The 144179-nt window shown below is 43.5% G+C and overlaps 1 protein-coding gene across 1 annotated transcript; it reads right to left on the bottom strand.

The window, feature by feature from the left end:
* Nucleotides 1–47168: 47168 nt before the first annotated feature.
* QSOX1 (quiescin sulfhydryl oxidase 1) lies at nt 47169–138208 on the bottom strand. The gene is made up of 12 exons (XM_073593331.1): nt 137900–138208; nt 94572–94672; nt 89214–89262; nt 82552–82648; nt 74885–74975; nt 68914–69059; nt 68211–68339; nt 66380–66509; nt 63504–63626; nt 61358–61502; nt 57124–57300; nt 47169–48235 (listed from the first exon to the last, which is right to left on the bottom strand). Exons 1-12 carry the CDS (start codon nt 138150–138152, stop codon nt 47409–47411), a joined length of 2268 nt encoding a protein of 755 aa, XP_073449432.1. The 5' UTR covers nt 138153–138208; the 3' UTR covers nt 47169–47408.
* Between the last annotated feature and the right edge of the window lie 5971 nt (nt 138209–144179).

Here is a 144179-nt window from a genome sequence, read left to right as displayed (position 1 = left end):
AAAAATGAACATTCAGCCGTGAGCACAAACCATAGTGTCATCATTTAATGACCAATAAATCGTTCAGTGGACATAAATGAATGTACTTTTTGTTCGTTTTTTTACATGTACCTAGTGCAGACAGTTTGGATGGGAAACAAATTAACCTTTTAATTTATTGTTCGTTCGGCAGAAAATTTCCAAACTTGTCCTTCGTTTTTTCTGCTCAAAAACATCCCAACGATTATTGATTTTGTGCCCATTAACTGGATGAAAAACGAACAAACTGTCTAAATGACCGAATTTCGCCAGATTTTTGGTATAGTGTATAACCAGCATAAGCAACTGATCATTGCCTCTAACTGCCTGTTGGGACCTGAGCTGGATGGAACCTGAACCCACTAACAGGTTAGCATTGCAGAGCTTCTTGTATTTGTTTAGGTTATGGGGCAGCATGGACAGGTCATATAGCTAAAGCTGATTTACCACTTTAGGCCACTATAAAGAGAAGCCCTTGCTTGCATCATGTACCAGCAGCCTGCGGACTTTAATACCCTGATCCTGATATATATATTTATTTAAAAAAAAATGCTGAATTAAATACATTGAGGTACAAGCATATTATGGTTCTACCATGATTAGAATGTGTAAAATGATGGAAGGAACCCCGTGTAGAATACATTGGTCACTCTGTATGGTCAGTGAATATGTACATGAGCAGTTTTCTGTCACTGTTTGCCTCTGCCCCACAATAAAATCCATATACTGCACGACAAATCGGATTGCTCTATCCAGCTCTTAATAGAGTTGATTAGCAACCGCTCAGTTATCCCTATGTATCCACAGCAGGGCAGGGGCAGGATTACCCAGGATAACTTGTTCCATAATACCATTCAATTGGTTACATGAGGATTTAACAGATGGGCTCCTCTGTGAGTGCAAACATCGGATCCCCCAGTACCCAGATTATCTGGGACCAGAGATATGACTAGTATAGACAGCTGGCACAGTGACATAAGGGGCTGCACCAGAATCACAAGCACAGATTGTAACACCAGGTAGAAAAATGCACCGCCATCCTAATAAACATAATCGTGTGCTGGAGTGAATCTGACATCATGTCACAAAGAATACGGCATGGGACATGTCTACTGCAATGCATATATACAGGAGGAGGAACACTTTAATGCACCTTCGTTATAATTATTACATGCTATATTGTACACAAACACATCCCTACTGTCATGATTTGACTTGAACAGTCCTGATTTTTAAAGCCTTATTCGCAGTCCTGAATTGCACATTTTTTTATGTTTCTGTCCTAGACATTTACCAGGATTCTGCTGAGAAGATAAGCAAAACTACATGCGGTACTTGCGTTTATTGGGTTTTTATTGTGAGCGAACACAGACATAGGCCTCAAGCACATGGACACTTCCAGGCATCCAATGTAAATTGTGGGTTAAAGTGTTCCTAAACACACAACAGTAAAATCAGTCTGCATATGCAGTAAAGCATGCTTGTTATACTCACAGTGGAACCTAAGGGGTAAATCCTCTGCATTGTGTAGAAAGGCTGTTTGATCCTGTCTCCTCTCATTTATTATTTTATTTATTTATTTCAGGTACTTATATAGCGCTGTCAATTTACGCAGCGCTTTTACATATACATTATACATTCACATCAGTCCCTACACCCTCAAGGAGCTTACAATCTAAGGTCCCTAACTCACATTCATACATACTAGGGTCAATTTAGACAGGATCCAATTAACCTACCAGCATGTCTTTGGAGTGTGGGAGGAAACCGGAGTACCCGGAGGAAACCCACGCAGACACAGGAAGAACATGCAAACTCCAGGCAGGTAGTGTCCTGGTTGGGATTCAAACCAGCGACCCTTCTTACTGCTAGGTGAGAGTGCTACCCACTACACCACTGTGCCGCCCATCCTCCCCTTCCTTCACAGTCACCAAACCATCTCCTGACAGTACAGAGCCTTAGGGGCACTCTGCACATGCTCAGTTTAGTGTGTATTGCTAGAGAGTTTTTTTTCTTGAGAGGATGCATGTGATCAGCACAGGGCCAATCAGCACTGTCCAGACAGAGGGTTGAGGGTCCTGCAGCTTCATAGGACAGTCAGAGGAGAACGAAAACTCCTCCTACAAGCTTCAACCAGACACTTATAGAAGTCATAAGACTCCTATAGTTTGCTGATGAGAAAAGGTATTTAGCAGTTTATATTCACTAAAATAATTGCATTTTCATGTTCTGTGTACTGTGGGAGACCAGATATAGTGAATGCAGGGTCATGGGTTTAGTAACACTTTCATTTCTGCAACTTCTGCACCCATAGTAATAAATGTCTGGACCCACCTTAAATAAACTATTAAACTTTCCTATTTCTTCTGGAAATATACTGTACAGTTGAGCTCATAAGTTTAAATACCCTGTCAGAATTTATGATTTCTTGGCCATTTTTCAGAGAATATGAATGATAACCCAAAAACTTTTCTTTCACTCATGGTTAGTGTTTGGCTGAAGCCATTTATTATCAATCAACTGTGTTTACTCTTTTTAAATCATAATGACAACAGAAACTAGCAAAATGACCCTGATCAAAAGTTTACATACCCTAGTTCTTAATACCGTGTATTGCCCGCTTTAACATCAATGACAACTTTGTGGTATTTGTGGATGAGGCTCTTTATCTTCTCAGAAGGTAAAGCTGCCCATTCCTCTTGCAAAAAAGGCTCCAGTTTTTGTAAATTCTTGGGCTGTCTTGCATGAACTGCATGTTTGAGGTCTCCTCAGAGTGGCTCAATGATATTGAGGTCAGGAGACTGAGATGCCCACTCCAGAACCTTCACTTTATTCTGCTGTAGCCAATGACAGGTCAATTTGGCCTTGTGTTTTGGATCATTGTCGTGTTGGAATGTCCAAGTACATCCCATGCGCAGCTTCCTGCCTGATGCATGCAAATGTACCTGCAGTATTTTTTGATAATATACTGCATTCATCTTGCAAACAATGTTGACCAAATTTCCTGTGCCTTTGTAGCTCACACATCCCCAAAACATTGATCCACCTCTGTGTTTCACAGTAGGAATGGTGTACCTTTCATCATAGGCCTTGCTGACTCCTCTCCAAATGTAGCATTTATGGTTGTGGCCAAAAAGCTCAATTTTGGTCTTATCACTCCAAATGACTTTGTGCCAGAAGGTTTGAGGCTTGTCTCTGTGCTCTTTGGCGTATTGTTAGCGGGAAACTTTGTGGCATTTGTGTAGTAATGGTTTTCTTCTGGCGACTCGACCATGCAGCCCATCTTTCTTCAAGTGCCTCCTTATTGTGCATCTTGAAACAGCCACACCACATGTTTTCAGAGAGTCCTGTATTTCATCTGAACTTATTTGTGGGTTTTTCTTTACATCCCTAACAATTTTCCTGGCAGTTGTGGCTGAAATTTTAGTTGGTCTACCTAACCGTGGTTTGGTTTCAACAGAACCCCTCATTTTCCACTTCTTGATTAGAGTTTGTACACTGCGGATTGGCATTCTCAATTATTTGGATATCGTTTTATATCTCTTTCCTGTTTTATACAGTTCAACTACCTTTTCCCGCAGATCCTTTGGCAATTCTTTTGCTTTCCCCATGACTTAGAATCCAGAAACGTCAGTGCAGCACTGGATGAAAGATGCAAAGGTCTTTCAGGAGTCCAGAAACTAATTGACCTTTTATACACACACACTAATTGCAAGCAAGCAGATCAAAGGGGAAGATGGTTACCTTTAATAGCCATTCAAACCTCTTTGTGTCAACTTGTGTGCATATTATCAGGCCAAAATCACCAGGGTATGTAAACTTTTTATCAGGGTCATTTGGGTAATTTCTGTTGTCATTATGATATAAAAAGAATAAACACAGTTGATTGATAATAAATGGCATCAGCCAAACCCTAACCATGAGTGAAATAAATGTTTTTGTGTTATCATTCATATTTTCTGAAAAATGGCCAAGAAATCATAAATTAATGTAAACTTATGAGCACAACTGTACCGTATATAATCAGGAGCTGCTGAATTTAACTGGTTCTTTCTCAAACAATACAGAGGCCACCAGACACCCAAGCAACAATCGATTCACTCTGGCTCCAATAAACAGGTTAGGGGTTGTCTTTTTAAAGTGTTACTAAACCCAGGACCCTGCATTCACTATATCTGGTCTCCCACAGTACACAGAACATGGAAATGCAATTATTTTAGCAAATATAAACGACTAAATACCCTCTCTCATCAGCAGTTGGAGCAGTCGTATGACTTCTATTAGTGTCTGGTTAAAGCTTGTATTAGGGGTTTTCATTCTTCTCTGACTGTCCTATAATACTGCAGGGCCCCTTATCCTCTGTCTGCACAGTGCTGATTGGCCCTGTGCTAATCATATGCACTCTCCCAAGAAAAAAAAAAAACTTTCTAGCAATACACTCCAAACTGAGCTTGTGCATCTTATCCCCTACCCCCTGTAGTAGATATGTTGGGGACATTGGAAGAAGGGAAGGATCAGAGGAGACATGATCAAACAGCTTTTTTACACAATGCAGAGGATTAACCCCTTAGGTTCCACAGTGAGTATAACAAGCATGCTTTACTGCATATACAGACTGCTTTTATTGTTGTGGATTTAATAACACTTTAAGCTTTGTTGCTGATAAACGTGAACAGAGGGAGGGGGTGCAGGGTGCTATGGTATACTCCAGGAACACTGAATAGTAACAGAAGGACACACTTCACTAGGCTAGGCTTCTCGGAACAGTCTTTATGCCAGGGGCAAAGGGGAATGGCCAGAACTGAGACCTTGTAAAAGCCATCACAGTGAGTGCTACCACTGGCAATTATCACCAAAAAAAACAAAAAACAGGATACACAAACCCAAATCACTTCAAACAGTGTATGTGTAAATGGTGCGCTAAATAAAAAAACTCAGTATTCTATACAATCAAGTAATCAAACATGAAACATAAATCATCTGTGCGTCAATGTAAATAATGTAAAACAAAGTTCAATGCAAAACTCTGTGATAAAAGACCAAACAGTCCAAATCACTGGCAAAAATCAGTGATGACGTGTAACTTCCAGGTGAAACCTTCACCAACACTGTGACAGACTTACCCGGGATAGAGGCGTTTGGAGGGGACTGAATGCAAGCCTCTTGCCGACCGATTATGGGCCCTGGCATTTGGGGGAATGGTGCTCTTTGTGAGCTGTATGCCTGGGGACTCTTGAGGTGGTATTACTGTGGATTCGGGTCCTGGTCCCCCAGGACACACAGACTCTGGGGACCCTGTGTATGCCATATGGGAAATGGTGACTTGGAGGGTATGTCTTGGATTGCTTAAAATGGGACAGTAATATTTATCCAAAATATCTCCCAGGATATATATGTAAAGAGTATTATTGGTTTGTTTGATTCTGAACTCAACATGTTAATTGAGTGAGCTGATCCCATTAGCCTCCAGGACTGGCTAGGAGACGAACAGTCTACTCCTACTATAGTTGTTGATGACTAGGCTGAGGAGGGGGGGATTCCTCCAGCAGCCCCCCTGCTGATAAGACTGATTCATACTGTTGGGACACATACTGTGAGGAGATGCTGGTGTTATCAACTCCAACTACCTGTCTTGTTGTCTGCTATAATGTGTTTAATGTAAATGAGTCTAGTCTAGCTTACCACAGGTTCTAAGGGTATTCCACACATTGTTGTTTGTTCTAATTAACCCTGTGTTGATGTTTATGGTAATGTGTTTGAATAGTCACCTAGTCTCGGTAAATGATTTAGTAAACTAGCTCATGTTAATTAGGTTACAGTTGTATTGTTAGAGGAGGTTCCAACGGCATATAAAGTCTTGTAATTTTGATTCTAAATAAAACAGTCCATGTTAGCAGTGAAGCAAGTCTCGCCTTGTTTTATGCTTGAGAGCGGTTGGAATATCTGATATCTGAGTCCAGACTGGGAGGAAGTGGTATACTGACGGAAGCACTCAAGCGGAGTGTGGGACGTTCCGTGACATTGGTGGCAGCAGTGGGATGCTTCCTGCAGTCTGGGACATCCAAGCTTCCACCTGGATCCAAGGTCCGGATAGCAGGAGAAGAGAGGTACAGATACCAGCCGCCATGGAAGAGGAAGTCAGAAGGAGGTTACGAGAGATGCAGAAACAACACAGAGGACCGGTATCAGAGCAGGTCCTGCTGGAATGGTTTGTTTCTATCCGCTGTGAACTCTGGAAGGAAGCACTAGCCCGTGAGCAGCGACACCAGGGAAAAGATCTCCCCTCCATCGAGGAAAGGTACTGGTCGCATGTATGGATTGCGGGTTCTGTTTTTGGGAGAAAAACCGAACAAGGAGCAGACAGCGGAATTAAGCAGGCTAGTCTGGACAGAGATGCGGCTGGATGAGAGCTACAGAGCCCTCCGGTGGCATGTATCCCAAGCATGCCCTTGGATAGCGGATGACAGCCCAACGGAAGGCTTTGGCTACGGCGGCCTGGGACTGTTGTATGTGAAGCTGACAGGGGACCCTAACTTTGGGAGTGATTTGGAGTGGCGGTTGGACGAAATAATGGATTACAGAGAACAGCTACTGAACGTTTCGGAAGTGCACTGGGCACTGGAAGATATAGAGTTTCTGGCCGTTCAGGAATGGGAGCTGGAGATCGCCTACAGATGGCTGCTAGACTCTGCTCAGCGCGAGGGCTGGGCTCCCTTTGCCTGGGACTATCAGGAAATACCAGGTGACAACTCTGATATCCTGGCTGAAGAGTCGGCAATGTGGCAGAGTAACAGTGTGCTTTGCCAACCTGGCCCCACAGCTAGGGAAGCGGAGGTCTTATGGCGGATGCAGCAAGTGCTGACTGACCTTGATGATCCTGTTTCTGCATGGGATGATCTTGGATGGAGGAATGTGCCTGTCCAGCAGCATGCTAGAGAATCAGCAGTGGAAAATCTGATGATTGCCGTCCCCAAACCTGAAGTGCTGACAACAGGGCAGAGCTCTGCTAACCTCTGCCCAGCACTGATAGCATCTTCTGGGTTCCATGGACAGGAGATGGTGAACCTCTATCCCCAGACACCAGTTATAGAGGTAGGGGATTTAATAGACTTTTCTGCTGAGGAAGAACAACCTGATGAGCCTCCAGCTGAAGATCTGGTAACTGAACAGAGGGTCCAAGACCTCTGCCCCACACTTTTAGCAATTCCAGAGACTGGGGATTTAATAAACATTTCTGTAGAGGAGGAACCACCTAGCAAACCCCCAGCAGAAGTGCTGGGAACCAGACAGAGGGCCCAAGACCTCTGCCCCACACCTGTGGCAGTTTTGGAGGCTCAGGTTGAGAAGGTGGCAATCACTTCCCAGCAGCAAATACAGGGGGAGAAGGGAGAGGAGGTGGTTGTTGTCCCTCCCCAACAGTTGGCCAAGGTGGAGGAAGCGGCCTTTCCTCCCCAGCAAAGATCCGTGCACCTGGGAGACAGTACCATAGACATGTCGTCCCAGCAGCCAGATGAGGGAATGGAAAAGGAAGCAGCCGGCTCACCTCCCCAATGGCAGCTACACAGTTTGGGAGTGGAGGAAGCCAGCCCCCTGCCCCAACGGTTAGCCAGAGCGGAGGATGCGGAGTCCCCAGCAGAAGTGCTGGTAACAGGGCAGAGTGCTACCAACCTCTGCCCAGCACCGGCAAAAACAGTGGAGTTCCAGGGAGCCGGGGCAGTTGGCCCCTCTCTCCAACGACAAGCTGATGTAGTAAAGCTGCTACTCCCAGCTGAATCACTGGCAACAGGGCAGAGCGCCGCTGGCCTCTGCCTAGCACCTACAGTGTCTCTACAGTTTCAGAAAGCTGGGGCGATCGTCCCCTCTGCCCAGCAGCAGACCAAGCCCCGGAATGTTAAAAACCACCCAGCTGAAGCAGTGGCAGCTGGACAGAGAGTAAATGACCTCTGCCCCACACCTACTGAGGTCAACTATTCCTTGCAGCCAAGAAAGGAGATCATGCGGACAGACTATGTGAGTTCACTCTGCCTGACTAACACATGTCCAGACCAAGTGGAGGTCTGGGACCTTGTTAGACAACCTTTGATGGGGGAGAAATGTGACAGACTTACCCGGGATAGAGGCGTTTGGAGGGGACTAAATACAAGCCTCTTTCCGACCGATTATGGGCTCTGGCATTTGGGGGAATGGTGCTCTTTGTGAGCTGTATGCCTGGGAACTCTTGAGGTGGTATTACTGTGGATTCGGGTCCTGGTCCCCCAGGACACACAGACTCTGGGGACCCTGTGTATGCCATATGGGAAATGGTGACTTGGGGGGTATGTCTTGAATTGCTTAAAAAGGGGCAGTAGTATTTATCCCCAATATCTCAAAGGATATATATGTAAAGACTATTATTGGTTTGTTTGATTCTGAATTCAACATGTTAATTGAGTGAGCTAATCACATTAGCCTCTGGGACTGGCTAGGAGACGAACAGTCTACTCCTACTATAGTTGTTGATGACTAGGCTGAGGAGGGGGGGATTCCTCCAGCAGCCCCCCTGCTGATAAGACTGATTCATACTGTTGGGACACATACTGTGAGGAGATGCTGGTGTCATCAACTCCAACTACCTGTCTTGTTGTCTGCTATAATGTGTTTAATGTAAATGAGTCTAGTCTAGCTTACCACAGGTTCTAAGGGTATTCCACACATTGTTGTTTGTTCTAATTAACCCTGTGTTGATGTTTATGGTAATGTGTACTGAATAGTCACCTAGTCTCTGTAAATGATTTAGTAAACTAGCTCATGTTAATTAGGTTACAGTTGTATTTTTAGAGGAGGTTCCAATGGCATATAAAGTCTTGTAATTTTGATTCTAAATAAAACAGTCCATGTTAGCAGTGAAGCAAGTCTCGCCTTGTTTTATGCTTGAAAGCGGTTGGAATATCTGATATCTGAGTCCAAACTGGGAGGAAGTGGTATACTGATGGAAGGACTCAAGCGGAGTATGGGACGTTCCGTGACAAACACCTTTGGGCACTCTCTCACCTTTCCAATTTTGACCCTCACCATAAAAGTGAAATGCGTATGCTTCTTTAAATCCAGGGACAGGTGCTTGTGAATGGAGCCAGTTAGGATAACCTCTCAATGTGGTTTGACACATGTAGATCAACAGTACCTACCACTGTGGGCTCCATTCACTAAACAATATCGCATGCAGTATTGGGGTCATGTGACACATTTTTCCCAAATATCGCATGCGACACTGAAAATGTCAATTCACTATCCCTTTATGCGCTGTTTACCACAAATAGCAAAAACACTTGGTAAATATTGCATTACACATCGTAATGTGTAATGGAAATAACTATTTAAATACATGTGTAAATAAGTAGTGGTACAGCCATGTGAGATTTTAGGAATGTATGAGTAGTCGCTACCTTTTTGGATCAGTTCTTTAGATTTTCATTTCAGATTTGTATATACAAGCATATGCATTAATTAATCTCTAATTAGAAATGCCTGCCCTACTATTAACATATATGGTAGTAGTAATATATTGATCTGCTGGAAGTTGCTAAAACACCCCTGTCCAATCATTAAAACTACAGAATGAAATCAATATATAAAATATAGTGTAGCATTTCATATATAATTAATTTATTCAACCTTTAAAAAACAGATACACTAACTTCTTCCCACCAACAGTACGCATATACGCAACCTCACCGAACTGGGCTTTTTCCCGTGGGGCCACATACAGGACAGGTATATGCCTACCTTTCTCTGTGCTGGGAGTGCACCTCATACTACTCAGGTCTGGGTCACCTGATCACTGTGATAGCCTCTGATTGGCTATCACAGTGAAATTAGTCATTGTACAGCCCGCCCATGTGTTTACTTCCTCTTGCAGGAGAGGAAGCTATCAAACCAAAGTGTGTAAAAAATAAATAAATAAAAAACAAAGAAAAAAAATAGCTAAAACAAGGTTAGATCTCGGTAAGTTCCAGGTTTAGTGTTAGAGTCAAGGCAAGGGTCAAAGATCAGGGCCAGTATATTTTTGGTAAGATGTTTTCTTAAAAAAAACATTTGTTTAATTAGTGCCAGTTTCAGTTTGTTTTAGGTAGGATAAAAAAAAGTAAAATATGCACCATTGTTTCAGAGCCGTACTACGGGTACAAACAAAAAATACGTACACATATGTGGTATGGCTGCCATTGTCAGGAGCAGGAGAATTTTTTTTTCAGTTTTTCTTTGGTGGTAAATTATGGTAATAGCAAGAAATATACAGATATACAGAAATATTTTTTTTCTATTTTGGGCCAGGTTTCCTTTGATAATAAAAACAAAAATCAGGGCATATCCATTATCATTTACCATCAAATGAAGGCCCAATTTGTCCTGAAAAAAAACAAGGTATAATTCACCTGGATACACAAAGTAATTGCGATGATATGTACAGATTTACTAACACATGTCAAAGTTGCAAGCTTGTGCTCAGGCATTAAAGTGTTACTAAACCCAGAACCTGCATTCACTATATCTGGTCTCCCACAGTACACAGAACATGGAAATGCAATTATTTTAGTAAATATAAACTGCTAAATACATTTTCTCATCAGCAGTATAAAGCAGTCTTGTGAGTTCTATCAGTGTCTGGTTAAAGCTTGTAAGCTTTAACTCATTCTACTTTGACTGTCCTATGAGGCTACATGACCCCTGACTCTCTGTCTGGACGGTGCTGATTGGTCCTGTGCCGATCACATGCACTCAAGAAAAAAAAACTCTCTAGCAATACACACCAAACTGAGCATGTGCAGAGTGCCCCCAAGGCTCTGTATTGTCAGCAGATGGATTGGGGACTGTGAAAGAAGGGGAGGATCAGAAAAGACAGAATCAAACAGCCTTTTTACACAATGCGGAGGATTAACCCCTTAGGTTCCACAGTGAGTATAACAAGCATGTTTTACTGCATATACACACTGATTTTACTCTTGTGGGTTTAGTAACACTTTAACATTTGTTTTACCCCCATTCACTAAGGGTTTTAAAAAACATTTCTTTTGCTGCTTCACAACTTACTTACAAATAATAAAGTGACTCTGTGCTATTAATTCATCATACTAATAAACCTTAAATTTAATCAGCATTAAAAGTGACTCTGTGCTTATAATGTGCAAGAAAAATGCTTTTTGTATTTACTGTATATGAAAAGTGTCTCTGTGTTTAGAAATTGCTTCAAATTGTTTTTTCAAGTTCACCAAATTTATATGCTTTAATAAACAATCATATTTCATGGTTTTTCCTCCAATTATGTAAATCCATGCAATACTTTTCCAAATATCCTCAGTGTGCTCACACCACTGTGATCCCATTTAGGTGGATCCTCATCTCCCAGGGTGGACCTTACTTTAAGTAAAAGTCACTATTAGCTTAAACACCAATGCCTCCAGGGAGTTACTCTGTTTCTCTCCTCACTGTGCTCGGCAGCTCTTTTGCTCTTCAACTCCACACAATTCCACTCATCCTCTCAGTAGCTCATAGGAATAAAATAAACCTCATAGTGTGTATCATCTTTTTTATTTAGGAGTATAAGAAAACTGCACCTTCATTTACACCATCTGTTAACCAGCCATACATATACACTTTATTACCAAAAGTATTGTTACGCCTGTCTTTACGCACACATGAACTTTAATGGCATCCCAGTCTTGGTCCGTAGGGTTCAATATTGAGTTGGCCCACCCTTTGCAACTATAACAGCTTCAACTCTTCTGGGGAGGATGTCCACAAGGTTTAGGAGTGTGTCTATGAGAATGTTTGACCATTCTTCCAGAAGCACATTTGTGATGTCAGGCACTAATGTGGACGAGAAGGCCTGGCATGCAGTCTCTGCTCTAATTCATCCTAAAGGTGATCTATCAAGTTAAGGTCAGGCCAGTCAAGTTCCTCCACCCCAAACTCACTCACCTATGTCTTTATGGACCTTGTGCACTGGTGCGCAGCCATGTTGGAACAAGAAGGGGCCATCTCCAAACTGCTACCACAAAGTTGGGTGCATGAAATTGTCCAAAATGTCTTGGTATGCTGACGCCTTAAGAGGTCCCTTCACTAGAACCAAGGGGCCAAGCCCAACCCCTGAAAAACAACTCCACAACATTAGGGTTGTCCCGATACCACTTTTTTAGGACCGAGTACAAGTACCAATACTTTTTTTCAAGTACTCGCCGATACCGATTACCGATACTTTTTTTTTTTTAATGTCACGTGACAGTTTTTTTTTATTTTTAACAATGCTTTCTTTTTTTTCGGGGGGGGGGGGGGGGTGAACGGTGTCTGTTTTTTTTTTTTTTTTTATTTACAATTTTTATTTTTTACAATAATATTTTTTTTATTCATTTTTGCAATATGTTTTTTTTTTTTTTTTGTTTTTTTTTAATCAGCCCTGTTGGGGGGCTTTGGTGAGATATCAGGGGTCTTAACAGACCTCTGATATCTCTCCCTTGAGACAGAGAAAGAGACCGAGGATAGAGATTCCCCAGTCCCTCTCTCTGCAGCCTCAGCTGCACTGAGAATGAATGGAGAGAAGACAGCGGCTCCTCTCCATTCATAAACTGACACATCGTAATCACAGGAGATTACAATGTTTCAGTTATGTGAATGGACAGAGTCAGCTGACTCTCTCCATACACAAAGGAAGGAGGAGGAGGACGGCGGAACGGAGGGGACAGCAGAACGGAGGTGGACAGATAAGGAGAGGGGGACAGAGGAATGGAATGGAGGGGGACAGAGAAGGAGAGGGGGACAGAGGAACGGAACGGAGGGGGACAGAGAAGGAGAGGGGGACAGAGGAACGGAGGGGGCATGGAGGAGGATGAGGTGACAGTCAGCGGTGATCGCGTGGGGAAGTTACAAGCACCGATCACCGCTGTATGTCACTGAAAGCCGCGGGGGGGAAGCTTGTAACTCCCCCACACGCCGATTACCGCTGACTGTCATAGTATCGGCGGAAGCATCAGGAGCATTTGCCCGAGTACAAGTACTTGGGCAAATGCTCGGTATCGGTGCCGATACCGATACTAGTATCGGTATCGGGACAACCCTACACAACATAATCCCCCCACCACTTAATGATTTGGACCAGTGCACAAAGCAAGGTCCATAAATACATGGATGAGAGAGTTTGGGGTGGAGGAACTTAACTGGCCTGCACAAAGTCCTGACCTCAACCCGATAGAACACCTTTGGGATGAATTAGAGCAGAGACTGCGAGCCAGGCTTTCTCATCCACATCAGTGCCTGACCTCACAAATGCGCTTCTGGAAGAATGGTCACACATTTCCATAGACACACTCCTAAACCTTGTGGACAGCCTTCCCAGAAGAATTTAAGCTGTTATAGCTGCAAATTGTGGGCCAACTCAACATTGAACCCTATGAACTAACACTGGGATGCCATTAACCCCCCTGGCGGTATGATTATTTCAGATTTTTGGTGCTGTTATTTTGCATGGGAATTTGGCGGTTTATATTGTAGACCTGTAATTCTAATGCCGCGTACACACGAGCGGACTTTACGGCAGACTTGGTGCGGCGGACTTTTCGACGGACTTTCCGACAGACTTGCCGAATGAACAGACTTGCCTACACACAATCAACCAAAGTCCGACGGATTTGTACGTGATGACGTACGACCAGCCTAAAACAAGGAAGATCATAGCCAGTAGCTAATAGCTGCCCTAGCGTCAGCTTTAGTCCGTCGGACTAGCATACAGACGAGCGGACTTTTCAACCGGACTCGAGTCCGTCGGAAAGATTTGAAACATGTTTCATTTCTAGGTCCGTCGAACTTTTGGGAAAAAAAAGTCCGCTGGAGCCCACACATGATCGAATTATCCGATGGACTCTAGTCCGCCGGACCAAGTCTGCCGTAAAGTCCGCACGTGTGTACGCGGCATTAGGAATAACTCACTTAAATCTGTCCAAACCAGAGTCTAGTAGACATCCCAGGTATGATAAAGTTTGAAAAACAAAATCATAAATTATCATATAATAAATAACTATAAATAATTATAATTATACCAAATAATAATAAAAATGATTCAATAATGTAATCAAATCAAAAACACTGAAATTTGCTCAGTTGCAGAATTGTTGCTGTCATTACTTTCAGTGTTTGATGAAGGATCTCCCCACAAATCACTATCACTCAATTCTACGAGTGATTCTAATTTATTATTGCTGTTTTCTAGCTGGTCTAAAACCACTTTTGATGTAAAGGGACGGTTTTGGTTGCTATGGGCAATCTCCAGTTTCCAGGCAGAAAGAACAGTTTTTATAATATAAAACTGCATGTAGGGCACTGGACAAACCACTAGGGACAAAAGGGATGTAAAATAATTTCATACAGTAATGTAATCTGTAAGATTATAGTGTACTGCATGTATAGTGTGTGTTTTACTTTTTGAATTTGGCGCCGTTCTCCGTCCCCGTGCGTCGCAACGCTCGCAGGGAACGGAGCTCGGCTCCGTGATGAATCGAGCGGAGGACGAGCCGCTCACACTGCGGGGAGGACATCGCAGGATCCTGGGGACAAGGTAAGTAAGCTCTTCCTGGATCCTGCGATGCGATCCCGAGTCTGGCTCGGGGTTACCGCTTTTGGTTCTGAAATTCCACCCCGAGCCTGACTCGGGAATACTGCCAGGGAGGTTAAAGTTCATGTGTGTGTAAAGGCAGATGTCCCAATACTTTTGGTAATATAGTGTATATTATCATCTGAAAGGACCACTGTGGTTAGCTGCACAGCCACTGCAATTTTTTTTTACTTTGAAACAATAAATGTATTGTGGTGAGCACTATGTTTCTTCTCTGTCTTCTTTCAGCCTGACTGCTTTTACACTCCTAAGTAGCCTTAGCCTGCAGTTTTGTTCCTGATATTAAAGTGATATATACTCTTGATCTACGTGGGTTTAACCACATTGAAAGGTTATCCTAAACTGGTTCCATTTACAAGCACCTGTCCTGCTCCTGGATTTAAATAAATATATTGCCTTTCCTTCTCTCTTTTCCAATTTAATGTATATATTATGTATATTATACAAAAAGATGTGACCACCTTAACAAAAGCAGACTACACGAATAGCTAGAGTTAACTTAAATATATTTTTTTTCTCAACTTGTGTGAATATTAAAATAGGTACTTACTGCACAATATCCGAGGAATATATACCCTTGACATACAAGTGATAAATAGTGTAAAATGTAAACACTATTATAAGTTTTTCTACATTTACCAAATCTACTATGTGTGTTATAAAAGTTAACTTGTATTTTTAATAGAAAACTTTAATAAAATTAAGATTTGAAAAAAAAAAAAAAAAATAAATAAATAAATAAATAAATATACGCATTTCATCTTTGTGGTGAGGGTCAAAATTGGAAAGGTGAGAGAGTGCTCAAAGGGGATGGTAAAGGTTTCACCTGAAAGTTACATGTCATCACTGATTTTTGCAAGTGCTTTGGACTGTTTGGTCTTTTATCACATTATTTACATTGTTGCACTGATTTATATGTTTTATATGTTTAATTATTTGAATGTCTATATGGAATACTGAGTTTTTTTATTTTGCACAGCACATATACATACACAGTCAAAAATTTGGAAGTAAACTGTACTCCCCTGTCAGACACTACATCATCAGGACAGGAATTCCATGTAGTTTAAAGACTTCTCGAACCATCAACTTCACAGTTTGTTCAGCAGAGGGTACCCCCTTAACAGACATAAAATGAACCATCTTAGTGAGACAGTCGTTGACTACCAAGGTAATGGTCATCTCTTTTGAGGGAGGAAAATCAACCACAAAGCAAATAGAAATTGACCCTCATGGTCCTGACTAGGGATGAGCTTCGTGTTCGAGTCGAACCCATGTTCGACTCGAACATCGGCTGTTCGATCGTTCGCCGAATTGCGAACGTTATGGGCCGTTCGCGCTAAATTCGTGTGGCGCGTCACGGCCCATAATTCACTACGGCATCGCAGTGCATTGCTGGCTGATGATTGGCCAAGCATGCACTATGACCCGCATGCTTAGCCAATCACAGCGCCGTCAGTAGAGAGAGCTGTAATTGGCCAAAGCCAGGGTGGCTTTGGCCAATTATGGCTCAGGGGATTTAGTACACACCCCACACTATATAAGGCCGCCTGCACGGCGGCCCTGTGTAGTGTGTGTTCCGGTGTGCTGAGAGATAGAGAGAGAGAGAGACAGTGTCATTTGATTTGAGTTAGATAGATTAGGCAGAACAGTCAGTCAGTTAGCTGCACTTACAGTGTATTGTGTATATATATGCATCCCAGGTGTTGCATATATATATATATATACATTGTATTCAGTTTAGCTAGATCCGTTCCTGTTATCTTCTATCTAGACTATTTACATTTAATGCAGTGCGTCCTGCTCACAGTGTTCAGCTAGATCCGTTCCTGCTATTTACATTTAGTGCAGTGCGTCCTGCTCACAGTGTTCAGCTAGATCCGTTCCTGTTATCTTCTAGACTATTTACATTTAGTGCAGTGCGTCCTGCTCACAGTGTTCAGCTAGATCCGTTCCTGCAATTTACATTTAGTGCAGTGCGTCCTGCTCACAGTGTTCAGCTAGATCCGTTCCTGCTATTTACATTTAGTGCAGTGCGTCCTGCTCACAGTGTTCAGCTAGATCCGTTCCTGTTATTTACATTTAGTGCAGTGCGTCCTGCTCACAGTGTTCAGCTAGATCCGTTCCTGCTATTTACATTTAGTGCAGTGCGTCCTGCTCACAGTGTTCAGCTAGATCCGTTCCTGCTATTTACATTTAGTGCAGTGCGTCCTGCTCACAGTGTTCAGCTAGATCCGTTCCTGCTATTTACATTTAGTGCAGTGCGTCCTGCTCACAGTGTTTAGCTAGATCCGTTCCTGCTATTTACATTTAGTGCAGTGCGTCCTGCTCACAGTGTTCAGCTAGATCCGTTCCTGCTATTTACATTTAGTGCAGTGCGTCCTGCTCACAGTGTTCAGCTAGATCCGTTCCTGCTATTTACATTTAGTGCAGTGCGTCCTGCTCACAGTGTTCAGCTAGATCCGTTCCTGTTATCTTCTAGACTATTTACATTTAGTGCAGTGCATCCTGCTCACAGTGTTCAGCTAGATCCGTTCCTGCTATTTACATTTAGTGCAGTGCGTCCTGCTCACAGTGTTCAGCTAGATCCGTTCCTGTTATCTTCTAGACTATTTACATTTAGTGCAGTGCGTCCTGCTCACAGTGTTCAGCTAGATCCGTTCCTGCTATTTACATTTAGTGCAGTGCGTCCTGCTCACAGTGTTCAGCTAGATCCGTTCCTGTTATCTTCTAGATTATTTACATTTAGTGCAGTGCGTCCTGCTCACAGTGTTCAGCTAGATCCGTTCCTGCTATTTACATTTAGTGCAGTGCGTCCTGCTCACAGTGTTCAGCTAGATCCGTTCCTGTTATCTTCTAGACTATTTACATTTAGTGCAGTGCGTCCTGCTCACAGTGTTCAGCTAGATCCGTTCCTGCTATTTACATTTAGTGCAGTGTGTCCTGCTCACAGTGTTCAGCTAGATCCGTTCCTGTTATCTTCTAGATTATTTACATTTAGTGCAGTGCGTCCTGCTCACAGTGTTCAGCTAGATCCGTTCCTGCTATTTACATTTAGTGCAGTGCGTCCTGCTCACAGTGTTCAGCTAGATCCGTTCCTGTTATCTTCTAGACTATTTACATTTAGTGCAGTGCGTCCTGCTCACAGTGTTCAGCTAGATCCGTTCCTGCTATTTACATTTAGTGCAGTGCGTCCTGCTCACAGTGTTCAGCTAGATCCGTTCCTGTTATCTTCTAGACTATTTACATTTAGTGCAGTGCGTCCTGCTCACAGTGTTCAGCTAGATCCGTTCCTGCTATTTACATTTAGTGCAGTGCGTCCTGCTCACAGTGTTCAGCTAGATCCGTTCCTGTTATCTTCTAGATTATTTACATTTAGTGCAGTGCGTCCTGCTCACAGTGTTCAGCTAGATCCGTTCCTGCTATTTACATTTAGTGCAGTGCGTCCTGCTCACAGTGTTCAGCTAGATCCGTTCCTGTTATCTTCTAGACTATTTACATTTAGTGCAGTGCGTCCTGCTCACAGTGTTCAGCTAGATCCGTTCCTGCTATTTACATTTAGTGCAGTGCGTCCTGCTCACAGTGTTCAGCTAGAGCCGTTCCTGCTATTTACATTTAGTGCAGTGCGTCCTGCTCACAGTGTTCAGCTAGATCCGTTCCTGTTATCTTCTAGACTATTTACATTTAGTGCAGTGCGTCCTGCTCACAGTGTTCAGCTAGATCCGTTCCTGCTATTTACATTTAGTGCAGTGCGTCCTGCTCACAGTGTTCAGCTAGATCCGTTCCTGTTATCTTCTAGACTATTTACATTTAGTGCAGTGCGTCCTGCTCACAGTGTTCAGCTAGATCCGTTCCTGCTATTTACATTTAGTGCAGTGCGTCCTGCTCACAGTGTTCAGCTAGATCCGTTCCTGTTATCTTCTAGATTATTTACATTTAGTGCAGTGCGTCCTGCTCACAGTGTTCAGCTAGATCCGTTCCTGCTATTTACATTTAGTGCAGTGCGTCCTGCTCACAGTGTTCAGCTAGATCCGTTCCTGTTATCTTCTAGACTATTTACATTTAGTGCAGTGCGTCCTGCTCACAGTGTTCAGCTAGATCCGTTCCTGTTATCTTCTAGACTATTTACATTTAGTGCAGTGCGTCCTGCTCACAGTGTTCAGCTAGATCCGTTCCTGTTAAATTCCTACTGACAGGCAGGCTTGTCTGGTTACAGTATATAAAGCTACCTGAAGAAAATTACAGGTGTTCTATTTGATCCTATTAGTACCACGGTCAGGCAGCTAGACTATTTACATTTAGTACAGTGCGTCCTGCTCACAGTGTTCAGCTAGATCCGTTCCTGTTATCTTCCTACTGACAGGCAGGCTTGTCTGGTTACAGTATATAAAGCTACCTGAAGAAAATTACAGGTGTTCTATTTGATCCTATTAGTACCACGGTCAGGCAGCTAGACTATTTACATTTAGTACAGTGCGTCCTGCTCACAGTGTACAGCTAGATCCGTTCCTGTTATCTTCCTACTGACAGGCAGGCTTGTCTGGTTACAGTATATAAAGCTACCTGAAGAAAATTACAGGTGTTCTATTTGATCCTATTAGTACCACGGTCAGGCAGCTAGACTATTTACATTTAGTACAGTGCGTCCTGCTCACAGTGTACAGCTAGATCCGTTCCTGTTATCTTCCTACTGACAGGCAGGCTTGTCTGGTTACAGTATATAAAGCTACCTGAAGAAAATTACAGGTGTTCTATTTGATCCTATTAGTACCACGGTCAGGCAGCTAGACTATTTACATTTAGTACAGTGCGTCCTGCTCACAGTGTTCAGCTAGATCCGTTCCTGTTATCTTCCTACTGACAGGCAGGCTTGTCTGGTTACAGTATATAAAGCTACTTGAAGAAAATTACAGGTGTTCTATCCCAGCTTAGTGCAGCTACAGGCCATTAGTATGTCTGGAAGGCCAAGAAGGAGAGGCAGACAGTCACAAGCCAATAAGAGAGGGCAAGCAGGCTCTGTGTCTAGTGCTGGTAGTGGAGACGGTGCATCCTCATCAGCACGTGGCCATGGGACACGCTTGGCCTTTTTTTCGGCAGCTGGCCGTGTTGAGCCGCAACATGCGGAAGACTTGGTCGAGTGGATGACCAAGCCGTCCTCATCCTCCTCATCCTCTCTCACCCATGCCCAGGGTGCTTTGTCTGGCAAAGCAGCGGCCTCTTCCCTCAGCTCAATGTCATCAGTGACTCCTTCCCTAGCTCCACCATGTCCTCATGAGGATTCCCTCGAACTGTTTGACCACAGTGTTGGGTACATGCTCCAGGAGGATGCCCAGCGTTTGGAAGGCTCTGATGACGATACTGAGCTCGATGAAGGCAGTAACATGAGCGCGGACAGAGGGGGTGCCCAAGAAGGACAGCAATCTGGCAGTCATGCTCCCCCTGCTGCAGCATACTGCCAGGTTTGCTCCAGTGATGAGGAGGGAGGGGATGATGAGGTCACTGACTCAACGTGGGTGCCTGATAGGAGAGAGGAGGAGGAGGAGGAGGAGGAGGAGGAGGCGGCAGCACATCACCAACGAGGCAGGATGCCCTCCAGGGGCCAGCCTAAGGGCAGCACATTGACTGCATCACACCCCAAAGCTCCACATGTGCAGGGCGCTGCAGTCTCTGCGCGTTATTCAAAAAGTTCTTTGGTGTGGGCCTTTTTTGAGACGAGTGCATCAGATCGCACCGCTGCTATTTGCAACATATGTCTCAAGCGTATCTCGCGTGGCCAAAACATCTCCCGCTTGGGTACCACATGCTTGACCAGACATATGTTGACCTGCCATGCAGTTCGTTGGCAAGCGTATCTAAAAGACCCACACCAAAGAACAAAGAGGATCTCTCCTTGCTCCTCATCAGCTGAGATTTCCAACCCCACTAGACCTTCAGTCCTCTCTGAGACCTGCAGTGAGAGGAATGAAGGTGTAGAATTAGGTGTGTCACAGCCAAGTACTTGTGGGCAATCTGCTTTTGGTACACCGACGTCAGATTGTACCAGGCAAATTTCCCTGCCCCAGCTGCTGCACCGCCGAAAGAAGTTTGCTCCCAGCCATCCACATGCCCAGCGGTTGAATGCTAGCTTGGCAAAATTGCTAGCACTTCAACTGCTGCCTTTTCAGTTGGTAGACTCTGCCCCCTTCCGTGAGTTTGTGGAATGTGCGGTTCCTCAGTGGCAGGTACCCAAACGCCACTTTTTCTCACGGAAGGCGATTCCGGCTCTCTACCGGCATGTGGAAGGCAATGTCCATGCCTCGCTGGACAGGGCGGTCAGCGGTAAGGTGCATATTACCGCTGACTCATGGTCCAGCAGGCATGGACAGGGACGTTACCTAAGTTTCACGGCGCATTGGGTGACTCTGCTGGCAGCTGGGAAGGATGCAGGACAAGGTGCAGTAGTGTTGGAGGTTGTTCCGCCACCACGCCTCCAAAATGCTGATTGTGACACACCTCTCTCCTCCACCCCCTCCTCTTCTTCTTCCTCCATGGCCTCTTCCTCGGAACCAGCGGTGCTCCGTAGGCGTTCAAGGGGCTACGCAAGTACGCAGGCCAAAAGATGCCATGCGGTGCTTGAGCTGGTGTGCTTGGGGGACAGGAGCCACACTGGGGCAGAGGTTCTGTCAGCTCTGCAGGGGCAGGTTCAGAGGTGGTTGACGCCACGCCAACTTAAGGCAGGAATGGTGGTTTGCGACAATGGCACCAACCTCCTCTCTGCCCTCCGACAGGGACAAATGACCCATGTGCCCTGTTTGGCTCACGTCCTTAACTTGGTGGTGCAGCGGTTCTTGGGCAGGTACCCGGGCTTACAGGATGTCCTGAGGCAGGCCAGGAAAGTCTGTGTGCATTTCCGCCGGTCATATAATGCCAGTGCTCGGCTGACGGACCTCCAAAAGGAGTTTAACCTGCCCAAGAACCGCCTAATCTGTGACATGCCCACCAGGTGGAACTCAACGTTGGCCATGCTGCAGCGGCTGCACACGCAGCAGAGGGCCATCAATGAGTACCTGTGCGACTATGGCACCAGGACAGGGTCAGGGGAGCTTGGTTTTTTTTCCCCACGCCAGTGGGCCATGATCAGGGATGCATGCACTGTCCTGTCACCATTCGAGGAGGCCACGAGGATGGTGAGCAGTGACAGTGCATGCATCAGTGACACTGTCCCCCTTGTCCACCTGTTGGAGCACACGCTGTGTGGAATAATGGACAGGGCACTTGAGGCAGAACAGAGGCAGGAAGAGGAGGACTTCCTTAGCTCTCAAGGCCCCCTTTATCCAGACAGTGTTCCTGCGTGCCCGCCGATCACACAGGAAGAGGACGAGGAGGAAGAGGAGGAGGAGGAAGATTGTGTCAGTATGGAGGTGGAGCCTGGCACTCAGCATCAGCAGCAGTCTTTAAGGGATCAGTCCCAAGAAACACATGGACTTGTACGTGGCTGGGAGGAGGTGGCTGCGGACCATGTCGTTCTTAGTGACCCAGAGGACTCCGGACCGAATGCCTCAGCAAACCTACGCTGCATGGCCTCCCTGATCCTGCAAAGCCTGCGTAAGGATCCTCGTATTCGTGGTATCAAGGAGAAGGACCAATACTGGCTGGCAACCCTCCTTGATCCACGTTACAAGGGTAAGGTTGCGGACCTTATCTTGCCATCGCAGAGGGAGCAGAGGATGAAACATCTTCGGGAGGCCTTGCAGAAAGGTCTGTGCAACGCGTTCCCAGAGACTGGGAGGTTACAAACTCCTGTTTCTGGACAACGTGTTGCTGAGGCTTCGGTCAGTCAAAGAAGGAGCGGTGGAGAAGGTGGCCGTCTGACCGATGCGTTCAGACAATTTTTTGGTCCGCAGCCCCAAGGTATGATCGGTTCCAGCAACCATCGCCAGCGTCTGTTTTACATGGTGCAGGAATACCTAGGGGCAAGATCAGACTTGGACACCTTTCCCACCGAAAATCCTCTGGGTTACTGGGTCTTGAGGATGGATCACTGGCCAGAGCTTGCACAGTATGCAATTGAGCTACTGGCCTGTCCTGCATCCAGCGTTCTTTCGGAACGCACATTCAGTGCTGCTGGAGGCGTGGTAACCGATCACAGGGTGCGTCTGTCCACCGACTCGGTCGATCGGCTGACCTTCATAAAAATGAATGAGTCTTGGATCACCACCAGCTACCAAGCACCTGATGCTGATGTAACCGAATAATTTTTTTTGAAATCTCAGATCCCTTCAAAGACTGCCTATGCTGATGCTGAGTGACTATCCCTGAGTAATTATCCTCTTCCTCCTCAATCATCACGCTGATAGCTTGTAAGAACATTTTTGGTTCTGGGCGCCACCACCAGTGCCTAAGGCACAATTTTTCAGCCCCTGTTTAACAGGGGCGTGTAATTACAATTTTTGAAGCAATAATTTGCAGCAGGGCTCGTTCCTGCGTTCCAACTAGAGTGTCTGTGAGGGGTTGCAGTGTTGTGGCACCAGCACCAGTGCCTAAGGCCTAATTTTTCAGCTCCTGTTCAACAGGGGCATGTAATTACAATTCTTGATCTAATATTTCACAGCAGGGCCCTGTGAGGGCTTACAGTGTTGTGGCCACAGCAACACCTAAGGCCCAAATTTCTGCTGAGTATATAGGGCAGGACCCTACTTTCAAACATCTAACTTACAAACGACTCCTACTTGCAAACGGAAGGAGACAACAGGAAGTGAGATGAAATCTACCCCTAGGAAGGGAAATTCTCTCCTGTAAGAGTTAATATGGGAAAACAATTTCTCCTTTCCACTGATGCTTTCCAATCCTTGTTCCACAAAAAAACCCAAATTTTCAAAAAACATTTTTCATTGGGACAAAAAAGTGAGGTGAAATCTTCTGAAGAGGAGGAAAGACAGCAAAACAAATGTCACAGGGGTGATAACCCTTCCCTATGTTTTCCAAAAAGCTTAGAAAAGATTTTTTGGCTGGAGCTAAACACGTTAAAAATGTTCAAAATTACAAACAGATTCTACTTAACAACAAACCTACAGTCCCTGTCTTGTTTGCACTGCCTGTATACTGCTGTTCAGAGTATATAGGGCCTGGTGGCCCCACACCTTTCCTTATTTTAATTTGGGTGCGGGGTTCCCCTTAATATCCATACAAGACCCAAAGGGCCTGGTAATGGACTGGGGGGGTACCCATGCCGTTTGTCTCACTGATTTTCATCCATATTGCCATGACCCGACATGACATTAAACCCGCAAGCAGTTTTAAATGAGATTTTTTCCTTTAAAAATGACATTTGGTGCAGGGACTGTTCTAAACATGGGAAACACGCGTCACTTTACAGGCATACTATAGACACCCCCCAGGTACGATATTTAAAGGAATATTTCACTTTTTTTTTTTTTACTTTAAGCATCATTAAAATCACTGCTCCCGAAAAAACGGCCGTTTTTAAAAGTTTTTTTTGCATTGATACATGTCCCCTGGGGTAGGACCCGGGTCCCCAAACCCTTTTTAGGACAATACCATGCAAATTAGCCTTTAAAATGAGCACTTTTGATTTCGAACGTTCGAGTCCCATAGACGTCAATGGGGTTCTAACGTTCGTGCGAACTTTCGGTCCGTTCGCGGGTTCTGGTGCGAACCGAACCGGGGGGTGTTCGGCTCATCCCTAGTCCTGACAGAACAGGGAGTGGTTGGAGCAACCCCAAATGAGAAGATCTTGGTGTCTCTAAGTGAACAGGTCAGACACAAGTTCATATAGTTCTTGACATCTTTCTTGTAACCAAATGATTGTAATAAAAGTTCTTCCATCTTAGAAACCCCAATTTGCCCAGCAGGTTTCATGCACCAAGGGCTTCTTTAATTTGGGTTGTTCTTTGGTGGAAGGTTATGGTAGTAGCAAGGATTATATAACTCAATTTAAAATTATTATTATTTTTTTCTGAAAGCCCATTTTTTCCTGAAAAACCAAGGTATAATCCACCTGGATGCACAAAGTAGTTGTGATGATATGTACAGTTTAACTAACACATGTCAAAGTTGCAAAGTTGCATAACTGTGCTCAGGCATTAATATTTGTTTTACCCTTAGGCGCCAAAGGGATTAATCAGATCCTTATCAGGGAAAGAAACAGCAGAAAACAAATCATTCTGACCTAAAAGATAGTGGGCCCCTCAGGAGGGGGGGGGGGGGGGGGCACAAGCACCACAAGAAGTTGAACAAAATCTGGTGATAAGGAGCTCTTTTAAACGCAGGAGTGTGGGTCCATGCAGGGTATTGCCCTCAAAGTCAAGTTTCTACTAGGGTGAGAACTGAAGGTCCCAGGATGTTAAGAACCAAGACAAACCAGGGAACATACAATGCTAAGTGCAGTAACACACAAAATGTTGAGGAATAGCAGAAGAAGGTGTCAAACACAAAGACTTAGCCTGTGAGCAGGCTAAACAAGGTGACTAGAGCACCCGACTGCTGAGGAGTAGGGATGAGCTTCGAGTTCGAGTTGAACGTAAGTTCGACTCGAACATCGGGAGTTTGCCCGTTCGCCGAACAGCGAATTTTATGGGGCGTTCGCGGCAAATTCGAGCGCCCCATAATGCACTGCGAGACCGCAGTGCATTGCTGTATGATGATTGGCCAAAGCATACACCTGAACTGCATGCTTTGGCCAATCACAGCACACTCCACAGCGAGAGCCATAATTGGCCAAAGGCAGGGTGCCTTTGGCCAGTCATGGCTCAGGGGGACTAAGTCCACGCCCCACACTATATAAGGCTGTTTACACAGCGCCCATATAGTGTGTTATAGTGGATGGAGATAGTGGATGGAGATATATAATACAGTGTGTACAGTTTCAAATACACTTCAGGAGGTGTACACAGTATATAATACAGTGTAGTGAGGTGTTAAAAAAAATACCCATCATGTCCGGAAGGCCTCCAAGGAGAGGCAGACGCTCACAGACCACTAAAAGAGGGCAAGCAGCCTCTGAAATAATATTTAACAGCAGGGCCCATTCCTGCACCCAACAAGAGTAACTGTGAGGTGTTCTGGCACCACCAACACCTAAGGCCCAATGTTTTTGCCCCTGTTTAACAGGGGCATGTAATTACAATTTTTGAAATAATATTTAACAGCATGGACCATTCCGGTGCCCAACAAGAGTAACTGTGAGGGGTTTTGTTGTAGTACCACAGACTGGGTACATACACGTCCTCTGCTGCTGCTCCTGACCTCTGGGATGCCAGGACCTTATTACGCTCCTTCTTGTATGTGCTTCTCAAGCTACCAATTTTCCTCTCCAAAAAATTGCTGTCTGCATTGGGGACCTCCGTCTTCACAAATTCCAGCAGTTTCTCCAGCGCTGCCTTCCTATCTGGTCTGTTATGATTTAATTATGTTTGACTTGCCACAAACTGGGCAGCTCCCTGTACCTATCGATAAACTGGCTCATAAACTCAGGCTTTTTGAATGGATTCATTATTTCTGCAAGACAAAAAACAAGAGAAAAATACTAATGTCAGGCTAAACTCTCATAATCATATCTCATATAGGCCTCAATCTAGAAGCTGTATAGGCCACTGATGCCCCAAGTTAAAATGTTACCTTCGTTCTCACAGTCGGCACTTCCTACACTCACAGATCGTACGTCCGATGCACACGCGTTACACTTTATATACACTGCGCATGCATGAAACTCCACCCGTGTCGCCCGCCCCTGACGTTGTTTCTAGAATATTCCCTACCCCTTCTCTTTCGGTGCAGTGGGAGAGAACATAGCGGAGATACAGCAGGTGCGGAATTCCAGTAACGACGGGGAAAGCCCGGAGCCAGAAACGTCACGATCCCAGAGGAGATATAAGGCCTCAAACATGTCCTTTGTAGAGATGGTGGAGATGGTGGATCTTGAAGAGGGCCAACTATGATGAGAAGTATGGACCTTACCTAAACCCAAATGTGAGAAAGGCCAAGATCATGTCTAAAGTTGTGAAGAGGAATTTTGGGGTACAACGATCCATGGAGCAATTGAGGAAACGCTGGTCAAACCTGAAATTGAGGGAGCAGGATCAGCACAGAAGGATCAAGAAACTGCTTCTAAAAAGTAAGTAGTTGTCGTGTGTTCCTATTATTATTATTACTTGCATGCTGCTCCATGTGCTTTTCTTTACTGTTGTACAGTTTTACATGGAAACTTTCAGGCTTGTGGGCACAGTAATCGGTCTTAGTAAATATTGTTCGTTCGCCCACTAATAATACAATGTTTTTTGCAGATACAGGGTTAACTACATTTGGTCATGCCTATTTGTATTAAAATAAGTTTAGGACATTGTTGTCTAGAAGTGTTTGTAACTAGAATGAAATGCAAACTTGATTCAGTGTAATGTAAGGAGAGGACACTCAGCAGCTGTATACACATCTGGACTCAGGCGCACTAGTGTGGGACACCAGAACAAACTTTTTATTGTGTCCCACACAGGTGCTCCAGGTGATACTAGGGGTGTCTCCATGTGTGAATACTGTCCAAAAAAGGGAAGTATTCCAGCTTTGGTAAGGGAAAAAAATCATATATTCAGCTTAGAATTGTGCCACAACAGACAATTGTATCACACTTCCAAGAAATGTTTCATATTCCTATTTCTGGCCTCAAATATCTGTGTGCTAAGTATACCTTTTGTTTAATTCTCATAGGGGAGAAAAGACTCTGGGCATCTGAGGACAACAGGAACCCCCAACCTCATAAGGAAGGGGAACTCAGCACACCACAACCTGAGAATGTGGAGGAAGCCAGAGGTGGATGATGTGGTTGAAACAGTGACCACAACAGGTGAGTGTCTGAGACCACAGCTTCAGGTAATAGATGTATGCCTGCATATTTATAATACATGGTGTGTTTTTTTTTTATTTTAGGTGATGAACATGTTGTGGAAGAACGATCTCCTCATTTCACCAGTGCAAGTGCACAAATGCTAATCCAGGACATAATGGTGTATAGTCGGGATTTAGACATCATAAAGCAAAAAAAACAATGATGTTGAACAAAAAATGAAGAACATGATTGATGTATTAGGGAGAATCTAAATAACAACAAAATGACCATTTTAGAAGTTTTTTGAGAAATTTCCTAAAGTTTTAATACATTTTAAAAGCCAAATTTTGAAGATGCACACAATGTGTCAACATGTGCTATCTGCCACCATGGGATATCAATGTACGCGGTTTGTGGGTGCAACCCCTTCCTTGCAACTCAAGTAGGTGAGAGGAAGGGGTTGCACCCCCAAAACACGTCCTTTGATCCCCCATGATGGGAGCTAGCACATGTTGACATTAGGCATGGAATCAGGAGGGAAATCCCCATTTTGAATCACAATTTTTGTGCATCTTCAAAATTTGGCTTTTACAGGGGTGACATCACCCCATCTGATGAAGGTAAGGTCAACACAGGTTTGACATACTCATTTCTGATATTGCCTTCACTTTTTGTATGTTGAACTTTGTAAGTTCCAGAGTTGTGTATGTTATGGTTTGAAACATGCCTGTTAAAGAAAAATATAAAACTAAAAATGTCAAACTTAATTAAACAAAGATGTATTTTTGGTGGAAAGATGTTTGACAACGCACATTTGAATGTGCACGGAGTAAAAGTTTTTATACTTAACAATGTGTGGCTTCTTCTTTCATTGCTCAATACCAGTTTTTGTATTAAGTTGGTGTTTACTGTGACAATGGGGGTTATTTAATAAAGCAAAATCCACTTGGCACTACAAGTGCACTAGGAGAATCGAGGAGACAGCTAAAAGAAACACAAGCAGTAAGTCAAATTCAAGATGATTTCAGATCAAAATAATTTTTAATTTTAGAAAAGAATCAAAAATTTGCTGGGATAGCAATAGCCCCCCTGCCCGTAAAATAGTCCAGTTACTTTTGTGGCACATCACGGGGCGCTTTGGGGGGAGCAAGCCTCCCCCAACTGGATTTACGTCCTGAATTGCGGCCTCAGGCCCAACTTAGGCCACATCATTTGGAGCATTTCTCCTTAAATAATTATGTAGAAAACAGCATGCTAGCATGTCTGATTCAGTTTATACTCCACCATGTTGATTGCCGTAAGGAATAGGCAGAACCGGCTGGCTATTATACCATACGCATTCTCCACCACTCTTCTGGCTCTGGCCAGCTGGTAATTAAAAACCCCTCTTCTCCAGGGTGAGGGTCCTCTGGGGGAGTGGCCTCATCAGATGTTCACCCAGACTAAATGCTTCATCTGCGACAAACACAAATGGGGGTCCTGCCACATTCTCTTCAGCAGGTGGCAATCCCAAGCCACCACTCTGGAGACGTCGGTAGAACTCACGTCCACATAGAGAAACTCATATGTCGCGACACCACCGCCATCAACACGATACTATGAAACCCCTTATAGTTAAAATAGTATGGAGGATATGCTGAGACCACTGTTTTCTTTTATACAAGCGCTTGATTTTATTGCTAAACACGTGAGTGTATTTCCTTTGCTTTTCATGTATTAAAATTTCCATACGGAGTTACGCTATATGCCTTCCTCTTTCTTTTAATGGTGGGGCTGACTGCCTATATCTACTGAGTTCATCCATACCTTACACCTGTTCGGAGGTCCATCTGGAGGTCATATCTGGATATAGCATCTGATCCCCTTGGTATATTATACCACAAAGCTTGATTGACTCACTAGGTGTACACCTATTTGAGTTCAATCCCTCTGGTAAGCAGCTTCTGGTGTCTTTGGTGGTGGATCTACTATCAACTGTTATTACATCATACATATTTGAAGTTAAAGACTGTCACTATATCATATCCACATGTGGTTGAGGATTATCATCACACATGATTGAAGCTTGTCACTGACTTTTTTTTGGACATCAAATGTCCAAGTTCCTGTTTATAGACATCACATGTCATAATAGAGGACTGCTTGGAGTATTTTTGAGCACATAATTTATTATTCACGTTTTTTGTACTCATATTATTTGTTATAGTTTATATGATCACATAAGCGCTGCACATTTCACCCAATTTGTCATTTTTGCAACTTTATCCACTGCTGTGCTGGCTGCTGTCCCACCCAAGGGACACCTTCTCTCTGGTTACCTGTACATGCCATCTACCCCTGTAGGGGTAATAGGAGTCTGTGGAGTGGGGACCCATATGGGGGAGCACAAAAGTCACCTGACCTGCTGAGCACTTCTGCCACTTTGGAAACTTCTGGCGACTTTAACAGATATTTTGCACATTTTTTGTGTTGGACTATAATCTATTATCCATCCCTGTTTTTGATGCACATATTTTTTGGTTAATGGGCTATTGGTTTCTGCATTTATCATTATACTTTTATATAATCTACATATCTGCAAGTTTGATACCTAGTCACTACTGGAGCTGTTTATTATACAGTGTATGGTTTATTATACAGTGTATGGTTTTTCACAGATAGGAATTTCTCCACTTATTGTGGATTAATTTTGTAATTGAGGTCGTAAGTAGAGGTATTATGTGGTATTGCACTTTTCCTACTTAGTAGTTTATTTGGAATATTAATTTTTCACATTTAGAGCACTTTTATCATTTTTTGGATGACACTATTTGTTAAGGTGTAGAGAGTGTTACAGCCCTCTTGATTTTAGGGTAGCGCCATTCACCCCACTTTTTCTTACTATTTATAAATAGCCCCTTAGGGGGGTCTATTAGGGGAGGCTGCATACCCTTAATTGGTCCTAAGTGCAGAGACTTTTTTATTTTATTTATTGCTGGGAACAATAGCTTCAACATCATGGCCTCCTTAGAGGGACGTGCATAGGAAGCCTTATTCGTGCACTCCTTTGTTCTTATACTAAATTTTGAGCAGCAGAAATTGACTCAAGTCTTCAAGAAGTCTTGGGCTTGGCCAGGTCTTATAAATATTTTTTTATGTTCTAAACACAATAAAGGAAGTATAAAACACTATACATTCTTTTTTTTTTTTACCATACATTCTTTTTAAAATGCCGTTATAGAATGTATTGCTAAGTGTCAGATTTAGATGGCCAAAGTTTATATTATTCATAGCTAACCTCTTGTGGATGATGTTGTTGAGTCCCCAAACAACAGAGGATTTGTGTATTTTGTGAAGAGGGCTCTTCAGATTTGTCAGCTTGAAATTAAGATTTCTATGGTGTAGCAAGTCTGACAAGACCCTGAATTACCATTACATCCACTTGTGTACTGTGGTTAGTTTTTATTTTCGTGGGTGTCACAAAGTCTGCTTCTGGCAAGAATTAAATAAATCCAGAAAACAACCAGTAAAGTCCTGCAAAGCTGGAAACAAAAGAAGTATTATATTTAAGCCCCAGAAAACATTATTATTGCTTATTATGTACTTAAAATAATTGGCATGAAAGTGATTTTTCTCTTCAATCTGCTATTGAAAATAAAAGTATATGTATAGCCAAACGTTTTTTTTGGTGTACGTGTGTGTGTGTGTGTCGGGGGGATGGTTTAATCTAAGCCAATTTTTTTTTTGTCTGTTTACAATTGTGGAAGCTTCTCTTCACTGTCCCAGAGGCACAAGAGGAAGTTAGAATAAATCTCCCAAAGTGAGGGGAATTCCCCTCTAATCTTAGTCCATCCATTCTCAATCAGGCTTCCATGGAAACCTAGGGTTCCTCTGGAGGTTGCTAGGGGTCCCTTGAGCTATGGTTGATTGACCTTCCACCTTGTGATGCCTGCATAGTTCTAGGGCCAACAGCACTTCTCAGGGCCTAAAGGCTTTACATCAATCACCTTTTTAGCTGTTTGTAGGGGTAGCAGTCTGACCACTATTGTAAAGGGGAACATTTATCCATCTGGCCACCAATGTAACAGGCATTCTCCCCACTGAATTGAGCTTAGCAGAGGTTCCCAAAGACGTGAACATTATTTCAAGTGTTCCACTAGGGTAAAAAGGTTGAGAAAGGCTGTCTTAGACAGCTGTCCATAGAACAGGTGTTCTCATTGAAAGATCTCCACTTACTTCTTGCTCTAGGGGTGGCTCTAAAATTTTTGGTAACAATGGTTATCAGTACAAAAATAGAGGTGTGAAATAGAGATGTGACTCTTACTGATGGGTAAACATACAGCATTAATAGTTTAACAGAGGTTCTAACCTTCCACCACCCTATCCAAAACGAAAATAGACAATGGAGTCTTCACATAAATGGGCAGATCAGGGAACTGTTGTATGTTTGTTTGTAACAACTCCTGAATGTTGGTCAACCCTGTTTAGTGAAAGGTGAGAGATTTTGCAGTCTGTGGCAAGGTTCACAACTATGCGGGTGTGGGATTGCATGTAAATCACATGCTTTCCTGCATCTGCAGCAAAGACAATTAGCAGAAGTGTGGGGGTGCCATTAATTCTTATGCCACGTACACACAAGTGGAATTTCCGTCGGAAAAATCTTGGATGGTCTTTCCGACGGAATTCCGCTCAAGCTTGACTTGCATACACACGGTCACACAAAAGTTCGCTGAACTTTCAACCGTCAAGAACGCAGTTACGTACAACACTACGATGAGCCGAGAAAATGAAGTTCAATGCTTCCGAGCATGCGTCAAATTGTTTCCAAGCATGCGTAGGAATTTTGCACGTCGGAATTGGTACAGACGATCGGAATTTCAAATCGGAACTTTTTCCAACCGAAAAATAGAGAACATGCTCTCAATCTTTTGCTGGCTGGAATTCCGCCAGCAAAAGTCCGATGGAGCATACACATGGTTGCATTTTCGGACCAAAAGCTCTCATCTGACTTTTGGTGGTGCAATTTGCGCTCATGTGTACGGGGCATTACACTGGAAACTGCAGCTGGTTTTACCAAAGGACAACCAACTAGGAACCGCATAGTACTATACAGTTTCCCTACGGCTGTGATTTTGGAAAAGGGAAAACCTTTTTCCTGCATTTTTCTTGGGTACAGCAGCCCATTTAAATGAATGGTCTACTGTACCCACGCAAACATGGTCACAGAGAAACCACAATATTGTGAAACTAACCTAATTTCTATGGCTCTCCCCTGGCACAGGAAAGTGCCATTAAAACTCTCTCTTTACTTCACCATAGCCAAAAACGTGCAAAATCACAACACATTTGTAGAAAGATATGTAGTTAAAGGGGTTGTAAACCCTCAAGATTTTTCACCTTAATGAATTAAGGTGAAAAACCTCCTGTCATGCAGCAGCCCCCCCCGAGCCCCCCTTTTACTTACCTGAGCCCCGTAATGCCCGAGACGGGAACGAGCACACCAGCTCCGGCCAGTGTCTCATGTTCTGATTGGATAGATTGATAGCAGTGCAGCCATTGGCTCCCGCTGCTGTCAATCAAATCCAATGACAGGGACACCGGGGGGGGCAGGGCCGAGTCCTGCTGTCTGTGTTAATAGACACAGCAGCAGCAGGACTTCGGAGCGTGCCCACACAGGTGTCCCGAAGGAGAGCGCTTCTCCGACGGGGCATTCGAGAAGAGGAGGAGCCACCAGCGCCGCTGAGGGAACCTAGAAGAGGAGGATCGGGGCCACTCTGTGCAAAACCAACTGCTCAGAGGAGGGAAGTGTGATATGTTTGTTATGTAAAAAAAAAACAAAAAAAACGAGGGTTTAGTTACCCTTTAAGATCTTTTGGTGACTGTCTAAGGTCGGTAGACAGCCTAAATTATAATTAAAGGCAAACACAAATTCTTACTCAATCCAAAAGAATTCCACTTTAAAGTATATCCATCTTATAAGAATTATGGATATGGCCATTGCCGACCTTCTCATAAACGTTTTAGTTGCCCGGTTGTGGTTGGCTTCAATATTTCTGAGTCACAGACTTGAAACAAGCATTCAGCAATTGAAGGTCAAACTTCTTATATCTCTGCTTTCACTAACAAAGTTCATTTTGTATAAAATGTCTATAAAGCCATCATATAAATGGCGGCTGGTCACGGACGGCATCCATCACCCACCCCGGTCGGTCGGCTGGCTAGTCCGCTGGTCAGGTCATGGGCGGCACCCCCACCCCCGGGTAGGTCAGTCAGTAGGTCAGGGCCTTGCAGTTAGCCCATCTCGTGGGCAGTGCTCCAGGCGGCGGGTGGCATTGGCTTCTCCCCGGGCTGTTCTCTCTGGCTGCTTCCTCGCTTCCCCTGTGTCTCCTCCCTCCTCCTCCTGGATACCAATATGATTGGATCTCCTTTCGGCCAAGCGGGTGACAGGTCTCACGACCTGCTTCCTGATTGGCCAAGAGGAGGATCAGTGTTACAATAACAAATATTAATTTGCTATTGTCCCCCCACTGGGTGGGTTCGGAATGCAGTGCTCAGCGCCCCGAGCCCACCCTTGAAGCCTATTAGAGCCTCTGACTCTAAACATGTGTTCAAAAAAAAAAAAAACCCTATTGGAATCTATGCATCTGGCGCCTTGCATATAGATCAGGGGGCCGGACGCATGGATAGAGGGGGCAGCGCCCGTACGCCCTTAATGGATGGGCTGCCACTGCATCATATGACAACATTGTATGAGGCTTCTTGTGCTGATTTACCAACTTGCTCACAGAGAAAAATCTGAAATCTTAATAGCAAGAGTTGAGCAGTGAAGTACTGGAGCAGAAATATATTGTAAACAGATTATCCCTAATGCTAGAAATATTTTTGCCAAGTTAAAAGTGGGATGGATAAAAGTAAGGCTGCAGTTATTTTTGCACATAGAATGAAAACCAAATAATGACTCCCTCTTGTGGTTGTTTTAAGTAACTAAAGGTGCACACATGAGGCTGATTTACTAAAGGAGTTGAGAACGTTTGCATAAAAATTATTTTAATTTAATTATTCCATCATAGGCAGAAAGAAATAGGTAATCAGAAATCTAATTTTCACATAATTGGAGGCAAGGGGGTTGCTAGGATTGTAAAAGTCCAAAATATGTGAGCAATATTGCGCTTGTGTAACAATAAAACCAAAAACATAAATAAATATAAAAAAAGCTGCAACAGTAATTGTGAGACATTTTACACAAGAAAAAAACAGGATACCAAATATGTTGCTCTAAAAAAAAAAAAAAAAAAAAGAAGAAATCCATATCCAAAAAGTGAATCATAAGTCTTTAAAGTTAAAAAAAAACGCATAATAAATGTGTAGCCAAAGGACAACCAACTCGGGAGTGCTCGTAGAAAACCTCCACCATGTGAGAAGCCACCGACACAAAGGTCAAGATGTACTCTTACCATAGTGCATGGACCCTCTGATTATGGAAGGTCACATAAGCCTTAGGAATCTATCACTATTAGTTGGCCCAGGAAGACAAAAGGCATTGTTATAGATCACATACACAGCTCCTGCTTATCAGATCTCTGGTCATCCAAATTTTGCAGAGGTCCAATCAAAAAAATAGAAGGGACTTTATTTTGCAGTATTCAGTGCCGTGGGACATCAGGGGCATGTAATGCACAAAGTACAACGGTCAGGAGTACATAACACTGAGTGCTGTGGTCAGTGCTGGGATAAGAGTACATAACACAAAGTGCAGGGTCGGGAGTACATAACACTGAGTGCTGTGGTCAGTGCTGGGATAAGAGTACATAACACAAAGTGCAGGGTCGGGAGTACATAACACTGAGTGCTGTGGTCAGTGCTGGGATAAGAGTACATAACACAAAGTGCAGGGTCGGGAGTACATAACACTGAGTGCTGTGGTCAGTGCTGGGATAAGAGTACATAACACAAAGTGCAGGGTCGGGAGTACATAACACTGAGTGCTGTGGTCAGTGCTGGGATAAGAGTACATAACACAAAGTGCAGGGTCGGGAGTACATAACACTGAGTGCTGTGGTCAGTGCTGGGATAAAGAGTACATAACACAAAGTGCAGGGTCAGGAGTACATAACACTGAGTGCTGTGGTCAGTGCTGGGATAAGAGTACATAACACAAAGTGCAGGGTCGGGAGTACATAACACTGAGTGCTGTGGTCAGTGCTGGGATAAGAGTACATAACACAAAGTGCAGGGTTGGGAGTGCATAACACTGAGTGCTGTGGTCAGTGCTGGGATAAAGAGTACATAACACAAAGTGCAGGGTCGGGAGGGTGTGTTGCATAGAGTTCAAGGGACAGGAGTGGAGGAAGAAAGTGCATCTTCACACAGTTTATTGTGTAGTAAATCAGTCTCATGTAGTGTATGTACATGCATGTGTCTGTATGTGTGTCTGCATGTGTGCAGGAATGGGAAAAAATAACAGAAACGGCATATACATTTTTTTTTAAATTAGGCTGACAGTAATTAGCAGTCGGATAAGCATGTTAATTATATGGTATGTGAATTATGTGAATATATGAATTTTCAAAGTTGCATGAGCCCAGTTTAACTATGCTCCAGTTAGAAAAGGTGCTGTGTGCAAGGCTAAAAGCTGGACCAATGATCAATATTAAAACAAAAGTTACAAGATATGATGAGTTGTTCCCCTAATTCCTACTTCCAGATGGGTTTATGTTTGAAAAAAATGCTCTGCGCATGTGCGATCGCTTCCATGGATTTTTAGAATTGTTTTGGTTTGTTTGCACTGGAGCTGTATCTACAGTTTGAAAACGTATGTATGCAGCATTTGCCAATAAATCGCTTAAGAGACAATATTACACTATTTTGAGTCTCTTCACATATTTTATACACCCTTTTGCTGAGGCTGTCTGATTCTCTGGTTGCTGATTATTGTCTGGTACACCTAAAGGCTTTTAGTGAGAGATGCCTGGATACTCCTCCATTGAATCTTTGAATTCAAACAAGCGCTTTGTGACCCCCCCCCCCCACCCTGAGTAAGGGTGGTCGCTGGCTTTCTGGTAAGCCTTTTAATTAATTATGGTGATGGGTAACATGCTGCCAAGCCTCTGATCAACGCTGTCCACCTTCTATGGGATCTCCTCCGATGAATATTAATTTACAAAGAACTTTTCTTCTCTCATTTGGATCTCCTCCATTTGTATGACAGCTACATATGAACTTTTATTTTTTATTTTTTTCTTTATTTGTTCACATTGCTTTTCAATATTGCATGTTCGTTTTTCACATTTATTGCACGGTTTTAACTTATAGTATGTTATATGCTATATTAATTTGTAAGCTCCTTGAGGGTAGGGACTGATGTGAATGTACAATGTATATGTAAAGCGCTGCGTAAATTGATGACGCTATATAAGTACCTGAAATAAAATAAAAAAAAAAAAATAAATATTAATTATTAATATTGAATGTTGGTTATAGAGATATTGTATCATTGCACGTTTGCACTTTATTCATCACATGCTGGTAGGCTTTGTGTCATTTAATATTGCCAGTTTAATTTAGCGCTGCACTTTATATTTTGCATAAATTAGATCAGGGGTCAGTAACCTGTAGATCGCGGACAGGTGACTGGTAGATCATGGTCTGGGTTTGCTGACCCGCCATTCCAGAGTATCAAACAGAGTGCAATGCAGAGGGATTACTTGTAGAGTTGTAGCTGTAGTAGGGACCAAGCGTCGCATAAGCCAATGCCTCCTCTCTAGTGCTGGCTCCTATCCCATGCGCAAACATACCAGCTGCACTCCACCTCTTATCCCGACTAGCGGTCTCCAGAGTGGTGCCAGCAGCAGGAAAGAAGAGGTCTTCAGGTCAGTGTGAAGTAATACACTGGGCATAATAGTATAGGGCTGCTTTCACACTGATGTGCTACAGTTTACCCACACCGCGGGTGCAGTACAGTGTACCTGCAGTTTTCCTGTGGGTTTGCTGCGCTTAGCCATAGACTTCTATTATATCCTGCTGTTTTACCACCCCCAACTTTATGTGTGAATGAGCCCTAAGGGTGCCGCTGCTGAATGCAACGAAGGGCTCATTCACAAGTGCAGCACACGTGCCACTCCTCTGAATAGCGATCCAAGTGTGTGTTGATAGGTGCTGAGGATGCAATATGTTGCCTCCTCACCACCTGAATAAAACCCATGATTGCTGTGCAATGTGCGCGTCTGCGAAACGGCATTACTGCAATTAGAGGTTTAAATCAGGTGTGAGTAGGTGACACTGTGATCTTTGACTTCTCCCACGTTATTCAGGTGGATCTACACCTCTTTAAGGTTGCCTACCCCTGCATTAGATTAATCCAGAGTAATTTTCAGTACCAGTCTGACACTGCCTTTTAGGAATCCCATTTTTACTCCCTCCGTCCATCAACATGATGGCTTCAGCCAAAAATGTCCTCTGTCATCCATTATTGCTCTGCTATCTTCTCCATTTCCCTTCTCCTGTACTTGTGTGCCATCACACGTGATATTCGCTTTTACTATGGGAAAGTTTGACCATTCTTCCAGAAGCGCATTTGTGAGGTCAGGCACTGATGTTGGACAAGAAAACCTGGCACGTAGTCTCGGAGTCTAATTCATCCCCAAGGTGTTCTATTGGGTAAAGGTCAGGACTCTGTGCAGTCCAGTCAAGTTCCTCCACCCCAAACTCATCCATGTCTTTATGGACCTTGCTTTGTGCACTGGTGCACTGTCATGTTGGAACAAGAAGGAGCCATCTCCAAACTGTTCCCACAAAGTTTGGAGCATGAAATTGTCCAAAATGTCTTGGTAAGCTGACGCCTTAAGAGTTCCCTTCATTGGAATTAAGGGTCCAAGCCCAACCCCTGAAAAACAACCCCACATCATAATCCCCCCCCCTCTACTAAGTGATTTGGAGGGATGGCCCAATACTTTTGGCAATAGAGTGGGGATGAGAGAGTGTTGGGTGGAGGAACTTGACTGGCCTGCACAGAGTCCTGAACTTAAGCCGCAGCTTGCAGCATGGCTCAACAGCACATACAGAGGTAATGCAAGAGGGACTCCTTACTGCAGTAACTCAGGACAGTTTTTTTTCTAAATAAAGGTAAATAATCACAACGGTAAAATTCAAACAGAGTGCAGAAACTGCCACTCAATCAAGCATACATGATGATGTCACAGCTAAACTCCAACCTACGTGTTTCATCCTAAGGGACATTTTTTTATTGTGGTTGTTAAAAAGACAGCGCAACACATTTTTTTATATATAACTTATGATATTTGGATATCCTAGTATCGGTGAGTGCTGCTGTTTTTATACACTGGGTTATTTTAAAAACTTGATGTTTAAGTGCATAACGAGGATTTATATTTATTGTTCATACTTTCCAACCTTTTGCCAATTTCACATATCCCAATTTCCCCTATATTGTGCTATCCATCTTCTCGTGCCCTAGCAACCATTTTTCTATTATTTATTATTATTATTTATTACAGGTACTTACAGCACTGTCAATTTATGCAGTACTTTACACATATACAGTGGGGACGGAAAGTATTCAGACCCCCTTAAATTTTTTTCACTCTTTGTTATATTGCAGCCATTTACTAAAATCATTTAAGTTCATTTTTTTTCCTCATTAATGTACACACAGCACCCCATATTGACAGAAAAACACAGAATTGTTGACATTTTTGCAGATTTATTTAAAAAGAAAAACTGAAATATCACATGGTCCTAAGTATTCAGACCCTTTGCTCAGTATTTAGTAGAAGCACCCTTTTGATCTAATAGAGCCATGAGTCTTTTTGGGAAATATGCAACAAGTTTTTCACACCTGGATTTGGGGATCCTCTGCCATTCCTCCTTGCAGATCCTCTCCAGTTCTGTCAGGTTGGATGGTAAACGTTGGTGGACAGCCATTTTTAGGTCTCTCCAGTGATGCTCAATTAGGTTTAAGTCAGGGCTCTGGCTGGGCCATTCAAGAATAGTCACAGAGTTGTTGTGAAGCCACTCCTTCATTATTTTAGCTGTGTGCTTAGGGTCATTGTCTTGTTGGAAGGTAAACCTTCGGCCCAGTCTGAGGTCCTGAGCACTCTGGAGAAGGTTTTTGTCCAGGATATCCCTGTACTTGGCCTCATTCCTCTTTCCCTCGATTGTAACCAGTCGTCTTGTCCCTGTAGCTGAAAAACACCCTCACATCATGATGCTGCCACCACCATGCTTCACTTTTGGGACTGTATTGGTCAGGTGATGAGCAGTGCCTGGTTTTCTCCACACATACCGCTTAGAATTAAGGCCAAAAAGTTCTATCTTGGTCTCATCAGACCAGAGAATCTTATTTCTCACCATCTTGGAGTCCTTCAGGTGTTTTTTTTAGTAAACTCCATGCGGGCTTTTATGTGTCTTGCACTGTGGAGAGGCTTCCATCAGGCCACTCTACCATAAAGCCCTGACTGGTGGAGGGCTGCAGTGATGGTTGACTTTCTACAACTTTCTCCCATCTCCCGACTGCATCTCAGGAGCTCAGCCACAGTGATCTTTGGGTTCTTCTTTACCTCTCTCACCAAGGCTCTTTTCCCCCGACAGCTCAGTTTGGCCAGGCGGCCAGCTCTAGGAAGGGTTCTGGTCGTCCCAAACATCTTCCATTTAAAGGGGTTGTAAAGGTAAAATTTTTTTCACCTTAATGCATTCTATGCATTAAGGTGAAAAAACTTTTGACAGTACCGCCGCCCCCAAGCCCCCCGTTTTACTTACCTGACGCCTCGAATCTTCGCTGCTCGTCCTCGTCATCTTCATTGCAGCTCAGCCTGGTCGCTGATTGGCTGCAGTGGATGGATTGAAAGCAGCGCAGCCATTGGCTCGCGCTGCTGTCAATCACATCCGATGACGCGGCGCGCCGGCTGTATCACGGGAGCACGCCCGCAAGCACTCACCACCGTGCGAGGGAGCTCGCATTAAGGTGGTAAATGCTTGCGGGGAGGAGCTGAAACAGCCGCCGAGGGACCCCAGAAGACCAGGTTCGGGGCCACTCTGTGCAGAACGAGCTGCACAGTGAAGGTAAGTATAACATGTTTGTTATTTAAAAAAAAAAAAAAAAATTAACTTTACAACCCCTTTAAGGATTATGGAGGCCACTGTGCTCTTAGGAACCTTAAGTGCAGCAGAAATTTTTTTGTAACCTTGGCCAGATCTGTGCCTTGCCACAGTTCTGTCTCTGAGCTCTTCAGGCAGTTCCTTTGACCTCATGATTCTCATTTGCTCTGACATGCACAGTGAGCTGTAAGGTTTTATATAGACAGGTGTGTGGCTTTCCTAATCAAGTCCAATCAGTATAATCAAACACAGCTAGACTCAAATGAAGGTGTAGAACCATCTCAAGGATGATCAGAAGAAATGGACAGCACCTGAGTTAAATATATGAGTGTCACAGCAAAGGATCTGAATACTTAGGACCATGTGATATTTCTGTTTTTCTTTTTTAATAAATCTGCAAAAATGTCAACAATTCTGTGTTTTTCTGTCAATATGGGGTGCTGTGTGTACATTAATGAGGAAAAAATGAACTTAAATGATTTTAGCAAATGGCTGCAATGATCAGGCATGATTCGAGTACTGGAAGTTGGCAGGTATAGGTTCGCGAAGGTGAATGTCTGCGACTGCCTTGGCATAACTTTGACAAAAAGGCATCTACCCTCAGAATCAGCGTGGAGGTCTCCCAGCTGCCAGGGCAAGGTTTTGGCTAGGAGGATACTCGTGCCCTTTGATTTTGAGGAGGGCGCTGCACTGTGATACACTATTGGGAAATGTTTACTGTAAAGTTTTGGGATCCTATCCCCCAAAAATGGGTCTCTTGCAAAAATACTACCTGAGGCCTTCGTCTCCAAAGATCAGTGAGGCAACTGGTTCGTTTTTCTGGGACATTTAAACCCTTCACATTCCATGACACAAATTTCAAAGACATTGCAGGTAGGGCGGGGACGGATTGTTGGCCCTCGCCAGGAACCAGAGCGGTAGGTAGTGCGGGGGGCGGAGGGGGGGGGAGGGGGATGACCGACTAGGTTAGGAAAGCTGAGGAGAAAAGGTGGAAAGGGACACAGAGGAGGCCGAGAAAGAGGAAGAGAGAGAAATGGAGGACGAGAAGGAAAAGATGGGAGAAAACTAAATCTCCAAACGGAGGGCTACTGCCTATTTGGGCAGCTAGGGCCTAGTGGGGGAAGAGGTAAGGCACTTCAGAGGTCGGGCCCCCAGAGCACGAGGCCCCCCCAACCACCTCCCACTGGAAGCGGTCCTATTAAGAACCGCATTATTACGTTAGGCTTCTCATTACAAAAATAGCTCCAGGATGAAACACAAAATATAGAACTAACCTTTAAAGAATAATTTAATATTCAGTAGTGCCTTGAGTATTAGCAAAACTATTATGCCCTGTACACACGGTCGGATTTTCCAATGGAAAAAGTGCGATCGGATTGTGTTGTCGGAAATTCCGATCGTATGTGGGCTCCATCGGACTTTTCCGTAGGAATTTCCGACACACAAAGTTTGAGAGCTGGATATAAAATTTTCTGACAACAAAATTTGATCGTTTAAATTCCGATCGTGTGTACACAAATCTGACACACAAAGTGCTCAGAATAAATTAAGAGATGAAAGCTATTGGCTACTGCCCCGTTTATAGTCCCGACGTACGTGTTTTACATCACTGCGTTCAGAACGATCGGATTTTCCGACAACTTTGTGCGACCGTGTGTATGCAAGACAAGTTTGGCCCAAAATCCGTCTGAAAAAATCCGATGGATTTTGTTGTCGGAATGTCCGATCAATGTCTGATCGTGTGTACAGGGCATAACAGTCCCCAACAACCATACAATACTATCGTTAGCTCTGTCTAGTGGAGAGACCGCTCGATCCCCCGGGCCTAAGCCCAGTGAGAAAGAGCCGCAGCCCCACCTTTAAACCAACACTCCTGAAAGGATTACGTTCCAAACTTTGGATCCCAATTTGTGTTGAAAAATAACCTGTCTGTCACAAGGGTCCTGAGCACAAAAAAAAAAAAGAGGGGGGGAGGTGGAAGGGGAAAGGGGGGACCAATTGCAGCAGAACACCATCTCCAAGTAGACATATATCTCTAGATATTATTATAACTGAACAATCATATACCGGTCATTGTACTAGAACCCTAGGCAGGTGAGGGGGGGGACACCCAGTGAGCCGGAACTGAGTCAGAAACAGGGGGACCTCCACCTGTCCCCAGCCTGCAGCCACCCAGCCCCTACAAATCTCACCCGGAGGCCACCCCCCCCACCAGCAGTGAGCGCCAGAGATGAGAGGCACTATGACCTAGGCGCACTAATGTTTTCTACTTTGTAGAGCAGACCCACGTAGGGTATAGGGACCCAACGGGTAGGGGGTCCCTAAATGGGTGTTCATATAGTCTGCTATCTCCAGTCTATAGCGGTAGGGCCAAGTGGGTCTGATCTCCTCAAGATAAACCTCCATGTAAGTCTGATGGATAGGTCTATATGCCCTCCCCCTGTCCCTCACCTGTATAAAACCGATCCAGATTAATGGTAACGCTGGGTATTTCCATGGGGACAACGGGCTCGGGGAGCCCATGACAATTAGTCTAGGGGGGCCAGGAACCATTTTCCAGGAGAGTCTTCAGGTCCACCGGTCAAAGGGAGATGGGGTAATACAACCAAAACAATGAGAGGTAACACTAATAGGGCGTACACACGGTCGGACTTTGTTCGGACATTCCGACAACAAAATCCTAGGATTTTTTCCGACGGATGTTGGCTCAAACTTGTCTTGCATACACACGGTCACACAAAGTTGTCGGAAAATCCGATCGTTCTGAACGAGGTGACGTAAAACACATACGTCGGGACTATAAACGGGGCAGTGGCCAATAGCTTTCATCTCTTTATTTATTCTGAGCATGCGTGGCACTTTGTCCGTCGGATTTGTGTACACACGATCGGAATTTCCGACAACGGATTTTGTTGTCGGAAAATTTTATCTCCTGCTCTCCAACTTTGTGTGTCGGAAAATCCGATGGAAAATGTCCGATGGAGCCCACACACGGTCCGAATTTCCGACAACACGCTCCGATCGGACATTTTCCATCGGAAAATCCGACCGTGTGTACGGGGCATTACATGTGTAGGGGGACAACCAAAATTTTTAAACAGTCTTCCCGCTTGAGAGCAACTTCACTCCAGGGGCTCATGGTTCATTGTCCTGAGGAGCCTGTGGTCTTCTGCCTTGAGATTGCGGTGATTGCGTTGAGGCCTTTGAGGTCTGCCAGAAGGGTTCACCGCTGGGTTATTGTTGCTGGAAGACAGGAAAAACGCTAGCCAATTAGGTAGCGAAATCAATGGCAGCCCAAGAGAATTGATGAAGGCAGGAACATCTGTGGAGTGTTGAAGGGTGTATGTACGGCCTTGTTTACGTGCGATCAAATGGAAAGGATGACCCCACTTGTAAGTGATTCCCCTGTTCGCCGAATTTCTCCAGCAAAGATTTCATACAGCGGTACATCTGTAGGGTCCTCCGAGAGACATCTGGCAGGAGAGTAACCTGGGCTCCGTCAAAGTCAATGTGCCCTCTGTGCCAGGCCCGTTGAAGAATGTCCTCTTTGAGAGAGTAGTTGTGCAAGCAGCAAAGGACATCTCTAGGTCTGTCTTCTGCTGTGTTTCTGGGGCCGAGGGTTCTGTGAACTTTGTCGATGGCAATAGGTGTCTCCGTCGGGCGTTCCAAGCAGTCATTAAATATGGCAGTCACAGTCGTCTTAAGGTCTGCTTGCCGGGTGGCCTCTGGCAAACCACGAATCCTAATATTGCGCCTACGATTTTCCAGATCGTCCATTAATAAGTGTAACTGTGCGATTTGGTCTGTTACCTCCTCATATGTAACTTGTAAGGCAGTGACATCTTGGCGGAGGGTTGCAGTGTCAGATTCCAATGAGGTGACTCATGTGGTTACTTCTACCACTGTTTGTTTGATTCCCACGATTTCCCCGCGGAGTGCCACCTCCATTCTGGCTGCTACAGAGTCCAGGTCATCTCTGGTGGGCAGTTTTTGTAAGAGTGCCCATAGTGCCTGCTCTCCATTAAATATGGATGGGGGCTCATGCAAGGGCAGGGTCGGTGAAGCGGCACTCATTGAAGCTTGTAGTTGTTGTGAGAGGGGCAGAGGCACACGGAGTGATAAGCTCTGTTGCTGGGAGGGCTGGGTACTCTGTGAAGCCCACTGTATAGAGCCGCTGGGTTCCCCTCCCGGGCTGCCAAGGGATGTAAGGGACAGAGAGCGAGGAAGGCAGGGGGAGAGGTCGCTAGATGGGGAGAACAGTAGCATGTCATTACCACAATCGTGTCTCTCTCCTCCTCCTGCAGGCGAACCAGGCTCCTTCCTCGTGGCTGACACCGACGCCATCTTGTTTGGATCCGGGCATGATGCCGCCGGCTGTTTCGGTATAAGGAACCTTTCCATATGGGCTCCGGGGCACACAACACAGCGTAGTAGCCTTCCCGGCTGTATGGGTAGTACTGTGAAGCCGAAATACTCGATAAGGCTGTGCGGGTGGTCTGTTAAGGAGCCGCGGTCCGGGGCTTCACTCCTCCATGCCGGGACCATGCCCTTCCTTGGCATTTTTATTTAGTACTCAGGTGCACACTACTGTGGATACCTTACACAGAAAACAGTTATCCTTAATGACAGTGAGGATAATTTAGTAATTAAGAGAATGTACCACAGAAATAGGGGGAGGTAGCAGAACGGGCCATATGGCCAGAAATGGTCAGGTTAAGCTCCAAGAGCTTGTCCATCTTCTAAATGTCAATGTAACAGGAATTGCGTGGTTTTGGCAGCATCAAAAAATTCCATAAATAGCCCTTCCATCTATCTTATGTGTGAAGTGTAGGATTACCATGCTAACGTACATCTAACGTACTTGAGAGAGGGAAGTTGTGCAGTGTGCAAGTTGCTCTAATTGACCGCCAGCAACTCTCCTGCTGGTTCAATCTTCCCTTATCCCCTTACTCCACCTATATCCTGCAACAATGTAAAATAATGAGTAAAAATTGACTAGAGTTTTTGCACTGCCTTTTCTTAGAACCCTAGCAAAGCCTTAAGCGGAACAGCTTTGGCCACAGGGACAAGTAAAACAAACAGTGTCATCCCCATCATTTTCAAATTAAAGCACACACTCACAAAAAAGCAGCAAGGGGAATGAGCAGGACCAAATTCTAGACCTCACTTCCCATCATGTCACTGTTACCCATAATAGCACTGGAGGAAGCAAAGAAGGATATGAAGGCTCAAATACAATGCATGAGAAAGAGAACCCAGAGATGTTGCTGATGATACTGGTTGGGAATGATGCTAAACCCCTTGCTTAAACACAAAGGTACACTTCTTTACTCTAGTGTGTTAGCTTTGTGAGTCTAATATGGGCGAATAAAAAGATATAAAGAAAAACATAGGAAACACCACCATCTAAGTGTAGATCATTAGATAAAAACCAAACGAAATGTAACAAATTGCACTCACATTTATTTAGAAAATAAAGGCATAAAAGCATCCATGTGGAAAGACTGCAGAGCTCTGCAGGGTTGCCAGGGCTGAGCCTGGAAGTGGCTGGGAGGATGTGTGGATCAGGCTGTGTAGGCACCGCTGATGGCGGCAATTCAGTCCAGGAGCAGCTGTAGGCTGGATCAGTGTGAAGCGCAATGCCCTTAATAAGCCAGAGCCAAGGCAGAGAAGCTGAGAGGTTCCAGAGGATGACATAGTGGGCCTGGGGGCATTGTAATGCATTTCAGTTCAACAAGGACTACCCTTTTTTCAAACCATGGTCTCCAAACCAACCTCCACATCCTGATCCACACATCCTCCCATGAGTGCAATTTTTACTTATCATTTGATTTTCATATAATATTATACACTTGCATGGTGGTGCTTCTCATGTTTTCCTTTTTATACAGATTCAACAGTGTAATCCAATTCTCTAAAGGAGAGCCGCAGCCTTGTTTTAAATGATATTCATTTTTTATTGACTATTATGGACTAATCTATAGGACTCTTTTAAGGGACTTTTAAATATAATTTTATATTTAATTTGTATCCATATTCCTAATTTCTTACCCTGGCCTGCCTAGTTCCATATAACTGTCCCTCTTCCTAAATGAATAAAAGGATTAGTCCTTTCATCTGCACAAAAGAACTAATGTAGATACATTGTAACTATAAAATTATTGCAACCTTTGTTTTTACCAAAACAATTCCACTGATTTCCACCGGAATCTTATACAACAAAGTTCTGCAGCTGATTAATATATTTCCAAATAAGTTATAGACAGCAGAATTCAAGTTTGCTGTTTGGATTTCCGGTTTGAGATTTGTATCCTTTAAAACTATAGTGGTTCCAAAGCCTAAACATTTTTTACCTTAAAGCATTCCTTGCATTAAGGAGAAAAATTTTCCAGTATTAGTATTGTCCCCTCACCCCCCCTTATACATACTTGAGTCCTCACTCAAGCCAGCACTGTGCCCATCTTGATCCAGCTGTGCCCAAAAAAAGGAGCCAGGAGTGCTGGCTGGGGACCCAAAGAAGAGGAAGTTCAGGGCTGCTCTGTGCAATTTTAAATTAACAAGACTTTACAATCACTTTAAGGGTATCACATAAGCCACACAATCGCCTTTGTTGTAAAAACTTATTTTTAATGGGTTTATTTTATTTTGTTAACACACAAGTCGGTACAGGAAGACAACTTCAATGCATTTAGTTTTGGTCTTTACTGATTGTCTTTACTGATTGTCTTAGGCTAGCACAGAACTTCCACAGGTTAAATCAGGAATTTTTTGCATCTGAAACAGTTCCATCTGTAACATGACACACCACAAGTCTGCCACCCTAATTAATGCACGGTAGTATTTGAGTCAAGGTTGTGGACATCTGCACCGTTGACGGAAAAATCGTGATCTGACATTAAGGTACAGATACATAGCAAGGAGGCCCATGCTGGTGAGGAAATAAAGAATAATACACAAACTGATGTCTAAGCGGGAAAACCCAACTTCCAGCATCTTCACCCAGCGTCCTTTCCAGTTACCATCCCCTTCCTTTACTATCACCCCAAGAAGATATTTTGTGTCAATCCCCCTTTTGAGCAATCTTTCCCTTACTGCTTCTTCATTAAACTCAGCATCACTGGGATCCAGCAATGTTTTTGGGTGGAGAGCACGTTTATGGAGCTTTGAGTTGGAGTCCTGCAAAGTTCTACCTTGGAAATAATGATTTTCATAGGCATCTAGGTCCAAAATCTTCTCCTCTCCATCGCTTTGGAGAGCTGTGTTGCTCTTCATCTTTATAATGGTAGGTCTGTGACGTAGGATCTGCTTTGCTTTGGTTGTTGGAAGGGAGTCATCATTTCCTTCTTCTTCAGCTTTACCTGGTGGGGCCATATTTGGTGGGACCATATTATAATTTCTGCCTGCTGTGTCCTGTTCTTCTTTCAAAACTTTTGTTTCCCTTTTCTTTCTTACGGTGTTCGTGCTTGTCTCTTCCCTCAGCTTTTTCAATAGCTTCTTCTCATCTTCCAAATATTCAAAGGATATGTTGCTCTCAGAAAATCGCTGCTTTAGGAAACGAAGAACATTTGGACCATCCCAAATTTCTTTATCCAGGAGTTTCTTCCGGCACTTTGGACAAAGGTCTTTGGATGGCCATTGGATCTTTGGGAACTCTGGGTCTTCTTCATTATTTCCTAGGAAAACAAACACATGGTTAGTTACTACAGCATAAAGCTCCAGTCCACACATATTTCCCTATACGTGACAATGTCCAACATACGAAATTCCATTCTTTTATATTGTGGTTTTTATACTGTATCTCTACACTCAGTTGCTTGAAGTTTAAAAAGGTACATGAGCTTTATTGTAGATTTTTGGCCCTATGTACTTTAATGGACACATCTGTAAATGTGTGATGCAACATTCAGGGGTCCTGGAAGGACATTGGGAAACAAGTGTACCCAGATTGAGAGTCATACTGTGTCACACCCCAAGACAACACTACACCACAAACCAAGAAGAAGATACATGAAGATGCCTACATATAATGTCACAAGTTTAATGCTTTCCATTTGCAACAAAAACATGTGAGCTTGCATACATGTGAAAAAACACTTACAAAACATTTCAGTAACATAGGTACATAGTTGTATAGTTTGTCTGGTTGGAAAAAAACACACAAGTCCAATCTAGTTCAACCAATAGAAAAGCGCGCACACAAACACACACGCACACATAGAAAACCTCCATATACACAATCCTATATCCACTGTTGATCCAGAGGAAGGTATAAAAAAAAAAAAAACAAAGCATGATCCATTTTGCTCCAGCAGGGAAAAGATTCCTTTCCAGATTCCCCAGGAAGTAATCGTATATTCCCTGGATAAACTACCCCTGGTCTTAATATCTACAATTATTAGTATCCAGCTATTATTATTATTATTATACAGGATTTATATAGCGCCAACAGTTTACGCAGCGCTTTACAATATAAAAGGGAGACAATACAGTTATAATACAATAAAATACAAGAGGATTAAGAGGGCCCTGCTCAGAAGAGCTTACAATCTAATAGGGTGGGGCAGGTGGTACAAAAGGTTGTAATTGTGGGGAATGAGCTGGTGGAAGTGGTAGGAGATTAGTTGGAGACTTGATAGGCTTTCCTGAAGAGATGATTTTTCAGGGATCGCCTGAAGGTAGCAAGAGTAGGGGATAGCCAGATAGATGGAGGTAGCGAGTTCCAGAGGATGGGAGAGGCTCTGGAGAAATCCTGGAGACGAGCATGGGAGGAGATGAGAGAGCTTGAAAGCAGGAGGTCTTGAGAAGAGCGGAGAAGTCGATTTGGGTGATATTTGGAGACAAGATTAGTGATGTAGCTCGGAGCAGAGTTGTGAATGGCTTTGTATGCTGTGGTTAGTATTTTGAATTTAATTTGCTGGGTGATTGGGAGCCAGTGTAGGGATTGGAGTAGAGAGTTGGCAGACACTGAGCGGTTGGTAAGGTGGATAAGTCTGGCAGCAGGATTCATGATAGACTGAAGAGGGGATAGCCTATGGAGAGGTAGGCCAATGAGAAGGGAGTTGCAATAGTCAAGGCGAGCGATAACAAGGGAGTGAATGAGGAGCTTGGTGCTTTCATTTGTTAAAAAGGGGTGAATTTTGGAGATGTTACAGAGGTGAATTCTACAAACTTTTGACAACGATAGGATTTGAGGCTGAAATGACAAGTCAGAGTCTAGGATTACACCTAGTACCCTGGCATGAGGGGAGGGACTGATGGTTGCATTGTTGATGTTGATTGAAAAGTCATGGAGGGGGGCACAGGTGGGGGGGAATATTAATAGCTCAGTTTTAGAGAGATTTAGTTTAAGGAAGTGGTGCGACATCCATGCTAATATGTCAGTTAGTAAGTTAGTAATGCGAGATTAGACTGAAGGAGTGAGGTGAGGAGTAGACAGATAGATTTGGGTGTCATCAGTGTATAAGTGGTATTGAAAGCTGTGGGTGGTTATTAAGTGACCAAGGGAGGAGGTGTAGATAGAGAAGAGAAGGGGTCCAAGAACCGAGCCTTGGGGGACCCCCACAGAAAGGGGCAATGGAGAGGAGGAGACAGAATTGTAGGTGACACTGAAGGAGCGCTGTGATAAATGGGCAAAGAACCAGGATGAAGCAGAATCTCGGAGGCCAAGGGAATGTAGTTTATTGAGAGGGAGCGGGTGGTCAACAGTATCAAAGGGCGCAGAGAGGTCAAGCAGTAGGAGTATGGAGTACTGGCTGTTGGTTTTAGCAGTTAGTAAATCGTTAGTGAGTTTTAGTAAGGCAGTTTACGTGGAGTGCTGCGAGCGAAAGCCAGACTGTAGGTTATTAGGAGCTAAGACAGTTGTAGACTAAGCGTTCTAGAAGTTTGGAGGTGAATGGGAGCAATGAGATGGGTCTTAAGTTGTTCAGGTTGGTAGGGTCCAGTGAGGGCTTTTTAAGAATGGGAGTGATCTGCGCATGTTTTAGAGGGGAGGGGAAGATGCCACTAGAGAGGGAGAGATTGAAGATGTGGGTGAGGGAGCATAGGATAGAAGAAGAGGGTGACCGTAGTAGTTGTGAGGGAACAGGATCCAAGGGACAATTGGTTAGGTGGGCATCCCAAAAAAGTTTTGTAACCTCTTCAGTAGTAGCCAATTCAAAAGAGGAGAGTGTTGAATGTGCTGCTAGGCAAGGTATGTTGGGTGGGGAAGACGTACGCACAGTGGAGATGTCCTCACGAATTGCATCGATCTTGTCTTTGAAGTGATTGGCAATCTCTTGGGCAGTGAGTGAGTTAGTGGGTAGAGGGTATAATTTGTACATTTAGGAAAGAATCCAGGCCTTTTTTAAAACAATCTACTGAGCTGGCCAGGTGCATCTTTTCCACTTACAGTTACAGCTCTTATTGTGAAGAAGCCTTTCTGTACTTAGAGGTCAAATCTCTTTTCTTTTCTTCAAATCTCAAGTGCCCCCTTGTCCTTGTCAACGTTAAAGTGAATAACTCTACAACAAGTTCACTATATGGACCATTTATGTACTTATACATGTTGATCATATCCCCACTTAATCTCCTCTTGTCAAGAGAGAATTCCTTTGGTTCAGCTAATCTTTCTCCATACCTCTTATCAGTTTAGTTTCCCTTCTCTGCACTTTCTCCAGTTCTTTTTAAGGAACTGATGCCCAAAACTGAGTTGCATATTCTAGATGAGGTTATACCAATTATTTGTACAGGGGCAAGATTATATCGCTCTCTCAAGACTCTATGTTTCTTTTAATACAAGAAAGTATTTTGCTGGGTTTAGAAACCACAGCTTGGCATTCCATGCTATTATTAAATGTATAATCTGCCAGAACACCCAGATCCTTCTCCACCATGGATTCCCCCATTTGTACTCCCTCTAGTATGTATGATGCATGCATATTTTTAGCCCCAAAGTGCATAACTTTACATTTAACAGTTTTCCTACAATACTGTACACTTTCTTTTGCAATCTGAGGTTAGTTTTGAATTTCTGCGGACCTAATTTCCTTTTTAAATATTGTGTTATATTCTTTGTTAATTTTAAATGATGATAGTTTTCCTTCATTTCTATATATTTTTTTATATTTATAAATGCTCTCTCATTGTTAATAGCTTTAATTTTGGCCAGGAGACACATGGTTTTATTTTTAGCCTTTTTATTTTTAGCTTTTTAAACGTATTGCCCATGGGAATGTATTATGCAGTGTGTTTCCATACAATCGGTTTAAAGAACTCCCATTTCTGTTCTGTGTTCTTTGATACCAAAATTCCCTCCCAGTTCATATCTTGGAGAGCAGCCCTCAGCCTTGGAAATTTTGCTCTCTTAAAGTGTTTTATATTTCCAGTATGTGTTTGTTGCTTACAGCCAGGCCCAGACTGGCCATAGGGCAGACCGAGCATTTGCCCGGTGGGCCAGGGCCGCCCGGTCCATGGCCTGTTGATGACCAGGCCTCACGGCGAGGGGTGAGCGGCGACCGCGGTCCGAGCAGGGCTAACATAGACTGTGGCCGCCTCTCACCTCCCGCTATGCGTCTGTGCCTGTGTGTCCTCCGGCTGGCTGCAGGGTTGAGCTGAGTGTCTCTCTCAAACACAGATGAGCCTTAGAGCCAATGTTGACAGTTCCCCCCTCTTCCCTCCACACGGACAGGAGAGTAGAGAGCTCATCTGCTCCTTATCCCACCCCTCTCCTCCTGTGTCTGCCCCGCCCACACATCCCCAGGGAGAACTTTTAAGTCAGCAGCCAGCAGCCGGAAAGTGGTTAAGGGGTGCTCAGCGGACTCTGATGCAAGGGGGGGTTTGGTTAGCAGAGCCCTTTACATTAGAGTTCCCTTTTACACTAGAGTCCACAGCATTCCCCCTTACATCAGAGCCCTCCCTTAAATCAAGAGTTCCCAGAACACCTTTTGCGTCAGAGTTCCCCTTTACATCAGAACCCCCCTTAAATTAGGGTTCCCCTTTACATTAGAGTCCACAGGGGGTTGTACGGGGGGCTCTGTTGACTCTGATGTAAGGGGAGCTCTGAGGACTCTGATTTAAGGGGGGCTCTGTGGATTGTGATGTAAGGGCGGAACTGTGGATTCTGATGTAAGGGGCGCTCTGTGGACTCTGATGTAAGGGGTGCTCTGTGGACTCTGATGTAAGGGGCGCTCTGTGGACTCTGATGTAAGGGGGGTCTGTGGACTTTAATGTAGTGGAGCAGGGAGCTGGAGTTCTGCACAGTGAGCAGAGAGTAAAAAGGGGCACAGTGATAGCACAGAAAAGGGGGGCATGATCACAAGGGGCACTGTGATGGGGGGCTGTGATTGCTAGGGGCACTGTAATGTAAATACATAAAGGGGACTGCACTGCAAAGGGGCACTATAATCATTACAATACAGTCCCCTTTATATAACAGTGCCCCTTTAGATTCAAATATCTTATGGGTAAAAACCCATTACCATGGCGGGATTTTAACACCACTACCAAATTTGTGATTAAAAGTATACAGTTTATTACAATAATTGATTACGGTATATTAAAACAACACTATTAATACACTATTAATAACACTAATTTAATATATAATTCATTTTTGTAATAAACTGTATACTTTTAACCACAATTTTGGTAGTGTTGTAAAATCCTGCCATGGTGATGGGTTTATACCCATAAAATATTTAAATCTATTGAATTTGGGGTGTGGCATAAATGGCCAACTGATCTCCCCTTTACATTACAGTACATTCTAAAATGCCGGGCCTATTTTCTGTCCCAGTCCAGGCCTGCTTACAGCTAACATTAAATGAAATCATGTTATAGTCACTGCTACTAAGATGTTCTTTATATGAACATTAGTAATCAGCTCAGCATGGTATGAGATTACCACGTCCAGCAGAGCATCATTCCTAGTTAGGGCCTCTATGAACTGTGCCATGAATTGTCCTGTAATAAGTTTACACATTTTTGCCCTTTAACTGTGCCATTACTCCAGGTAGTTAAAATCCCACATTTTTATAACTGTCCCAGCCCTTGCAGCCCTTTCTATCTGTGTAAGGAGCCAAGTCTCTGCCTTCTCATTAACATTGGGTGGCCTGTAAGAAGCCCCAATGATTAACTTTGCAGTACGCACATCCATATGCAGCTCTACCCATAATGCTTCAGCCTCATTACACTCTCCATCAACTAGGTCCTCTTTCACACTCGCTTTGAGATCACTTCTCACATAGAGACAGACACCACCACCTTTCCGTTTTCCCCTGTCTCTCCAAAAGAGAGCATAGCCAGGAATATTAATAGCCCAGTCATGTGAAACATTAAGCTGAGATTCAGCAATACCAATGAAATCATAGTTCACCATCAATGCCTCCAACTAACCTATCTTGCTTGGCAAACTTATGGCATTTGTGAACAAATACTCTAATTACTGTTGCACTTCGCACTTGTTTTGCATATTTTTGTAGTAGAAATAGTACTATAATTTCAAGTAATTTTGGTTGTCTGTAACCTGGGAATCTTCTTATCCCCTGCCATAGCCTTTCCCCCATCTTTCCTCATTACACCCATCATTACTCACCCATCTGACCTGTCTGCCCCAATATATTCAAATTCACCCTCCCCCCTCAATCCTAGTTTAAATACTCCTCCAGCCTTCCCTTAAACCTCTCCCCCAGCACAGGATATGAGTTTACATGCACAAAAGCATGCAACAGATGCTTCAATATCACCTGAAATTTTTTCAGCTCAGGTATCAATAGGGGCTCAATATTACAAAATTTTGTGACAGACATACTTGGATTAGTGACTCAAGCAGAATTCATATGGGCAGAAATATAAGTTCTATAGCATTTGATCTCCAAACTATATGTAGAATGCTAGAAAAGCTCCTGAATTTGTACATCTTTTTGGGCACAGAGGATAAAAGTGCGTAAACTTTTTAAAGACCCCTTGTATATATAAAACATTACATTTTTTAATGCTGTAATTGTATTAAACAAATACAGTGTTAGGCAGAAACACACAATCTACAGATTGCACTGGCATCTGCAAGCTAAGCACATTTTTTGCAGATTGTAAGCTTCAACTTGGATCTGATTACTGTGTCATGGTTGACATAATGCTTCATTTATTGGGAGCTACTCTGACATCTAGAAAACATATAAACTGTTCTCTGGTAGCTGTCAAAGGAATAAGGATTATTATATATATTATCAAGGTGCATCATGCAAAGGAATTTTAATATACAGATTTCAGGGTGGAAGGGATTACAATACACATATATGAGCTGTTTCACCTGCCAAAAGATTTTTAGTCCTGTGATTTGCACAACACTGCATATGATACCACTATTTTCTGCTTCATCCTAGCAGTTTCCTGCCAACATGTTGGAAAATAAAATATCATCATCATACGTCCGATTTCAATGAGCAGGAAGATGAAACAGGTAGAAGCAGATAGTGGTAGTGTCACATCATTTGCTGTACAGTGTTGCAGGGGTTTGCATATCAGACCAGCCAGGCAGACTTAGAAATCCTTTGGCTTCTAAAGTAGCCCATAAAGTATAGTGCCTTGAAAAATTATTCATACCCCTTGAAATTTTCCACATTTTGTCATGTTACAACCAAAAAATGTAAATGTATTTTATTGGGATTTTATGTGATAGACCAACACAAAGTGGCACAAAATTGTGAAGTGGAAGGAAAATGATAAATGGATTTCAAATTTGTTTACAAATAAATATGTGAACAGTAAGTGTGGCGTGCATTTGTAGTCAGCCCCCCCTGAGTCAATACTTTGTAGAACCACCTTTCGTTGCAATTACAGATGCAAGTCTTTTTGGGTATATCTCTACCAGCTTTGTACATCTAGAGAGTGAAATTTGTACCCATTCTTCTTTGCAAAATAGCTCAAGTTCTGTCAGATTAGATGGAGAGCGTCTGTAAACAGCAATTTTCAAGTCTTACCACAAATTCTCAATTGGATTTAGGTCTGGTCTTTGACTGGGCCATTCTAATGCTGTATACACTCGGTCTGATTTTCCGACGGGAAATGTTCGATCGGAGCTTGTTGTCGGAAATTCTGACCGTGTTTAGGCTCCATCGGACATTTTCCGTCGGAATTTCCGACAAACAAAATTTGAGATCTGGATCTCCAGTTTTCCAACAACAAAATCTGTTGTCGTAAATTCCAACCGTGTGTACACAATTTCGACGCACAAAGTTCCACGAATGCTCGGAATCAAGCAGAAGAGCCACACTGGCTATTGAACTTCATTTTTCTCGGCTCGTTGCACGTGTTGTATGTCACCGCATTTTTGGCAATCAGAATTTCCGACAAGATTTGTGTGACCGTGTGTATGCAAGACAAGTTTGAGCCAACATCCGTCGGAAAAAAACAATGGATTTTGTTGTCGGAATGTGCGATCGTGTGTACACGGCATTACACATAAATATGCTTTGATCTAAACCATTCCATTGTAGCTCTGGCTGTATGCTTAGGGTCGTTGTCCTGCTGGAAGGTGAGCCTACCCCCCAGTCTCAAGTCTTTTGCAGACTAACAGGTTTTCTTAAGATTGCCTGTATTTGGCTCCATCCATCTTCCCATCAACTCTGACAAGCTTTCCTGTCCCTGCTGAAGAAAAGCATCCCCACAACATGATGCTGCCACCACCATGTTTCACAGTGGGGATGGTGTGTTCAGGGTGATGTGCAGTGTTAGTCTTCTGCCACACATAGCATTTTGCTTTTAGCCCAAAAAAGTTCAATTTTGGTCTCATCTGACCAGAGCACCTTCTTCCACATGTTTGCTGTGTCCCCCACATGGCTTCTCGCAAACGGCAAACAGGACTTCTTATAGCTTTCTTTCAATGATGGCTTTCTTCTTGCCACTCTTCCATAAAGGCCAGATTTGTGGAGTGCGCAACTAATAGTTGTCCTGTGGACAGATTCTCCCACCTGAGCTGTGGATCTCTGCAGCTCCTCCAGAGTTACCATGGGCCTCTTGGCTGATTCTCTGATTAATGCTCTCCTTGCCCAGCCTGTCAGTTTAGGTGGACGGCCATGTCTTGGTAGGTTTGCAGTTGTGCCATACTCTTTCCATTTTTGGATGATGGATTGAACAGTGCTCCGTGAGATGTTCAAAGCTTGGGATATTTTGTTATAACCTAACCCTGCTTTATACTTCTCCACAACTTTATCCCTGACCTGTCTGGTGTGCTCCTTGGCCTACATGATGCTGTTTGTTCACTAAGGTTATCCAACAAACCTCTGAGGGCTTCACAGAACAGCTGTATTTATACTGAGATTAAATTACACACAGGTGGGCTCTATTTACTAATTAGGCGACTTATGAAGGCAAATGGTTTCACTAGATTTTAGTTAGGGGTATCAGTGTAAAGGGGGCTGAATACAAATGCACGCCACACTTTTCACATATTTATTTGTAAAACATTACAGTCATTATGAAACAAACCTAAATCAGATTTTGTTTCTTAGTACTGTCAAAGAATGGTAACTGACACTTGTTTAGGGAGACCACATGAATCAGCTCACAGATGTTTGCTACTCACCTGCCAATCTTTTATTCACACGATTATGACTTGACCACAACCATCTGATGGCATCATCATGATCCCGAACAAAGTTCATTGACTCACTGGCCATTTTCTCAAACTCTACAGCACAATATCTGCACCCGAAAAAGTAGCGTATATACTCCCGCATTGCCTGCAATACCTCCTGCGGCTCTATAGCAGTGATACAAAGAGAGGTATGTCATCAACCAGACAACAGATTAAAGTGAAGACTTATCATTGAACACAGCAGATATCCAAAAACATGATTTTAGGTTTGGGCAGTTGTCAGTCAATTAACTCCCCTATCAGCTCCTTATACAGTATCTCACAAAAGTGAGTACACCCCTCACATTTTTGGAAATATTTTATTATATCTTTTCATCTGGCAACACTGAAAAAATGACACTTAGCTACAATGCTAAAGTAGTGAGTGTACAGCTTGTAAAACAGTGTAAATGTGTTGTCCCCTCAAAATAACTCAACACACAGCCATTAATGTCTAAACCACTGGCAACAAAAGTGAGTACACCCCTAAGTGAAAATGTACAAATTGGCCCCAAAGTGTCAATATTTTGTGTGGTCACCATTATTTTCCAGCACTGCCTTAACCCTCTTGGGCATGGAGTTCACCAGAGCTTTACAGGTTGCCACTGGAGTCCTCTTCCACTCCTCCATGACGATATCACGGACCTTGCTCTCCACCACCTTCTGTTTGAGGATGCCCCACAGATGCTCACAAGAGTTTAGGTCTGGAGACATGTTTGGCCAGTCCATCACCTTTACCCTCAGCTTCTTTAGCAAGGCAGTGGTCGTCTTGGAGATGTGCTTGGGGTCGTTATGTTGGAATACTGCCCTGCGGCCCAGTCTCCGAAGGAAGGGGATCATGCTCTGCTTCAGTATGTCACAGTACATGTTGGCATTCATGGTTCCCTCAATGAACTGTAGCTCCCCAGTGCCGGCAGCACTCATGCTTCCCCAGACCATGACACTCCCACCACCATGCTTGACTGTAGGCAAGACACACTTGTCTTTGTACTCCTCACCTGGTTGCCGCCACACACGCTTGACACCCTCTGAACCAAATAAGTTAATCTTAGTCTCATCAGACCACAGGACATGGTTCCTGTCCTTAGTCTGCTTGTCTTCAGCAAACTGTTTGTGGGCTTTCATGTGCATCATCTTTAGAAAAGTCTTCTTTCTGGGATGACAGCCATGCAGACCAATTTGATGCAGTGTGCGGCGTATGGTCTGAGCACTGACAGGCTGATCCTCCACCCCTTCAACCTCTGCAGCAATGCTGGCAGCACTCATATGTCTATTTCCCAAAGACAACCTTTAGGATATGATGCTGAGCATGTGCACTCAACTTCTTTGATCAACCATGGCGAGGTCTGTTCTGAGTGGAACCTGTCCTGTTTAACTACTGTATGGTTTTGGCCACTGTGCTGCACCTCAGTTTCAGGGTCTTGGCCTAGGCCATCTTTATGTAGAGCAACAATTCTTTTTTTTTAGATCCTCAGAGAGTTCCTTGCCATGAGGGGCCGTGTTGAACTTCCAGTGACCAGTATGACAGAGTGAGAGCGATAACACCAAATTTAACACACCTGTTCCCCATTCACACCTAAGGCCTTGTAACACTAACGAGTCACATGACGCTGGGGAAGTAAAATGACTAATTAGGCCCAATTTGGACATTTTCACTTAGGGGTGTACTCACTTTGGTTGCCAGCGGTTTAGACATTAATGGCTGTGTGTTGAGTTATTTTGAGAGGACAGCAAATTTACACTGTTATACAAGCTGTACACTCACTACTTTACATTGTAGCAAAGTGTCATTTCTTCAGTGTTGTCACATGAAAAGATAGAATAAAATATTTACAAAAATGTGAGTGGTAAGATTATTACTTGTGACTGCAAGTGAATTAATGATTCTTATTTTTTTGTAGGGAAACACAAACAATTTGCAGCATGCAGGACAATCTTTGCAAAAACGGCTAAAGACTCTTGCCATCTGAGCACAGGTTATTGATTATTGCAACATCTCTAAAACAATTACAGTGATCTCCCAATTTAAATTATCTTTAATAAATGTAGCACATTATCCTTTTCTCCAGAGGACAGCCGTCAACTCCATCTAGTGGCCAAAATGCAGTATAATTTTTTTTTTAAATACCTTAATGAGAAAATGATACTGCATTTTGGCCACTAGATGGAGCTGACGATACAGCCATTAATCTCTTTGTGAAATTATGGGACATTTTGTTCAACTTGCACAAAAGCTTCTTCGTGCAACAAATGACTTATAAATAGACCCCATGGTGTGCTGTTTCTATTTCTTCCAGATCTATGCAGTAATCTGGTGTGAAACCAGGGTGGCTGGTCTTGTAATTTTCTGCAGGCAGCCTGCTCTCTGCACATGCTCCCCACAGCCAGGGCTGTCTTTAATATTGATTGAACTCTGGGCAAAGATTTTCTTGGGCTCACACGAATTCCCTTATCAACTATTTGCAGGCAGCGCAGGCTCAAGGGGCAGCTGCTTTGGGCCCCACTACAATAACTTGGCTCAGGGCAGCTGCCCCTTTTGCCCTGCATTAAAGCTGGTCCTGCCCACAGCTCTGCTCTCTGCACAGCCTATGTACAGCACAGCGATGATGTCACTGCTACCTTTAAACGGTATTCTTTGGGTCTGTAAGAGCATTTAGTGCACGCAAAATGGATTTTTATAATTTTTGGCAATTGAGGAAAATATTCATAGGCGTGCGTACAGGGTGCAGATTCATGTGGTGCCTATGCCCCCACCCCAGTGCTGTGGCTTCTGTTTCCATGTTGCTGCTGTGGGCGGGGGGGTTCAGAATAGAGAGTGGGGGAAGGGGTAGGTAAATATGTCATTTATCAGCCCCTTTCTTTTCTGAATGAACACAGGGAGTGATCAGTATTGATCACTCCCTGTGTTCATTCATAACATAACTGTGTCCATTCATAACTGTGTTTCCTATGCTTCAGTTTGTGAATGAACAGGAAGACACAAAGCACAGAGCACTTCCCATTCATTCACTGTCCAGTGCAGCTGAGGCTGTAGAGCATGGGTGCTCAACATGTGGGCCTCCAGCTGTTGTGGAACTACAAGTCCCATGAGGCATTGCAAGCTGCTGACAGTTACAGGCAAGACTCACAAAGGCAGAGGCATGATGGGACCTGTAGTTCCGCAACAGCTGGAGGGCCACAGGTTGAGCACCCATGCTGTAGAGAAAGGGACTGGGCAAACTCTGTCCTCAGTCCCTTTCTCTGTCTCAAAAGTGAGACCTCAAGGGCCTGTTTAGACCACTGATATTTCACCAAAGCCCCCCGACGGGGCTCCTAAAAAATTGTAAAAAAATAAAATAAAATAAAAAATAATAAAGAATATTAATAATATTGTAAAAAAAAAAAAAAAAAAAATTATATATATATATATATAAAAAATGTAAAAAAAAGATATATTAATAATATTGTAAAAATTTTTTTTTAAAAATGTAAAAAATAATAATAATAATATTGTAAAAAAAAATAAAAAATATATAATTGTAAAAAAATAATTAAAAAAAAAAAAACAACTACTGACACCAATCTCTGCTCTACAGACACCCTCCTCTGCCCTACTGACACCCTCCTCTGCCCTACTGACAAGTTCAACTGCTCTACTGCCTTACACCATCCACTGTCCTACTGACATATCCACGCATGTGTGTTTGAGCTTTGGGATGCACACCCTAATGCAATAGGCTACGCACACCTATAATTATATTTAAATAAACATTTTTGCACCAGAGTTCAGCTTTAAGCTTGTTCAGAATTATTGCTAATTTTAATTGAAATCATATCATTCTCCTGTAAAATGTAATGGCCCCCGTCGATGGGCTTTGGGCTACAAAAACAGCATGCTTTTGACATCAGATTATTCACAATTCATTGACAGTTGCATTTGACTTGCAGCTGACTCCCTTGACATCAACCTGTTTCAAGCTAGTGTTGTACTCCCATAAGCTTGTATGGTGAGAGAAGCAGTTCAGACGCAAAGAAAAATGTCAGTCGACACAAGCCCTAAAGGTGACCTAGTGAAAAGGAATAGGCACAATGTCCTGGTGAGGAGGCTGGTCACCTCTGCCTGCTAGAAGAAAGCTTGAAAATACTTTCTAAAATATCTACTAAACTTCCAACACAGAAGATTCAGGATATTTGCTTTACTAACCAGAATCAGCAGTTCTCAGTTCAAATGCTTGTACTGTCAGCAAGTGGAAGAGCGTCCAGACAGTACATGGGAAACCTCGATATTTAGCCTTTGAACCCTGACACCAGATATAGTTCACATGGGGGGACAGAACTGCATCCTTAACCTTGGGACAGACAGGTAGGAACACAGACAAAATCAAGAATGCATGTTACAAATACTATAATTAAGAGCTGAAAAACATCAACGGTTCAACTCAGGTTATACATTTATTAAAAAAAAGTGTCACTTTCATCAATCATTCAATGGTAGTCAGTCATTCCCTATAATTCAAATCCCACGTGCTGGGAAGATTCATGTGCAGTGAATATTCGGTGAAGGTCACATTCATTTATTAATAGGCCTCTTATACCCCGTACACACGAGCGGAATTTCCGTCGGAAAAATCTTGGATGGTTTTTCCGACAGAATTCCGATCAAGCTTGCCTTGCATACACACAAAAGTTCTCTGAACTTTCGACCGTCAAGAACGCGGTGACGTACAACACTACGACCAGCCGAGAAAATGAAGTTCAATGCTTCCTAGCATGTGTCGAATTGTTTCCGAGCATGCGTAGTTTTTTGCATGTCGGAATTGCATACAGACGAACGGAATTTCCGTCAAGAACTTTTTTCGTTGGAAAAATAGAGAACCAGCTCTCAATCTTTTGCTGGCGGAAATTCAGACAGAAAAAGTTGGATGGAGCATACACACAGTCGGAATATCCGACCAAAAGCTCCCATCACACTTTTTTTTTATGGAAATTCCGCTCGTGTGTACAGGGCATAAGACCTATTATACCTATAATTATACCTAAGCTGAACTTATGATTCCAATAAATGAGTTTTGAAAACAAGCCTTTGCTGACCTCTTTAGCCACAAGCACTGTCAATCAATTCTTCCTGAACATGATTTGCTCCACACTGCCTGCAGCAAAAGAGGACAGTAAAGACTTGTTTAACTACAGTACTTGCCATCCGTAGGATGTCTATGGACGTCCTCGGGTTTCAGTAGTTATACTGGGATGATGCCTGCACCTACAGGCATCATCCCAGTATAAATCATTTCAGCCGGCGTTTCCACATTTTTGCAGTCCCGCTATAAGTCACTGATTGCTGATTACTAGTAAAAAAATAAAAAATAAATAAAAACTCCATAAATCTATCCCATAGTTTGCAGACGCTATAACTCTTGCGCAAACCAATCAATATGCGCTTATTGGGATTTTTTTTACCAAAAACTGTAGCAGAATACATGTTTGGATGTGTTTTTTTCATAATTGTTGTTTTTTTGTTTTTTTTATAGGGCGAAAAATAAAAACCACAGAGATGATCAAATATCACCATAAGAAAGCTCTATTTGTGGGAAAAAAGGACATACAGTTCATTTGGGTAAAGCATCACATGAGCGCACAATTGTCAGGTAAAATAATGCAGTGCCGTATTGCAAAAAATGGCCTGGTCATGAAGGGGGTAAAATCTTCCAGGGGTCAAGTGGTAAAGTTCTCATATACTGCTTGCTAGAAATATGTAAACACTTAAATGTCTATATCCTGGCTAGAGAGGTTCCCTTTTAAAAAAAAAAAAAAAAAAAAGAAATGCTTATTTTACAAAAAAAAAAAAAAAAATGGCAAAAAAGGTCTAGCTAAATAAAACAGTTTTAAAATTGCACATATCTTTAGACCACGTTTTGATGCAAATTACTCGGCTTTACTTCAAAAGCTGGCCATAGATGACCCGGGTTTTTTTTTTTCAGCCAGCGGGCTAATGGAAAAAAACTGACTGGATTTCCCCATCCACACAAGCAAGGTGCATGGAGGAATCCTTCCCGCTGTGTTATTGTAGTCTGACAGCGCTGCCAGGATACACTGATCAGGGCTGAAGGCTGGCACTATAAGGCTGGCCATAGATGGCACAGGTTTTGTCTGATTCCTGCTGAGTCGGATGAAATTCAAGCTGTGGGTAGCCCTGTCAACACCACTCAACTCGACAAAATTTATATAAAAATGGGCAGAGCCCGATTCAAAATTATCATGTGAACAAATACTGCATCCTATCAGCATCAATGGGTATGAAATAAAAAACTGGCATTTTTTTTACTATCATAAGATATTTTAGATGGTCTTACCTTATATGTGTTATTTAAAACATCTGAAAAGTCTTCATACATTATTGTATCTCCCTTCTGTTTTCCCAGCCAGTCATTGAGTGTATGCAGAAGATTGCGCAGCATGGGGCGGGCAGGAAAATACTGTGTCAGGAACGGAGAAGAGTAAACTAAGCCATCATGATAGATATAATAAAGTATAAAGGCAGCTGTGCTATGTAGGGTTATGATGTCTTACCAGGAATTAGCACTGGAGGTTCATGTCCATAGAGTGCTAGTGTTCTACAATGAGCTGCTGTTTATCTCGCAAAGCCTAGGGCTACATGGATGATTTTATTATCCTGTGACATCACCGCCACGCCTTTCCACCTTGTCCAAGCAGAAATCACTTAGTAGACACCGCTACTATAAGTGATTTCCAGCTTCTAGAGGGATCCTAAAAGTATGGTATATGCATAGTTACATTGATCCAAGCTAGACTATTGTAACTATATAAAACAATTCCACGCCTTAAAATATAACTAAAGGAATTTTTTTTTTTTAAGTTTTGGATAGAGTGGAGATAGATTAGAACAATATTTTTTTTATTGCTGTCTGTGTATCCACTAGGGCAATTCACCCTCTCTATTGTCCTGTTTACCATGGCTCAGTCTCAGTGTTGGCTGATGACACATAAACAAGTAGGGCAATAACTTCACAGCAGGACATAGAAACTTTACAAGAAAACCTCAATAAATGAATGGGGTGGGCAACTACATAGCAAATGAGGTTTAATATTAAAAAATGTAAAGTAATGCACTTGGGGGTTAAAAAATATACATGCAAGGTACTCACTAGGAGGAGAACCTCTCAGGGAATCCAGGATGAGAATCCAGGATGGAATAAGGTCCTGGTAGAAGACACACCGAGCAATAGCATGCAATGTCAAGTCGCAGCAAGCAAAGCCGGCAGAATATTAGCATGCATTAAAAAAGGAATTTACTCCAGCGATAATTCTGCCACTTTATAAAACTCTGGTTTGGGCACATCTGGAGTACTCTGTCCAGTTCTGGTAACCAATCCTCAGGAGGGAGGTGTGCAAACTGGAGAGAGTCCAGAGAAGGGAAGCAAAATTGATAAAGGGACTGGAGGACCTCACCTATGAGAAACGACTACAAACACTAAACTTGATTCCCCTGGAGAAGAGACTCTTGAGAGGAGATACGATAGCAATGTACAAATATCTCAATGGAAATCCCAGCATAGGTAGAAAACTATTCAGTCTCAGGGAGTGTAAGAAGACACAGGGTCACACAATGAGGTTGGAGGAGAAGCGGTTTAACCTTAAAAGTGGTTGTAAAGCCTCAAAGTTTTTCACCTTAATGCAGTCTATGTATTAAGGTGAAAAATCGTCTGTGCTGCAGCTCCCCCCAGACACCCCCTTTTTCTTAATATAAAGGAACCGCGCTAAACCCCCTTTTTCTTACCTGAGCCCAATCCGATCCAGTGATGTGCACGAGCTCCAGCTGCTGTCACTCCTTTTTGGACAGATTGATAGAAGCAGGAGCCATTGGCTCCTGCTGCTGTCAATCAAATCCAGTGACACGGGAGCAGGGGGGGGCGGGACTGTGTCCCGCTGTCTATGTCAATGGACACAGGAGTGGGACTCGGGAGCGAGCTCGCACGGGTGCACCTGATAAAGAGGAAGAGCCTGGAACGCCGGCGGGGCAGCCCAGAAGAAAAGGATCAGGGCTGCTCTGTGCAAAACAATTGCACAGAGCAGGTAAGTATAGGCATGTTTGTTATTTTTATTTTAAAAAAAAACACAAGGGTTTACAACCCCTTTAAGCTGCCCCACTGTCAGGGGGATAAAGATGTGGAATTCTCTTCCACATTCGGTGGTGTCAGCAGGAAGTATTACGTTTTAAAAGACTCTTGGACATGCATCTTGGTGAACACAATATACAAGGATATGGCAATGATTATCGACATGAACATACAAACAGCTACACAGATTGAACTTGATGGACTAGTGTCTTTAGTCAACCTTATCTACCATGAAACTTTGAAACCATTATCACTGAAAGTAAAAGAAAATCCCACATTTTGGGTTGTCCCCAGAAAAGTAAAAGTAGGGGAAACTTCCAATGGAGACACTAATTCTGGTAACCTGGAGGCCCAAAGGGATTCCTCTAACTCAGGGAACTCCAAACTACGGCCCTCCAGCTGTTGCAAAACTACAGATCCCATGAGGCATTGTAAAATTCTGACATTCATAGACAGAACTAGGCATTATGGGAATTGTAGTTCCTGAACAACTGGAGGGCCATAATTTGGAGACCCCTGCTCTAACTTGCAGAGATTTTTCTCTCACTTCTTGTTTTGGCTATGGCGCAGGAAGTGTAGGTAAAACCCCTAAATGGGGCACAGATGGCAAAAAAAGCAAAAAAAAAAACAGACATGAGTTATAACCCTCCCTTTCTTGATTCAAAATATAAAGAAAAGTTTTACCTTTAGACCCCTTTCACACTGAGGCAGTTTTCAGACATTTTAGTGCTAGAAACAGCGCCTGTAAAGCACCTGAAAACTGCCTCCCATTCACTTAAAGCACCACAAAAACGATTGGCGCTTTAGCACTGTTTTAGCGGTGCTTTAGTGTGAAAGGGGTCTTAGTTCTACTTTCAATTCTTTGTTTAGCAGCTATCATATTTTTAAAATTCAAAATGTAATCCTTTGATACACAGACTTCCCATCCTACATCACAATCAGCTATCAAACAGTCAGAATAAATGATTTGCCTGTTTGTCTAATTACTAACAGGTGTACGTCTACATACAATAGATGCACCTATTCTGTAATTGTTCTCCAGACAAAATGTTTCTGCTCTTATTATTGACGTACACTTAGTTCCCACTTACCTTTGCTAGCACATTGATATAGCCACGAAGAGCTTTCAGACGCTCCCCTTCCAATGTGGAATAGCGAACAACCTCCACCCTCAAAGAATAATGAATAGAAGACTCCAGGTCTGCCATGTAGATTTTGGAACTAAAAAGTAAAAAGAACTTGCTGAATAAAAGCCATTTATACTAATGAAATTACAGAATATGATTGAGGCCTCCTTCTAAAAATGCTAGTTACCTGGTTGCCTCTGGCTTGAATACTTTCTGTGTCATTGACCCAGAACAGGTATGAAACCAGTCAGAATTCATGATCTCTGTATTCATTCCAAGTAAGTGGCTCAGAAAGTATGGATTCTAGGCACTTGGTATGACAGCCAGGCAACTAGCAATTTCAGAAAGAGGTCAGAATTTGCAGTTTATGTATTTCCCTCAAGAAGGTTCTACTATAAACAAACAACATTGGCTTATTTAATCAAAAGCTAAACTACTCCATAAGAAAAATGGGGCACTTCTGTTTATAAGCCCCGTTCACACTTAGTCATTTGGAATTGCTGGCAGAATCGCAACAACTCTGCCTGTGATTCTACATTGCTACACACGTTTGGGTGCCATTCATTCTTAATCAATTCATTTATAATCAATAAATCAATTACTGTACATCCCAGCACTGGAGGACAGCTGTCAGCCTGTTGTTGCTTTGTGCAGGAAGAGCACCTACATGTGTCTGAAAGCACCTGTACGCAGTGCCGGATTACCAAATAGGCAGAGTAGGCACCAGCCTATGGGCCTCATGACATTTAAGAGCCCCAGACAACGGATCAAAATAATATCGATTTGATCTTGAAAGATAATTACAATGAAGTTTTCCTAAATTGTTTACAAAAGCAGTGGCGGCTGGTGTTTTTTTTTCTGTGGAGGGGAGGGGGGGTGGCAAACAACCAAACCCACCCCGGTAATCAGTCGGTCATTACCCAGTACTTACCCAGTCTAGGTAACAGGCGGGCAGTGGGCTCTTACAGGCGGCGGTCGGGTTTCGGGCTCCTACGGGCGGCAGCTCCTGTGTCCTCTGCTCTTCTTCTGCTTCCTCCTAGGCGTCCAATAGGATCGCCTGTTCTTTCAGCCAATCAGGTGACGGGTCTCAAGATCTGCATCCTGGTTGGCCGGGAGGAGGATCAGTGTGGCAATTGTCACACAACTGGGTGGGCTTTGAGTGCAGTGCTCTGCACCCCGAGCCCACCCTGTTTTGAAGCCTATTAGAGTCTCTGGCTCTAATAACACGTTTAACAATAAACAACCCCCCCCCTTTGGAATCCATGGTCCAGAGCCCTGTGTGTAGGTAAGGGGGCTGAATGCATGGATAGGGAGGGGGGCGGCGCCCGTGCGCCCCTAATGGATGAGCCGCCACTGTACATAAGATTGAAAAAAACCTCAAAAAAATGATAACTTTACATTAAAGACTCTATAGAGAAAATATTGCATTAATGTAATGTACCCAATAATAACTTTAACTACATAAACATCAGGTTCACATTACAGTTTGTCTCTCAAACACTCATCTTCTTTCAGCTGTCAATTTGTAAAAAATGTGGGTGAAACTGGCACTGACTTTTACATCCAGCACTGGAATCTGCTTGATTCTTGCTGCACCCCATATTTTTGCTGCATGACCAAGGCCTAACATCTCAATTCAGAAGACTGAGGACCTCTTGTGGCAGAAAGCAAATACTGCAGGGATGGCACCAGAAAGAAGGCAAGTATTACAACCAGAGCTGCTTTTTGAATGTCTTTATATCTCAAAGTGAGATTAAAATAAAAAAATGCCTGGAGTTGGTCTTTAACCAAGTACCTATTTGCAGGTCTCAATGTCACATTCTTCTCCTCAACCCCTTTCCATCCAATAAGATTGAGCTTTAGTTTCCTCACCCCTGGCAGAGAACGAATGAATCTGGTGTATGCTGATCGAGACACCTCTTCCCTAGGAAAAACAAAACAGTCGATTTTTACATTGTTTATTTTATTGATTACTATACATGTATACCAGGAAACCTATTTCTGATGTATTGCATATATTTTTTATCAATTTATAAACAGTTATTTTTCAGATGCACATATTAGGGCTAAGCTATAAAGGACATTTTAATAAATCAGTGAGAAGAAACAGATCTGCTTTTGACAACAGCAATATTTTCATTATGTGGTTAATTCTGTGCTACTAAGGCAAAAAACAAACTACCAGAACGCGCTAGTATGACTGCAATATTAAGTATGGCCACTAGAGGGAGGAATTGGCAAAAGAATTGCAAAGTGACAACAAGCTACATATTGAACTATGTTTCTGTCTTGCACTCTGCATTTTTACAGACTGACAAAAGGTTTATCTTTAATATTTAGAACAAAGGATTCCAGCTGTAATTTTTCCAGTCGTAGTTTAAAGAAAATAACTTCCTGATTAGTTATTGGAGCCACATCATTATTTCCACTATAGTCAAATTTTATTTTATAAATGTCCTCCAGTGACATAAGAAGTACTGGAATAGGAACATACTTACAGCCCGATTCTACTGATTGATCCATCTCTACTCAGCAAGAATCCAGATGGAAAAGACGACACATTGAATTTTGTGACCAGATCCTCCTGTATGTTGAGTACCCTCCGGACTGAGACACCGTCATACTGCACCATATCCAGAGCAACCTGAGAAAGGGAATATTACAGTGCTCAGATACACCATGGGCTTCTCCAGCAGACAAAACATCACTATGCAAAGGTCAATTATTGGGAAGTATATTAAACATTAAAGTGTTACTAAACCCACAACAGTAAAAGTCAGTCTGTATATACAGTAAAGCATGCCTGTTAAACCCTTCTGCATCTGTATTCTCCCCTTATAATCCTCTGCATTGTGTAAAAAGTAGGGGTGCAACGGATTGTCATCGATCCGTGATCCGATCCGCGGAGGTTGATCCGTACGGGACACCCGCGATCCGCGGAGCGCTCTGTGGCCTCGGCCATAGGAAAGGCCGCGGCTTCGGCCTAGCTCCGGAGCGGCGGCCATCTTGGTACACCCGGCGGCCGTTTAGCACGTGATCGCTCCGTCAAATGACATGTCATGATGCCAGTTCCTCTCTCCCCTCTGTGTACTGATCTGTACAGTGGAGGAGAGAGATCGGATGGCAGCAGTGCCAATACTCTGCAATGCCCTGCCAATACTCTGCAATGCTCTGCTGCAATACCCTGCCAATACTCTGCAATGCCCTGCCAATACTCTGCAATGCCCTGCTGCAATACCCTGCCAATACTCTGCAATACCCTGCTGCAATGCCCTGCCAATACTCTGCAATACCCTGCTGCAATGCCCTGCCAATACTCTGCAATGCCCTGACAATACTCTTCCATGCCCTGCCAATACTCTGCCATACCCTGCCAATAGTCTGCCAATACCCTACCAATACCCTGCCAATAGTCTGCCAATACCCTGCCAATACTCTGCCAATAACCTGCCAATACTCAGCCAATATACCCGCCAATATACCCGCCAATACCCTGCAATACTCTGCCAATACTCTGCCAAACCCTGCCAATAGGGAGATTGTGGACATTACAGTGGGGGAGATTTTTTTTTTGTTGATCCGAAAATGATCCAAACCGTGACTCCTGATCCGAGGAACAATCCGAACCGTGAGTTTTTTGATCCGTTGCACCCCTAGTAAAAAGGCTGTTTGATCCTGTCTTCTCTGATCCTCCCCTTCTTCCACAGCCCCAATCCATCTCCCGATAGAACAGAGCCTTGGGGGCAAGCTGCACATGCTCAGTTTGCTGTGTATTGCTAGAGAATTTTTTTGTTTCCTTGGGAGGGAGCATGTGATCAGCACAGGGCCAATCAGCACTGTCCAGACGGGTGTCAGGGTTCCTGCAGCCTTATAGGACAATCAGGGGAAAACTCCTTATACAAGCTTTAACAAGACACTGATAGTAGTCACAAGACTGCTACATACTGCTGATGAAAAAAGAGATTTAGCAGTTTATATTTACTAAAATAATTGCATTTCCATGTTCTGTGACTTCCAACATTTCCATGTTCTGGGTACTGTGGGAGACCAGATATCGTGAATGCAGAGTTCTGGGTTTAGTAATACTTTAAACTGGATTTTCCAAGCTGTTGAAGAAATGTTCATAGGCAAAAAGCAATACAAGTATGAACTCATTGCTTCTGATAACACTGCTATTGAAAATGTTTAAATCTGCCTGCCCCTTTAGACATTGGCTCATTAAGGCATCCAGTTTCAAATTACTATGTTCTGTATATTAGCTGCTTTAGAGCTAAAGGATAAGCTAATATTTTCCAAGTAAAAGGGTCACAAGGGTGTATTCTTGCTTGAATTTTGGTGTGTTTTGTGTATTTCTTCCAGATCTATGCAGTAATCTAGAGTGAAATGTTGTCTCTGTGCAGGAGCTTCCTGCAAGCCCAGTCACTGCTGCTCTCTCCTTGTACAGGGTGACTGGTCTTCTATCTGTCCTTCTGTAGTTTTTTGTTGCCAAGCCTATAGTGGGTGGACCTTCTGGGTACCTCACACAACTCTGTTCTCTGCATAGGCTATATGCAGCAAGATAATGAAGTTAGCATTACGTTTTACAATACACAAATTTATATAAGAGGGCGCCCTCCCAAACAATTCAATGATTTTCGTCCAACATCTCTAATATACCAAAGTGCAGCTTCCCCTTTAAGTGTATATAACACTTGGAATTGTGACACAGTAGAAAAAGTAGGCGCTACTCCTTCAAAAAAATGTGTAACCAATTTTTTTTTCAACAAATACTAATCCATACACAGGTGCAAAATAACTTTCATAAAACACAAATATATAGCGCCAGGTCCATATATATTTGGACACAGGCACAATTTTGATACTTTTGGCTCTGTATGCCACCAGAATAAAATTAAACGGAAACAATCCAAATAAATTTGAAGTGCAGACTTTCAGCTTTAATTCAAGGGGTTGAACATAAATGTCAAGTACAAATTTTAGGAAAAGCAACCATTTATATACACAGTCCCCCCATTTTCAGGGGCTCAAATGTAATTGGACAAATTAATATAATCATATATAAAATGTTCATTTTTAATATTTTGTTGAGAATCATTTACTGCAATGACTGCCTGAAGTCGGTAACCCATGGACATTTCTGATGCTTTGCCAGGCTCTAACTGCAGCGGTCTTCAGTTCTTTGTCTGTGGGTCTTTCTGCCTGTAGCAAGTGAAATGCATGCTTGATTGGGTTGAGAATAGGTGAATGAATCACCCATTGCAGAATATTCCACTTCTTTTCCTTCAAAAGCTCCTGGGTTGCTTTTGCAGTATGTTTTGGATTATTGTCCATATTTACTGTGAAGCACCGTCCAATCAACTTTGCTGCATTTGGCTGAATCTGGGCTGACAGTATATCTCTAAACACTGCAGAATTAATCCGGATGCTTCTGTCTTCTGTCACATCATCAATAAACACCAATGACCCAGTGCCACTGGAAGCCATGCATGCCCATGCCATCACACTGCCTCAACCATGTTTTACAGATGACGTTGTGTGCTTTGGATCATGAGCTGTTCCAAGCCTTCTCCACACTTTTTTTCTTCAAGTCATTCTGGTACAGATTAATCTTAGTTTCATCCATCCAAAGAATGCTTTTCCAGAACTGGTCTGTCTTTTTTAGATTTTTTCTGGCAAAGTCTAATCTGGCTTTTCTATTATTCAGGCTTATGAATGGTTTGCACCTTGTGGTGAACCCTCTGTATTTGCTCTTGTGAAGTCTTCTCTTGATTGTAGACTTTGACAATATAACGTCCACCTCCTGGAGGGTGTCCTTCACTTGTCTGGATGTTGTGAATGGGTTTTTCTTTACCATAGAGAGGATCCTGCGATTATCCACCACTGTTGTCTTCCGTAGATGTCCAGGCCTTTGAATGCATGATGTAGGTTCATAGAAATAGATTTAAAATGCAAATACCACACTTAGAATCAACTCCAGACCTGTTACCTGTCTAATTGATGAAGAAATAACGAAGTAGTAGACCACACCTGGCCATGAAACAGCTTTTGATTCAATTGTCCAATTACTTTTGGTCCCTTGAAAAAGGAGGGGTGGCTTTTCTTAAGAGCTGTAATTCCTAAAACTTCATCCAATTTGGATGTACATACCCTCAAATTAAACCTGAGGGTGTGTACTTTCAGTCCATATCCATTATATAACTATAGCTTGAATATGTTTTGGTAAATACCTGAAAAAATTCTAAAATTGTGCCTGTGTCCAAATATATATGGACCTAACTGTAAATGTTAAATAAAAAAACAAGTCCATCCAAAATATAAATAATATCCGTCTCTAGATAATCAGCATCCCAACACCGTGTTTAGGAATAGTGGACTGACATTTATTCCTTCATTCAAAAGGATATCAAGCCCTTCTATATATCCACCAAGGCAGGAGGAGACAAAAGGGGTTCACTGACTTAACCTCCAATCTCACCATGGGCTCCATCAATTAGTCTCTTTCATGTTCAACAAATCATGAAAGCCAGAAAAGGATCATCTCTAAGGGCCCTTTCACACTGTGGCGGTTTGCAGGCGCTATTGGGCTAATAATAGCACCTGCAAACCGACCCGAAACAGACGCTGCTGTCTCTCCAGTGTGAAAGCCCTCGGGCTTTCGAGCGATGCCTTAGCAGGATGGGAAAAAAAGTCCTGCTAGCAGCATCTTCGGAGCGGTGAAGGAGCGGAGTGTATACCACTCCTTCACTGCTCCTGCCAATTGAAATCAATGGGACAGCGCGGCTGTACCGCCGGCAAAGCGCCTCTGCAGAGGCGCTTTGCGGTGGTTTTAAACCCTTTCTTGGCTGCTAGCTGGGGGTAAAACCACCCCGCTAGTGGCCGAATACCGACGGTAAAGCACCACTTACAATAGCGGCGTTTTACCGCCGACGCCGCCCCCGCCCCAGTGTGAAAGGGCCCATAGTGTAGTACGATTTATTTAGTAAAATGTATCAAAGAATAAAAGATGTAAACTCACATTTGTATATGCCCAAAGGCACCAACACAAACAGCCCCACAGCTCAGAGATAGCCTCTCACCGCCGCTCGCTCCCACAGAGTTGATGTGTGTTCCACGGACCAGAACTCGTTACTAGAAAGTGATGTCACCACCTCCTAGATATGACAACAGCTGTCCTGCCTCAATGAGTTTCGCACTCATGCGTCTTCAGGAAGCACTGACTTCCTCCTTCAGGTGCTTCTTGAAGACTCCTGAGTGCAAAACACATTGAGATTGTACTTTTAAGTGGGTTCGGGCTTATAAACCTATATTTGCCTATGCAGAGAAAATTGCATATTCACTTTAATAACAGCCCAGTCAGCTGCTTGTACTTTTTTCTTTGCTTCCCCGCTGCTCCATTCACCTATAGGATGAGAAAGATAAGCTCTATGTAAACTCTAGTTTGCAACTTAGAGCTTACATAGGGTTGACTGCTCTCCCCTCGATCCCGTGTGACAGCATTGGGTGCTTGATCAGAGCCCCAGCTCTGTCATATGGTAAAACGTTACATTGTTCCCATACTTAGAAGTTCAAATACTGTATATCATCTTGTTTCCCTGGATGGATGGAGCAGCAGGTGAGCAAAGAGAAGGTAAGTACAAGCAGCTATCAGAGCTGGAATTAAAGTGAATCTATTTCTTTGCCCTGCACATCCCTGTCCTTCTCCCCCAAGGTGATTTCAGACATTCTTCCAATACAATCTTTTAAACCTTCCACTTGCAGGGTGTTCAGCAGGAGTCAGACATGGCCACCAATCACTAAAAACCACAGTGTCAACGGGATTTAGAGGGAAAAATATGTGGTCAGCAGTGGTGGTAGGAAATTGTTATGCCGTGTACACACGATCGGGATTTTGGTCGGAAAAAGATATGATGGCTTTTCCGACGGGTCTTTGCTCAAGCTTGTCTTGCATACACACGGTCACACAAAAGTTCTCTGAACTTTTGACCGTCAAGCACGCGGTGAAGTACAACACTACGACGAGCCGAGAAAATGAAGTTCAATGCTTCCGAGCATGCGTTGAATTGTTTCCGAGCATGCGTGATTTTTTGCGCGTCCGAATTGCATACAGACGATCGCTTTTTCGGATAAGAACTTCTTCCGGCCGAAAAATAGAGAACCTGCTCTCAATCTTTTGCTGGCTGGAATTCCGCCAGCAAAAGTCCGATGGAGCATACACACGGTCGCATTTTCCGACCAAAAGCTTACATCGGTCTTTTGCTGGCGGCATTTCCGATCGTGTGTACGGGGCATTAGAAAGGAAGTTCGAGCCAACTCACTGACGTACCTGAAAGTCAGAATTTCCATAAATGCATGCTTCAGCATAACATTGAAAAAAAAACGTATAACATCAAGAGATAGATCTGTATACAAATACTGTAAATAGGGGCAGGACAGGTTAATGATAGGTTCACCTTAATATTTAACTCTTACCTCTCTTGCCGTATACATTTCAGGAAGTTCAAATATCAAAACTAAATACGTCTCGTCATTGTTTTGGAAAAACTGCTCAATCTCAGGGGTGCTGGAAGAGACAATGTGAATGCTCATATCCATGTTATCTAATCAATTCATCATCATTTGACAATATTGAATAAAAGATTTAGCAAAGGTGTAAACCCAATAACTGATATCTCATATAAGCTTTAACATGTTACTGTAATTTGAAAAGCAGTTGTATTATTTAAAGTGGTTCTAAAACCTAAGACCCCTTTCACACTGGGGAGCTTTTCAGGCATTTTAGCGCTAAAAATATTGCCTGTAAAACACCTGAAAGGCGCCTCTCAAGCCACCCTAGTGTGAAAGCCCGAGTGCTTTCACACTGGGGCAGTGTGCTTGCAGAATGGGAAAAAAATCCTGTAAGCAGCATCTTTGGAGCAGTGGGGGAGCGGTGTATACACCGCTCCTCCACCGCCCCTGTCCATTGAAATGAATGGGCAGCGCTGCCGAAGCACCTGCAAAATGGGCGCTATTAACCCTTTGCTTGACCGCTAGCGGGGGTTGAAAGCGCCCCGCTAGTGGCCGAATAGTGCTGCTATAACAGCGGTAAAGCGCCACTAAAACTAGCGGCGCCCTATAACTGCGGTAAATCGGTAAACCGCTAAGGGACCCGTCGCCCAGTGTGAAAGGGGTCTTAAGTTTTTTACCTTAACGCATTCTATGCATTAAGGTAAAAGATATTTTGCATGCAGCTTCCCCCACAATTCCCCTTATACTTACCTGAACTCGACTAAGCGATGTGCACAAGAGTAGTGGCTCTCCCTGCTCTGTCCCTCCCACACCTTTCAATCAAATCTTATGATGAGGGTGAAGGGTTAAGGCTGAGCCCCAAATATCTGTGCGGTGGACCCGAGAAGGGGCAGAATGGGGCTGCTCTGTGCAAAACCATTGCACAGAGCAGGTTAGTATAACATGTTTATAATTTTAATAAAAAAAAAAAACGGAAGCTTTAATATCATTACATCAGTCTCTGCCTTCAAGAAGTTAACAAAGGTCCATGGTTTGGATTTAAACCAACAACACTAGTGCTGCCAGGCAGAAGTGCTAACCACTTAGCCACCATGCTAGATATATATAGATATATATAGTATTTTTATTGCTGCAGCTGTAACACTTGGTGATCCTGCCATGAAGGTCCTTCCTCAGACACGTCCTATCATAGAATGACAACACTCTATCCCCGTCTACCAAATGATGTTACTGCATTGTCACTGTGTCACAGTGGCTTCTGATGGAAACAACATCTTCACAAATTACACAAATGTGTTCCAATGTTGTCACCATTAGGGATGGGCGAATGGTTCGACCCAAGCATAAGTTTGGGCCAAACTTTTGTTGTTCGGTCGTTCGGCGAACATCCGAACAAACGGGTTGTTCGACCGTTTGTTCGCCCCCCACCCCGAACCAACTACAATGCATTGTGGCGCTGAACAGTGCATTGCAATCCCTGATTGGCTGAAGCAGTGAAAGCTTCAGCCAATCAGGGCAGAGAGAACTGTCAGAGTCATGATTGGACATTATCATCATGACTTTATCCAATCATGGCGCATTCCCGCCCCACAGTATAAAAGTATTCTTTCAATGGCAGCCATTTTCAGCGTGATTTCGGCGTGGAGAGAGATAGAACAGGGCTATGTTCAGTGCTATTAGTTAGTGTGCTATACTGTGCTATTTTGCTTCAATTGTCAGTGTAGAATATTAGTTTAGTGTCAGTCTAGGGATAGAGTGAGTGTAGTAAGGACCATCATTCAGCTTTGCATAGTGTGCAGCTAGAATAGGGACAGCTCAGATAGTTTCACTGTAGTGTAGTGAGACCGTGTCATTCATACATACATTAGTGTAGAGTAGGGACAGCTCATATAGTTTCAGTGTAGTGTAGTGAGACCGTATCAGTAATCTTTACATTAGTGTATAGCTAGAGTAGGGAAAGTTCAGATAGCGTCAGTGTAGTGACGGTTGAAAACTGTCTATTTGATTGCGTTACTGCCAGTTTAACGCCATTTATTTCTGTGTGCGTTACTGCCAGTTTAACGCCATTTACTTCTGTGTGCGTTACTGACAGTTTAACGCCATATAGTTTTGTGTGCGTTACTGGCAGTTTAACGCCATATAGTTCTGTGTGTGTTGCTGCCAGGTTAACGCCATATAGTTTTGTGCGTTACTGCCAGTTTAACGCCATTTACTTCCAGTTTAACGCCATTTACTTCTGTGTGCGTTACTGCCAGTTTATTATTATTATTATACAGTATTTATATAGTGCCAACAGTTTACGTAGCGCTTTACAACTTGAGTTTAATGCCATATTTGTTTTCTGTGCGTTACTGCCAGTTTAACGCCATTTACTTTGTGTGCGTTACTGCCAGTTTAACGCCATATTGTTTTCTATGCATTACTGCCAGTTTAACGCCATATAGTTTTGTGTGCGTTACAGCCAATTTAACGCCATATAGTTCTGTGTGCGTTACTGCCAGTTTAACGCCATATAGTTTTGTGTGCGTTACTGCCAGTTTAACGCCATGTAGTTCTGTGTGCGTTGCTGCCAGGTTAACGCCATTTACTTCTGTGTGCGTTACTGCCAGTTTAACGCCATATTGTTTTCTGTGCGTTACTGACAGTTTAATGCCATATAGTTCTGTGTGCGTTACTGCCAGTTTAACGCCATATAGTTTTCTGCGTTACTGCCAGTTTAACGCCATTTACTTCTGTGTGCTTTACTGCCAGTTTAACGCCATATAGTTTTGTGTGCGTTATTGCCAGTTTAACGCCATATAGTTCTGTGTGCGTTACAACCAGTTTAACGCCATATAGTTTTGTGCTTTACTGACAGTTTAATGCCATTTACTTCTGCGTGCGTTACTGACAGTTTAACACCATATAGTTCTGTGTGCGTTGCTGCCAGTTTAATGCCATTTACTTCTGTGTGCGTTACTGCCAGTTTAACGCCACATAGTTCTGTGTGCATTACTACCAGTTTAACGCCATATAGTTCTGTGTGCGTTATTGCCAGTTTAACGCCATATAGTTTTGTGTGCATTACTGCCAGTTTAACGCCATATCATTTTGTGTGCGTTACTGCCAGTTTAACGCCATATAGTTCTGTGTACGTTAATGGTTACTGCCAGTTTAACGCCATATAGTTTTGTGTGAGTTACTACCAGTTTAACACCATATAGTTCTGTGTGTGTTACTGCCAGTTTAACGCCATATAGTTCTGAGTGCGTTACTGCCAGTTTAATGCCATATAGTTCTGTGTGCGTTACTGCCAGTTTAACGCCATATAGTTCTGTGTGCGTTACTGCCAGTTTAACGCCATATAGTTCTGTGTGCGTTACTGCCAGTTTAACGCCATATAGTTTTGTGTGCGTTACTGCCAGTTTAACGCCATATAGTTCTGTGTGCGTTACTGCCAGTTTAACGCCATATAGTTCTGTGTGCGTTAAAGGTTACTGCCAGTTTAACGCCATATCGTTTTGTGTGCGTTACTACCAGTTTAACGCCATATAGTCCTGTGTGTGTTACTGCCAGTTTAACGCCATATAGTTCTGAGTGCGTTACTGCCAGTTTAATGCCATATCGTTTTGTGTGCGTTACTGCCACTTTAACGCCATATAGTTCTGTGTGCGTTACTGCCAGTTTAACGCCATATAGTTCTGTGTGCGTTACTTCCAGTTTAACGCCATTTACTTCTGTGTGCGTTACTGCCAGTTTATTATTATTATTATACAGTATTTATATAGTGCCAACAGTTTACGTAGCGCTTTACAACTTGAGTTTAATGCCATATTTGTTTTCTGTGCGTTACTGCCAGTTTAACGCCATTTACTTTGTGTGCGTTACTGCCAGTTTAACGCCATATTGTTTTCTATGCATTACTGCCAGTTTAACGCCATATAGTTTTGTGTGCGTTACAGCCAATTTAACGCCATATAGTTCTGTGTGCGTTACTGCCAGTTTAACGCCATATAGTTTTGTGTGCGTTACTGCCAGTTTAACGCCATGTAGTTCTGTGTGCGTTGCTGCCAGTTTAACGCCATATAGTTCTGTGTGCGTTACTGCCAGGTTAACGCCATTTACTTCTGTGTGCGTTACTGCCAGTTTAACGCCATATTGTTTTCTGTGCGTTACTGACAGTTTAATGCCATATAGTTCTGTGTGCGTTACTGCCAGTTTAACGCCATATAGTTTTCTGCGTTACTGCCAGTTTAACGCCATTTACTTCTGTGTGCTTTACTGCCAGTTTAACGCCATATAGTTTTGTGTGCGTTATTGCCAGTTTAACGCCATATAGTTCTGTGTGCGTTACAACCAGTTTAACGCCATATAGTTTTGTGCTTTACTGACAGTTTAATGCCATTTACTTCTGCGTGCGTTACTGACAGTTTAACACCATATAGTTCTGTGTGCGTTGCTGCCAGTTTAATGCCATTTACTTCTGTGTGCGTTACTGCCAGTTTAACGCCACATAGTTCTGTGTGCATTACTACCAGTTTAACGCCATATAGTTCTGTGTGCGTTATTGCCAGTTTAACGCCATATAGTTTTGTGTGCATTACTGCCAGTTTAACGCCATATCATTTTGTGTGCGTTACTGCCAGTTTAACGCCATATAGTTCTGTGTACGTTAATGGTTACTGCCAGTTTAACGCCATATAGTTTTGTGTGAGTTACTACCAGTTTAACACCATATAGTTCTGTGTGTGTTACTGCCAGTTTAACGCCATATAGTTCTGAGTGCGTTACTGCCAGTTTAATGCCATATAGTTCTGTGTGCGTTACTGCCAGTTTAACGCCATATAGTTCTGTGTGCGTTACTGCCAGTTTAACGCCATATAGTTCTGTGTGCGTTACTGCCAGTTTAACGCCATATAGTTTTGTGTGCGTTACTGCCAGTTTAACGCCATATAGTTCTGTGTGCGTTACTGCCAGTTTAACGCCATATAGTTCTGTGTGCGTTAAAGGTTACTGCCAGTTTAACGCCATATCGTTTTGTGTGCGTTACTACCAGTTTAACGCCATATAGTCCTGTGTGTGTTACTGCCAGTTTAACGCCATATAGTTCTGAGTGCGTTACTGCCAGTTTAATGCCATATCGTTTTGTGTGCGTTACTGCCACTTTAACGCCATATAGTTCTGTGTGCGTTACTGCCAGTTTAACGCCATATAGTTCTGTGTGCGTTACTGCCAGTTTAACGCCATATAGTTCTGTGTGCGTTACTGCCAGTTTAACGCCATATAGTTCTGTGTGCGTTACTGCCAGTTTAACGCCATATAGTTTTGTGTGCGTTACTGCCAATTTAACGCCATATAGTTCTGTGCATCTCTGTACGTTTGGTGCATTATATTGCAGTATATTATAGTGTATCCGTGAAGTGTGTCTGTGTAGTGTGAGTACTCAAATTAAAGTGCACCAAACACCTCTTTTTATTGATTAAAGTGCATGTATGTACAGATTTCAACTTCTTCTTTACATTTGCTTATACGCACCGCCCCCTCCCTTCCAATAATGTCTGGGAGGACAACAAGGAGAGACAGACGTTCCCTTGGCACTGTAAGGGGGCCAGCAACAAATGTGTCCACAGGCAAAGGTGGACGTGGTGGTCAGTCCTCAGGCAGGGCATCATTTCCTCTGTTTAGTGAGTTTGCCCGTGCTATCCAGCCACAGCATGCAGAGGAGGTGGTGGACTGGCTTTTCTAAACCTTCCTCATCCTCTGTCACACAAGCAGAGACAAGTGTGCAGTCCCCTGCAGTTGTCAGAGTAGATAAACCTGCCTCCTTGTCCACATCTACTCTTGCCATAGCCCCAACATCAGCCATTGAGGAGTCATTTGACCACAGCGTCAGCCACTTGTTCCTTGATGATGCCCAGCCATTACTGGATTCAGATGTTGGTTATGAGGTTGAGGATGACAGGAACATGAGCCTAGAGAGAGGGAGAAACACTGGTAGATAAATTGGCATTCATGTTCCCCAAGCCACAGCGTCTTGCCAAGTTGTCTCCAGTGGTAATGATGAAGATGGAGATGATGATGATGAGGTCACTGATGCGACTTGGGTGCCAGATAGAGCAGAGGAGGAAACTGAAGGTGAGGCGGCACAACCCCAAGGAGGCCAACATCAAGAAAGAGTAGAGAGCAGCCACCCTATTCCATCACATTCTGCAGCTGTTATCTCTTGGCCCACTCCCTAAAGCTCAGCTGTCTGGGCCTTTTTTAGCACATCTGCAGCAGATCGCACTGTTGCTATCTGCAAACTGTGTCTCAGGCACATCAAATGTGTCAAAAACACCAACCATTTAGATACCGCATGCTTAACAAGGCATTTAACGTCCAACCACTCAGCCTGTTGGCAAGAGCACCTAAAAGCCACACAAAAGGGGCACAAATCTGTCCTTCACTACCAAATGGGTGTGGAGTCTACTCTTCTCTACCATGTGGTGCCTTAGGACCCCCTACAGCATTTAGCCATTGTGTCATGTTGATATGTAATTGTATTAGCCACACCTTCCTTATCAATTATATATTGTTTGTTATTTATTTTTGAACTGCATTTAGAATAATAAATACGGTAACTATTTTTATACATAATACGTACATTGTTTGTTGGTGTTATATCACCACTAGGGCCTCTAAAATCCCACAAGGGGGAACCCTGTTTTCTGTATATTGTACACAGGGATGTTGGCCCACCTCTAGTCCTCTCTATCTCAACTTTTTTCTGTATGTATGCTTGCAGGGAAAATGTCATTTTTTTGGGGCTTTATAAATGCAACTTATGCTGCAGCAGATTCTAGGCATGGAACAGATCTGCCACTTTACAGGTAGACTAAGGGGACCCCCCAGGCGCTATATTGGAAGGAATTTTTCATTTTTATGCTTTCACTTTAAAAATAAAAAAAATCACTGCTCATTTAAAAATGAAGTTTTTCACAAACTTTTTTTTATTGATACATGTCCCCCAGGGCAGGACCCGGACTCCTATAACCAATGTATGCCCAATTACTTGCATATAAGCCTTGTAACGCACACAGAACACTTTGGATTTTTGACGTTCGGGTTCCATTGACTTTAATGGGGTTCGATATTCGGGTCCGAACTTTCACGTTGTTCGAAAGTTCTGTTGCGAACCAAACAGGGGTTTGTTTGGCCCATCCCTAGTTACCATCGGGAAACTCGTCTTAAGAAATGCCATGCAGCCATCAGTGGAGTGTATGTAGACAGTAAGTGGCTGCAAAAAGTCAAAAGCACTAGGATGCCACAAAGGATGAAAAAAGTTAAAAAGCAGTTTATTAAAAGGAAATATTAGTAGAGGGTTAGATACAAGTCTAAAAGTAAATTTACTTCTTTCTGTTTCTGTTTAAGGGTTGTAAAATGCACATTTTCCATTTTAAAAAAAAGACAGTATTAATGATACACTGAATGTTATTCACCTAGGGTTCATATATGCTTTAACTGCAGATTATGCTACCAATGCTGGGAACAGCCAAATAAGGATCCAGGGAGGTCAGTATAACAACCAAGCACCGAGTACTTTCAGAAGGAATCAGCAATGGCTGCACCCATTTCTCTACGGTTTATGTTATGTTCCCATTCCATGGGCATACCTGATTGGTTCTAGTGGTGGACATGCAGGGGGTGGAGAATCCTTACTCGCTTCCAATTGGTCAATGATGAATTTTTTTATTGATCCTGGATCCCGAGCTGCAGAAATATGGTGCAAACAGTAAAATAGAAGTCTAAGTAACATCTGCATTTTCTTGCCCCCAGCCCTACAAAATACTAATAGGCAGTATTAAAAAAAGAAAAAAATATTTAAATTAGTTATGTGTTTTATAATTACTAGTACCAATATTTTGTAGTATTTTACAAGGAATATAAATCATTTTGCTGAGTTTCAGAAAATAGCTGGGATTTAGTTCCAGTGTTTATTAGAAGTCTGAACTGGCTTCTTACCAAATCTGTATTCATTTGTCACTTTTAATTTAAGTAATTCTTATTAAATGGTTTTATAGTAACAACTCCACTTGCTCACATCTAAGTGCTTTCCACCGGCACAACACAATCAGCTATGGGTTTCATAGAAGTCAATCATGTCCATTCCCATCGGTTTCTGCATGGTAGCATGTTACAGAAAATATGGACTGCAAAAAGTTAACTGTGTCAACATGTGCTTTTAGTGCCTAAAGCCTAGTACACATGGGCCAAATATCGGGCGGCATCAGCCAGTTCAATAGAAACATTCGGCCCGTGTGTACTGCAGCTGATCCAACAGAAGTTTGGCTGGCTTCTGTCAAAGGGGCATGACCGAAAAAGGTCTGCCCATCCAGCTCCCGATCAGCGCTCTCAGCCAATGGCTGAGAACACTGACCGGAGTGTTCTAGCGGGGGGGCCGTCCCCTGTCAGAACACAATAGAACAGCGGGGGGGATCGCTGTACTAACATTGCATAGTTTGTACAGCGGCTCCTCCTGAGCTGTCAGGTTTTTTTTTTTTTTCGTTCAGCCTGCTGAGTTCACCTTTAAAAAAAAAAATAATAATAATAAATGCACATTTTTTGCAGGTTAAAAAAATGTGCATTTACTATTTTTTTTGTAAGAGCTTGGAAAGCATTGCACCTACAATCAGCAGATTCTGGATGCAAACCTGGCTCTTGCAGATAGCCTGTGTAAGCTGTCTGCTCATACCTCGTACAGGCAGGCAGTTACACACTGACAAGAAGAATCAATCAACTACCTAGAGCACTCAACAGTGCCATGATAGGTCATTGAGAACTACAAGCTGACAGCTGCAAAGGTTGTTGGTACTTGTAGTTCATTCAGTCACAGAACTCTGGCTCATGCATGTGGGCAGAGCCCCAGACGGCCGCGCTCTTTTCAAATAGCGACAGCAGGTATGGGGAGAAGATCCTTGGCCTGCTGTCACAGGGAGGGGAGATCGGGGAGTGACTGCAGGATTGGAACAACAGGAATCGGAGAAATGGGTGAAGCATGTAACATGTTCCCGAAGGTGAACTTATCCTTTAAGCGCCTGTGTGTACAGGCACACGAGTAAGAATAGGCTGCATTAGACATGTGCACTGCCGAAAAATTTGTTAGTTTTTCGTTTCATTCGTTTTTTTTGTTTTTGGGTCATTCGTTATGATCGGAATACGTAAATTCAAAAATTCGTAAATCCGAAAATCCAAAAATGAGAAGGAAAATCCAAAAATTCTAAATAATAACTAACTAACTAATAATAACTAACTATTAAATTATAGGTATTGGAATTTCCTTTCAAATTTGGCTGTTAGTGAATGTAACGAATGCGAATTTATCCGAAGTTACGAATTATCCGAACTAACGAATGCTGCATCTAAACAAATGGAATGGAACGAAGTATTAATAAATAATAATAATGATAAAAAGGTTTTATTATTAATATTTTTGTTATTTATTATTATTAGTTTGTTACGTTCCATTCGTTTACATACGGCATTCGTTATAGAAGATAATTCGTAACTTATATATATATTCGTATTCGCTATGTTCACTAACAGCCAAATTTGAAAGGAAATTCCAATACCTATAATTTAATAGTTAGTAATAGTTAAGTTATTATTAGTTAGTTATTATTTCAGATTTTCAAATTTTCGGGTTTTTGGATTTTTTATGAATTTACGAATTTTTGAAAATAAGAATTTACGAATATTCGGAAAACTTCGTTAAACGGGTTTTCTTCAATTCGGATTTTAGAATTTACAAATATACCAATTTTCAAATATCCGAATTTACGAATATTCGGAAAAATTTGTTAAACAAGTTCTTCGTTAATTCGGATATTTGCGAATTAACAAATTTGTCCAAATTAGTTAAAAAACGGATTCGGGACTATGCGAATTGCACATGTCTAGGCTGCATTTACATCAGTAAAAAAAAAAAAAAAAAACACCTATATGCCTAAAAACATTGCATTTTTAGGAATCAGTGTGCAAGAGGCCTAAAACCAAATTTTACAGACATACTATACAACCAGCAGACAGAAATCTTTTCATATAGAAACCCATACAGCAAAATTCAACAAAAGCATGCAAACAATACATAAAACATGTCACTGTGAAAAAACATATTGAGGTAACGTTCAGTCTCATGGAAGATGGAATTACGGTAGCTATAAAATCGAACTTTTTCCTTACAGCTATTATTTATTTTTATTTTTTCAGATGTATCATCAGTAGCCGGTGTTTACAGGAGGAGGAGGTTCAGACGTTATAGACTGTCATGTGCACACAAGCATGAAAAATGCCTCTTTCAGAGTTGTCTGGCTCTTTTTTTTTTTATTATTATTCCTCTGAACACAGCTGCATACTAACTAGTTTTTGCACCTGCAGGACTTTAAACATGTATTTGTACGCTGTGTTTAGGGGCATAAAAAAATGACACCCTTTTTTAATATGTGTATTTGTGCTTTTTATGCATAAACGTGCATAGAAGTGCATACATGTATGTAAATGAATTCTAGTGGCTAGAATAAATGATTATAATAAGTTTAAGTGCATACGATTCTAAACACCATATGTCTGTAAAAGCTCAAAAACACAAGAAATATCGTGCCAAAACTTTTTTAAGCTGGATATTTCTGCTGGCTCCTTGCAGAAAAATCCAGTGTACAGCGTAACCAGAAATATTTTAATACGCCATAAGCCTGTGTTTTATTTGTAATGCAAGGTCCACTTTAAAGTGGTTGTAAGGAAAGGCACCCCCCCTCCTTCCACATAGGCAGAGGAATGAAGGAACATGCAGAGCTGTAGTCTGAATAGACAAGCTCTCTGCTAATCTACCTCTAAGTTCCGTCCCCGACACAAACTTTCAGCTGCTGTTATCTTGTGTGTCGAGGAACTTGTCAGAAGTGACTCTGCTGATAACAGAGGAATGGAGCACCAGAAAGACACGGCACTAAAGCCCGTACACACAATCAGAAATACAGGTTTTGAAGCGATCGTAGGATAATCTGATCGTTAGTACACAGCTGTGCTGATGTACTCACTCTGTCCTCTTTGCTCCCTGCTGCTACTCAGGCAAGAGTCCTTTTTAAACAGCAATGCTGTCAGGATCTTCCCAAGCCAGCCCAAGCCTAGCCTGGAGGCAGAGTCCCCCCAGACCTAGGGGTCCCTCCTAGGCCACCAACAGTCTCCTCAGCACTAAATCTTCTACCCAACTCCCCTACTGGCATGGCTCCCCAATATTTAAGGGCTGACTCAGCCACCCTACCAGGACATTCTGCCATGGGGATTGGCCAAGTTCCCTCAAATGTGCAAATCAGCCCTCCTGGCCTGAGCCCACTAACTTCTAGAAGCTTCTATAAACTTCTAGATCCAGGGAGAGGTACCAGAGACCTACTTCTGTGGAGCCATCCAGCCTGATTCATAACTTAAATTTCCCAGCACTAACACTAGTAGCACACTAGAGGGTGCTACACTTAGAACATTCAGTGAGAGATGACAGTATACATATACTGTATATGTAGTGTTTACTTATCTCTCTCCAAAGCTCTAAAGCCTGGTATATGTGTCTAGGTCAAATTTCATGAATGGGGTTTACATCCATTTTAAGCTAAGACTCCAAACATTTAGATTTTGGACAGAGTGGGGAAGGATTAGCACTTCTCAGATTTGTATTCAAATTCCCATTGAAGAATAGAAATATGCAGATGTTGGGCAAACAGTAGCAAATACTGTACAGTATGTATTGAACTTGCAGATGAGTGTAGACAATGAATGTCCTTAGTAAATGAGAACCTTTCAGACATCAGTGGTGAAAGAAAAAAGCGAATGGCCAGTTAATCGAATGATCAGCTCTTTACAAATATGCCTCTAGGTCATGTTAATGTTGTAGATATATGGTGGCATGTTCAACAAACAGTGCAAAGTAATAAACACTAGGGTGCAAAAATCTGGTAACTCTGCAAAAAATGAGAATTCACATTTTTGAAGTAAGGCCAATACATTGGATTTTGACTGGTTATCACTATGGGTACTGAACATTGCGCTTGTATTGGCAATTCACAGGGTGAATTTCAAGAAATTGAAAAAATTATAAGCCACTGAGCAGATCAATGTAGACTACTAAGCACCGTATTATGTATTTAGATTGTTGGGATGTACACTGCCTTGATTCATTATGCAGTCCAAAGATGACTGTAATTGCTACAGAATAGCTTGCGTGTATGGCAAGTATTCATGTTTTATTTCCTGTACTGGTTTACCGAATAAGGCCAAGGATTTTACATTTGTTAAACACACTGAATATGACCGAACAAGGATCAATAACACCAGAGAGTGGTGATACAGGGAAATCTGATTGCCCTAGGGCAGGGGTCTCCAAACCAAACAAAAGGCCCATTTAACTGCCCTTCAGACTTTAGGGGGGGCAGACTGTGGCCAGAGGGAGTAAAAAATGCCTCAGTGTCAGTGGGAGTAAAAACTGCCTCAGGCTTGGTAGTGTGGGAATAAAAAAATGACTTAGCGCCTGTGGACATTAGGGGGAGGAATAGTGGTATTATGGAAGGAATAGCACCCCATTATTGGTGTCAGCAGAAGGAATAATACTTCATCATTGGTGTCAGTGGAAGGAATAATGCTTCATCATTGGTGTCAGTGAGAGGAAAAGTGCCTAACAATGGTGTCTGTGGGAGAACTAGTGACTCATCATTGGTATCAGTGGGAGGAATAGTGTTCCATCATATATATATATATCAGTGGGAAAAATTGTCCCCCATTGTTAGTGTTATTGGAAGGAATAGTGGCAGATTGTCGGTGTCAGTGGAAGGAAAAGTACCCCATTCAGTGGCAGCTGGTTGCTCCATTTTTTTTGGGGGGGGGCGGCAAACAAATCAGTGCTCTGCGTCCCGAGCCCACCCTTTTTTGAAGCCAATTAGAGTCTCTAATCATGTGCTTAAAGCGGTGTTCCACCCGCAAATGTTTCTTTTTTTAAAGTTAGCAGTTACAAACACTGTAGCTGCTGACTTTTATTAAGGACACTTATCTGTCCAGGGAGCCCGTGTTGTCGGCCCCCAGAGCGGGTGCAGGCGCCGCCATTCTAACTGCCCGTTTCCTACTGTGCATGCGCGAGTCGCGCTGCGCTTTGTGATTGGCCCGCTGTCTTCTGGGACACATACATGTCCCAGAAGACATGGGGGGGGGGGCTTGCCGAAGAAGAGGATATGACGCGGACCAGATGGATCGGAAGTACAGGCTGTACTTCATAAAAAAGTAAGTTAGAAGAAATTTTTTTTTTTAACTAGCCAAAAACGAGGGGTGGAGAGGTGGTCTTTCATTTAGGACCACCTCTCAAAAGTGGGTGGAACTCCGCTTTAAAAAAAAACAACCCATTGAAATCCATGCGTTCGGTGCCCTGCATGGATTAGGGGGCGGCGCCCCTGGCCCCATCGATAGCGTCAGTGGAAGAAATAGTGCCCCATTGTTGGTGTCAGTGGAAGGAATAGTGCCCCATCGTTGGTGTCAGTGGGAGGAATTATTCCCCACTGTTGGTGTCAGTAGAAGGAATGGTGCCCCATCATTGGTGTCAGTCGGAGGAATTATTTCCTACTGTTGGTGTCAGTAGAAGGAATGGTGCCTCATTGTTGGTGTTAGTGGAAGGAATAATGCCCCATGGTTGGTGTCAGTGGGAGGAATATTTCACCATTGTTGGTGTCAGTAGAAGGAATGGTGCCTCGTTGTTGTTGTCAGTGGGAGGAATAGTGCCGCATTCTTGGTGTTAGTGGAAGGAATAATGTCACATTGTTGGTGTCAGTGGGAGGAATTATTCTCCACTGTTGGTGTCAGTAGAAGGAATGGTGCCCCATCATTGGTGAGTAGAAGGAATAGTTCCCCAAGGGCTGGATAAAGGTAAGCAAAGCGCTGCATTGATTTTACAGGCTGCAGTTTTCAGACCACGGCCCTTGGGGATCAGGAAGACATTTTTCTCCTGGTGGAGCAAATTGGACCATGCCTTATAAGGGTTTAGTTTAGCTTCTTCTGGACTAAGCATGAGTATAGGGTTCTGTATATGAAATATGGTTAAACTTGAAGGACTTTTGTGTTTTTTCAAACTGACATGTAACTATGTAACAATAATTACAGTAAGATTTAAAGCAAACTGAAAAGTTAAATGCTGAGATTTCCAGAGAATATAAAGAGCATCTTAAATTGAGGACAAGCCAATGTTTTCCCTCATCCACTAAATAAAAAGAATCAGTGATAAAAATGCTGAGAGAAGAAACTGCTCACATACATTGACTTCGGACAGCCTCTGACTTCTCTTTTGTATTTGAACGGAAGAACTGGAGAGAGAAAAACAAAATACATTATAAAGGCCAAACAGAAATTTATATATTAAACATTATAAATGTATATAAAAAGCTGAAGTATAATCTACTTCCTGGTGTGTCAGATACCTAGTTAAACACTACTCCTCCCCCCACTGGATGCATTACTGTGTCCTGTAGTGACCTAGTGGTCCATGGGAGGATTTTTTGCAACAGCCTCTGGTGCAGCAGGCTATATTAAAATCGAATAGTGTATGGTCAGCTTGAACCAGACAAACAGAATATTTCATCCCATTGTGCCCACCCACCTCTTTGTTTTACCTTTTTTTGGAAAGAGTGGGGAAGGATTAGCACATCTGTCAGTTTTTTTTATTGCTGTCTGTGTCCTCATTACTGTCCCATTGACACCCTGGGTATCAGGGAGTGCTTAGTGATTACATCACCGGGACAGGAAATCTCTCCAGTGAATCTCTCCTTTTTACAAGAACGCTGGAAAATTTAATCTGCATATATTTCCTTCAGTACAGGTTTTCATTTAAAAGAATTGTTATCCTTTAAATGTCAAATGTATTAGTACATAAGCTTTATGAGCTGAACTCCAGGAAAGCTAACAGATGATTTACATTTAAAGGAGTTATTTTAACTGCCAAGGATTTGTCTTGCTGTCCATTCATTCCTGAGATTTATAAAGCCTCTGCACTGACTGGTGGATAACCCCATTTACAATAAACCCCTTCCTGCCAGCCACCTCCTGGCCCTTTAAGGGTTCTAAATGCTGGGAGGCAGAGGCGGGTATTCGGGTCATGTGACCGCTGTGATTGGCTGTCACAGCGGTCACATGATGGGAAAGCTCCCGATCGCTAGTATGCATCAGGAGATTTCTGGTAACCGCTGGCTACCGTGCTGGGAACATGCTCTCAGCACAGTAAATGGTTTAAATAGGGTCGCATATATTGGCCACTCAGCGTGAAGGCCCACACGCCAAGAGGCCACATACAGAATGTGCATTCCCAGCTTTCTTACTGGACTGCAGATCAGCAGTAGACTGATGAAGTCATCCCTCTGCACTTATTTTAACCTATCAGCACATTGTTTGTCAACATTTGCATGCAACACACTTGATTGGCTTCCAGTCCTGTTCCTCCCTTTCTCAGTCTGCAAGAGTGTTGCCATGTCAAACGTAGGTGCTTACATGAGTTTTCATTAAGATAAAGACATTTAATCATTTAGTAATGAATATATAGCAGCAATTTATATTTGCCTGAAGTTCAGCTAAGACAAAAGGATAGGGCGATCTGCAGTAAGGCTACAGTACGTTAAGATTTCTCTCCTTTAGGCCCCTTTCACACTTATACGACTTGTCTCACGATTTTGTACTGCAAAATCGTATGAAAGTCATTCTCCATGATTTTCAATGACTACCATTCATATTGGCACTACTTTGGTCCAACTTCTATGCGAGTTGTATTCCATAGACCTCTATGTTAAACCCTCAAGTAGTATGCAAATCGTACCTGAATAATATAGACACGATTTCAGTACGACTTTGTAAGCACAAGCCTCATGCCATGTACAGTACCTGACCACGAGATTGTGTTTCTCGGCGACAGGGTACTGTGAATGTCGCGCTGGCTCGCTGATCGGGAAAGGAAAACTTTTTTTTTCCTTTCGCGATGAGCGACAGGCAGTGCTGACAGCTGTCTGGTATGAATCATGAGGGGGAACGCCGCGCCAAGTTTTAAATGAGAAAAACGGCATGGGTTCCCCCCCCAGGGGCATACCAGGCCCTTAGGTCTGGTATGGATCTTAAGGGGAACCCCCTACGCCAAAAAATCGGCGTGGGATCCCCACCAAAATCCATACCAGACCCTTATCCGAGCACGCAGCCCGGCCGGTCAGGAATGAGGGTGGGGACGAGCGAGCGCCCCCTCCTGAACCGTACCAGGCCGCATGCCATCAACATGGGAGGGTGGACACTTTGGGGCATGGGGGGTGCCCTGCGGGGCCCCCCCACCCCAAAGCACCTTGTCCCCATGTTGATGAGGACAAGGGCCTCTTCCCGACAACCCTGGCCGTTGGTTGTCTGGGTCTCCAGGCAGGGGGCTTATCGAAATCCGGGAGCCCCCAGATCCTGGCCCTCCACCCTTTGTGAATGAGTATGGGGTACATCGAACCCCTACCCATTCACCTAGGGAAAAAAGTGTCAATGAAAAAACACAGTACACAGGTTTTTAAAGTAATTTATTAGGCAGCTCCGGAGTCTTCTTCTGACTTCGGGGGTCTTCTTCCGACTTCGGGAGTCTCTCCGGTATCTCCTCCTGGTGTCCTGATCTTCTGCCGGCTCTCCGCTATCTTCTACAGCTCTTTTGCTAGCGGTGGCCCGGACTTCTGCCTTCTGGTCTTCTTCCCTCTTCTCTTCTTCCGATGTTGACATGACGCTCTCTCCGGCTGGAATGCTCTCCGAGCGCTCCACAATGAACTTATATAGGCGGTGACCCCGCCCCCTTATGAGGTCACTGATGTTGACCACCGCCATAAGGGGGCGTGGTCAACATCACCCGGTGACCACGCCCCCTAAAACGTCACAGTCCCAGCATGCTCAGGGACTGTGACGGCATAAGAGGGCGGGGTCATCGCCTATATAAGTCACATCGGAGCGCTCAGAGAGCATTCCAGCCGGAGAGAGCATCGTGTCAACATCGGAAGAAGAGAAGAGGGAAGAAGACAAGAAGGCAGAAGGCAGAAGTCCAGGCCACCGCTAGCAAAAGAGCTACAGAAGATAGTGGAGGAGCCAGCAGAAGATCAGGACACCGGGAGGAGACGCCGGAGAGACCCCCGAAGTCGGAAGAAGACCCCCGAAGTCGGAAGAAGACCCCGGAGCTGCCTAATAAATTACTTTAAAAACCTGTGTACTGTGTTTTTTCATTGACACTTTTTTCCCTAGGTGAATGGGTAGGGGTACGATATACCCCATACTCATTCACAAAGGGTGGGGGGCCGGGATCTGGGGGCCCCCTTATTAAAGGGGGCTCCCGTTTTCCAATAAGCCCCCTGCCCGCAGACCCCAACAACCAACGGCCAGGGTTGCCGAGAAGAGGCCCTTGCCCTCATCAACATGGGGACAAGGTGCTTTGGGGTGGGGGGCCCCCATGTTGAGGGCATGCGGCCTGGCACAGTCCAGGAGGGAGGCCGCTCCCTCGTCCCCACCCCCATTCCTGACCGGCCGGGCTGCATGCTCGGATAAGGGTCTGGTATGGATTTTGGGGGGACCCCCACGCCGATTTTTTGGGGTAGGGGGGTTCCCCTTACAATCCATACCAGACCTAAGGGCCTGGTATGCCCCAGGGGGGGAACCCATGCCCGTTTTTATTTAAAATTTGGCGCGGAGTTCCCCCTCATGATTCATATCAACTACTGTATGTTTTCATTTGTTAATGCCAAAGTTGTGACAAAGTAGTACTGCTCCCAAATCGCGGCAAAATCGCCGCCGCGAAATCGCGGTAAAATCGCAAGACTTCTCTCCTTTAGGCCCCTTTCACACTTATACGACTTGTCCCACGATTTTGTACTGCAAAATTGTATGACAAGTCATTCTCCATGATTTTCAATGACTACCATTCATATTGGCATGACTTTAAGTGCCGACTTCAAAGTAGTCCCTGCACTACTTTGGTCCAACTTCCATGTTGTACTGCATAGATCCCAATGTTAAACCCTCAAGTAGCATGAAAATCGTACCTGAATAATACCTGAATAATATAGACACGATTTCAGTACGACTTTGTAAGCACAAGCTGTAAGCACAAGCCTCACACCATGTATGTTTTCATTTGTTAATGCCAAAGTTGTGGCAAAGTCGTACAAAGTAGTACTGCTCCCAAATCGCGGCAAAATCGCGGCCGCGAAATCGCGTTAAAATCGCATGACTTTGAAGTCGTATAAGTGTGAAAGGGGCCTAAGCCACACATATAGAACATGAAAAATCAATGGATTCCCCCATCCCTGCTAAAGAGCATAGATGGAGATATCTCTCACTGCCAGCTATTGTATTCTGACAGCTGCTGCTCCCATGGCTGTCAGAATACTCAAACAGTGACTGTGTCTGGCTGCAGTCACTGTTCCGGCCTGCTCCTTCCATTTTCAAATTGAAGTTTGCTAAATCAGGTGCTGCTAACAGGGTTATTCACAGCTTGAATTTCAGTCTGTCATCTCTCACTGACTGTTCTAAGTGTAGCACCCTCTAGTGTGCTACTAGTGTTAGTGCTGGGAAATTTAAGTTATGACTCATGGTTAGTTTGTGAGTCTGAAATTGGGTCAGGGTTTACTGCAGGTCAGGCTGGATGGCTCCACAGAAGCAGGTCTCTGGTACCTCTCCCTGGATCTAGAAGTTTAGAGAAGCTTCTAGAAGTTAGTGGGCTCAGGCCAGGAGGGCTGATTTGCACATTTGAGGGAACTTGGCCAATCCCCATGGCAGAATGTCCTGGTAGGGTGGCTGAGTCAGCTCTTAAATATTGGGGAGCCATGCCAGTAGTGGAGTTGGGTAGAAGATTTAGTGCTGAGGAGACTGTTGGTGGCCTAGGAGGGACCCCTAGGTCTGGGGGGGCTCTGCCTCCAGGCTAGGCTTGGGCTGGCTTGGGAAGATCCTGACAGCATTGCTGTTTAAAAAGGACTCTTGCCTGAGTAGCAGCAGGGAGCAAAGAGGACAGAGTGAGTACATCAGCAAACCAAGGGATCTACAAGGGGAGAGACTGACACATGTAGCATGCTTTTAGGAGGTCAGCGTTGTGCTTAACCCCTCCTATGCTTTTCCCTGGGAGATCTTCATAGCAGCCAGGTGGGCTGGTAGTTCCTGCAGGCAGGGGAGCTGGAAGCAGCTCTGCAAAGGCGAGGAGACACTCCTGTATGTAGCTTACAACATACTGTGCTATTTTTGTAAAGGGGGCCGAGAGCTCCTAGTCCTCAAGGGACTTTTGCTTTTTGATCATTAGGGACTGGTGGAGTTCAAGAAGGAGAACAGTCCACGATTTTGTACATAGGAAGGAAGTTGTCCCCGTCCATTGTTTCGGTCAAGTGCGCATTCCATAACCCCTTTACCCTATCCAAGTTATTACCCCTAATAAAACAACAAAACCAAGCTCAAAGACTGGTTTCTTGTGTCTGGATGTGGGTGAAAAATGTTTGTTGCCTGGCTGTGCAGGAGTAGGGGAACCAGTTACCAGCAGCCTCTGTGGAGGTAGTGCTAAATAAGAGAATGGAAAATGATACCCGATTGGTTGTTAATGATTGCTGAAATCATTTAAAATGATTTAAAAAGTATCAGCTACCTTCATGGTAGGAAATCCTTGTACATCAAACGCTCTACAAACTAAAGTGTTGTCTTCATTTCCACAGTCTAGGACAGACAAGTACACTGCAGGTCTCCAATCTGTAAAAATAAATATAGATAGATATTTAGATATCTAGATTTATAATAGATATTATTATTATGTCTATTCCATTCAAACATCAGTTCAAAGATTTTTTTCTGAAATATAAGAGTTTCATGGAGAATTGTGCTTGTTTTGTTTGGGGTTTATTTTTCTTAACCCTTATGCCGCGTACACACGGTTGGACTTTTCGGCTACAAAAGTCCGACAGGCCGTCCAACAGACTTTCGACGGACTTTTGGCGGACTTGCGGCGGACTTTACTACATACGATCACACAAAAGTCCGACGGATTCGTATGTGATGACGTACACCGGACTAAAATAAGGAAGTTGATAGCCAGTAGCCAATAGCTGCCCTAGCGTCGGTTTTTGTCCGTCGGACTAGCATACAGACGAGCGGATTTCTGGGTCCGGCGGAGTTACGACGTAAAGATTTAAAGCAAGTTCCAAATCTAAAGTCCGTCAGATTTGCAACTGGAAAAGTCCGCTAAAGGTCCGGTGGAGCCCACACACGATCGGATTGTCCGCCGGATTTGGTCCGTCGGCATCCGTCGGACCAGTCCGGTCGAAAAATCTGACCGTGTGTACGCGGCATTACTCCCTCATCTCTCTTTCATTCTTTTTCTCCCTCTTCCCCCCCCCTCTTCTTTTCTGGATGGTTCCTCAGGGGTCTGATCTCCTGCCGAGGTCAGGGGATCACACACACTATGCCCCATCAGCATAAACCTTCAAGCATTATATGTAGATACTTATCCATGTGGTTTGCTCCACCATGATATGACAAGTGTTGCTGGGAAAGAATTTAACTGTAGATAAACTAGAGGAGAGCAAATTTTTGAGTGTATAACAAATGTACAATACATTGTATCTACGATTGTTTTGTTCTTGTTTATGGGCTGTACTACTGCTAACTCTATTGGTCAGAAGAGACGTCTAGCCAGCAGATGGAACCTAGTCTGGATTTCTACTTTTTCATGTTATTGTTTTCTTGTCTTTATCCATCTTGTATGACTTTTTGAACATGTAATAAATACTGATTATATAAAAAAATATAATATATTATATTATATATATTAAAAAATTAAAATGTAGCAATGAAAAGTGGAAATGTTATCTGTTATCATGTCCCAGAATACAGGCTTTAGTATAATTACATTTTTTACTTGCAGCTAGCTGTTTAATCAGATTTTAGCTTTTGAAAGTTTAACATAGACTTTTCTGAGTGGCTGTCTTTGCCTGATTAACTTGGATAATCTTCATGTATGTGGGTGCTTTAAAGTAGAACCATGGCCTTCCATTAAAAAATGTTCCTAGCTAGATATTACATAGAAAATGGTTCCTTGACGATATACTGCATCAAGTTGTAACTAAATCATTTTTGTGTCCTCTTCATTGTATCTGCTAATTATTGCACCCAGATTGTTAATGATGGCATGCTACTCTATAATAAACATCTCTGGATTTGTATGCAAAAGAATTATTACTCTTTGACTCACTTTTACTACTTTCTTTCTTATCATATTTGATGTAACTTTTCTCCTTTTTAAATAAAGATTGTAAAAAATACATGCTGTAGCACTTAATTATAAATGCATCTGTGCTGACAAATACCTATTCAGCCCATTACCAAGTCCACCTAATGCAGCTTCCTGTGATGGTGTGACAACCATGCTGCACTGCCCCTAAATTAAAGCAGAGTTTCCACACTTATGTAAGCTGTGCCCCTTTGCAATACAGTGGGATGAGATAAAGTTGCATGGGGCAAGTTATCATCATTGTCACTGCTGACACACTACCAGTTTTTTTTGTTCAACCCAGCAGGCTGAATGAAAAAAAAAACTGTCAGCTCAGGTTGGAGACGCTGTACTAACCATCCGACATTAGTACAGCGATCTCCCCCCTTTGAGCTGAAAGGGGGACGCCCCCCCCCCACATCCACCAGAACACTCCGATCAGTGCTCTCTGCCATCGGCTGAGAGTGCTGATTGGGAGTCGGTCGGCTCCTGGTTTTCCAACATGCATGTCTGACAGACCGACATATACACACAGGGTCGTTTTCCTTGAACCGGCCGATGTCTCCCAACATTTGACCTGTGTGTACCCATCTTTAGTCTTGTTCAGTGTAAATTAGCAGCAGTCATCCAGTTCCCAAGACGAGGATGGGAAACTGTGCCAACCCCCCCCCCTCAGCTCAGGTGGGTCCAGACTCATGCCCAGATACACCTGAGCTCATCATTACTCACCCTCCATCCACCTCAATACAGCTCCCCCTTCTCCCCATTACAAAGTCTCCCCTCCATCCCAGTACAGAGCTCTTTCACCCACCCAGTGGTGTCGATACGGTGGGTGTGGGGGATGCTGACTGCATTCAGGTCACACCTGCCAGAGGGGTGACATCCACTGGTGTAGCTACAGAGGTCACAGGGGTCACAATTACTATCCTGCTCCAGGGGCCCCTGTCACATTATTCCCTGTCACACTGTGTCACTGGGCAAAAGTAAACTCAGAGGGCCCAGGTCGGCTGAGAGTTGTAGTCTTTTCCTGCCGACAAGATGGGGTGCTGTGGTGAGGGATGGACTACAATTTCCATGATGCCTTGTGTCTATGTACAGTCATGGGATGCAGTACAGGGCTCCTCAGAGCTGAAGGAGACTCATTCTGGGGATCTGTACAGTTTTTTGCGGGAAGGGGGCTGGAAGAGAGTTGAGTCTATACTAAGGCCAGGGGGGTGGGGTGACATCATTTACTACCACACCAGATGACACTAACCCTAGTGATGCCACTGCACCCATCCCCAGTTAACCAGTTAACCACTTTGCAGTATGAGGGCCAGCCTCCTGACAGCCACTCCTGCACTGAGGATGCCCTGTCACTTGGAGCATGCTGTCACTCCTATACAGAAGCTGGCAGAGAAAGTCGACTGCTACAAGTGACAGTGGTAAGCGCATAACTAATGGAAAAAAAGCCCTGATTGGCAGCATCGTGCAGATGCTTTGGCTTCCAAGCTGTCTGAGACATTAATCTGGAATAAATACAGAATTTGAACACTTTTCTGACACGTACTTAAAACAAACCTTTTCTGTTTCTGAGATTCAAAGTATTTAAAATGGTTGTAAACCCTTACATATACCCAGTAAAGTGACTGGCCTCAGGTGATACACAGAGGTAAAGCAAATCCGCCTACATAAGTTGTACATGCTTATCTACAGCCATCTTTTCCCTACATCCATTCAAAGTGTAGAATTTACACAGGATCTCAAAGCTCTGAAAAGCAGGGGGCAGGGAGCAGGGAGCTGAAGTTACATCAGTAAGAAGAACTCCGAGAGCTGATTAGAGGGAAGGGACACACCCCCTTCACACAGCACACAGGAACAGAGCTGAGGCTGTCAATCACAGACTGTGCCCTCCCCTGTCAACATTTCTCTCTTATGCCGCGTACACACAAGCAGACTTTCCGGCATACTTGGTCCGGCGAACCGGAGTCCGTCGGACAATTCGATCGTGTGTGGGCTCCAGCGGACATTTTTTTCTCAAAATTATCACGGACTTAGATTTGAAACATGTTTCAAATCTGTCCGACGGACTCGAGTCCGGTCAAAAAGTCCGCTCGTCTGTATGCTAGTCCGAGGGACAAAAACCGACGCTAGGGCAGCTATTGGCTACTGGCTATGAACTTCCTCGTTTTAGTCCGGTCGTACGTCAACACGTAGGAATCCGTCGGACTTTGGTTGATCGTGTCCGTTCATTCGGAAAGCCTGTCGTAAAGTCCGTCGAAAAGTCCGCCGGACAAAGTCTGCCGTAAAGTCCGCTCGTGTGTACGTGGCATTAGTGTCAGGAAAACTCATCAGAAGTGACTCATGCTTATAGCAGAGTAACAGAGCAGCAGACAGAAATGAGACTTGCTCTGGATTGAGACAAGCACACAGTATAGAGGGATATGCTTTGTTCATATCTGAGTTTACAACCACTTTAAATCACATATTTCTTGCAAGCTCCGATCCACATTGCAAGTTAATGAAAATCAATCATGGAAAGGAAAAACCTGACAGGTAAGCATTTTTAAATACTTGGTTCTTTTGTGCTTTTACCTGCAATTATTTTTTTAAGTTGTTTGCAAGATCTCTTTAAAGAGGAACTGCAGTCTGCCTACATAATTTGTAATAAAACATCTTTGCCATTCTGAAGTTTCCCTCCAAACACTTTGCATATTATTTTATATATGCTGTGATTCTGTACTTGCCAAATATGCTGCAGAAATTACTTTCTACTAAGTCTGGCTGCATCCACAGACACACAGAGGCACACCTCCAGCTCTACAGCTCTCATTGACCCTCTTATGACTCACCCCCCCCCCCCCTTCCTAGCAATCTCTCACGAGAGTGAGAGAGCTGGGCATGATGTCATAAGCCTAGGCTTTTTACCAGACAAGAAACAGGAAGTGGGCTGTATAAGGTACAGTGCCTTGAAAAAGTATGCATACCCCTTTAAATTTTCCACATGTTGTCATGCTACAACCAAAAAGGTAAATGTATTTTGTTCAGATTTTTTGTGATAGACCAACATAAAGTGGCACATAATTGTGAAGTGGAAGGAAAATGATAAATGGTTTTCACATTTTTTTTACAAATAAATATGTGAAAAGTGCAGCGTGCATTTGTAGTCAGACCCCCTGAGTCAATACTTTCTATTAACCACTTTCACTGCAGTTACAGCTGCCGTTCTTTTTGGGGATGTCTCTACCAGCTTTGCACATCTAGAGAGTGACATTTTTGCTCATTCTTCTTTGCAAAATAGCTCAAGCTCTGCCAGACTGGATGGAGAGCATCTGTGAACAGCAATTTTCAAGTCTTGCCACAGATTCTCAATTGGATTTAGGTCTGGACTTTGACTAGGCCATTCTAACACATGAATATGCTTTTATCTAAACCATTCCATTGTAGCACTGGCTGTATGTTTAGGGTCGTTGTCCTGCTGGAAGCTGAACCTCCGTCCCAGTCTCAAGTCCTTTGCAGACTAACAGGTTTTCTTCTAAGATTGCCCTGTATTTGGCTCCATTCATCTTCTCATCAACTCTGACCAGCTTTACTCTCCCTGCTGAAGAAAAGCATCCCCACAACATGATGCTGCCACCACCATGTTTCACAGTGGGGATGGTGTGTTCAGGGTTATGTGCAGTGTTAGTTTTCTGCCACCCATAGCGTTTTGCGTTAGGCCAAAATATTCAATTTTAGTGTCATCTGACCAGAGCACCTTCTTCCACATGTTTGCTGTGTCCCCCACACGGCTTCTCACAAACTACAAATGGGACTTCTTATGGCTTTATTTCAACAATGGCTTTCTTCTTGCCACTCTTCCATAAAGGCCAGATTTGTGGAGTGCACGACTAACAGTTGTCCTGTGGACAGATTCTCCCACCTGATCTATGGACCTCTGCAGCTCCTCCAGAGTTACCATGGGCTTCTTGGCTGATTCTCTGATGAATGCTCTCCTTGCCCGGCCTGTCAGTTTAGGTGGACGGCAATGTCTTAGTAGGTTTGCAGTTGTGCCTTACTCTTTCCCATTTTTGGATGATGGATTGAACAGTGCTCCATTAGATGTTCAAAGCTTGGGATATTTGTTTATAACCTAACCCTGCTTTATACTTCTCCACAACTTTATCCCTGACCTGTCTGGTGTGTCCCTTATGCCGTGTACACACGACCGGACTTTTCAACAGCAAAGGTCCGACGGAACGAATCCGCCGGACAATCCGATCGTGTGTTGGCTTCATCGGACCTTTGCTGTTGAAAAATCAGACGGACTTTAGATTTAGAACATGTTTCAAATCTTTCCGACGGACTCGAGTCCGGTCGAAAAATCTGTTCGTCTGTATGCTAGTCCGAAGAACTAAAACCGACACTAGGGCAGCTATTTGCTACTGGCTATCAACTTCCTTATTTTAGTCCGGTCGTACGTCATCGTTCGAAATGATCAGACTTTGGTGTGATTGTGTGTAGGCAAGTCCGATTCGTTGGAACTCCGTCGGAACTCCGTCGAAAAGTCCTTCGGAGTTCCGTCCCATGAAAAGTTTGGTCGTGTGTACACGGCATTAGCCTTCATGATGCCGTTTGTTCACTAAGGTTCTCTAAAAAACCTCTGAGGGCTTCACAGAACAGCTGTATTTATACTGAGATTAAATTACACATAGGTGGACTCTAATTACTAATTAGGTGACTTCTGAAGGCAATTGATCAGTGGCGGCTGGTGCTCAAAATTTTTTGGGGGGCGCAAACAAACTGTAAAAAAAAACAATTGCAGCCACTGTGCCATCAAACGAGCCAATATGCCCATCAAATGCTGCCACTGTGCCATCAAATGCAGCCACTGTGCCATCAAATGCAGCCACTGTGCCAATTAAATGCTGCCAGTGTGCCCATTAAATGCTGCCAGTGAGCCCATCAAATGCTGCCAGTGTGCCCATCAAATGCTGCCAGTGTGCCCATCAATTGCAGACAGCGTGCCCATCAATTGCAGACAGCGTGCCCATCCAATGCTGCCAGTGTGCCCATCCAATGCTGCCAGTGTGCCCATTAAATGCTGCCACTGTGCCATTGAATGCCGCCAGTGTGACCACCCGCCTGCTCGCCGTCTGCCTGGCACTTACCCTGTCTTTGTGGGGCAGCGGGTGATGGCGACGAGTGGGGTCCTTCAAGCCAGCATCTCCTGCCGTCCTCATGTCCCAACTCCCGTCCTCTCCTCCTGATAGGCGTCCAATAGTGGCACCTGTCGTTTCAGCCAATCAAGTAACAGGTAACAGATCCAAGCACCTGATTGGCCGAGAGGTGGTTCAGTGTTAGGAAAGCGAATATTCATTCGCTTTTCTAACACAGCTGAGTGAACTGCGAGCACCAAACATGGAGCTCGCAGGTCACCATTTTTGACGCCTATTAGAGCCTATGGCTCTAATCAGGTACTTCAAAAACACCCCCGCTGCTGTAATTCAGGCGCCTGCCGCCCAAAAAGGTGCCGGGCGCCTGAATGGGGGTTGGTCGCGGCGGCCATGGATATATTCCTGCAATGGGCCACCACTGCAATTGATTTCACTATATTTTAGTTAGGGGTATCAGAGTAAAGGGGGCTGAATATAAATGCACGGCACACTTTTCAGATATTTATTTGTAAAACATTTACAGTGGTGGTCCGTGCACCGCCCCCCCATCCATGCGCCCGGCCCCTTTCAGGATGCCAGATGCATGGATTCCTATGGCGGAGACGGGAGGGGGTGGTATTTTTTGAAGCACCTGGTTAGAGCCAGAGGCTCTAATAGGGTTCAAAATAGGGTGGGCTCGGGGCGCAGAAAGTCTGCCCTGATCCCACCCAATTGTATGACGATAGCGAATTAATTTTCGCTATTTTCACACTAACCTTCCTCCCCACCAATCAGGAGGCAGGGCATCAGACCTGTTTCCTGATTGGCCAAAGCGCCAGGACACCCTATTGAATGCCTGGCGCTTAGGAAGAGGAGCAGAGGAGAGACATGCGCTGGAGAGGAGCTGCTGCCTGGTAAGTGTCAGGGGGGTCTGCCAGAGCCACGCGAGGGGGTTTGGATGCACTGCCAGAGCCACGCCACAGGGGGGTGGATGCACTGCCAGAGCTGTGTGTGTGTGGGGGGGTTGGATGCACTGCCAGAGCCGCGAGCTCAGCGAGTGGGGGGGGGGCGGTGGGCACAGTGGCTGCATTTGATGGGCACAAGTGGCTGCATTTCATAGGTACGAGTGGCTGCATATGATGGGCACAAGTGGCTGCATTTGATGGGCACAAGTGGCTGCATTTGATGGGCCCAAGTGGCTGCATTTGATGGGCACAAGTGACTGCATTTGATGGGCACAAGTGGCTGCATATGATGTGCAGAGTGGCTGCATATGATGGTTACAGTGGCTGCATATACTGGGCACAAGTGGCTGCATATAATAGGCACAGGTGGCTGCATATAATGGGCACAAGTGGCTGCATTTGATGGGCACAAGTGGCTGCATATGATGGGCACAAGTGGCTGCATTTGACAGGGCACAAGTGGCTGCATATGATGGGCACAAGTGGCTGCATTTGATGGGCACAAGTGGCTGCATTTGATGGGCACAAGTGGTTGCAAATACTGGGCAAAAGTGGCTGCATTTGATGGGCACAAGCAGCTGCATAAATGGCTGCATTTGATGGGCACAAGTGGCTGCATTTGATGGGCACAAGTGGCTGCATATGATGGGCACAGTGGCTGCACATGATGGGCACAGTGGCTGCACATGATGGGCATAATGGCTGCATTTGATGGGCACAGTGAGGCTGCAATTGATGAGGGGGGGTTTCAGTATTTTTCAGTTTGTTTGCGCCCCCCCAAAAATTTTGAGCACCAGCCGCCACTGATTTTGAAAACCATTTATCATTTTCCTTCCACTTCACAGTTATGTGCCACTTTGTGTTGGTCTATCACATAAAATCCCAATAAAAATAATTTCTGTTTTTTGTTGTAACATGACAAAATGTGGAACATTTCAAGGGGTGTGAATACTTTTTCAAGGCACTGTATTTACTGGCAGAAAAAAAATGTTTTATTATCCAAAGTTAAAACAACAAGACAACAAGGGCAGAAGATTTAGTAGATGGAAAGTTGAAAAAATGTCTGAAGTTCCGCTTTAAGTAACCCCCCCCCCCCGTATACCCTACATTGTATTTGCATTGTACTTGCAGTGTCATCTGTAAGAAAAAGTTTAGGCTTTACAACCACTTTAAATACAAAAGGGGTGGGGCAGTACAACGTAGCAATAAAGTTGCAATTAAATTTCCAAAGTAATATCAACCTGTTCCACCTCCTGGTCTCAAACTGTTCTTTCTTTCCTGATTACTCACATAGTACATGATGTGAAAATGTGGTCTATTAGTTGTTAGTTAACTGAGCCCTGGGCTGTTTCAGCAAATATTAGCACTAAGCTTAAACATAGACAAATATCACTGGGAGTCACACTGACGTCTCCATGTTTCCATGTACGTATCTTCTTCTCATACTATTGTAACACTGATCCTCCTCCTGGCCACTCAGGAAGTGGGTCTGAAACCCGTCACCCAATTGGCTGAAAGGACAGGCGATCTTATTGAATGCCTAGGAGGAGAAGAGGAGATGCGCAGCGGAGGCGGAGGAGAAGACACAGGAGCCCGATTCCTGTCGCTGCCTGATGCCCGCCAATGCCTGATGCCCGCCACTGCATGATTCTCGCCGCTGCCTGTTAGCGGATGCTGGCTGCTACCCGATGCCCGCCACCTAGATGGGGTAAGTGCCAGGGGACTGACCAGAAAACAGCGAGCAGGGGGGGTTATGTTGGTGGTTGTTGTTTGACGCTCCCCCCTTCCCCCAAAAAAAAGCACCGGCCGCCACTGCTCATTTCTGTCTTAGTGACACCCAGGTCAATGCTGCAATCTAAAAATAAAAAACGATAGCTGAAACCTGATATATGCTCCTGTTAGCACACCTCTTTTGCATTAACCCTATATTCCTTTAGAGAAGCCACTAGGGGTAGGTGACATTGTAGCCCTTATGGGTTTCCATTTATTGGCACACTTACTGGGAATATAGAGTGCATTAAGCAAAGCCAGGTCCTTCCCAGATTTGATAATCTCATTATATGGGTGTGCACTACATTCCCACACTAATCTTTGCCAATTGCCTATATTATTATTGGCTGGGATTCAGTCCTCAGCATGGGCTAGGTAATAGATCAGATGTTCCATTGTTTATAGATTGTAAAAAGCTTAACCACTAAACAGTTTCTTGTCCCTCAGGGTTCCAGCTGGGGGATCTCTGCACTGGGGGTACCACTCCTACCCGGATTGATCATTTATTTCCTTTTTTTGGAAAATGCAACAACAAGAATGGGAACTCCCCTATTACAGCTGTTATAGCTGACTCCAAGGAGGTACTACTAGGTGGACAAACCATTTAAAGAAAAGTTGGCTGTAAAAACAGTATTGTGACTATATTTGCTTTTCATTTTTATTTCTTTGTTACCAAGGCTTACACAATGTTTTATTACACAATGAAGCTGGCTACAACCTATAGTGTAGGTCTGATTTACTACAGTGTGAAGCAGTGTTCATTTCGTCAACAAAAATATTTTCGTCAGCCGCATGTTTTCAGTGATGAAAACTAAACAAAAATTAAATCTAAATTAAGTCAATTGACGAAAACTATGACGAAAATCAATTCCAATTCAACACACGAAAACGGAATTTAAATGTGAAGGAGAGACATTTACCCTCCTGAACTTTTGCTTTCCTCGAAGCTCCACCTGTCTGTTATAGCCTCAGGCCTCTGACTCCATTGGCAAGCTGTTATGGCTGAGTGAGGCAGGTTTCCATCAATATTTTCCCTTTCCTATGCAGTTCCACACATTACACTCATTCACACTATCTCTTTGGCTCCCTCTGCTGGCGTTTTCTAAATCGGCAACACAATTCCATCCCCAGCCTATAACAATAGCACATTAAAGTTTAAAGTGTAACACTTTTGTTGAGGAAAAAAAAGATTCCCCTTTGGGTGATCTATTTACATTACAAGGATTTTAACAAACTGTGTTGCAGATTCCAACCTTTTGTTATTCTGGAGAAAATCCCTGGGTGTTTGTCTGTGTCCATGTGGCAAAGTGAGTCTAATGGGAGTGGTTTGAAATAATTATCAATCAGCTGTGCACCTGCGGAATGCTGAGGAAAGCTGCTGGGCCTGCATCCCTTTAGCCGTGATTTCCTATTGAAAGTATCTCACCAAAAATTAAATTTTTGTTGCAGAGGATGCCTGGAATCTGACTTGGATTTTAGTGTAGACTTCTGTGAAAAATCGGTGAGCCAATCACACAAGCAGGAAATTATGTTTCTGGGGGGTGTTGTGTACACAGTGTGCAGCGACGGACCTGTCATCTGCCTGCTCAGCGGAGCGATCCCCGCTGAGCAAGCAGATGTACACAGGGCGGATCATCACTGATCTGCCCCATGTGAAAGAGCCCTTACTTGTTTTTTTTTTCCGAATTAAAGTAACAAACATGTTATACTTACCTGTTCTGTGCAATAGTTTTGCGCAGAGCAGCCCTGACCATCTTCTTCTGGAGTCCCTAGCTGGCACTCCAGGTCCCTCCTCTTCGGCAGGTGCCCCCATGGAAGGCCATTTTTCCATGGGCACACCGCTGCGTGCTCGCTTCTGAGTCCTGCTGTTGCGTCCATTGACACAGACAGCGGGACACGGCCCCGCCCGTGGCTCCCAAGTCACAGCTTTTGATTGACAGCAGCGGGAGCCAATGTATATAATGTCTTTTTAAATAAAACCAGGTTCCATAAACAAACAAAAATATTGCTTTTTGACAAACAGAAGTGTAACTTTAAAATATATTTAAAAAAAACAAAAAAACAAAAAAAAAAAATCTATTGGCCGTAATGCCATTGCACAATGTTATTCATATTACCCAAATATAATACCATCATTAAATATTAAGAACATTTTTCAAAAAAAGACTTCTTTTTAGCAGCTTAGTAGATGCCCCCTACTTATTCTTATGTGGCAGTGCAATACATGTTTAAAGGGTAACTCCACTTTTGTGGGGGGAAAAAAATAGCAAATAAAGAAAAAATAATATAGCATATACAATTGCGACACAAGTCATTTTGTGATTGAATGATATTAAAAATGACTATTCCTTTTTAATCTGCAGCACTGTGCAGCGACGGACCTGTCAGAGCGCCGCTCTCCCCTTTAGGGGATCGGGTCCGATAACGGATGGAAACCCGATCCGATAACGGATGGAAAAGTAGGTTTTTCCTCCGTTACACTTTTTCGGATCAGAGCGGGTCGGATGTCAGCAGACATGTCACCGCTGACATCCGACGCTCCATAGACCTCCATGGAGTGTCCGTTCAGGTCCGCCTAAAAAACTGACAGGCGGACCTGAACGGACAGTCCGTGGTATTTAATACCATAAATAATAACACGTTATTCGATTTTTACTCCAGGAGTAAATTGTTTGGCAATCCTAGAGAAATGCCTAAATAATGCATTACAATTGAACTAACCCCATTTGATTTTAGTCAACTAAAATACGACTAAAAGAATTCAGATGAATAAAATATGACTAAAACTAAAATGGCATTTTAGTCAAAAGACTGTGACTAAAACTAAATCGAAATTTGGCATCAAAATTAACACTGGACTGGATATTTACATGAACACTAGGGATAAGTGATTTTTCAGCAAAAATGATTTAAATTTTGCCAGCATGGAATCAAAATCATTCCTAAATTTCACATGCTTAAAGTTGGAACTTCAGTCATTTTTTCATCTTTCCATCTATTAAATCTTCTGCCCTTGTTGTTTTAACTTTGGATAGTAAAACATTTTTTTTTCTGCCAGTAAATACCTTATACAGCCCACTTCCTGTTTCTTGACTGGTCATTAGCCTAGGCTTATGACATCATGCACAGCTCTCTCTCACTCTCCTGAGAGTTTGCCAGGAAGGGGGGGGGGAGTCATAAGAGGGCCAATGAGAGCTGCAGAGCTGGAGGTGTGCCTCTGTGTGTCTGTGTAAATCCAGGAAGTGAACAGGCAGCAGCTTCAGCTGCCCACAGTTAAAATTGTTGCAGCCAGACTCAGTGGAGGGAGATTTCTGCAGCATATTTGGCAAGTACAGAACCACGGTATATATAAAATAATATGCAAAGTGGTTGGAGGGAAGCTTCAGAATGGCAAAGATGTTTTTATTACAAATTATGTAAGCAGACTGAAGTTCCTCTTTAATCTGTTTAGGCAAAATTTGCTTGAAAAAAAAGGTCAAATGCTGACATGTGATTAATGGCGTCTTGATTAACCAACCCTTATGCCCTGTACACACGATCGCACTTTCCGACAAAAAAAACGTGGATTTTTGTTTGAAGGTTGTTGGCTTCAACTTGTCTTGCATACACACGGTCACACAAATGTTGGCCAACAATTACGAACGTAGTGACGTACATGATATCTCTATTACGAACGCTAGTTTTACAAGACCGAGCGCTTCCCGCTCGTCCTTGCTTCTGAGCATGTGTGTTTGTACTTTGGACTTTTGTCTGATGGACTTGTGTACACACGATCGGAAAGTCTGACCACAAACATTTGTTGGCGGAAAATTTGAGAACATGCTAGCCAACATTTGTTGGCGGACAGTCCGACAACAAATGTCCGATGGAGCGTACACATGGTCAGACTTTCAGCCAACAAACTCACATCCAACATTTCCTGTTGGAAAATCCGATCGTGTGTACGCGGCATAACGCTAACCCTATCCTTTTTTAAATTTAAGTAAACAAAGCCATGTGATTTCCATGTCAGCACTGACCCACAAAGGCACAAGTGCAATTTAAAAGAGTTTCTGTAAATCTCAGGAGCCATAAAAACCCAAAGCCTGTCTTTAATACCACCTTGAGGCTGGGTTCACATTATTGCGAATTATATGTGGGTTTCTCTGCATCCAATTTGCATGTCAGGAGATTGTGACCAGCTCTCAATAGATCCGGTTCACACATCTCCGAAGCGAATTGCACAGGAGTCTTGTGCGTCTTCTGGTCTTTTTCAGGTCCAAATTCAGCCAAAAATTCAGACCTGAAACGGTGAACAGGGACACACCGGACCCCTGCCATGAGCCGCTCCGCACGGCAGTGTGAACCCAGCCTCAAGTGTATCTAAACCCCCAAAAAAAGTATCACATTTCCTGTCTTAGTGTGACAACGCCCACGCACTGTACTGTATCTATGTAGGAGCTGTGTTGTCACCCTAAACTGCTCACTCATGATTTTGAATAGCGACCATTCTAAAGTGCCAGGAGGTCATCAAGTGCAACTGCTCCCCCCCCCCCCCCAGCCACCTCCCTTATGATGAGTTCTCAGCACGCAGACCCCCCCCCAATCCCTATATGAAAACTCTTCACTTGGGACATCTGCCCCTTCTGGGACCCTTGCCCCAGCTCTTGTTTTTTGTAGTTAACCTGGCAGGGCTGATAACACAGCTTTAGATTTCAGTGCAGCTGAGTAGAAAAGATACAAGCTCATTGTATTTCTGGCAATGTAACATTGTTGTTACTTTGTATTTACTTAGGTTCTTTTATCTGCAGATTAAATGCTGACCTTTGATCTGCAAATGATGTCAATTAAAACAGCCTTACAAGCTAAAATGTTTTTTAATTAACTTGTTCCCAGTTAACCCCTTATTACCCCTTAGTTAACCCTAATTATCTATAATTACCCCCCCCCTTTTTCATCCCTATATTTAAATCATTAACAGTTCAACTTTTTTCATTTTTATTTGTTTGGTTTATTCTTTTTTTTTTTTTTTTTGCTTAAAAGGTTCCTTTATTTCATTTGTAAATAAATGCAATGATTACAAAATAAAATGTAGTCCGTGGGGTTCAATATTGAGTTGGTCAAAGAATGGTCAAGCATTCCCATAGACACACTCCTAAACCTTGCGGACAGCCTTCCCAGAAGCGTTGAAGCTGTTATAACTGCAAAGGGTGGGCCAACTCAATATTGAACCCTACAGACTTATGCCCCGTACACACAGTCGGATTTTCCGACGAAAAATGTGTGATAGGACCTTGTTGTCGGAAATTCCGACCGTGTGTAGGCTCCATCACACATTTTCCATCGGAATTTCCGACACACAAAGTTTGAGAGCAGGCTATAAAATTTTCCGACAACAAAATCCGTTGTCGGAGTTTCCGATCGTGTGTACACAAATCCGATGCACAAAGTGCCACGCATGCTCAGAATAAATTAAGAGATGAAAACTATTGGCTACTGCCCCGTTTATAGTCCCGACGTACGTGTTTTACGTCACCGCATTCAGAATGATCGGATTTTCCGACAACTTTGTGTGACCGTGTGTATGTAAGACAAGTTTGAGCCAACATCCGTCGGAAAAAATCCTAGGATTTTGATGTCGGAATGTCCAATCAATGTCCGACCGTGTGTACAAGGCATAAGACTGGGATGCCATTAAAGTTCATGTGCATGTAAAGACAGGTGTCCCAATACTTTTGGTAATATTGTGCAGCCTTTCTCAACCAGTGTGGCATGGCTGGGGAGAGAGGAGCTGTCAGATGAGCCCAATCTCCTGCCGATCTGTACATCGGCACTGTGAGAAGCTCCATCAGCCTCAAAAGCGAAAGTAAAGGGAGAGGGAGTGTGCTGTGCTCTCTGCTTCCCCCCACAGTGCAGTACCTGGCTGAATGAGAAATCTGGAAAGGTACTGTGCTAGACTTGTTTTAAAAGGGCGTTATACATGTGTTTGTGTGTCTGTGTGTGTACATGTGTGTGTGTGTGTGTGTGTACATATATGGGAGTGTTTGTATGTGTGTACATGTGTATGTATAAAAGTACATGTGAGTGTCTGTGTGTGTGTGTACATGTGTGTCTATATATATGTGTACATGTGTGTCTGTACTTGTGTGTGTACATGTGTGTCTGTATGTATGTGTGTGTGTGTGTGTGTGTGTGTGTACATGTGTCTGTATGTGTGTGTGTGTACATGTGTTTGGATATGTGAGTGTGTGTGTGTGTGTATGTATGTATGTATGTATGTATGTATCTTTTAATCCTGACCCCCTATTCCTGTACCATCAGAACTGCTTTTGTAGGTCTGGTTTGTGATAGCTGCAAGGACTGCTGCTCCTCTGAAAAGTAATCCATGCTCAGATCGTTTCCCTACGCGCAGAAATGCAGGGAAAGAAGACCCCGACCTTTTTAAAAAAAATTGCGCCGCACCAAAAGCACCCCATTGCCAATGTGTGGGGTACCATTAAGAATTAATGAGCAGAGCATTTGTCTGTGTGTCGGGAACGAGCACAATTTTGCACGTGTTCTGCGACACACAGTAACGTGAACCAAGCCTTGGACAGGGGTGCCTCAAGACTGAAAATACTTTTCAAGGGTGCCCGACTGAAGTATGAAGAACACTGATATAGTGTATGTGTGCTGTGCACAGGTTCATTTTAAGTGTGGCCTTTTAAGCCCCTCCCACTGCCAGTGCAGGCCACACCCACCATTCACTACACCATGCTATGTGCACTGAATCATCCGTATTCTTTGAGTGCCTAGGGGTTCCCCAGGTCTTTCCCAATCCTAGCAATGCACTTGGACTACTTCTTCAGAATCAAGAACTATAAAGGAAAACTACAGATAGAGATACACTTTGAAATGATCTGTCATGGAAAGTTATATCACTGATGAAGCACAAAGATGCACAAGCAAGTGAACCTGACTTTTCCAGCAGGAAAAATCAAACACTGCTCACTCTAAACAGCCTCAGTAAATCTGGCACTCAAAAAAAAAAAAATCTTTTTTGATCGTAGTAAAACTGGTAGAAACCTCCGTTTGTTTATTTCCAGTAAGCGGGTCCACCCCATGAACACACACACTAATCACATGTACAGAAGGGCAAACATTTGTTCTGTAAAGGATTAGGAGAGACTTTCCACATTCAGTATGTGCAGCTAAAGAAGGATAAGAAAAGTATAAACTAAAATACCTTATTCCACCAACACATGTTAAACTATAAACTATAAATGAAGAGAGATTAAAGTGGTAATAAACCCAAAAACAAACATTTATTAGATTGAAGCTTACCAATTCTTAAATGTGATAGCTGCATTAGTTTTCTTTTTTTAGACTTTCTGCTATATTTATATGGTGATTCGGACAGTAAGTCTGTTGTATTTCAAAAGAACAAGCTGTCCTATAGCAGTTACAGGGATGAGACAAACCATTTGCCACTGATAGGTGATTACAAATGGTCAGCTTTTATGTAAAACCTTTATCCCCAAAGGAAACCAATGTTTGCTGTAACTGCTTATAAAGTGTTAGCAGGGGTTTGGCTTCATTTTTTTAGTAACAGAGAAATATAAACCTTAGCGCCTTTGGATAAAAGAACTGATCATCAAACTCCAGCTGCAGTAAAAAAAAACTTGCTAATAAGCAAATGGCAAAGAAGCAAAGTAGGAATGTAAAAACAGTTTGCTGGGCTTGGGGTTGATCATATTCATGTAAAACATGCAGAACACGCAAAAAAATTGCAGAACACACAAAGGGTTAATAAAGTCCTATTAGGTGATGAAATAAAGTGCTCGTGCTTAAGTTGACATCTCCTGTGCAATGGTGTTCAGACCCACATAGATGTACACTCACCTTGGATATTGACCGACTATCGCTAGTATGGTCTTTTAGGCATGTGGGGCTACCCCTAGGGAGTCTGTTGAAATTATGTCTCTTGCAAGAGTGCACCTCATAAGTATAGATGGAAATGACAAGGAAAACCTTCATTACGCAATGCCGTAAAACCAGGTTTATTGAATACAGATTAAAATAGTTCCACTCATATTTAAAAGTGCCTTATAGTCCTGGCACCTGGTGTGTGTAGCAGGTGATTGTTAAGGTTAATCAGCCCTGATAAGGAAAGCCGCCGTTTGCGGCGTTCTGCTCGATTCCAGGGTAGTTTCGTATGGGCGGAAGAGACGCGATGACGCGGTATGACCTTCGACATTTCAGCCTATCACAAATCCATCATCAGGAAGTGGTGATGATGATGGCTTTGTGATAGGCCCAAACGTCGAAGGTTATACAGCTTCAAATTGACCCCCCCTCATTTTGGATATTCCTTTTATTTTGATTTTTGGTACCTTTTTTTTGTACTTCAGGGCTTCAGTCCTATGTCGCTTCGGTGAGGTACGTCACTTCCGGCCCTCTGCCTTCAGGGACATGTGTGTGTGTCCCAGAAGACAATGGGACCGTTCAGAAAGCGCCACGCGACTCACGCATGTCCAGTAGGTTTCCCTTACCAGCAATGCCGGCGCCTGCACCCGAATCTGATGGACGGATCGGCTTCGGGTGCCATCATCGTAGGCTCCCTGGACAGGTGAGTGTCCCTATATTAAAAGTCAGCAGCTACAGTATGACTTTTAATTTATTTTTCCCCCAGGCTGGAACTCCGTTTTACAGTGATTGTAAAGGTAAATTTTTTTAAGAAAAATAACAAACGTGTCTATGCTTACAATATACAGAGCAGCCGTGAACCTCCTCTTTTCAGGTCCCCTGCTGGCGCTCCTGGTCCCTACCCTCTGTCCAGTGCCCCCATGGGAAGTGGCTTCCCATGGGGGGCACTCTTGCGTGTTTGCTCCCTAGCCGCACCGCTATGTCTATTGACACAGACTGGGGGACTCGCCCCCGCCCCTACTCACTGGCATTGATTGACAGCTCTGGGAGCCAATGGCTCCGGGTGCCCCAGCAAAGCCAGAGAGACCCAGAAGTGAGAGGAGAGAGGAGCTGCAGATGTGCACGGTGCTGGATTGAATGAGGGCTCAGGTAAATTTCAGCCCAAACCTGCTGAAACCCTTTCAGCACCACCCGGTGACTTCAAATCAGATGCAATCACTAATCAGGTTTTGTGACAGCTGCAAGTAAACTTATGAATAATTTCCTGGTTTATGAAACGTCTGATTAGTTATCATCTCTTACAGGTTAAAGCCCAGTTAAGCTTTTGTGATTCATTATTGTAATGCAGTCAGGCTGACATTATACACATGTTGTTATGTTGTTCTTTTATTTTAATTACATTTTAACTGCTAAGTGCTGCAGCAAGGATTAAAAATCCCCTGTGCTGGCATCACGTAGGAGAGTAGGACCACTACTCCAACACACAAAGCAGTGACCCGGCTCTCCAGCAGTCCAATGTGCCCCCTGAATAATACAGTACAATTTTATAACACTTCACTGACTACATGTGAGCATATAAATATGTAAACGCATCTCTTCCATCAGACCTTGACTGCTGTATGTGACCAGTTTCTTCCATTCCACGTGTGCAGTGTAATCCGTCATAGACAACACAGGAAATACTTTCCTTTCTTAGAAAGTGATCTGTTCTCACATTCCAGACTAAATGCCATGACACCATTACTGCAGTCTTTTTACAGCACAGTCCACAACTGTCAAGTCTGATGATCATACAGGCCGACTCCCTTTTCCTTCCTAGAAATGCTACCATGATTAAGGTTTCTTTAATAGAGCAATGCAAAAAAGCATTGGTGAAGTGCAAGGTGCGGTTTGCTCTAGTCTGTCCTCTAAGGCAGTGGTCATCAACAGGCCAGGTTTTAAGTATTACCTTGGGGAGATGCAGACTAGAATACTGCAATCACTGAGCAGCAAATGATATCACCTCTGATGTGTTTCAGTTATCTTGCAAACCTGGCCTGTTAGTGGGCCCTGAGGACAGGAGTTGATGACCACTGCTCTAAGGCAATGTTTCTCAACTCCAGTCCTCAAGGTGCCCCAACAGGTCATGTTTTCAGGCTTTCCATTATTTTGCACAGGTGATTTGATCAGTTTCACTGCCTTAGTAATTACCACAGCTGTTTCATCTGAGGGAAATCCTGAAAACATGACCTGTTGGGGCAGCCTTGAGGATTGGAGTTGAGAAACACTGCTCTAATGGCCCGTACACACAATCCAAAAATCAGACAGATCGCCTGACTTTTTTCGCTTAATAGTCGCAAGTAGAAATTGAATAGGTTACTAAAGTCACAAAAATTCTCGTATGACAGAAAAAAAAAAATCGGAAGTGATGTCATGTGTTGTAATGTATTTGTATTGTATTTTTGGACTACAACTGTACTGACTAAACGAAAAGCGAACGATCTGGTATCGTACGAGGAAAATTTTTGCGCTTGTCCAATCGAATAATATCAGATAATTTGTCGCGATCGGCTCTCGAAAGCTCTGTACTAACGATCCGATTATCGTACGATCACGTCGAAAGCAGTATTTTACGTCCGATTTTCGGATCGTGTGTACGGACCATTAGCCCTAGTTATTTCCCTGATGGATGCCTCTTAAGTAGAAACCAATTAGCTTCCAGGTTTTTTTGTCAAAGCCTAATTGAACAGGGTTGATGTTAGAAGCTGATTGGCTACCATCCACAGCTGTGCCAGATTTTGCATTCTCCAGTTTTAGTAAATGAACCCCTATGTGACTGTTATGTGTCACTGTTCTCTGCATATGTCAGCAGCCAGGGGAAGTGGTGGGAGACTGGATCTGAGGGCTTAGAGAAATATTAAACCCAAAATCATTTTATTATATTGCAGCCAACCAATTCTTAGATGTGATGGCTGAATTAATTTTTTTTAGGCTTTCTTTTCTAGAAAACTTCTTCCTAGTGTATTTTTTTTTAACAGAAGTAATGTTTATTAAGATAAAACATCAGTTTACATGTGAATAGCTGTAGATATTATAAGAGAACGATGTATTTCATCTAACATGTATTGGCTTAAAGTGGAGTTCTGCTTAAAAAAAATAAAAAATAAAAGTCAGCAGCTACAAATACTGCAGCTGCTGACTTTTAATAATCGGACACTTACCTGTCCCAGGGTCCAGCGATGCGGGGGAACGAAGCCCCTCTTGTCTCCTCCTCATCTCTGCGGCGCCGGCATAGTCAATGTGGGTGCCTGGCTTCGCAGCCGGGCACGCACTGCGCATGCACAAGCCGCGCAATCATCTGGGACCTGTGACGTGTCCCAGATGATTGCCGAGAGGGAGGGGGGAGAGGTGATCCCCCTTCCGATGCCGCAGTGCGCCGGGAGGAAGTGGGAGCTGGAACCCTCTAAAAAGAGGGTATCCACTCCCCCCCCCCCAAAAAAAAATGACATGCCACATGTGGCATTTCAGGAGGTCACCTTCCCTCAAAGCGGAAGTTCCATTTTTGGGTGGAACTCCGTTTTAAGGCTGGATTCACACCTATGCATTTTTAGTGGTTTTTGCATTTTGCAGATTTGCACTACAGAAACATGGTTTCATATGAAACATGTTCTGTAGTGCAAATCTGAAAAATGCAAAAACCACTAAAAATGCATAGGTGTGAATCAAGCCTTAGTATCTTGCGGTTATTAGGCAAAGATTCAACTAGTAAGGAACATAGGATATAGCAGTGATGGTGAACCTTGTCACCCTAGATATTTTGAAACTACATTTCCCATGATGCTCCACTACCTTGCAGAGTGCATGAGCATCATGAGAAATGTAGTTCCAAAACATCTGGGGTACCAAGGTTCGCCATCACTAGGATATAGAAACTTCCAACTCGTCTGGAAGTACCAACATCAGCATATCTAATACATTATTCTGCGTGGGGAGGAATTCCAGTATTTGTTCAGGTCAGCGGAGATAGGGGGGTGGGGGGGGGATTTCAAGGAAGGAAAAGAAGAACAAAAAAAGGGGGGGCGAAAAAAAGGGGGAGGAATTCGAGGAAGGAAAAGGAGAAAAAAAAAGGGGGGGGGAGAAGCAGGGGTCACGATACAGTCTACACCGTAAGGTGTCTGGCCTCTACCCATGCCGACCATATTTTCTGAAACTTTTTTGGGCAGTTGTGGGCCATATACATCAGCTTATACAGTGGAAGAGCAGCATTCACCATTGTTCTCCACGTAGAAATATTGGGTGGTTCAGGTGCCTTCCAGTTAATTAGTATAGTTTTCCTGGCATAGTAAGCAGTATAAAAAATAAACAGCTTATGCCGCGTACACACGGTCGGACTTTTCGTCTACAAAAGTCCGACAGCCTGTCCGACAGACTTCCGGCGGACTTTCGGCGGACTTGCAGCAGACTTTCTAACGAACGGACTTGCCTACACACGACCACACAAAAGTCCGACGGATTCGTACGTGATGACGTACACCGGACTAAAATAAGGAAGTTCATAGCCAGTAGCCAATAGCTGCCCTAGCGTGGGTTTTTGTCCGTCGGACTAGCACACAGACGAGCGGATTCGGGGTCCGTCGTAGTTACGACGTAAAGATTTGAAGCATGTTTCAAATCTAAAGTCCGTCGGATTTGTGGCTGAAAAAGTCTGCTGAAAGTCCGGAGAAGCCCACACACGATCGGATTACCAGCCAGCTTTAGTCCGTCGGCGTCCGTTGGACTTTTGTAGACGAAAAGTCCGACCGCGTGTACGCCCCATTAGTGTGTGTGTTAGTAGGTATATTATCAGTTACTCCTAATAGAAGAATCAGGGTATCAAGCTTAAGGGGTATCTTACTAATCAAGCTGATGTCAGCAACCACCACCTGCCCAAATGTCTGTATTAGCGGGCACGTCCATACCATATGGATATAGTTACCTATTTTTTTTTAGCTGTATAAAGCGATCTTTGGCTGCAATCATCAGGAGAATGTATTGCTGGAGGCTCTCAGAGCTGTCCTCGTCAGTTAGGTTCGGTATGTCACACTGCCAGGCAGAGAATGCTCTATTAGCCCCTGTGTTGCCTGCACAGGTAAGTCTAAGGTATATGGAGGATAGCGTCCTATCTATATTACAAGTGGTAAGGAGCCTTTCAACAGAGTGTGGAGCCAGGGTAATCGGATCTGGAAACTGTGCACTGCGTGCCGAAGTTGCAAGAAACTAAAGTACATCCATGGAGGAAGCAAGAATCTATTCTTCATTTCGCTGATGGAGAGCAGGTGCCCTTGTTTAGTGTATTCAAATCTGCTAGTATGTCTAACACTTTCCTCTATCCCTAGACTGACAATGCTGCTGTCCAAAGGTATCCCTGTGCATCCAGAGTGGGGGCACACTAGTACAGGAGGTGTTACTGGCCAGATCACCAGATGAAAACAGAAAATAGCTTAAAGTGATTGTAAATTCTCATGGGATATGGGATATAATTTTTGAAGCGAAGCCGGAGCAAAGCAAAAGCAAGGTGTAAACAGGACTGTAAGCGAACCATTTTATTTAGTGATAGGAGCTTTGACTAGCATTCAGAGAGCTTTAACAATGCCTGTGTGAAGCCATGTTTTGAAGTGTAAACTAGGCCTTATAGTGTTACATAGTAGGCGAGGTTGAAAAAAGACACAAGTCCATCAAGTCCAACCTATGTGTGTGATTTTATATCAGTATTACATTGTATATCCCTGTATGTTGTGGTCATTCAGGTGCTTATCTAATAGTTTTTTTTAATTATCCATGCTCCCCGCTGAGACCACCGCCTGTGGAAGGGAATACCACATCCTAACCGCTCTTACAGTAAAGAACCCTCTAGGCAGTTTAAGGTTAAACCGCTTTTCTTCTAATTTTAGTGAATGGTTACGTGTCTTATTAAATTCCCTTTCACGGAAATGTTTTATCCCTATTGTGGGATCACCAGTACGATATTTGTACATTTAAATCATATCCCCTCTCAAGTGTCTCTTCTCCAGAGGGAATAAGTTCAATGCTCATAACCTTTCTTCATAACTAAGGACCTCCAGTCCCTTTATTAGTTTTGTTGCCCTTCTCTGGGCTCTCTCCAGTACATCCTTCCTGAGGACTGGTGCCCAGAACTGGACAGCATACTCTAGGTGTGGCCGGACCAGAGTCTTGTAGAGTGGGAGAATTATCGTTTTATCTCTGGAGTTGATCCCCTTTTTAATGCATGCCAATATTCTGTTTGCTTTGTTAGCAGCAGCTTAGCATTGCATGCCATTGCTGAGCCTATCATCTACTAGGACCCCCAGGTCCCTTTCCATCCTAGATTCCCCCAGATGTTCTCTCCCTAGCAAGTAGATTGCATTCATATTTTTGCCACCCAAATGCATTATTTTAAAATTTTCTACATTAAACCTCATTTGCCATGTAGTTGCCCACCCCATTCATTTGTTCAGATCTTTTTGCAAGGTTTCCACATCCTGCGGAGAAGATTTTGCCCTGCTTAGCTTAGTATCGTCCGCAAATACTGAGATTGAGCTGTTACTAAACCCACAACAGTAAAATCTCTGTATATGCAGTAAAGCATGCATGTTATACTCACTGTGGAACCTAAGGGGTTAATCCTCCACATTGTGTAAAAAGGCTTGATCCTGTCTTCTCTGATCCTCCCCTTCTTCCACTGTCCATAATCCCTCTCCTTATATTATAGAGCCTTTGGAGTCACTCTGCACATGCCCAGTTTGTTGTGTATTGCTAGAGGGTTCTTTTGTTCTTGGGAGAGTGCTTGTGATCAGCACGCACAAGGCCAATCAGCACTGTCCAGACATAGGGTCAGGGGTCCTGCAGCATCATAGGACAGTCAGAGTAAAATGAAAATTCATCCTTCAAGCTTTAAAGTGATTGTAAAGTCTCATTTTTTCTTTTTTTGTAAAAATAAACAAACATGTTATACTTACCTGTTTTGTGCAGTGGATTTGCACAGAGCAGCCCAGGGCCTCCTCTTTTCGGGTCCCTCTTTGGCTCTCCTGGCCCCTCCCTACTGTTGAGTGCCCCCTCAACATGCAGCTTGCTATGTGGGGATCTGAGCCAAGCAGCAACTCCTTGTGTCCATTCAGAAACTGAGCCATGGGCCAGCCCCACCCCCTCTCTCCTCATTGGCTCACTGAATTTAATTGACAGCAGCGGGAGCCAATGGTGCTGCACTGCCATCTCAGCCAAAGAGGAGGGAGAGTCTCGGCCAGCCGAATGTCTCCTGCAACATCGTTGGATAGAGATCAGGCTCAGATAAGTATTAGGGGGGCTGCTGCACACTGAAAGCTTTTTATCTTAATGCGTAGAATGCATTAAGATAACAAAAAAAAAACTGACTTTACAATCCCTTTAACCAGACACTGATAGAAGTCACAAGACTGAAAAATACTGCTGATGAGAAAAGGTATTTAGCAGTTTATATTTACTAAAATTGCATTTCCGTGTTCTGTGTACTGTGGGAGACCAGATACAGTGAATGCAGGGTCCTGGGCTTAGTAACATTTTAATGTAGTCCATTTAAAGCTGGATGGACACTATACAATTTTTATACAATTTCCTTGTACAGCTTTCCTTTAGATTTACCAAAACCATATAATATGAGGTCAAACCTAAACACTTTCATATTGTATGCAATCAGGCAGGCCCTTGCACTACATAGTTGAAGGTAAATCTAAAGGAAATTGAACAACAAAAATTGTATAGTGTGTATCCAGTTTTAGAGAACCCTGTCCACAGGGTGACAAAACTGCTATCATTTCACTGCAGAGCGAACAGCATTGTCAATTTGTTACAGGAAGTGGAAACATTAGGGATCTAATGGCAGGATCAAGAGCTAATGAAAGTATGCCACAGTGGACAGCACACAAGCAATATGAACGAGTGTAGCTTGTTTAAGTTGGGTCAAGTAGAGGTTTGCAGAAAAGTACTTCTAATTATTGCATTGAATGACATTGCACAACATGTTGGGAAATCTTTGTCACTAAAAATGAGCGAAAAAAAATAAAACTAATACCCAGCAGGTAAATCTGAAAGCAGATCACAGAGAGACCCAGAGGTGTATCATTCTTTGTGGGATATATTCTACCCATTTATGGGGAATCTGCTAAATCTTTAATTTTAATGCAGCAATAAATGAATTACAAAATAAAATACTTTGTTTGTTCAAAGAGAAAACTGGCTTGACATTACTTCCCCAGGGACATTTCTCTTTGGCATTGTCCCCAAGTGAAGGAGTATCAAAAAAAAAAAAAAAGTTGCATCATGGCTTCTGCAGAGCATTTCCAGGATAACACAAGCGTGGTTTATGGGAACACGGGTCATCCCAATCATCGGTTAGGCAAACCTCAGACTACAATGTAAGCTGTAAGCTAAAGAATCTTTCACAGTCAACTTTTATTATCAACTCACAATATCATCACCTGATAAAACTTGAGATTATAACATCAGGCCAGCTGAAATTATCAGCTTTATAGATAGTTATTCACCTCTTATTTTCACCATGTTCATGGCCCATCAGAACAGCATCCTCACCAGGTGAGTTGCAAGCAGTGGACTATGAAGGATCTCATATCTGAGCATTCCAGGTACCCCAGGAAGCCAAACTCACCCTCTTTAAAAAAAAAATTCCCTTATAAGTGAAACAATATACATTTACAGTAGTATAATAAGTCTTGTTCACCATAATTAATCTACTCCCTTCTCCAAACGTCGAATCACATTTGTGTGGTGTGTTCCTGGCGCCTTGTGTGTTAGGTGCATTACAATCGAACTCTATTGGAATGCACATTTTGATGAAAGTACATCAAAGATACACACATAAAATTAACTGGTGTAAACAGGGCCCTAAAATAAATTGATATTATGTCCGCAGTGAATAAAGTAACAGGCTTGCGTTACTGTGGGGACCTATAGGATTATTTACTTATTCCCCTTCCAAAAAAATCTGCCTCCGAAGCCCAGAGAAATATTGGATAAAGGAATCATGTGATATTCCCTATGCCACCCACAATTAGGGCTGTTGATAAGGCGGTACAACCAGCCCTCCTGTACTGGGCCTGGGCCCCATCAGTTCAAAATGGTGGCCAGGGCACCTGTTGAGCAGGAGGTCCGGCTGTATTATTGCAGACACTGATCCTCTTCTGCCTCCCCCTACAGTCCTGCCAGCTTCTCGTCTTCTTTCCCCCTCCAACTGCACTGCAGGGGGATTGGTTGTAGCACATGCGCCCCTTCCATCTGCTCTCCAGGCCCCCCTGTGTGCCCCTTTCCCCCACAGGGCTGCCAGCTTCCCTCTTCTCTCCCGCCGGCAGTTGCTGCAGGCACACAGGGGGATGTTTCAAGATGGAGAGTGGAGGAGGGGGCCAGTAAATATGTCAATTACGGGCCCCTTCCTTTCCTGAATGAACACAGTGAGTGATCATTACCAATCACTCCTGTGCCCATTTATCAGTGAAGCATAGTAAGCTGTGTTTACTATGCCTCTGTTTCTGAATGATCAGGAAGCCTTCGAGCACTTCCTATTCATTCATCTGTGCAGCTGAGGTTATAGAGAAAAGGACTGATAAATCTATGTCCTCAGTCACTTTCAGCTGGGGGGGAAAGGGGGCCCTGTCAGGTAGGCTGTATGGGGCCAGTGATTTCTAACAGCAGCCCTGCCCACAATGCATCTCTCACTTAGTGCACAGCCTTATGTAAGTTATGACTTGCTCAGGAAGGAATCACAGATAGCCTAATGACAGATCAGGGTGGAATGTGAGCAGGCAGGAGATAACTAAATGCCCCCGAGGGTCCCCACAGTAAAATTAACCTGTTATTTATACATTCATTTAATGCCTACATTAAAATTGAGCAACACTGATTATGCCGACACAAGCATTTCAGCTATACACACACACACATATAACTGGATATATACATACATATACATTCTGTGCACAAACAAACACACACTACCCAAATGCATTGCCCTCTGCTGCGTTTAGGTAAATGACACCATTAAACATTTATGTTGTTTAATTTAGCCACCCGCTTCCCAACTTCTGTCACACAAAGCTTTTACTATCTGAACAAGAAGAGAAGTTTCCTGTGTCTTTATGGGAAGCAGATGTTCATTCATCACTATTCATCAGAACACACAGCAACCTAAAAATACACGCAGTGCTGACCAAGAACAACCTTCACCATTTAATGAAAGGGTTCAAAGTACAACTACAGTATATTTTATCAAATGAAACACCCAATCAGAAAGAATGTACCTAGCCAATGAAAGCTTTTAAAAGGGAAAGTCTAATATGATAATGATAATAATAATAATAATAATAATAAGAGATGCTGAGGCAAATTCACCAACATTTAGGCTCCATGCACACTGGATGTTAAAATAATGTTATAAAAATGCTAGTAGCTTTGCAGTGAGTCTTTCAAAGTTTTTTTAACATTTTGACAATAGCGTTTATTAGCGTTTTTTAGCGTTTTTCCGCCATAGCGTTTCTTAGCGTTTTTTTAAAACTTTTTCAAAAACTTTAAAAACACTGGTGAGCCGCGTTTATCGACTTTATCAGCGTTTATGAGCATTTGATGTGGTCAGAAAAAAGACTCCTGAACGCAATTTTATGGCATTCAGAAAACAGCCCATAAACTCCACTGCTGATAAACATCCAATAACATCCATGTGTTCATGGACACATAGGATAACATAGAGGGGAGTTTATGGGCTGTTAAAAAAAAAACACCCAAACTCCAAAAAACGGGCGTTTATGAGCTTCAGTGTGCATGGAGCCTTACGTTATAAAAATGCCAGTAGCATTGCAGTGAGACTTTCAACGTTTTTAACATTTTTGCAATAGCGTTTATTAGCGATTTTTAGCTTTTACCGTGTTAGCGTTTGTTAGCTTTTTTTTTTTTTTAGAATTTTTTCTTTTCCCAATGGATCAAAAATGTTAATGCAAAATTACTGTCACATGACCTATATGCATAAACTATCAAATGAGATAATTTAAGATCTAATTCATGAATAGAAAAATATCAAGCGTGAGATGAATAACAAAAAGGATCAATTAAAGTAAATTTGCTAAAAAAAAAAAAAATTGTTATTTATCTCATGCTACAGGCATTCAATATTTTAGGAATGTAGAAAATAACAATCAGAGGAACTCAGCACTAGCCAGTTAGTGAAAAGAAAACAATGTATCAGTGAGGATTCAATGTTGTTAGCTCAGGAATGTAAATACATTGTAACATTGCACCAGAGGGAGATTGTTCTGCGAATAAACAAGAACAATGTTTTCATAATTCCACAATTCTTTATTGTGACTTCATTGATCTCGCTCTGGTACAATGTTATAGCCAGGATAAAAAGAAACTGAGAAAGAAAACATAAACAAAATAATAAATTAAAGTGATATTAAATCCAAAACCAAAAATGTATTATATTGCAGCTTACGAGTCATTTTAGGAGAAACACTCATGAGCTATTGAACTTTTAGTGAATTGACCCCGCTGTCATTACATTTCTACTGTCAGTACACCATTGTTCTTTCCCTGAGTTATTCAAGTTGAATGACTTGGCAAGAAATAGCAGACTACTGTTTATTCTATCCTGTTTTTCCATTTAATACTTTAAAGCAGGGGGCAGGCAACTTTTGAGAGTTGAAGATCTACCCTGAGCAATATGAAAGAAATCAAAGAATACTAGGGTGCAACTGCCCTCTTTGTTTTTTTTTTTTGTTTTTTTTTGTAGAAGATTATTTTAATTTGACATATAAACATAACCGGCTACTGTATTTTTATATATATCATGCTTGGCAAAAATAACTTGTGTGAAATCAAAATCCACTAAAAATTATTATCAAAAAACAAAGTCTAAAATTGTGTCTGATCCACCGCTGTGCTCTTCAATCCCCAATCAACTTATTAACACCAACAAGTGCACACCACCACCAGCTGTAAAACCTGCTCACCTCAAAGATGAGTACAATAAGCACTGTACACAATCACTCCTGTGATATACTCTTCTACGATCTCCTTCCTCCCCACCTGGGACCCTGCTCTATTAACACGTCTCCTCGTTCAGTGAAATACATGTAATCAAAAAAGCAGACTACATAGTGCTCTCCATTTAAACATATTTATTAAAATGCCCCATTAAAATTGCACTTACAAAATGTATAAGTAAAAACGCCTGTATCATTAGTACGTCTGCTCGCTCACCACTCCACAAGGACCGCGGCGGCAGCTGCGTGACGTCACGGGCTCGGCTCCTCCCTCCCATACGCGTATCGCCCTCTCATTGGGCTTCTTCAGTAGTTGCTGCACCTAGATTTTGTAAGTGCAATTTTAATGAGGCATTTTAATAAACATGTTTAAACGGATAGCACTATGTAGTCTGCCAATTTTTGCTTCGACCGCATCTACCTCAGAACTGTGTGCAGGCAGCCCATAGAAGTGGATGCAGATACAGTGGCTGCATGCACAAAGTTGCATGTCAAAGTTTGACATGGTATATGGCACTGCATACTGTATGTAGGTAACATAAACAGTGGGTGCGTCTGTTGGTAAAGGTAATAGTACATTTGGCCCAAGCCTAAATAAAAGTGACAGAAATCTGGAGTTTTAGCTTCAAAACTGAACTCCAGGAGTTATCTTTTTTGTATACTTACACTGGGCCAGCTTGGATGAATACATCACCTGGAAGATCACAGTTATTAATGCATGTAGCGTAGACTACTACAGTAATTTGAACCAATTGAACCAGTAAATTGAACCAAGCTGCACCATGTAAGTTTGTAAAAAAAAAAAAAAATTCTGGAGTTCTGCTTTAAAAATTACCCTACTTAAATTTCTGTGCTATGATTGGCACACAGTATTGCAGGGACTGACACTATAAGGGATGATTTTAATGGGCTTTTGTTCGCTTTTCTCCCAATACAAGTTGATATATTGGGGCGGCACAGTGGTGCAGTGGGTAGCACTTTCACCTAGCAGTAAGAAGGGTCGCTGGTTCAAATCCCAACCACGACACTACCTGCCTGGAGTTTGCATGTTCTCCCTGTGCCTGCGTGGGTTTCCTCCGGGCACTCCGGTTTCCTCCCACACTCCAAAGACATGCTGGTAGGTTAATTGGATCCTGTCTAAATTGTCCCTAGTATGTAAGAATGTGAGTTAGGGACCTTAGATTGTAAGCTCCTTGAGGGTAGGGACTGATGTGAATGTACAATGTATATGTAAAGCGCTGCGTAAATTGACAGCGCTATTTAAGTACCTGAAATAAATAAATAGTAATGTAAAAGCAGCCTGAAGCAGACTGATGCAAGCTGCATTCACCACTGACACAACCCTTAGAAAGTGATGTAGGGTGGAGGTGGAGAGAGGAGGTGTTGGCTGGTTTAAGTCCCCCATCACCAGCAGCATACCCAACCTAATCTTATATTCCTCAGCCTACATAGACCAATTCTATCCTACTTTAGAGAAAGAAGTGAAGTTGCTGGGACCTCTTCCTTATCTATTGGATAAAAGTTCATCCTAAAGGAAGGTTGGAGTTGTCCCGAGTCCACAGAGTATATAACTCAAGCCTCACTAAATTAAACTAATTACAAAATAAATACATTAATAAAAAGAGAAAACCAGCTTAACATTACTTCTCTTTGGCATTGTGCCTGGGTGTAGGCGAATCAAAACAGGTGGTTGAACAATGTCTTCTATACAGCATTTCCAGAAAAACACAAGAGTGGTGTTTGGAAACACAGGTCACCTCGGTCATTAGGCATTCCTGCAACTACAAAGTAAGCTAACAAAGTAAATAACAGGACCTTTCACATCCAACTTTTGTATATCATCTCTCTATAAATGTGAGATTGTAAATTAGGACAGTGAAAACTATCAGCTGTGTTGATAATAATAAATACCTCTTATTTCTGTTATGTCCAGGCCCCACCAGGACAGTCAACCCAAGGGAATTGCAAGCAATGGAACATGTCAGTCTTTCAAGGAGAAGTAACAACACATCCTAGTGGTTAGCACTTTTGCCTAGGAGCACTAGGGTCATCAGTTCCAATCCCAGCCTTGAACTACCTGCCTGGAGTTTGCATGCTCTCCTTGTGCCTGTGTGGGTTTCCTCTGGGTATTGCGGATTCCTCCTACACACCAATGACATGCTAGAAGGTTAATTGGATCCTGTATAAATTGGCCCTAGTATGTGTATGTATGAATGTGAGTTAGGGACATTAGATTGTAAGCTCCTTGAGGGCAAGGACTGATGTGAACGTACAATAAATGTGTAAAGCTCTGCATAAATTGATGACACTGCACAAGTACCTGTAATAAATAATATAAAGAAAGTGCAGAGTTATGTGACTTCCTATACACAGAAGCACACAATGCCACCCCAATGCCACAAAACATATCCAAAATAAATCAATCCCCACTAAAACTGCTCAAAATCAAATTCTACACCTCTTATTTTGCTCTGTCATCTACCACTGTTTCTAATTTGAAGAGACTGTCCCACTTTTGGAACCAAATCCCAGTATCCCTCATTTTTCCTCAGTTGGCCCTCATTTTGGTCTGATGTATAGACCTCAATAAACAAATGGATTAATACATATTTAACAACAGAAAAAAATGCATCCAACCTCTACATACATTTTTTTTTAGGTCAGAGTCTCAGCAGAGCCATGTGGAAACTGAAGGTCTTGCGATGCCAATAAGGATCCAAGGTCAGTGCGCACCCAATCAAAGACAGAATGTACCTCAGGGGCCCCAAAGTTGTGCTCGGTGGCGAAATAAGCAATAGTAGATTTATCACATTTTTAATCTTTTTTTTTTTTGCATATTAATTCTTTGTGGTCCTTTGCTTATCCCTTTTCATGACTAAGCCTATTTTTGAAATTTGGTGTTTACAAGTTAAAATCCGTATTTTTTGCTAGAAAATGACTTAGAACCCCCAAACATTATATATATATTTTTTAGCAGAGAATCTAGAGAATAAAATGGCGATTGTTGCAATATTTTTTATCACACGGTATTTGTGCAGCGGTGTTTTAAACGCAAATTTTTGGAAAAGTGACACTTTCATGTATTTTTAAAAATCCAAACAGTAAAGTTACCCCAATTTTTTTGTATAAAAATGTATGTACCTCCAGAATTTGGAGGTACTCGGTACTGCCACCTCCTGCTCTAGCCTTGCACCCACTGCTGTAAACACTGAAGCTAGTTTCCTATGCTAGATTCTGTGCTTACAAGTGACAGCGTGCCTCTCCTCCCACAAAGTGCTCCCTTACAGCCCAGCCTCTTGGCAGCCACTTCTCCTGACTGGGTAAGTAGCTTGGGGTGGGTGGAAATAAACTGTACTGAGGGGAAAGATAGATTTTTTGCACGTGCTGATTTGGCCCGTCTTCCTATCCACCTGATGAGGAGCAGGTGGTGTTGATGGGGGTGATAGGCAGGGAGAGGTTGTGGGGTGCTTGGGGTTCTGGGGTGTGGTAGTTTCCCATCTTTGCCCTGGGCACTGGATGACCTTGTCCTGACATTGCTCATGTTCATTACTGTGCAAGTATCACAGCCTCTGGGTATCCAGAGCGGTCACATTCCAACTGTTCTATCATAAGATCCCTCAATATCCTGATCACATCTATGAAAAATCAACCCAGGAGACATAGGTGTGCACACAGGGTGTGCCAGGTGTGCCTGGGCACACCCTATTCAACTCATGCTGTGCTGATTTCCCCTTTTGCCCACCTGCAGTGCTGCTAGCTTCCCTCCTCACCCGTCAGCTGTTTTAGGATAGAGAGCGGGGGAAGGGGCCAGTAAATATTTAATTTATCATCCCCTTTCTTTTCTAAGTAAACACATAGAAGGGATCAGTACAGATCACTCAGTGTTCATTCTTAACTGAAGCATAGTAAACTATGTTTACTATGCTTTAGCTTGTGAATGAACAGGAAGCTGCTCAGTACAACACTTCCCATTCATTCACTGTCCTGTGCAGCTGAGGCTGCAGAGAAAGGAACTGGGGTATCTCTGTCCTCAGTCCCTTTCTCTTTCTCAAAAGTGAGCCATCAGGGGTCTGTTTAGACTTTTGATAGTTCACCAAAGCCCCCCAACAGGGCTGCTAAAAAAAAATGGTTAAAAATAATATTGTCAAAAATAATAAAAATAAACGTCGGACACCGTCCACTGCCCTACTGACACCAATCTCTGCCCTACTGACACCATCCACTGCTCTGCTTATATACACTGGAGGGCACACCCTAATGCAATTGGCTGTGCCCACCAATGACAGGAGGGATTCTTTCCAGTTGCTTTCAAGTTTTGCTTTTGTATTAGTTTGAAAAAGAAGCAATCAAGCAAATAGGGACATCTCTAATTGTTTTAGATGGAAGCTTAAAGTGTTTGGACCATCAAACACATTTTTCCAGCTCTTTGATTCAGCATTTTCATTCAAATCTAAAGTCAACTGAATGTACTTGAACAGTATTTCCACATTATTAGGACTCGTTCACACATCAGCTATAGAGCCGAAGGATCAGTGACGAGGTTGAAAAGTTGAAATAACACTTTACCCCCAAACCCCCCCCCCCCCAAGGTACCCACTGTACTGGGTGATGAGCTGTCAGTGCCCACGTGGCTGGTGCAGCGGTCCGGGGATTTTTTTCTAAAAAACTGAACTTACACTTTAAATCTTTTTCAAAAACAAAACTGTTATCATGGCTTGAAGAGTTCCCTTTATAAGGATAAACTGGCCACACACATTACAATCGTATTGTAGGATCTCTGTGAAATGACTATTAGCCCTTTCATTTACCAACAATGACATAACACAAGAGCCTTTCCAGTAGAGTTTAGTGGAATCAGCTTTACCAACTGAGTCAAGAAAAAATAGTTGTATGATTTCATTTTTATATTTACATTGTTCATCTTTAAATGCTGTGTACACTATATTGCCAAAAGTATTGGGACGCCTGCCTTTACACGCACATCAAATTGAATGACATCCCAGTCTTAGTCCGTAGGGTTCAATATTGAGTTGATACACCCTTTGCAGCTATAACAGCTTCAACTCTTCTGGGAAGGCTGCCCACAAGGTTTAGGAGTATATCTATGGGAATGTTTGAACATTCTTCTAGAAGAGCAATTGTGAGATCCGGCACTGATGTGGATGAGAAGGCCTGGCTCGCAGTCTCATGGACTGTGCATGTGTTTTCAATTGGGTGGATATTTTTCACTGAAATATTTTTGATGTTGTCAATCTGTGTTGTTTGTAGGTTGTTAGTTTCACTTTGATTTAATTGTCTGTGCTGCATTATTTTGCAAATCTTCCTCAAGCTATTGTGACTACTAAATGTTTAAATCTTTAAGAGACTGTCCGTTTGTGGGCGCAGTCCTTTTTAACTCCTGTTAATTTCCTCTGCAAAATGGTCAGACCTCAAAACCATATTCTGTTAGTGTCTCAAATTAACATACATGTGTTTTTTGCTTTCCTTGCTCTTTTCCAAGTCCTGTTTTGTTGACCAATAAAATTTGTAGCAAAGTTTTGTTTTATGTGTTTTGTTAATAATTTGTTTTGTAGATGCATGCTCAATCCAAGTAATGCATTTTACACTCCCTCCCCCCTAAACAATTTTCATGCAACAGATTTCCCAGCTGCAGCTTAACTAGGCTGATTGGCATGGCAAAACAAATAAAGGTGTGATTTGTCTAAAAACTACTTTCCTGGTGCCTTCATGGTAGCATATGCATGGATTGTGCGTATGCTGCCATGGACAGGCACCAGGAAAGGGAAAATAACAGAGAGGTAGGTATTCAAGTTTCCATTTTAGCGTAGTGGTTCTCAGCCTCAGTCCTCAAATACCCCCGACAGGACGTTTTGGGAATTTATCTTAGCTAAACTAGCTGTCCAAAATACCAAGCCATTGACTGTGATTTAAAGCACCTGTGCAAGATGAAGGAAAACCTGCAAACATGGCCTGTTGGGGGTACTTGGGGACAGGGTTGAGAAGCACTGATTTAGAGCACTGAGCTAAAATCTAGCTCAATACAATCCTATTTGAATTGTGGACATTTGAGGGAAACCAAGTGAGTGTTAGAACCCCTGCTTGTCTTTTTTAGGTTGGCCTTTGTGTCCCTTTTCTGAAAATTGGCTTCACTTCCTGTTACATAGCCAAACAGGAAGTGAGGGTAAAACCCTACCAATGACTTTCCTTGGGGACACACAAGTCAATCTAACTAGTGTCCCCATTAGGCAAATTGCACTCTAGCACTTTGTTGTGTACACCCCAAATTATTAGGTATTTTTTGGGCTTATTAAAGGCAAATCCTTTCTGCAATACAAGTGTACTCGCTGTAAATCTGAGGGGAAGCACTGGTGATTTTATCATCCATTTATGTAGAAGCAAAGATGCTGTTTTTTTTATTTTCCTTGCATGTGCCCCTCGGATCTCCAGCAACTGCACTTCCTAGTGCACTTGTAGCGCAATGTGGATTTGCCTTTAGTAAATAAACCCCAAAGTCCAAGATATCTAATAATTTGGGGTGTACACAGCAAAATGCTAGAGTGCAATTTACCTAATGTGGAAACTATTTAGATTGACAGGTGTGTCCCCAAAGAAAGACATTGGTAGGGTTTTACCCTCACTTCCTGTTTAGATATGTGACAGGAAGTGAATACATTTGGGAGGTGGCTTCACCCTATCAGAGGTGCAGACATCCCCAAAAACTGACAAGACTTCTAATCCCTCTGCACGCTAGCCTCAAGCAAAAATAAGAAAGGATTTCATTTAGTTTAACTTTGCAAAGACACATTCCTAAGTTCAACTGTGATGCATGTCAATGGCCCATTTAGACCTTGTTTAATAGAAAACACCAGTTGCCTTTCACTAGAAACATTTGTTAGTCCAGTCCTGGAAATCTGCATCTGCTTTACTATTAATTTCCATAAAAATTGGGTTCCTGCAGCTAAATGTGCGACCGCTGTGTGAGATGCGCAACTGCTGTGTGTGTGCAGAGGTATGTACTCGTGGCGCATATCTGGTTCCCGGAAGCGGTGGCCAGTACACAGGAATGACATCACGCCCCTACAGGAAGTTGTTTGTACTGCTGCTTATTTCTTCCCACCACCATGCCCCGCTCACTGTTCTCTGAGGAAGAGATGATCCTTATTTGCAAATTAAGATAATTTTTTATTTATTTTTACATGGGGTGGTGTTTGTCTGGGTCATGTGTGTATGTCTAAATGATTTGGCCTCAAAATACACACCTACTTCCTGTGTACAAATTCACTTCTGGGCCAATATATATTGCTTCCTGCTTCAGTGTGTGTGTATATATAGATGTAGGTTCTTGTGTCCACCAGCAGAGAGAAGTTGGATAGATGCCACATTCCCAATTCTGGAGGCATAATAATGGTCTAGCACAGGGGTCTTCAAACTACGGCCCTCCAGTTGTTCAGGAACTACAATTCCCATCATGCCTAGTCATGTCTGTGAATGTCAGAGTTTTACAATGCCTCATGGGATGTGTAGTTCCGCAACAGCTGGAGAGTAGGGATGAGCTCCGGCGTGTTCGCATGGCGCACGTGCCGAGCCCGCCAGGAAGTCGGCACGGGGCAGCGCTAATCACAAGCAGTGAGACATTTCCCGATGTGCGGCTGCAGAGATCGGGAAATGTCTCCCTGCCTGTGATTAGCGCTGCGCCGTGCCGACTTCCTGGCGGGCTCGGCACGTGCGCCATGCGAACACGCCGGAGCTCATCCTTACTGGAGAGCCGCCATCTTAGAGAAGTTCAGGAAGACGGCTGGGGGGGGCTAGACAAAGCTCCTGCGTCGCCGCCCACCCTCCGCCTCGCCCCGCCTACCCCCCGCTCCGCTGCCAGCCAGTCTGTTATGGAAAGGGGCGGGGTTCTAGCCATGCGGCCGGCGGACACAAGGACACCTCTGAGGTAGGGGGGGCGCACCACCTCTGTGGGAATCTGATGTAAGGGGGCTCCACTGGACTGGGGACACCTGATGTAAGGGGGGCTCCACTGGGGACACCTAATGTGAGGGGGGGCTCCACTGGGGACACCTAATGTGGGGGGGGCTCTGCCGGGGACACCTGATGTGAGGGGGGGCTCTGCCGGGGACACCTGATGTGAGGGGGGGCTCTGCCGGGGACACCTGATGTGAGGGGGGCTCTGCCGGGGACACCAGATGTGAGGGGGGGCTCTGCCGGGGACACCTGATGTGAGAGGGGGCTCTGCCGGGCACACCTGATGTGAGGGGGGGCTCTGCCGGGGACACCTGATGTGAGGGGGGGCTCTGCCGGGGACACCTGATGTGAGGGGGGGCTCTGCCGGGGACACCTGATGTGAGGGGGGGCTCTGCCGGGGACACCTGATGTGAGGGGGGGCTCCGCTGGGGGCACCTGATGTGAGGGGGGGCTCCGCTGGGGGCACCTGATGTGAGGGGGGACTCTGCTGGGGGCACCTGATGCAAGGACAGACTCTGCTGGGACACCTGATGCAAGGACGGACTCTGCTGGGACATCTGACGCAAGGACGGACGGCTGGTGGCAGGCGACGTGGCTAATGACACGCTCAGGGCACCCACTGATTCTGCATTATGGTGAGTTGAATGATTTCATTTTATATTACAATGTAATAATAGAAATAATGCACTTCAATCATCCTGACACCATAACAACCATGGTGCCGGGATGATTGAATGTTAACATCAGGTGCTTGGAGTATCTTTATCTGCTGATTGTTAAACTTTCTAGAATACACATATTTTTATTGTGTAGGATCGCGCGTGCCGCACTCGTGTATTTTTCCTAAACCACGCCTACAAACGAATGCCCCGCCCCCTAATTATTGTACAGCTCCGCCTACAGCCAAAAGTGTCCCACATTTTTTTTTTTTACAATGTTGGCAACTATGCTTTAGCATGTCTTGAAAAAAGGTGGTTTCTCATGTGCCTTGTATAATGCCCAAGAAATATCGTTAGGAAAATACAAGTGGGTCATGGCACATCTAAATTCCAAATTTGGAACTTAAGATGGTCATGCACTATGCAATCTAATTGGCCAATCTCTGTACAACTAAATATTTAGTAAAAATAGGTAATAGGAAGACGCACTTGAACAATTAATTCAAAATATAGGAAATCAAACAGGCTCTTGCACTAAATCTAATTTAAGATCTAACTGATTGCAGTGTATGGTCACCTTTAAAGATCAAGATCTGAAAATATTAATTTATTGGGTTTAGAAACACTTCGCTGTCCTTTGTAATGTATTGAAAGATTTGGGTACAAAAAGAAAAAAAAAAACACATTTCAAAGATATATTAGAAGTAATAGGAATGAGATTAGAATAAGGGTTAATTAACTGAGAACACCTACTAATTGCCTAACAAGACACATCTAATGAGATGAAATGAACCAATTGTATTGGACGTGCGCTATTATCAATGAGAAAACCGCAGTTACCCTAGCAACAGTTGCAGTTTACATATGCAGGTATTTATTATGGTTATTTGCTCTTTAATGTGCGCCGGTTTGCACGTTCAGTTAATGACTTTTCCGGCGCACCAATTAATGTATGAACTGGTGCAGTGCCTTCTTCTTAGTAAATCACTCCCATGATCAATATTGGGTGTTTTTGCACTTAAACAACTGCACTCCTGTGCTCTGCTTTCCATCCACAAAACAAAAACACCTGAGCTTGCATACATGTGTACAAATGCTTTCAACATGCTTCAAACCCATGCATCTACGTACACCGGAACATGCAACAACAACAACATGCTTCCTAATTGCCTGAAACATTACTCAACTCAGGTGTATGGGCTCAAAGCCAAATTCAGAAATGTATAAAGCATGAAGAAATCTCCGTTCACATTTAAGCAGGTGCAACAGTGTATGCGTGTAATTTCAATAGGCTGCCCTATGCGTGAAAATCAGACAAGAGAAGAGCAGGCACCTTTTTTTTTCTTAATTGCACTGCGATAAAATACATTGTACTTCTTTACATGCTTTTGGTGTAAGATTTTGCACACACACACCAGGTGATTTAATAGCACCACCGCACCTGCATAAGGGATGTGCGCTTTTTGTGCTCTGCGGGAATACACGTGATTTTGCGTGAGTTTCTGCATTGCACTAATGTGAACCTAGCCAAAGGGAACTAAGGCATCCTGAAAGCTTACAGTAGAACTATAGACAAAACATTTTGGATAGCATAAGGGAGGGGTATAACCTCTGTCAGATTTTTTTTTGCCATCTGTGTTCCATTGGGAAGATTTCCCTTCACTTTCCATCCCATAGCCAAACAGGAAGTGAGTGAAAATCCCTGCAAATTAAAGGAGAAGTCCAGCCTGAGCTTGTTTGGCTGGGCTTCTCCTATGGATCACAGGAGTGCAATTCGTTTTGCACTTCTGTGATCCGTTTTCAGGAGAAAGCGGTCTGAAGTCCACTCTCTGCTGACATTACTGGAATCAGTCCAGGCAACACGTCATCCCAATAATAAAGTCTGGATCCGCCAGGTGCCTGGACTGATGCCTGTCTCAGCCTCTCAGCGAGCCGCTGAGAGCCTGAGATGGACGCTCCCCGCCCCTCCACAGCTCAGCGCTCCAGTGAGCGAAGAGGAGCAGAGAGGAGAGCTGCTGATTGACAGTCAGCAGCTCTCCGCTCAGGGAGCTGTTAGAACCGAGCCATCGGCGATCTTCGATGGCTCGGGTCTCAGTGCAGAGGCGGTGGGGGACAGATGCAGCATCGGAAAAAACTTACTTCTCTTTTAAAAAGTTACTAAACCCACAACAGTAAAATCAGTGTGTATATGCAGTAAAGCATGCTTGTTATACTCACTGTGGAACCTAAGAAAGTAATCCTCTGCATTATGTAAGAAGGCTGTTTGACCCTGTCTGTTCTAATCCTCCCCCTTCTTCCACTGTCCCAAATCCATCTCCTGATAAGACAGAGCCTTGGGGGGCACTCTGCACATGCTCAGTTTGGTGTAAATTGCTAGAAAGCTTTTTATTTATTGGGAGAGTGCATGTGATTAGCACAGGGCCAATCAGCACTGTGCAGACAGGAGTCCTGCAGCATCATAGGAAAGTCAGAGTAGAATGAAAACTCCTCCTACAAGCTTCAACCAGACACTGATAGAAGTCACAAGACTGCTATATACTGCTGATGAAAAAAAGGTAGTTTAGCAGTTTATATTTACTAAAATAATTGTGTTTCCATGTGCTGTGTACTGTGGGAGATCAGATATAGTGAATGCAGGTTCTGGGTTTAGTAACACTTTGGAATTCCTTGGTCACCAGAACTAGTGTGCCCTTTGGAAGATTTCCCTTCTATTACTTATCTGGCGACAACCCAAAATTTGGGATTTTCTTTTACTTTTAGGCCCCTTTCACACTGGGGCGGTAGGGGGCGTCGGCGGTAAAACAGCGCTATTTTTAGCGCTGTTTTACCGCGGTATTCAGCCGCTAGTGGTGCGGTTTTAACCCCCCGCTGGCGGCCAAAAAAGGGTTAAAACCACTCGTATAGCGCGGCTATAGACGTGGTATTGACGCGGTATAGCCGCGCTGTCCCATTGATTTCAATGGATAGGAGTGGTTTAGGAGAGGTGAATACACCGCTCCTTCACCGCTCCAAAGATGCGGCTGACAGGAGATTTTTTCTTCTCCTGCCAGCGCACCGCTTCAGTTTCCTCGGGCTTTCACACTGAACAAACAGCGGAGGCTGTTTTGGGGCGGTTTGCAGGCGGTATTTTTAGCGCAATAACGCCTGCAAACCGCCCCAGTGTGAAAGGGGTCTTAATGATAATGGTAAACAGGACAAATAGAGAGGGGGAATCGTCCTAATGGGGACACAGACACCAATAAAATCTGACAAGTGTTCTAATCCCTCTCCACTCTATCCAAAACTAAAAAGCTTTGCCTTTGGTTATACTTTAACTCCAAACTATCTGCACGAATCAGTAGCTAGCAGCATACAATATCACCACAAAGAAAAGAAAGGTTTGACTTTAGATAAACATTTAAAAAAAGGAATTCATATACTAAATATTATCATTGTGCTAAAACCAATATTATCATTACATCTGTAGCCACATTCAAATATCACAATACAATCTTTCTCTACAAGCCAGAAATCTCTACACTGTCCTAACTGGAAGACTTCTGAGTGTTAAGCTGGCCACACATTAGCAGAATTTTGTTTGAAGCTTTTCTAATTGTTTTGATTTTTCTAATCATTAGTGGTGTCAGACTGATGTTCGATATCAGCCACTGTGATGAGAAGATTGGAAGGACCTGGACAGGGAAAGCATTATTGTCCATGATACTTTCCTATTTGCTCTAACATGCAACTTTCAGTACAAGGTTTTGGGGTGTACCCCTTCTTCAAGGTCCAAGCAATACTAATACACAAAGATTTATCAGAATGTTAGTAAGACAATCTCTGAGAGGTATAAAAACCACAAACACATACTGTACATAGCTATGGAAATCAAAGTTGTATAGTTTATGCATTAGATAACAATCTTGAACAAGCACATTTCTAACAGTGTATGTGGTTTTCATTCCAGAAAGTACATTCATTCCAAAATCGAATGTTGAAAGCAAATGTGTATGAACGTTCGTTCAACATTCTACCAGTGAATGGCCAGCTTTACCTTATAAAATGAAATCTGTACTGAGAAACGAGAATAACTATACAAATTAGACTTGCCAGCTATTGTATCTTTCATTGCAATCCACAAACAATCTGCCCATTGGCACAATACGTGTATGTCCCTGTACAATCCCTGTACCAGAGGAGTGCCTGGCACAGAGCAGACTGGATGATGGTACCATACATGTGCATTCATCCCTGTAAGATTCCTGTACCAGAGGAATGCCTGGCACAGATTAGACTGGGTGATGGTACAATACATGTCCATATATCCCTATACCAGAGGAGTGCCTGGCACAGATCAGATGGGATGATGGTACCATACATGTGCATTCATCCCTGTACAATTCCTGTATCAGAGGAATGCCTGGCACATATCAGATCGGACAATGGTACTATACATGTGCATACATCCCTGTACAATTCCCATACCAGAGGAGTGCCTGGCACAGATCAGACTGGGTGATGGTACCATACATGTGCATACAACCCTGTACAATTCCTATACCAGAGGAGTGCCTGGCACAGATCAGATTGGAAGATGGTACCATACATGTGCATACATCCCTGTACAATTTCTATACCAGAGGAGTGCCTGGCACAGATCAGATTGGAAGATGGTACCATACATGTGCATACATCCCTGTACAATTTCTATACCAGAGGAATGCCTGGCACAGATCAGATTGGAAGATGGTACCATACATGTCCATTCATCCCTGTACAATTCCTGTACCAGAGGAATGCCTGGCACAGCTTAGACTGGGTGATGGTACCATACATGTCCACATGTCTATACATCCCTGTACAATTCCTATACCAGAGGATTGCCTGGCACAAATCAGATTGGAAGATGGTACCATACATGTGCATACATCCCTGTACAATTCCTATACCAGAGAAGTGCCTGGCACAGATCGGACAATGGTACTACACATGTGCATACATCCCTGTACAATTTCTATACCAGAAGAGTGCCTGGCACAGATCAGACTGGAAGATGGTACCATACACGTCCATTCATCCCTGTACAATTTCTGTACCACAAGAGTGCCTGGCACAGATCAGAGCAGAGGTTGGCACAATGTCTGTCCATACATCCATATATAAGAAGAATGCCTGGCACAGATCATATTGTAGGATGGCACCGTCCATGTCCATACATCCCTATATAACCCCCGTACCAGAGGAGCACCTGGCACAGATCAGACTGGAGGATGGCACCGTCCATACATCCCCGTACCCCCCATTCATCCCAGTGCTCGGTGCTGTGTGTCTCACCCTTGATGTCCCGGGCCAGTGCCTGGAAGGTCGGTTTGAAGGACTGGCAGTGCCCGCACCAGCTGGCATAGAACTGGGCGAACCAGGCGCTGGAGGAGTTGAGGAGGACGGAATGGGCGCCGTCGGCCAGGGACACCACCAGATCATCGGGGCCGTACAAGTGAGCCTGAGCCGGGGCCACAGCCAGGAGAAGGAAGCCCAGCACTCCGGAGACACGGAGCCAGCCCAGGCCCGTCATCATCCTCATCATCATCCGTGTACTGAGCCCGACTGTGCCCGGACACTGGAGGAGACACCCAGAGCCTGCCCACAGCTACACGAGCCGGCCTACCCGACATCATCACTGCACTCAGCTACATCCCATCTACACACACCCCCCATACATTATACAATCTGCTTGTACAATCTACTTTACCATGTACTACAGGACAAATCTAAACATCGAATTCAATTCGTTTTAAATCAGACTGGCCCTTGCACTTTAAAGTTAGTGGTAGATCACAAGCTCACCATACACCTTATAATCTGATTGTACAATCAAATTGTAAACTGTATGGGCATACTATAGCGTACACCTGTGCCAGGGACATGATTGCCTGCATGGGGGCGCACAGGTGTTCCATGCACCCCCCCAGCCAATCCCATTCATGTCATTTGGGGCGCAGCAGCTGCACCGACACAGCCGCTGCTTCCAATCTGAAATCCAAGCGCGTGTCAACTAACGCAGGCAGTGTGCGTTCAGGCCGGGTTCACACTGATGTGGTGCGGGACTCCGCAGAAATCACAACGCATTCCTGTGCAGCGTCTCCGGAGTGCGAATTGAACCGTGGCTTTATATGGCTCAAATTGCACCGCATTCACACCAAACTCGTGCAGGACCGTTTTTTTTGTTTGCACCAGAATTGGATCGCTTTCATGTTCACACCCATTCTGCAAATCACACTTAGTTTTGCAAACTGATCTCATGGTGTTGTCAACTTAACATAAACTCCGCAATCGGTTTGCATGAATGGGTTGTGATTTTGATGCTGTGCAAAATCTGCAGGGAATTTGCTGGGAATTTGCACCGCCTCTAGTGTGAACTGAGTCTCAGGGTCGTGTACCTGCATCCATGTGGCTGTTAAATAGGGAGTAGCGGCTGTGTCCGTGCATCTACTGCACCCCAACTGACATGAATGGGATCGCCGGCAGGGGGTGAACACAACACCTCCACATCCCCATGCAGGCAAACCTGACCCTCGCACAGGTATACAATATAATACTCATGTGAACGAGGCCAGTAAGGTAAGTCATGCAAGTGCCTGTCTGATTGGATATAAATTGGCTAAAGTGGAGTTCCACCCACTTTTACAACTCTTCAGCATCCCTCACTAAACTTTGCACTGTAAACGAATTGGATATTTTGAAAATTTTTTTCTTAGAACCTACTGTATATCTGCTGTATTCATTTTTCACTTCCTCCTCCCTGGCCGTGGCCCATCGCATCATTTCCTGTTTGCAATGCATTCTGGGAAGGGGTGGCAACTTCCTCTGACACTGCCGTTGCTATGGAAACCTGAGATGAAACCTATTACACTGCTTGTGCTGCACTGAGCATGTGCGAGATCTGCAAGGATGAGATCCAGGAAGAAATACAGTCTGGCTTCAGATGCCCACACTTAAGATGGCCACGGCCTGCTGTAAGTTTATAACAAACTACTGCTATAAACTAACAAAACAGACCTTAGTTTACAGACTAACTTTACTAGAGTACATTAAGCTTGTGTATTATAGGGGTATTTTTATTTAAAAAGTATCATTTCGGCCGGAAAACCACTTTAAAAAAGTTTGTGTTTTATCACCTTGATGCATCCTATGCATTAAGGTGAAAAAACATCTGTCAATGACCACCCCCCCCCCCCCCAGCCCCCCGTTTTACTTACCTGAACCCTTGAACTTGTCCCATGGGGACGCGCCATCCCTCTGCTCGGGGGTTCTCGGCAGTTGATTGGATAGATTGATAGCAGCGCAGCCATTGGCTCCCACTGCTGTCAATCAAATCCAATGACGCGGCCACTGGGGGCGGGGCCTAGTCCTGCATTTGGCGTCTATGGACACTGAATGCTGGACTCGGGAGCGCACCCGCAAGGTAACCGCCCAGGGGAGCGCTTCTCCCAGGGGGTTACCTTATTCGGGGAGGAGCCGCGAGAGCCGCCGAGGGACCCCAGAAGAGCAGGTTCGGGGCTACTCTGTGCAAAACGAGCTGCACAGTGGAGGTAAGTATGATATGTTTGTTATTTTTTTTTTTTTTTTTTTAAATGTACCTTTAGTGTCACTTTAAATAGTCAGGTCCTCATAGTTTTGGTAGCTCTAAAGATGATTGTACAGAGACTGTATGGTCAGATTGTAATGTGTATGGTGAGCCTAAACCTGGCTATACACTATACAATCTGATTGTGTGATCTCTGTACAAGCTTCCTTAGAATTAACAAAATGAGGACACGCCCGCACAATTAATTCAAATAAAGTCAGGCAGGACCCTGCACTACATAGTTGATGGTAGATCTAAAAGTGATTGAGCAATCAGATTGTATAATGTATAGGCCAGACTTACATTGCATGTATTCAACTTCATACCAGGAGAGACAGCTACACAGACCAAAGACATCCCTGGCAGAAAGAAAAAATATAAAGCTTAGAACACACTAGGAGTTTTGTGTTCCTTCAACCCAGAGGACTGACGTAAAAAAAAAAAATAAAATAAAACGGAAGAACTGGAGCGGAGCCACTGTACTAATTATGCCATGTTAGTACAGCAATCTCCACGCTAAGCTATCCCCCCCTGCCATGGGCTGAGAGCGCTGATCGGATGTCAATCGGCAGACCTTTTTCACTCATGCCTCTTTGACCATGTGAGATGTTCGCCTGGCTTATGTCAGACCGGCTGCCATACACACGGGCCAAATGTTGGCCGACTTCGAATAAACTGGCCGATAACGCCCGATGTTTGGCCCATGTGTACCGGGCTTAACAGTATATGGCCAGCTATAATCAGCTCCTATAGAACTCTTATATATGAGGAGGGGGGCAGTCCAGGAGCCTGGACATAGCTAGACTGACAGCTTTACATTCTATTTACATAGCAGGGAGGAGAGAAATAGTTGGCTATGCAAATAAATTGCTGTAGTCTAAAGGGACTGTCAAGGGGAAACAGAACCTCTATTACAATCAGATTGTTCCCACTTCATGTAGTGAGTGGCCCTATCTGATTGTACAATCTCAGCACAAACTCTCTCCAGATTCACCTAATCTATGCAATATGAGAACCTGCATACACACGGTCACGCAAAAGTTTGCTGAACTTACGACCGTCAAGAACGCGGTGACGTACAACACTACGACGAGCCGAGAAAATGGAGTTCACTGCTTCCGAGCATGCGTCGAATTGTTTCCGAGCATGCGTAGGAATTTTGCGCGTCAGAATTGCCACAGATGATCACATTTTCGGATAGGAACTTTTTCCGACCGAAAAATTAAGAACATGCTCTCAATCTTTTGCTGAGTGGAATGGATGGAGCATACACACGGTCGCATTTTTCGATGAAAAACTCTCATCGGTCTTTTGCGGGCCGAAATTCCGATCATGTGTATGTGGCATTAGAGGCGTCTAGCATTTTTTATCTGCCTCTAAACCAATGGCGTCCCGTCCATACAGAGTGCAGGGGCGCTGCCCCCCAATCCATGTGCCCGCCACCCAATTTACATGGCAGGGCGTCAGATGCATGGATTCCAATGTTATTTGTTTTTTTTTTTTTTGAAGTATGTGATTAGAGCGAGAGGCTCTAATTGGCTTCAAAAAAGGGTGGGCAAAGCACTGCGCCCCAAGTCCACCCAGTTGTGTGACAATATATATATTATTCGCTATGGTCTTCCTGATTCTCCTCCCGGCCAATCCCAGTTCAGGAAGCTGGTCCTGAGACCCAATTGGCTGAGAGAAGAAACAATCCTATTAGCCGCCGAGGAGGGATGAGACGCAAGGGGGAAGGCGCGCCACCATGAAGCGAAGAAGGAGGAGACGCAGGATGAAGCTGCCGCCCAGAGGAAGCCCGCGACTTAGATTGGGTTAGTGCAGGGACCAATCGCCCCCGACCCCCAAGGCCGACAATTTTGTTGGTGGATGGATTGCCACCACCCCCCCAAAAAAATATACCACTGCTCTAAATGCATGTTAACATGTGTCCATGCACACATAGGTGTTTAGAGGCAGAAAAACCCCACTGCCAATGCATCTAGGAGCCGCAGAAAAAAAAAAGCAGAAAAAAAACACTTGACCTAACCAATAGGCACATTTAGCACTAGAGAGGTAATTCATTGGCCAGAATAAATGATTTTTCTTGCCAATAAAATGAATTAATGGCTAAGCTCTTAAAGCGGTTGTATATGTATACCCTCAGACCCTCAAACTTTGTAAGGCACAGGCATAATGAGCTAGTATGCACCGCATACTAGCTCATTATGAAATATTTACCTCAGAACGAGGTCCCAGTATTGCAGGCTGGTCCACGCTGAGGGAGCAGGCCTTTTGCCCTCAGCGTGTCTTTCGGGTTCGTGACTTCGGCGATGTGAGTGGCTGGAGGCGCGATGACGTCACTCCCGCGCATGCGCGCAGGAGTCTTCTTCCCGGCTAGGTCCAGCAGCGTCTGCCGGACCTTCAGCACATGTCAGCAGCTGCATGCAAAGAGAATATCTCCTAAACCATACAGGTTTAGAAGATATTCATTTTACCTACAGGTAAACCTTATTATAGGCTCACCTGTAGGAAAAAATTTAAAAAATGGGTATTCAACCACTTTAAGTGATTGTAAAGTCTTGTTTTTTTTTTTTTTTTTTTTTTTTTTAGTCATAAATAACAAACATGTTATACTTACCTGCTCTGTGCAGTGGTTTTGCACAGAGCAGCCCAGATCCCCCTATTCTCAGGTCCCTCAATGGTACTCCTGGCTCCTCCTTCCTGTTGAGTGCCCCCACAGCAAGCAGCTTGTGTCCATTCAGACATGGAGCCACTCCGCCCCCTTTCTCTTCTCATTGGCTCACTGACTTTGATGGACAGCAGCAGGAGCCAATGGCGCCACGCTGCTGTCTTAGCCAATGAGGAGGGGAATCCCGGGCACCCGAGACACTCCTACAACATGGATCTAGATGGGGCTCAGGTAAGTATAAGGGGGGCTGCTGCACACAGAAGGTTTTTTTATCTTCATGCATAGAATGCCTTTACAATCACTTTAACTTCTTGCCGACTGGCTGCCGTCATTTTACTGCGGCAGGTCGGCACGATCCGGCGAACCATCGTAGCTATACGTCGGCTCACGGGATCGGGATAGCAGGTGTGTGCACGCTGCACAGAGGGGGTGCCATTGCTCGTGGCCGACAGTCGCGATGACCGCCGGCCACGAGCGATCGAGGGCACGAGAGGCAGAACAAGGACGTGTGTGTATAAACACACGAATCCCTGTTCTGTTCTGTGAGGAGTGACAGATCGTGAGTTCCTATTTAGCTGGTTTCCTCTAGGTCAGTCCCATCCCAGTCCCATGTATCATTTATACATTGATCAGTGCATTTTTATAGCATTGATCACTGTAATAATGTCACTGGTCCCCAAAAAGTGTCACTCGGGGTCAGATTTGTCCGCCGCAATGTCGCAGATCGCTGCCATTACCAGTAAAAACATTTTAAAAAGTCCATAAACCTATCCCCTATTTTGTAGACACTATAACCTTTGCGCAAACCAATCAATATACGCTTAGTGCGTTTTTTTTTTTACCAAAAATATGTAGCAGAATACATATTGGCCTAAACTGATGAATACATTTTTTTTTTGGATATGTATTATAGCAGGAAGTAAAAAATATTGTGTTGTTTTTTTTTTTTTTTTTATTGTCGGTCTTTTTTTGTTTATAGCACAAAAAATATAAACCGCAGGGGTGATTAAATACCACCAAAAGAAAACTCTATTTGTGGGATAAAAAGGACATCAATTTTGTTTGGGTACAGCATCACACACCCACGCAATTGTTAAAGCGATCCAGTGCCATATCGCAAAAAATTACCTGGTCAATAAGGGTTTAAAGAGGCGAGAGGTTGGGACTTTAAATGAGACGTGAGTCTCCATCCCTATGCATACATGAAACAGGAAGGTTGGGACTTTGAGTGAGGTGGGCAAATGAGGCCAACAGGTCAGTCACCATTGCAAAAAACCTTTTTATTGGTACATAGTGACATAGTGACATGATAATAGTCTCAG

The sequence above is a fragment of the Aquarana catesbeiana genome, linkage group LG07 (assembly GCF_042186555.1).
Source record: "Aquarana catesbeiana isolate 2022-GZ linkage group LG07, ASM4218655v1, whole genome shotgun sequence".
Lineage (NCBI taxonomy): Eukaryota > Metazoa > Chordata > Amphibia > Anura > Ranidae > Aquarana > Aquarana catesbeiana.
Note: the sequence above shows the minus strand (reverse complement) of the source record. Positions and strands in the feature narration are given on the sequence as shown.

Coding starts and splice junctions, on each gene's coding strand:
- QSOX1 (XM_073593331.1), bottom strand. CDS start 138,152: ATGATGATGAGGATGATGACGGGCCTGGGCTGGCTCCGTGTCTCCGGA. Junction 68,340..68,913: donor TCAATCAGTAGAATCGGGCT/GTAAGTATGTTC, acceptor TGTTTTTCCTAG/GGAAGAGGTGTCTCGATCAG. Junction 48,236..57,123: donor TGTGAATAAAAGATTGGCAG/GTGAGTAGCAAA, acceptor TTGTTTTCCTAG/GAAATAATGAAGAAGACCCA.